The following is a 129254-nucleotide window of genomic DNA, read 5'->3' as shown; positions in this document are numbered from 1 at the left end:
TAAGTTTGTAATTTTTGCCAGCTGTTTCAACATGCTGCATAAAACTATAGATCATCAAAGCGTTTATGAAAATTTTGATAATTATGGCCTCTGGTTAAAAAGATGAAATGTTCAGATATTGATTTGTTTTTTTTGTTTTTTTCAGAAGCTTGCTTGTGTAACGGAGATACAATATTTGAAAGCTTCTTATTTTTAAGTATATCATTGGGGGGGAAATGCCATGTCCATTGTATTGAGTATTTGACATGTTGTACATGTTCATTAGTTTTCCCCCCATAGAATGATACAATCTCAAATGTTCAATTTGTTGTGATTGAAGAAAATGTATCACTGCACTTCTCTCTGTTGGAAAAATGCACAAAAGTCACAGTCAAACTGTCAATGTTTTAGCAAGTGAAGTTTATTCAAAATGAATAATTAAAAAAAAATCAAATAAAAGATTTTCTGTCTGTGCAAACAAACGCTGGAGCAAGCTGAAGGCAAATGGCAAAGTTATGGGTTAAGTGTCGAGGTCCACGATCAGTCAACAACACTACAGTAGATGATACTGACAGCTGCTGAAAGGTCGTCGTCGGGGAGTCAGAGGTCAAGGTGACAAGCCTCCACAGCAAAATACTGCATTCTGAAGAGTTAAAGGGAATAAAGCTCATACTAAAGTAAACCCAGAACTGAAGAGTGATCTTACCTGAGAACTAAACTGATACTGACAACAGAACGCTGGAGAGCCTTCACCCCTGAGAACCAAAAGAACTAAAGACCGCAACACCAGAAGACAAAAAAGAGCGACAGTCACCTTTCATGAAACCATAACCCAGTGGAAACTCGGACAAGCAGGAATGAGTTCAGAAAACAATCCATAATGACACTTGAACTTGAAGAATTTTGTCTTTTCCGGATGTTAAGATCTGTAAAAACCCGACAACACTGACTCACACACTGCCTTTACAATACTTCAAAGTAACAACCGTCTCGTGTTTTAATTCATTTCCAAGAAATGGAGGAAATTATTTTCCCCACAGATAAAAACATTGACAAAACGAAATGATCACACATGAAACTTGTGAGCCGCAGAGCTCCGCTTCACCCGGCTCTCAGCTAGCGAGCATGATTTCCTCCTCTTAAAGCTCTAGACTCCACACTAAGAACGTAAAGCTCCGTGAACACAAACTCAATGTCGCACGTGTTGAGAGAGTTTGTGTGGATTGTCTGGCTCGTGGCGGCGAGCGGGCCTCAGGCTCGCCGCTGCCTAGGAGGGCGTGAGGCCCGGGCTGCTGAGCTCCGTGGCCGGACTGGCCAGACACTCGTTGGACTTCAAGCTGGCCAGAGACTTGTAACTGGTGACTGAGGTCAGGGAGCCGCACAGGCCGCGGAGAGACGGCGTTTCCTCTTTAGCTGGAAGACAGAGCGCACGGTGAATGTCCGGGTGAGGGTGGAGGAGATGTGGTGTGAGGGGAGACGTACCTTGGTGGAGCGACCACTGTGTGCCTGCAGGCCGGGCCTCCAGACTCAGAGTGTGCGACGGTTCCAGAGACGTCTGGGAGAGGCTCATGTCCGCAGACAGCTGCTCCAGACTCTGGAAACTCTTGCTGCGATGAGGGAGAGGAGGATCAATAAAGACCACACCACTGATTAGTGCTGGCAAGCATGGAGGACGGTTCAGCAGCAACCGCCGCCGAGTCGTTCTGTTGAGTGATCGAATGCCTCTGGGTTTATCAACGGCCTGTCAAGAGGAAAATCTACTTGCACCACAATGTCATGGGCGTTTTGGCAACTAATTAAATAGTGCAGGCTTCCACCATCAATGAAGACACTCGTATGCCAAATGGGTTAGCGCAGCACTGACTTGAAAAATCTACTTCTGGAGCATCGCGTGTAAAACCACCACGCAAACCTAAAACGACCCAACCCTGGCTGAGTGTGTGAAGATTTGCACAATACATATTATTCATGTTCTGACAGGAATGTGTGAGAATTAAAAAAAAAAAAAAAAAAACAGCAGCCACAGTGGCCCGACTGGCCTGAGCATGTCGTCAGTGTGACATGGACATGGTTTTATCTCTGGATTGGTTTTGCAATTTTCTACATGAAATGAAAATGAAAAGGTGTAAGCCGCTGTTTGAATGTTAAAAAAAAGCCAGACAGACAGACAGACATACTCCTCCCACTGTCCTGTACGCTTCCTGTACAGCAGCGTGTCCAAGGCCACGGCGTTGGTGTCCAAGGCGTCGGGAGACGGCCACTGATTGGTCAGATGGGCCGTCAGCTCTTGTCTGGACCGCAAATCATTGTTCTTCAATACGGTCCTGAAAACATACAGCAGTCGGAGAATTTGACACAATTAACAAAGAAACAGACGATATATTTCTGTGGAACAGTGTTGCTGTTGTTGATCTTGGTTTTGCCCCCCAAAAAATTACAGATGCCTGAATGCAGAAGTACAGTGACAAAGTCTCTGCACTTCTGAAGCTAGAAAACACGTTCAGCACCTCAGGGGCCTGGTGACCTGTTCCGGGTCCAATCTGGCTTCGTCTTTTTTCATGTTGTTCATTGTGAAATGTATTTTTTAACAATGCTTTAGCTTGAATTGATGTTTTTCTCTCTAAATTCTGTCATTCTCGTTTCACTGGCTGCAGCATCCCACCCTCTCCGTCACTTTGGCATTTCGCTTCATTTGAAGCCAGACTCCACAGCTTCACTTTTACACATCAAGAAGGAAATCTCATTAACTTCCTCACTCGCTTTCAATTAATATTCATTCCGTCGGGAGCATTTTCTCACAGACAGGAACATCAACACTAAGATGCGACGCCGATTGCACCTTTTCTCGCCACCTAAAAACAACTCCTGAGTGCTATTGATCCACTGGCAGCACAAATAGCGAACCAGCTGCGGTCCTCAGGCTCCTCGCTGTGTCCTAAATGTCAGATTCACAGTTGCCCCCCCCCCCGCCGCGGACATCTCAGGCTAATCGCCAGCGTCCTCACACTGCTCGCCGCGGCACACGGACTCACAGTTGGTCCTGCAGTTCCAGGATGATGAACTCCAGCTGCTCTTTCTCCAGCGTGTGTGAGAGGTGTGTGTCTGCCAGGCTCTGCTGAAGAGCCTTGTTATGAGACACGGCGTCCGACAGCTGGGCTTCTCGCAGACGGACCAGCTCTTCCAGGTAACCCTGAGGCAAACAAACACCAGCAGGCGCACACAAACACTCTGCAGTTTCACTTGTTTGCTCAGGGCCGCGGAGGCGACTCTGAAGTCTTTGTTTTTCACCTCAAAGCAAATAAGCGCAGAGCAGACAGAAACGCGAAGCCTTCTCAGATCCACAGTCTCACATTAAGCTGGAAGTTTATTTGTGTTCTTCACAAGACTAAGTTTCTCCTAAAGTGTCAAACGGTCTTTAAGAGAGGCTACCTTCTGCTCCAGCGCCATGCGATACTTCTGCTCGAAGCGTTTGCACTTGCTGACCAGGTTGCTCTGCTCGGTGAAGATGGAGGCGGCGGTGGCCGTCTTGTCGGGCGTGCTGCTCTCACTGCCGCTGCTTCCCAGGGTCCTCATCTCCTCTTCGTCACTGCTGATGCTGTCGGCGCTGCACAGGAAACCCACAGCGAGCGTCGTGCTGGTTAGCCGGTCCTGCACTGACTGAAGACGGCTTCTTACTTTGAATAACTGCCGAATGTAAATCTTTCAAACTCTGCTTTCACCCCCACTTAGATGAGCAGATAAAAATGATGGACAGAGCCGACACCCCATTAATGATGCATACTTTGTAAATAATTGATCACGCGTACTTCTGTGTGAACTTTAGGTACGGTGTGTAATCGATCACAGCGGGGCAGCTGCCGTCCAGACCCTCCCCTTTCAGACAGAAGCTGCAGAGACAGGAAAGGACATGAGAATCACAACAGTGGAAGCAGCTTCTCCTTTAGTCAAAGTAGACGCATTTTTAGAGTTATATTCTAGATTCTAAATCAAGAAAACATTTCTGGGATTACTTTACTACAAACACATTTTTCCAGAGAAGCATGGCATTAATACCGTGTGCTGAGTACTAATCTGTAGCAGACTCTCTACAGGCCTTTTTTTCTTTGGAACTTTTTTCTTGGTCAGGGAAAATGTTAGTGGAAATGTGGAAACACAGCTTCAATCTGACATTTGTAGCTAAAGCAACTGCACCAAAGGAAAACAACTCCTTGGCGTCATTTCTATTAGAAAAATAAAATAAATAAAATGACAGAAAATATGAACTGAGATAAAGTGGGAAGAGTCTTTGATTTTATGACAACAAATCTATTAAATACTGAATTGCTTTCAGCAAAAGTAACAAAAACCCATTAACCTTCATGACTTGCTGCATTTTACCATTCAATACTCACACTGTTGCTTTAAAAATCTCAATGAACTCATTCAGTCCAGAGGAAACATCAGTGGAGCTTTCTTTACCCTAAAGCGTTCTGGAGCTTTGTCAAATGCCACAACATTACATTTCAGAGCTACAAACATGCAAATAAGTTACAGTTTGTGATCAGTACCTGAAGTCGATGGTGTTGAGTCCGATGAGCGTGTCGGCCAACAGCCCAGCCTCCTCCGCCAGGATGATGGCTCCTTCCTCGTAAAACCTCCTACAAAACACACGCACGCACAGACACACACGCGCTCAGCTGTTCATTCAGTGCACTCTGGACTCCTTCAGGTGAAAACGAGTGAAACCTGGCAGCATGGGCGTTCGAACTTCAGGGTAACAAATATTAAAATACCAGCGTGATTCATGTTTATATGAATTCAACGTAAAGACCTGGTGGTTCTGAAGTCCCTCAAAGCAAACGAGATGTACTCCGACAGTCTTTTCTCCATCAGCACGACTCTGATCCATGCCCTGCCCTGCAGAGAGGGAAAAAACGCCGGAAAACGCTCAGCAAAGATTTCATCTTTCATCAGTCCAGCCTGTGACATGGCTGCAGACGACATTGTGCACCACGTCTCGCTCACATGACTGTAAAATGACACGACGGGAAGATACGGCATCAAACCGTTTCTCAAGGCTTCACTTCAAAACGTGCCAAGAAATCATACAATTAATATCAAAGTCTCCTTTCAAAAGCTGCGAGGAGGGAAAGAACCAGTACAGCGTTTGAACCGGCTTTGTGCAGAACGGCAGCAGTTCAAGTTATTTTCTCAAACTGTGCTTCTTTTGTTCTTTTTCTAAGAGGATCATGTCAAGAAACACGAAATCTGCAGCGCCTGGTTCTGCACCGTGGGTCGTGATGCTCTCAGAATCAAAGTCTGTGTACTCAAAAGTTGGCTTACATCTTGAAGCTTTTGATGAATAAAACATGTCGTGTTTGATCATTCGTATTTCTTCGACGCTTTACGCCTCACCTTCGCTCGGGATGATCGCACATTTTCCATGCTCTCTATGCTTCGGATGCAATTATGAGGTACTTTGCTGCAAGCAGCTTTTATGTAATCCCAGAAACTCCGAGGACTCTCGTAGCCAAACCATGTCGTCTGACCTGAAAAGACACACACACGAGGATTTGTATGAGTGGGAACGTGCACTCATGCTGCCATTCATCCTCAAGATCCAATTATCACAGAAAAAGAATATTTGTACAAATACATGCTGCGACCAGAACATCATGTTTGAGAGACATAAAATGTGGCTTATTTGGACTGTCTGGGTGTTTTGCGATTGATTGTCTGAGGTGCTTATCTCACCTTTGAGTCGATGACTGAGGATGTGCTCCAGGATGGAAACGAAGTTGAGAAACTCTGGAGATGAGTCATCTATCGTCTCAAAACATGAGCGGTCCAGCAGAGTTTTCACCGAAAACCTGAGGATGAATAAAACGCACACACACACACACACACACACACAAACACACTCTTTAAAGTCGATTAAGGGACGTATTTCTTAAAAGGGCAACATCATCAATGTTACACGTAAACTCGTTAAGTTTCTTTCATCTGGATTTTATCTGATTTGGGAACGAAGCAATAAGTTTCTGTCAAGAGCTCGAACTGAAAGCGGGGCCTGAGGGCAGTGTGTTCTGAGGAAACTGACATTTACCAGATCGGATAATAAATTATAAAAAAAAAAAAAAAAAGGTTTGGGGAGGGGGGGGCGAGGTGCATTATGGGAAATATGGGCTTCACTGTTTGTCGACTGAGTCATATTAGACTATAAGATTTCAAAAAAAATGGGACGGGGGGCCTCCGGCTCTGCACAGACATCCAAATGTATTTTACCGAGAGTCCACACTGAAACACACAGTTCACACACTCATCATGCAGCTTTCCAAAAGAAGAAACAAAGAGATTATTCTGACGGATGGAGCTCCTTCATTGTTGTAACGTTGTAAATGAATGATGGAAAACGTGAAGCACGTGGCCTCAGCAGCTTTAATGAGGCTTTGATTAATCTGCTGTGATAGAACCAGTCACAATGCGCGGCCCGCCACCGCCGCCCCGCGTATCGGCTGCCTCGGCCTAATCTGATTCCCAGCCGTAACGCAGGAAGGGAAGGTAATGGACAGGGCTGTGATGGATCACTGCCTGTGTTTTATGAATGCAGCCAAACGGTGCAGTTGCTTCATATAAAAAAAAATAAAAATGATAATCTGACTTCAGATCTCACGCTGCTTCCCTGACTCCTCCTTGTTGCTTAGCAGCAGGGTTATCACAGGCTGCGAGCTTCCTGAAAAACAACCCCCCCCCCAAAAAAAATACTGATAGCTTTTAGTTTGTACTCATGAGTAAAGTGATCAGTTTAATCACATCTTGGATCAGAATTTTAATCACTGATACCAGGCCTAATATACCGATACTCGAAAATGTATTTCCAGTGAGGATGGTAATGGTTTTTCACTTTGATAAAATCTGAAAATGAAGCCCACCCACTCTGGCACAGTAACTCCTTCTTGAGATCAGCAGAGGTTGAAGTCGAGGAGGCGTCTACTGACTTCCCTTCACTCTTTATTTTGAATGAAAAAAAAAAATGAATGGATGTATTTTATATTTGTCAGGGTCATACTTTATGAATAGAAGTTAGAGCTGATAACCTAAAGCGATCAGACACAACCAAATGTTATCTGTTACAATATTGATTTAAAAAAAAAGAGAAGAGATGAACAGGCGCAAGTAATAAAACTGAATGACGGGTGCAGTGGTCAGCACTGCCACTTGAATATACGGTACCCAAGTTTGATTCTTAAGCTTGTTTGTGGGGCGTTTGCATGTTTTCCCTGTGTCTATGGGGATTAGTTTGGGTGTTCTGGTTCAACACACTGAAAAAAAAAACACATTTGTCAGTTCAGTTAAAGGAGGTGAGTCATCCTCGCTATGCAAATCCTGTGAGGCGACGCCTGTTAATCGTCACTCGTCTCACTCTGGGAAAACGTGTTTGAAAAGATTTCACCTCAGGAATCACCCTCTCCATCTTGTCAACGAGGTTCTCTTTAGATCTGGCAGTCTGTGAAGAACAATGCTGTCAAATCATCTCAGAAAATGAACAGCGGTATTTTTTTTAAAAGCAGGAGTGGCTTTTTAAGTCAGGAGTGATTTCTTGTCTAAAATGCACACTCAAACACACACACTCTTTAGCCTCATTCCCATAATAAATTTGGCATGCTCAGCAAAAATCTGAAAAATGAAACAAATTCGTTCAAATATTATAGAGTGAAATGCTCTTGTTGGAAAAATCCAATCTCTTCTGATCTTAACTTGCAAAACTTTGAAATGTTGCTATTTACAGTCTCATTTTAGACAAATATGAAGTCAAACAAACAACAAACCTGATCTCTGATTAAAGCATGGAAAAAAGTGCCGAACTTCACTACACACCTTTAGCTCAGGTTTCTGACTGAATTTTGATTTTTATTTAATCTATTTTCTGGTTTTGAGCGAGTTGTGGGTGCTGTAGCTCATAAACTCTCTTTGTTCATTGGAGCAGGTTAACATTTCAACTCTTGTGCACCAGAAGGGAAGGGCAGAATAAAAAGGAGGGTTTACAAGACAGCAATGAGCTATGATGTATTTTAGAGGCAGAGATGCTGTGTAAAACAAACGGGACTGAGCTGAAGGTGGCGAAGATGGATATAATGAAATATTTATGGGAAAGGTAAAAAAATAAACAGATCAGGTTGAGCAGTTTAAGGCTTGAGAGACCCGACTGAAGAGGTCTGGGCATGTGCTGAGGAGAGATGGAGGATATTTGGATGAAGGATGTTGAAGATGGAGCTGTGAGGCAGGAGGAGGAGAGGATCCGTGGAAGAAAGCAGCAGGATGTAACAGGGGAGATTACAACACGGGACAACTGTTCTGTTAACGTTTCACTTGATAGCATCTGTTAATCAATTGATCCTTCAGATCCTTTATCAGGGTGTAAAATATGTGTGTGTAGGATATTAATTCCTTGGAGTGTATTTTGTTTGCGTATTTATCTGTACAATGTCCTAGAGGTATGAGAGGAGCTGCCTGGTCTATAAAAAAAAAAAAAATCACTTGAGTCTTAATGTTTCATTTTCTAGCTGTTTCAAGAGGCTCTTGACCAGAATCGAGTGTGAAAATGCATCTCTTTACGTAATCTGGCAAATATATTAAAGTGGAGGAGACGGCCTACAATCGGCTAACTCGGCCTATTTTCATGGCAAAATACGAAAGTAGAAGTGGGATTGTTCTCGTGTCTGAAATGTACCGCTGGGACTGTCGCTCAGCCGCTGACATCTGCCAGCAACACCGACAGAACCACAAATCAATACCGAGAGAGCAGAGCCGCTCAATCCGGCTGACAGAGACAAACTGAGACACAGGAACGTGACATGTGCATGCACACCTCAGCATCAGTGCAACTCATGGTCTCATGTTTTCCATCCTTCATGCACCGAGGAATGAATCGAGGACACAGAGTTCACACCCTCAGGCAGCATGCACTCTACATTGCATATGATTCATCTTATTCAGCAAATCTTTATTGTAAAAACTCCTAAAAATGTTTCATGGGGACAAATTATTCCTGGCGAAAGCGCTGAGAAGAAGCCAGGGGTGTGAAACCCACCCAACTTTACCCTGAGTGGTGAAGATCAGACAGCACAACGATCCATTAAAAAAAACCCAACACCAAATGTTTTAATTTCATTTAAGTGCAAAGAAATGCAAATTTGTTGACTGTTTTCACAAAACCTGAAAAACCAAGAAAAAAAAGTTGAATTTCAACATTTTTATGATGCCTTCATGTGCACAAACCATGTCCTAACTGAATATCCTACGAATGACTCGATGTTATCCTCACATTGTCCAGATCTGTAGAGAGATAATCGTTCATCTCCACAGTAGTATTTCTCTTGAGGTTAAAACCTGGCAAAGCTGGATGCTGACGAAGACAATTTTTGCACCCTCACTTTACTTTTTTTCCCCCCCATAATCAGCATATACTGTGAGCAACAGAGCTTGTTTTGAGGACTGCTGCACCAGACACAGTGGCACGTCCATCGAAAAAATAGAATGATCAGTTAATTCTATTAAATTTTCTGGTTAATTTCTACAGTTTGTGATGTTATGCCACAGGCCGCATGCTTCACACCCCTGATTCAGCCTCCTGCTTTCTGAAAATCCTGTTATCCTCCAATTGAGTTTGGAATGTAATTAAAACGTGATGGCATTAATGTTTGATGAAGGCGTGTGAATGAAAGCTGCCGTGCGTGTCGGACAAAGCTGTGATGCTTTCGCTGAATAACACATATCCACCTGCTATAATTAAAATCCCGTTCCTATCATAACGCAGTGTCTCATATTTTCTGCGGATCTTTGGGAGCTAAGCCGAGTCTCCTGCTCTGAATTACAGAATCTGCCGTCATGATCTGAGCCGCAGCCGCAGTTTCATCCCCCCCTCCACCCACCACCACCACCACCACCACCACCACACCGCCCCCCGTCAGTAAAGCCGGGAGGGTCTCCCACCTGCACACGGTCAGCAGGTTCCTCCTCTCCACCGCAGAGCCCCGGCCCGCGCCGCGCCTGCGGATCAGATGCAGCCCCACGCCGAGCGACGCCATCCGCGGCCGGTGTGTGCGGCCGGCTGCCCGGCCGGAGGTCCCGCTGCGGCCCCGCTGCTGGTGCTGCCGGTGCGGAGCAGCTGTGGAGCCGCTGCGGCCGCGTCCGTCCACAAGGAGGAGGAAGAGAGGAGGATGCTGGAGGAGGAGGAGGAGGAGCTGGAGGAGGAGCCTAGAAAATCCTCTTCAGTTCAAAAAAAAAAACAACACAAAAAAAAAACATATTGACTCAATTCCTTTGACATTTAATTCTTTTTTTAGAGGCTGAACCCGGGGGGGCTCACTTAGTATTGTTATTCTGACACGGAAATAAACCCAAATTTGACCCACTAAAAATGCTCCAAAACTCAGCAGATTTGGCATGCACGTCATGACCTCCCAAAAAAAATTTATAAAATGGAAAAATTAACAGCATCATTTCCAAAATGTGCTCTCTAGCGCCATCTAGATATTAAAAAATGGCCGCCACGGCTTGTATCAAATCAAACCGACGCCACTCTTTCTTCTTGTCAAGAGCCATTTATCACGCGCTTACACCACTGACCTAAATCCTAAATAAAGTCCGCATTTTGCCTTTCAAAATCAATTTTTTTCTCAAATATGGTCCTTGCGAAAAATTATCTCCTCCGAGGGCGTTCGACATTTGCCCCAAATTGTGAGACTTCAGGGCAGTTTTCTCCCAAGAAGAAACCTTTTTTTCTTCTGCAGACCCTCTCTCTGGGGTGATGTGACTCTCAGGTAGACTGCAGTCATTCAGCTGAGAGCAGCTGGTAGTCAAACTCCCACCCGTCACTGACTGAAGTGAAGAGAGAGGATTTTCTGTTTTTCTCTTCCTCATTTTACCATTTCAGCTACTCTGAATATCTCATACATGCAGGTTTCAACTGCTTTCAACTTCAATTGAAATATGCTTTATATTGCTGTTGCTTGTTAAGAGAGAAGATCAAGGCATTGCTAATATTTAACTTGATCGTTTGATAACAATCACAAAGATATAGAAAAATTAAGATAATGTCACCACATTTTACCATTAAAATCGATACTTTTTTTTTAAAAGCCCAAAATTTTCTGCCTCCTGTCAGTTTGTCTAGTTGCTTGGCTGGTTGGTTTGTGTGTGTATTTCTGTGAGTGTGTTTTGTTTTGTGCCTAATTTGATGCCCTCTTTGTCCTCATATTTCACACTTTTTACCAAAAATATAAGTGTATGTGTTTTTAATCTACCATTTTGTAATTCCTGGTTTGGTTCTGAAAAAAGTAGTGTTCTTGTTTTTTTTCTTTTTCCCTTTAATAAATTGTGAGTGTAAGGTTAAAACCAAGACTAATTGGAAAAACTTATTTCCTTCACTGAATTTATTTTAGGTATTATAGGAATTAATTGGAATAGTTAGTAAGAACTGCTTCAACCATAACTAGAGACTTATACTGTAAATACAGTATCAGCTTATGGGTAAAGACTGACATGAAATACGCTTTCTCATGATTGGCTTCACCTGTGTATGTGGGTCAAGGGTCAATGAGCTTACCAAACAACCTTTGTGTTCCAATAATTAGTGCTAAAGGTACTCAAATCAATAAAACAAGGGTGCCTGAATTTATGCACCTGCCAACTTCTGTTTAAGTTTTTGCACACTTTCGGTTAATCCTATGAACTTCATTTCACTGCTCAAACATCACTGTGTTTGTCTGCTGATGTATTTAATTGAAATTGCTGATCCGAAAAACCAATGATTTCTAAAGAAAAATATTGAAAATGATCGGGGGTGCCCAAACTTTTTCATACCACTGTAACTATAAGTAAGTAGACTGCTCTGTTGCAGTGCCAGAGAACCGGGGGTGCAGCTGGGGGTCAAAGGTCATGCCCAGGGATAAACAGAGGTAAACTGTCATCTTCAAATCAAGCGTGTTCTTCTACTTACAATTCTAGAAGGCGATATAAAGTAATGATCAGTGTGTATTGTGTACACATCAAATCTACAAACAAGCACTGGAAAAAAAGCAAAATTCCTTCTATTGGTACCACTTTATTGTCGAAGTCAGAGAAATAGAATTTTAAGAATCTAAAATAGAAGTAAGCAAAATAAGAGAGTCCTGAGCCAAATCTGATCAAGAGAAAATTTTTTTGTGGAACTTTCCCCACATTCAAATATGAAGATCAGAAATACAACACCTAGTCTTAATGGGTTGAGGGTGAGGAAGAAGGCTGTAGGAGACGGAGGACAGTCCTCTGGATCAGGACGCACAGTTGTGACTGAAGGATTGTGGGCCTGAAGGCGAACTTCCACAATTCAGATAAATTAGGGACTCTAACCATTGAACTTTTGGTAACAGGATTGTTTTTAAAAAAGAAACAAAATGTTAATTGTGGAGTAGGAGCAGGCTCCAGTGTGGGTTAAAGCTGTTCTGTGGTCTCCACCGCATACATTTAGGAAAAACGTTACGAGTTAATCTTTGTGAAACATTGCCCTCTGCTGACTTTCTGCCTCACGTGCAGCACAGAATGAAAGGCTCCCTGGGAGCGACAAGTATTCATGAAAATGAATGGAGAAAAAAAAAGGCAGATAAAAAAGAAGTCACCTGAAGCTGATCACCAGAAGAGGGTTTTTTTTTTTTTTTTTTTTTTTTTTTTTTTAAGTATTTTGAGTGTGTACACAGGGATGAAGCTCTGCTGTGAGAGACTGTGTAGAATATTGCAATAACCCTGCATATTATAATATCTTGCAATCACATAGTCCAAAAAGGTTCATTGGTCTTCCAAGTTATAATCCAAAGCAAAGGTTCTTTTCCAAAGACCAAGGGTCTTGAAAGACCAAGGGTCTTTGGAAAAGGGTTTTTAACAATGGTGTCCTCCTTGGTCGTCTCCCATGAAGTCCACTTTGGTCAAACAAGGACGGATGGTGCGATTTGACACTGATGTTCCTTGAGCTTGAAGTTCACCTTTAATCTCTTTAGAACGTTTTCTGGGCTCTTTTGTTACCATTCGTGTTATCCGTCTCTTTGATTTGTCATCAGTTTTCCTCCTGCGGCCACGTCCAGGAAGGCTGCTACAGTCCCATGAATCTTGAATTTCTGAATAATTTGTGCAGCTGTAGTCACAGGAACATCAAACTGCTTGGAGATGGTCTGATAGTCTTTACCTTTAACATCCTTATCTCTAATTTTCATTCTAATCTCCTGAGACAACTCTTTCCTTTGCTTCCTCTGGTCCATGTTGAGGGTGGTACACTTCATGTGACTACCTGCCGCCCTCTATATGAGCCACTGACTGATTACAAGATTGGAGACACCTGTGATGCTAATTAGTGGACACACCTGGGATTGAAATGCCTCTTTGGTCACATCATTTTCAGTCTTTTCTAGGGGTATCATCCTTTTTGCCCAGGCCTGTTTCTTGAATGTTTTTTTCTTCAAATATTTCATTTGAAGCATGGTTGAAAAGCATTGTCTGACTTTCATTAGTTAAATTTCACAGAATTTTTTTTATCACTGCTTTCGTCAGATTCAAGTTATTTCTCTGACCACTGTGAATTTTTCTTTCATTAAACAAAGGGTACTACAATTCTGTCCACGTGTTTGCATAACCTAATAACCTTCAAATTTATGCTTAGAAGTTCTTCTTTGTTGTTGAGCCAAGTAAATGTGATGAAAAGGCAAATATTTTCACAAAAACAAACAATTACCACAGAAATGGCACACAGAACAATTACCACAGAAGAGCTGCTCATGAGGGTTGGTTGGTGGTTTGTCCGGGACAGCACTCTGGCCTCTGAGCACTATCATGGCTGAAATTGATATCACAGGCTTTTTTTTTTAACTTGGTGCATTAAATTTGTCACATGTAGCCCAACAGAAATATCAGAACCTGGATTTCATCTTCCACGCCGCTCACAAAGGCTCTGAGGGTGTAAAGGTCACAGACCTTGATTCCCTCCAAGGTCAACAAGTTGCTCCATTTTATCCAAGGCAGCTGAAATTTTAACATGTTGTTCTGTCTTCCCCGAGAATCATATCTGTGGTGGTTTGACCCCACTAAGTCCTTTCTGCTGCCCGTACAGGCGTCGGCAATGTCCAGTTCAATCAATTAAGCATCATCATTTGGTCAAATTTGTTTAAAATAAGATGAGATTTATTCATTCTTTAATATTAGGCGTTTATTAAATATAATTTATAACCAATCTGAAAACAATATATCTGAAGCAGTTATTTCTCTTGATGCCGAAAAGGCGTTTGATCGGGAGAAATGGGATTTTCTTTTTTATACATTAAGAAGATTTGGGTTTGGAACTAATTTTATATCATGGATTAATGTGCTATATTCCTCTCCCCTTGCAGCAGTTCGAACTAACAATAATCTATCTAATTATTTTCAACTTCAATGTGGTACAAGGCAGGGGTGCCCTTTGTCACCCCTCCTTTTTGCTTTGGCTATTGAACCTTTGGCAATTGCCTTGAGACAGTGCACTGACATCAAAGGGATTTTTCGTGGAACAATGGAGCATAAAGTCTCGCTTTATGCGGATGATATGCTTTTATTTGTCTCAGACCCACCACATAGTCTTCCAAAAGTTCTAGATCTGCTAAAAGAGTTTGGAGTGATCTCTGGATACAAAGTAAACTTTCAGAAATCTGAGGCTATGATCATAGGCGGAACGGTGGGGGAGTTGTCATTACTTTGGATCCTTTTAAACTCTGTCATAATAAATTCAAATACTTGGGCATATGGATCACGCAGAATCATAAAGAGTTATATAAAGCCAATCATCAGGTGCTGCTGTCAAAACTAAAACAAGAGTTTGAAAAATGGGAGTTGCTGCCTCTTTCACTTGGTGGCAGAATCAATACTATTAAAATGAACATTTTCCCCAAATTTTTGTATTTGTTCCAATGTCTCCCAATTTTCTTGACCAAATCTTTCTTTAAAAATTTAAACAGTCAAATTTCCTCTTTCATTTGGAATAAAAAACCACCGAGATTAAAACAAAGTATATTACAGAGGCCCCGGAGTGCAGGAGGCTTGGCACTCCCAAACTTTTTATTTTATTATTGGGCATCCAATGTGAAAGCAATGTTGTACTGGACAGAAACTGCTAATTTACCATCATGGGCAGCCCTAGAGAAGTTATCAGTAGTAGAACACGTTGAACCTGTATCTTTGCTGTGTACCAGGTTACCTATGCCAAAACCTATTTCAAATTTTACTTGTAATCCGCTTGTTATTCATTCAATTAAGATATGGAACCAGTTCAGGAGGCATTTTAAACTTGTCAATTTATCCCTTTTTGCATCACCACGAAGAAACTGCATGTTTCCCCCATCATTAATTGATGAGGCCTTCAGCATCTGGACGAATCTTGGAATAACATCACTGCATAAACTTTTCAAAGACAATGTTTTCATCTCTTTCGAACAACTGAAGACTGAATATTGTATCCCTGGTTCTCACTTCTTCAGATATCTACAAATTAGAAACTTCATCATCTGTAACATGGACTCTTTCCCTTCTTCTCCACCTTCAAGTCTTCTGGACGATATTCTTAAACTCAAACCAGATACCAAGCGTCTCATAAGTACCTTCTATGGGTTGTTTAATAAGTATAAGATGGGTAGTTTACAGACACTTAAATGTAAGTGGGAGGAGGACTTAAACACACGGATCTCAGATGAGACGTGGAAAAATATTAGCGATCGAATTTTTTCTTCATCTATCTGTCTCAGACATATGGTTGTACAATTTAAAGTGGTACATCGTCTCCATAGGTCAAAAACTAGATTGAGTAAGATTAGGTCTGATTTAGATCCTACGTGTGATCGCTGTAAGCAAGAGCCAGCCTCCTTACTGCATATGTTTTGGACTTGCTCAAAATTACATAATTTTTGGAAATATGTTTTGATACTTTGTCTAGAACATGTGGTATTGATCTGATCCCCTGCCCATTTATTGCTATATTTGGAGTTACCCTTGATGTAAGACTAACCAAAATGCAAGTCAAATTGATTGCTTTTTGTGCATTATTGGCTCGAAGAAGAATCTTATTGAATTGGAAAGATCCTCATCCACCTAAATGTGGGCACTGGGTGAAGGATATTATGCATTACATTCAACTAGAGAAGATTAGATATACAGTAAGGAGCTCTGTCCAAACATTCTATGACATTTGGAAACCTTTTCTTACTCACTTTAAAAACATCAATGCAAAAGATTTTGTTGAATAATGATGTGAATTTATGTCTTATGTCTGCTCTATTATTTCTGTATTTTTTGTGTTATTGTTGTTTATTATTACAAACACAATGCTTGTTGTATATATGTATATATATTTTTTTCCTTCTTTTTACTTTCTACAGTCTGGCTGGGTATGGTCGAGGGTGGGATTATGTGTTTTGAGGAGAAAAAAAAAAAACAACTTTGACTGAATATCTGTAATATTGTTGTCAAAAACTGTTGAATAAATAGACCTTGATCAAAAAAAAAATAAGATGAGATTTGTGGGATGTGTTCACACCTCTTCCAGAAAGTTATGCTTAGAATTTGGAAGACCCACCTCCTTCCTGAAGCTACTTCCTGTTGGGAGGATCTTACGGAATGACTCAACTGCACACAGCACTTTGAGAGAAGCTAATTTCCACATAAACAGAATTTGCACAACGAATGTCGTTTTAAATTATTTATTGAAAAACTGTTTTGTTGCCTGTTGGTCCTGTCGGGGTGTGTCACCTGCCGTGATGGCGGCGGACCTGCAGGGGCAAACGTGACAAATCACAGATTGAGGAATGAGCGATATACGTGCCTGTTTTAAATTACCTTTACCTTATTACCTTTTAACTGTTGGTGTGCATCCAGTGAATGTGAGAAGGTGTCTTGTGAGCGTGGTGGAGTGACTTTTGTAGAGGCTAAGCCTACGCTTGAAGTCTCTACTACGGCTTCTACCCGGAATTTCGGCCGACACGCTGGCACCTGAATGGCCTGATTGATGCGGCTGAGGCGATCATTTGCGTCTTTGAAATATGTCCATTTATTTTCTTTTTCACAAACTCCACCACAAAACACAGATCGCACAGCGATGGCGGCGGCGGCAGCAGCAACAGCGGTCAAAACTGTGTTTCCTCTCCGGGCAGCAACACCTGCCAGGCCGTGATTACTTCCTATTTAACACTTCCGGTGCTAACAATGGCTCTTACACAATTAATGGAAAGTTGTAGAAATCCTCAAGTACAAAACTCTTTGAAGTGCTGCTAAATTAGTATCATGGTTCCTTCATTCTCTTCAGTGCTTTCTGTCACTCAGTCTCACTCTGTTAGTCTTTCCTCAAACAACAGAGGCTCATTCACTTCACTTCACTTCTGACAGAAAACAAAGGCCATTTCTTCCACTTCTTCTTCAGACTATTTACCCTTCAAAATCTCTCTGAGGATCTTGTGGGACCAGCTTAAATAAATGACAGTAAATGTGATAGGCCTTGGCTTTTGTCTTCTCGCCATGTCGAGAAAGAAGCAGCCCTGAGCCAAAATCCCTCTCGGGAAGTCGGCGGTCCTGCGACCCTCATGGGAAGTGAAAGGTGGTTGGGTTAACTGCGTATTGAAGAGGTGCATGGCAGGAGTGTGCGCGTGATCAGGAAGCACCCGCCTCCAGCAAATGAGTGGTGAGGCGAGAGCGACTGGAGGCGGGCAAAAGGTGTGCACAACTCCTGGGAAAGAGTTCCCAGCAGAAAGAAAACAAAGGATGACAAACTGACTCCCAGCCATCACCAATGCTCAGAGTTTTTTCTGTCATGTCTGGGATTCAGTGGACAAACCACACTCACATCAATGGATATTTGAAGTAGAGTGGTATGAAAAAAAGTTTAGGCACCCCTGATCATTTTCAAGATTTTCCTTTATAAATCATTGGTTGTTCGGATCAGCAATTTCAGTTAAATATGTCATATAGCAGACAAACACAGTGATGTGTGAGAAGTGAAATGAAGTTTATAGGATTAACAGAAAGTGTACAATAATTGCTTAAACAAAAGTAGGCACGTGCATAAATTTGGGCATCACAACAGAAAAATTTAATCAGTATTTAGTAGATCCTCCTTTTGTAGAAATAGCAGCCTCTAAACGCTTCCTATAGCTTCCAATGAGGGTCTGGATTCTGGTTGAAGGTCAATAAACAGGTCAAATGGTTTTAAAATCGAGCTTTTATCACCCTCGTCTTTTATCGAAGGTAAAACCTTTTTTTATCTTTTAATCTTCTTGAACAAGTCGTGCATGCTTTTATTTCGTCTCGTCTGGACTACTGCAACGCGCTTTACACGGGTATAGGCCAAAACGCACTCTCGCGGTTGCAGTTAGTCCAGAACTCTGCGGCACGACTTTTAACAGGGGCCAGAAAGCGCGAACATCACCCCAATTTTAGCTTCTTTGCACTGGCTCCCTGTTAATTTTAGGATTGACTTTAAGATCCTTTGGTTTGTTTTTAAAGCTTTGAATGGACTGGCCCCTCAATACATCACAGACTGCCTCCAAATTTACACTCCAGCGCGCGCTCTCAGGTCCGAGGGCAAGTGCCAGCTCGTGGTGCCTAAGACGACACTGAAAACCAGAGGGGACAGGGCCTTCTCTGTGGTCGGTCCTAAACTCTGGGACGCTTTGCCCCTCCATGTCCGAACAGCCCCCACTGTGGACTGTTTTAAGTCTCATCTTAAGGCCCACTTTTATTCTTTGGCCTTTAACACCAAGTGAGTTGTGTGGTCCTCTTTGTCTTTTAATTTATTTTTGTCTTATTTATTGTTTTAATTCAAGTTTTTATTTTATGTTTTATTTATTTTATGATTTTACTTTTTGTATTTGCCATTATTTTTTTGTTCTTGTGCAGCACTTTGGTGACATTTGTCTGTTTTAAAAATCTGCTTTATAAATAAAGTGGATTGGATTGGATTGTGTCGTATAATCTGTACACGGTCATACTGTCCTGTTTCAAATGGCTTTATTCTATATATGAGTTCGAATGTATGAAAAATGAATCACAATTAAGAATGTGCTAATTCTAATGATATATGTTTTTCACTTTTTACTCACAAAACAAGTTCACATTAAAATTCACATAAAATTGAAGTAGTTCATGAAGTAGTGCTGATATTACACCTAAATCTGTTTACGACTGGATTGGATGGTGATTTCGAGAAACCTTTATGTCACTTAATATCCGCCTGTTTGTTTTGTGAGGCACAGACAGTTTTTAAACAGTATGACCAGTGGAGTCACTGTGATGGTGGAGGAGGGGCGTCCTCTAGTGGTCAACAATAAAAACAGCAGCACCCGGGCTTTTTTCATATGCGAGAGAGACACAGAAGACAGAGACAAGAGATGTTTTTCTAACTTTTACTTGTACTTTTTGAATTATTTTGTACTAAATTACAGAGACTGATTTTTATTCCTACAACAGGAAACAAGAAAACATGACGAGAGCAGCATCCTGTCTGAATGTGCTGCCGTAACTGGAGACTGTGGTCAGCCTGTCAGCACACTTTAGAAGACGTGACATGACTCACTAACCGCAGCAGAAACACTTTTCAAGGTGACGTGACAGAAGAAGAAGAAGAAGAAAAAGTCACACGGTTACAACTACGATGACCTTTGTACTTGTCGTTGTGGAAGAAAAGAAAATCACTCACTTCTGCAGTGACAAAATTAGTGAATGTGATGTGGAACTAAACGCCAATATTCCAATAGATAATCATTCTTGGATTATTTTTTGCATAGGTTATGTTAGTTTTGTGATAAACAAGGTGTAATGACAAACTATACAACTGCTCTCTTTATGGCGCTTTATCAATGAGTCACGCAATGTCAGAGTTTAACAGAAGATAAAATCAAAATAACACCTTTTAAGGTTGCCAGCGTGAGCATTTTATTTACTGTGGAGGTTGAGAAACGTCTCCTGCGCTGCACGCCACATTACTCATTCATCCGCGTTCATGTCTCATGCAAAGTTTTACATGTGTCTGTAACCTCATGTATCAAATGTACCTTTGTACATGAGATAGGGGAAGTGATGACCTTACATCATGGTCCAGTTCTTTGCTTTACTGAACTATGTGACCAAAAAAGTACAAATGAAATGTTAGTGTTTTATCAAGGTCACTCAACAATAAAATACAACGTGGAATAAATCACATGACAACTATCAGTAGAGTAAAATGGGACAGATGTAATGTGCATCGAGAGCTCAGCAGTCTTAGATTAAGTTTGAAGAGAGGAAGTTCCTGATCTCATTATTCATTGTCATTATCATTAGCAGCAGAAGACGTGTGAAATTAAAGAGAAGAGAGATCCCATGGCAAAAGATAAACATGGTCTCACTGGCTGTGTTGGTCAGATGTGGAAGGAGCAGTCAGAATCTTTTCTGTTCAGGAGGTAGGAGTGATATCTATACAGCATCAATCTCTATATCAACTTTAAATCAATAACAAAAACTGAAACCATTTCAATATGCAGTTACCTTTAGGTCCCTCTGCAGTGTTGTGGTTAACTGACTCTGTCATGAGTTTCCTGAGGCTCATTCCTATCTAAAGTAATGCTTATCTGATAATCTAAGATCTGCTATATAGACACTATAACAAATGGAAAACAAAAAAAGGTTTCTCCAAGATGCTTATACAGGCAGGTAGGGGTTGAACTGATTGGCTTCATTCTTAGTTTATATTAACTAATGATATATGCCTGAATTTTTCTCTTGAGTTTTTTGGGTTTGAGATAAGTTATAATATAAATATCACTTGGAATTTACCCAGGGCACATGTTTTTATCTAATTGACAGTGCAGTTGCATTCACCCGTCTGTCTTCTGGACTGTTGAGCAGTGACAGGCAGTTGGAGCGGATCCCAGCTGGCTAAGGGTGAAGGCAGGGCACACCCTGCACGGGTTGATAATCTGTTTGATTTCATCCAATGAGTCTCAAGAGTCTGCAGTTGTTATATAAAGTACATATTTTATGACTAAAGGTTGAATAATAATCAAGAGAAAAGGACTACACTTGACCGCGCCACATCCTGAAATAACATTACGTATAAACATCAGACAGCAACATTTCAATAAATACAGCTCAATGAACCTATTTGAACATGTATGTTTTTTTAGATTTGATGACAGATTGCAATCTATTAAAAGAGCTAATGCTTCAAAACTACTTGAGCCATGTGCAGTGAAACTGTTATGAGTCCATTCAGTTACTTCATCATACCGGCTGAGAGTGACCGAAAGACAGGACGCCTCTGCCTTTCCTGTGCGACCGGCTCAGGAAGACAATACAAACTTTCACACAGAAAGGTCCTGAGCTCATACTCAAACCAGGGATAGTCTCACTGCTGTGTGGCCACAGATTGGAAAACCATGTTTTCAAAAAGTCATTTCCTCAAATTTTAGAGAAGTACAAGATTGGAATAAGAATGTCTGAAGAACCAGAAATTCAGTTGCAGGATCTCACAGAGTCAAATGAGGAGTGACTTAAATATGCAGACCATATTTGCTGAACAACTGAAAATGTTTAGCCTGGATTAGATGTTAGCTCAGAGCTGTCAGGGCATGTTGTGAAAACAGGACATATCACAGAAACCCTGTTTCCCTGTAGCTTCAAAAATCACAGTTGTTTTGACAAAGTTGATGAAGCCTGAGCTGTTTTGCTCAAAGCCCACATTGTGCTAAACCTCAGGAGTTTCATTTTCAGTGGTAGTGGCCTAGATGTTGAAGATGCAGACAGGATCTGATGGTCGCTTGTTAGATTCCCACAGGTGATGGGTTTTCACTGTGGGCACCAAAACACCTCCATCAGTCCCCACTGGTGTTTCTATTCGAGGGTCATTTTCCACGACAGTCCTAAAAATCACTGCTTATCATTTAAGGCCCTGTAAGAAAAATTTGAAATCTTTAAAAGCACTTCTTACAGAGGAAGTGCAACTTTTCTGACAAGTGCAGTAAGTGCATGTGTGATGTGGTCGTAGTCGATAATCGTGTACATTTACAACACCACCACACAACGAAGAAAGCAAGAAACACAGTTAAAACGAATGTTTTCAATATTTACAACTAGTCGCCTGACAAGCAAGGAGCACATTTCTGGAGACGCAGCTGGCCCACGCGCCATAGGTTGGACACCTCTGCTGCACAGAGACCGTTATAGACGATCAAAGCTGAAGGTACTACTCCTTTAAGGGATAAAATTAGAAATATAGAGCTTGCTGTCTTCAGAGGGAGTAAAAACAGACGATTTTTGCTGTCACGTTTAGGAGCGCCTGATTGTTTTGGTTTTTTTTTTTTTTCGAATCGTCTCTTCCAGCTGTTTTAATCATGATGACAGAAAATTAAACATGGCCGACTGCTCGGTGGGAGGAGGGGGGTAAGGAAGAGAAACGCGCTCTCAAATTGTAAAATCATAAACTTATCTCCCTGCGGTGACGGTATTTGAGCAGATAGGTTGAGAGGAGCGATCGACAGCCACGTGAGGAGGGCGGAAGAGACAGACGGAGGAGGGGACGTCGTCGGCCGTGGGTGTGTGAGGGTCTCTTTACATCTGCACTGTCACCGCGCGCGCCGCAGCACACACCGACCGGACAGCCGCGCGCGAACACGGTGCGTCTCCCTCTCTTTACCACAGGGACTGTATCGCCTCTTCTCCCCTCTCTCTCTTTCTCTGTGAGCTGATATCACTTTAAACACAGAGCAGGACCGAGCCCAGCCGTCGCGGCTCCTGGAGAGGGTTTTTTTTTTTTTTTCTCCCAAATTTTATTTTTAGACCTGATGGTGTAAATTGTTTGGATTCAGCTGTGGCATGCAAACACGCTTCTCCTCTTGTGACAGGATCCAGACATGGACGAGAAGACCGAGATGAATTCACTGTCCGGCTCCATACACGAGCAGAACGGAGATCTGGGGTGAGTCGAACTCTTCCGAGTTCCTCTCTGTTACCTTCGGTTCTGCAGCGTTCCTAGAAAGTAACGGAGTAAAGTCACTTCAGGGACTCGAACTCAGAGTTGGAGAAAATATTGCCTATATTGAGCCTATTAAAAGTAGTATAAAATATACATCCATGTTTTGGAAACATTGGATTCAGTGTTTGTATATTTTTTAGTGTTTTGTGATGTTTTTTGTATTTTTCATATGGACCAACTGTGTCTGAAATAAAGTTTATATATATTGCAATAGTTCTCTAAATTATGAGTAAACGTTTGTTATTGCAAGTCGTCCAGTTTCTATAGCAGGGATTTTTTTTTGTTAAAAAGGTAAACTTGTTGGCAACAAATCAATTTGAAAAAGTTTGATTAGTAATAACAATTTTGTGATTGGGAGTTTTGAAGCAGTAAATTACATTGTAAGGGGCTGTTTACATTTTAAAGTTTTTATAATTCGTTACTTTCACATCTGCTTGAACGACATGAGCACATTTAATGTCTGGCATCCCATCACTTCAAATGAATTATTGTGTGTTTAGGCTGGAATAAAAAGCTTAAGTAAAATGAACCTCATATTTGATAGATTCAGCTGCTGACAATAGAATACTCTGTACTTAAAATACCTTCAACTTGAGGTACTTTCAATGTGTTTTGATAGGAGTGCTGACTTTTAAAGGATTTTAAAATAATGTTTAGTTAGGCTGTGATATTATTTGTGGTTTTTATACGTAATTCTGACTCTTTTAGAGACACAGAGAAAGACCACAAAAAGAATGGGAAGAAGAAGAAGAAAGAAGTGGAGCCCATGGTCGGCCCCATCGCTGTGGTAAGCTCAGCCATCACACTGTCGTCTGCCGCCACAATCAGGTGATCGGTTTATGGTGTGTGTGTGTGTGTGTGTGTGTGTGTGTGTGTGTGTGTGTGTGTGTGTGTGTGTGTATACGTGCGTGTGTTTGTGTGTATCTTCATCAAACAGAAGAAGCAGTGTTGATTTGGTTTGTCGAAGTGTTTCCTAAATTAGCCCTGCGGTTAGTAGACAAACACTGATCTCACCTCCATAGGCTGTGTGCGGATTGATTTCACCGTCATGAAAGTGTGATACGTGAGTGTGTGGAGGTTTGTGTGTGTGAAGAGAAAGGGGAAGCAGTGCGGGAGGATGGGAGTACGACACATCCTCCTGTTGTTTGGGTGAAGCCCACCGGTCTCCTGTTGTGAGAAGAGAATGGCTGCTTACAGTTTGAAGTTTTTTTTTTCCCCCTCTCTGATTTCCCAATTCAAGAGTCTCTATTTGATCTCTCTCTCTCTCTCTCTCTCTCTCTCTCGTTTCTCTGTCGGCGTAGTTCAGGTTTGCAGATGGCGTGGACATTCTGATGATCATTGTAGGGACGCTGATGGCCATGGGCCACGGCGTGGTGCTTCCTCTCATGTGTATTGTCTTCGGCGACATGACGGACAGCTTCGTCATGGACGCAGGATCCCAAATGGATCCAAGTGAGTTTTTATAGACATGTTTTCATTCTTCTTAAATCCACTGTACGGTAGCATACTCATGTATTTGATACCTTTCTGTCCACAGATATGACAATTATGTATAACAGCACCTTAGAAGAGGACATGACGGGGTAAGTTTATGTACAGCCTGAACTGTTCTTCCTGGATGTGAAATGACTCCAGATTGAATAAACAATGTTGAAAATACACACAAAGAGTCACTTGTCTTCTCACAGGTTTGCCATCGACTATGCCATCATGGGAGCGGCCGTCCTGATCGTCGCGTACCTGCAGGTTTCCCTCTGGACGCTGGCAGCCGGGCGGCAGGTCCGGCGCATCCGCACCCTGTTTTTCCACCGCATCATGCAGCAGGACATTGGCTGGTTCGATATCAATGAGACGGGAGAGCTGAACACACGTCTGACAGAGTACGTGAAAAAAAACCCCCCAAAAAACAACAAAGATTTCACACATCTTTTGTGCATATCATCGAAAGCCATAAATCTTCCAGCACTCTGAATGGCGATGGTTGCCCTGTTTTTATTTTTGCGTGTACAGTGACATCTATAAGATACAGGAAGGCATCGGGGACAAGGTGGGCATGCTGATTCAAGGTTTCACCACCTTCATTGCCTCCTTTGTCATCGGCTTCATCAAAGGTTGGAAACTGACCCTGGTCATCCTGGCCGTCAGCCCGGTTTTGGCCATTTCTGCCGCAATTTTTAGTAAGGTGCGTCGCTGCTTGCTCCACCCGTGACGGCGATGGTGAAAACGCCAAGGTGGTGTTCCTCGTGGTAAATTCACATCTTCTCCGATCCGAGCAGGTGCTGACGTCGTTCACCTCAAAAGAGCAGGCGGCGTACGCCAAGGCGGGAGCTGTGGCTGAGGAGGTGCTCTCTGCCGTCAGGACGGTGTTCGCCTTCAGCGGCCAAGAGAAAGAGATTCAGAGGTGTGCTTACACACTTGCGTCTGCACTCCTCTCTGCTGATCAGATTTTCCTTCCGATCGCAGCAGACAGCTGTGCAGATGAGAAGAAGCATCGCTCTCAGTAAAGGACAGTAACCAAATAGAATTGAAAAATAATTGAATTCGCCTTTTATGAGAGATTAGCCTGTTCTAATGGGTCCTGCAGCCACTGCGGTCTCATTTGGACGTTATTTTTCCAGAGCTGTGTTCCGTGCTGCTTGACCTTTGTATCTTCATGTGTTTCACTTCAGATATCATAAAAATTTGGAGGACGCAAAGAATATGGGTATCAAGAAAGCTATCTCCGCTAACATTGCCATGGGCTTCACCTTCATGATGATCTACATTTCCTATGCGCTGGCCTTCTGGTACGGCAGCACGCTCATCCTGGCTGATGAGTACACAATAGGAACTGTGCTCACTGTGAGTGGACTTCCCTTCTGATATTGTGTCGTATTTTCTACCTTTTGGTCCAAAAAAGGCTTCTTGTGTCATTAATGCTGTTATGTGTGTGTGTTTGTGTGTGTGTTTTAGGTCTTCTTCGTTGTGATTATTGGAGCCTTTTCAATGGGACAGACCTCTCCCAACATCCAGACGTTCGCCAGCGCCCGGGGAGCCGCACATAAAGTGTACAACATCATCGATCATGTAAGAAATGCAACGCTCTTTAACCAAAGACTGTAAAGTCTGCAATTGAAAATCCCATCAATCTCCCCCCCCCCCCCCCCCCCCCCCCCCCCCCCCCCCCCCCCCCCCCCCACCTTTCCTGCTGTCACTTTGCGTTACTCAGCGTGCGCTGTGGCGCTCTGGCTCTCTGTGGAGCTGCTTTGATGCAGCCGACAACCTGCAGTCAGTAATGATACGCTGAGTTTTGCCCTAATTGGAGCGCCTGCTGTGTGGATGAGGTTGGTGGAGGTTCACGCTCCCTCATGGAGCTACTCTCAATCCACGTTTTCCACCAATGGGGATATCAACCCCAAGAATGTTCGATATTTGTTTTGCAAACACTGCATAGAGGGAAGCCTCATTTATATCTTTAAAAACAGTGGAGTTTTAAGTGATCCGTTCAGCCACGGACCTGCAAAGCCCCTTGTGCAGGAGTTTCACTTGCTGCCCCTGCCTCTTGTTTTCCTGGATCAGTGCCGCGATCGGCCTGCTGTGCTCATGTTAGTCTGTCATAGACGACACATTTCAGTTAGTTTAACCGAATGATGAGTGATATTGCTTGAAAAAGGTCACTTGATTGCAATCGCCCTGTTCCAAACTGATAAATAAGAGATCTCTATCATCTTTTTATTAGCGTCAAGGTTCAAGCTCAAGGATGGCCGTTTTTCTCGCACTGTGGCTCGTCTGCTTTAAAAATCAGATTTTTTTTTAATTTAAGATAATTCAGTGCCGTGGACTCCTGCGAGAAGCAGGTGGACAGCCATTTATTTTAAGGACAAGTCTTGGTTTTTGCTTTGTGGTAGTGTGTTATATAGATAGTCTTTTATTGTGAGGCACAAAGGTGCTTCATAGATAAAGTTCCTTGTCTGATCTGAAGTACCAAAGGGTTCAGCGTGAGGCAGCTTGCAATCATTCAACCGCAGAAAGCTCCACTTTGTCAGCAAGAGGCGAGTAACAGGTGTGTGCACGTGTGTGTGTGCGTGTGTGTGTGTACGTGCGTGCATGAGTGTGAGAAAACACAATGAGCTATGAAAATAAACATCTAACCTGCAGGGCTGACAGCCTTCCTTCTATTGTGTCTTTAATGTTATGATTAGAATCACATTCTTGATCCAACTGTGTGCTCAAACCAACTCAGAGCTTCAGGTTTCATCGAGTCCTTTTTTCCACAGAACCCGAGTATCGACAGTTTCTCTGAGGCCGGATTCAGACCCGACTTCGTCAAAGGAGACATAGAGTTCAAGAACATCAGCTTCAGCTACCCGTCCAGGCCGGACGTCAAAGTAACCGACGGCACTGAGAAATCTTAAAGAGAAATCCGTTTGTGTGGAAGTGGTTGAAACGGACTGTGTTATCCCTGGCAGGTCCTGAATGACATGTCCCTGAGTGTGAAGAGCGGGCAGACCCTCGCTTTAGTTGGCAGCAGCGGCTGCGGCAAAAGCACCACCATCCAGCTGCTGCAGAGGTTCTACGATCCTGTCGAGGGATCCGTAAGTGACGCCTCTCAGATAACGCATGCACAGGCTTAATTCACTAGATGTAATGATGCATTTCACTTAAAAAAAGCCATTTGTGAATATTTATTGAAGGAAAAAAAGAAAGACGGTGAATAAACACGTCAACAGGGAGTGAGCTGTGTGTCTTTATGTTGGCGTGGCCGTTGCAGGTGAGCATCGACGGCCACGACATCCGGTCTCTTAACATCCGCTACCTGAGAGAGATGATCGGCGTGGTGAGCCAGGAGCCGATCCTCTTCGCCACCACCATCTCCGAGAACATCCGCTACGGCCGCCCCGACGTGACGCAGCAGGAGATCGAGCAAGCCGCCAAAGAGGCCAACGCTTACGACTTCATCATGCAGCTTCCCGATGTAGGTCCGGGTTCAAGGCCGCCTGTTGCCTCTGTGTGGTCGCTGTCAGTCTGCTGACGCCGAGACCCGTCTGTCTGAGCAGAAGTTTGAGACGCTGGTCGGAGACCGGGGAACGCAGATGAGCGGAGGACAGAAGCAGAGGATCGCCATCGCTCGGGCTTTAGTGCGCAACCCCAAAATCCTTCTGCTGGACGAAGCCACTTCTGCTCTCGATGCTGAGAGCGAGACCATTGTGCAGGCTGCCCTTGATAAGGTACACACACACACACACACACACACACACACGGAGAGTACAGAATACACTGAGATTGTTGAATATTATCTCATCATAAATTATATTACTTTCGTTTTTTTTTTTTTTTTAACAATCCATGTTGCTAAAAGATTAAACCCATTTTTGAATCTATTCATTTTTCCTCGATCGTAGTTTGTTGATTTAGTAAATCATTTGGAGAGTGGTCAATCAGAAAATAAGCTTTAATGAAGAATTGGCTGAATTGCCTGGTTTAATTCGATGGATCGCCTCCGGGCTGATGAGCTTTTCAGTCTGGAGTTTGCATCTTGATTCCGTGCGGTGCATGCGTGGGTTTTTTTCCCAGGTGTTATTCAGGCTATAGTTCAGCCATATTCAGCTGGGATCGGCTCCAGAGCCTTTTATAACCCCAGCTCAGATAAAGTGCTATAAAAAATGGTGCAGAGAATGATAAGAAATCAAATAAGATTTTTTTTAATCTGATATAAACTTGTGTGATCTCTGCTTTCATGTTGCTCCGATCGAGTCGGGGTCTCATCCAGAGCCGTGTGTTTGTGTGCAGGTCCGACTGGGTCGCACCACCCTGGTCGTAGCTCACCGCCTCTCCACCATCAGAAACGCAGACCTCATCGCCGGCTTCCAGAAAGGTGAAATTGTGGAGATCGGGACACACGGTGAACTGATGAAGACGAAGGGAGTCTACCACACCCTGGTCACCATGCAGGTGACGTGTCCGTCCGTCCGTCTGTCTGCCGCCGCTCGTGCTCCATGGTCTCCCTCTGACGCTGTATTCCCTCCTCTCAACCGCAGACCTTTGAGAAAGCCAAGGAGGGGAGTGAGGAGGAGGAGGAGGAAGAGGAGGATGATGACCTGAGTGGAGAGAGAAGCCCGTTAGACAAGTCCATGTCAGAGTCCGGAGTGTTCAGGAGGAAGTCCGCAAGAGGCTCCTCCCGCAGGAGGAAGTCTACTAGAGGCTCCTCCTTCGCCGCCTCAGAGGCAGGAAAAGAGGAAAAATCAAAGGATGAGAAGGAAAAGGCAGAAGAGGTGAGCCAGAAGACGACACATGTCTCGTTGCATCTCCCTATTTCTCTGGAGAGTAAAATAACTCCTCTACAATATTTATATTAATTACAATATATTACAAAATTTACAATATCGAGAGGGTTAAAAAAATTTTTTGTCTTCATTTATAGTTAAAAACCACTTTTTGTTTTTTCCAAGCACATTTAACCAATTTGTTTTATAAGAGTCACTTTCTGAACCGTTACCCAAAATAAATGCATCAAACAAACGGCAAATGAAACTCGGGCTGTTGTTCCCTCTCCGCAGGAGGAAATTCCCCCCGCCCCCTTCTTTAAAGTGCTCGCTCTCAACAAGTCCGAGTGGCCGTATATTCTGCTGGGGATCATTTGTGCCACGATCAACGGAGTAATTCAGCCTGTGTTCGCCATCATCTTCTCCAAGATCATCACCGTCAGTTCACTTCCTCTCTCAAGTCGTTTGTGAGCGTTCAGCAGACGCAGAAAGCTTGAAAAGCTGCCATTTTATCCTCGTCCCAGGTGTTCGCTAACCCAGATGATGAAGTTGTGAGGGAAAGATCCATCTTTTTCTCCCTGATGTTCGCTGCCATTGGCGCCGCCTCGTTCGTCACCATGTTTCTACAGGTACGTCTTTCACAAATCTTCCCCCAGCACGAGAGTGTATGATGAAAATGTTCCCAAAATCTGCTTAAAAACCTCAAAACTAAAGCGTGAAGGCCAGACCTAGCAAATAAATAAACTGCACAAACACTTGATGACACAGTAAAGACGATGCTTCATGAAGACACGTTCACCGTGACAGGCTAAACTCTGAAACTTCTGTTGCCTTTCACAGGGTTACTGTTTTGGAAAATCTGGAGAGGTTCTGACGATGAAACTGAGACTCGAGGCCTTTAAGGCCATGATGAGACAGGTGTGTGTGCCGTGCACTGAAACAAGAGAGCAGGAAACCATGCCGACAGGCAGCCGCCACTAAATTAATCATTTGTGTCAACTGGGGATGTTGATATATTTGTGAAAGCTGTAATAAATTGATCAATTATTTTTATATCTATGACCTAAAAAAAGGACCTCGGCTGGTTTGATGACCCCAAAAACAGCGTGGGAGCTCTCACGACCCGACTGGCCACAGACGCCGCTCAAGTTCAAGGGGTAAAACCACAGCAGGCGACACAAGGAAGCAGAGCGCCAAAGTGAATTGCCAGTTGAAATGAGCAACCGTGCCTTTGTTCCTCCGCTCAGGCCGCTGGCGTCCGCCTGGCCACACTGGCCCAGAACTTTGCGAACATGGGCACGGGTATAATCGTGTCCTTCGTGTACGGCTGGGAGCTGACCCTCCTCATCCTGGGCGTGGTGCCCATCATCGCCGTGGCCGGAGCGGTGGGGATGCAGATGCTCACCGGACACGCAGCCGAGGACAAGAAGGAGCTGGAGAAGGCCGGGAAGGTAAAGCCTGGGGGAGGCGGCGCCTTGGCGAGGCCGCCGACTAAATCCCCGTGTCTGAGTCTTTAATGAGGAGCAGGCTCTCTGAAAATATCCATTTTCTGATGTCTTTTTTGTGTGTCTGACGTGTCCCCTCAGATTGCTACAGAGGCCATCGAGAATATCCGAACTGTGGCGTCTCTCACCAGAGAAAAGAAGTTTGAGGAATTGTATCAGGAGAACCTCATCGTGCCTTACAAGTACGAGGAGCCGCAGATCGTCTTAGTGACGCCGACACAAATGATCCTTCACATGTGTGAACATTTCCGTCTCATCATACAGGAACGCCCAGAAGAAAGCCCACGTGTTCGGCTTCACCTTCTCCTTCTCCCAGTCCATGATCTACTTCTCCTACGCCGGATGTTTCCGCTTCGGAGCTTGGCTCATCACACAAGGACGGCTGGACGCCGAGTCCGTCTTCCTGTGAGTTCACAAGGGCTTCTCAAAAAAGAAAAAGGTTTAATTCAAACCGTGAAGCTCACAAATATCATTCAGAATTGTCATATGCAAACTTGTAATATTCTAAAACATCTTGTTGTACAGTTAGGTTTTATGCAGAATCTTAAAATGTTTAATTATTTCTTAATATTAGATGTTTTTTGCTTTTTTTTTTTTTTTTAGTGGAGGACATCATTACAATTGAAATCTCAACATGAAGCTTAGTGCAAAGCTGACAAATATTGTAATTATTTTAGATGTACTTGAATAGATATCAGAAACGTTGGGATTTGGAACAGCTCAACTCTTGCATGGTAGAAATGGCCGCGTAGCCACAACAAGTTCTTTACAGCGTGAGACTGAGAAGCTTCATACAGCAGACTAGACAAGTGTTTTTTAGATTTCTTTTCTCCGTTCAGCAGTTTTACTTTACACCGGTGTCCTTTAATACAGCGGGCTTGAAGAAGAGTGCAGGGGAAATCGTCTTGTTGTTTACACGCCGTTAATCATTATCCCGGCACAAAGCATGTGAAAGGCCACGGCGAGGGAGAGGGATCTGCCAAACGCACGCATGTGCTCCAGGATGATACGTAATTTATTCGAGGGGGAGATGTGCCTGTTACGTAAAGAGGAAGTCCAGAGTTCGAAACCCTTCAGCCTCTCAGACATCATAAAATTATAAAACTTTGGAATATGAATCCCCTCCTGCACCGAGCTTGTTACGCAAACACACACAACAGGATGGAATAGATATAAAGGCACAGTCACCACAGTTAAAATAAGTTTTTAGTGTAGTAGGAATATAGAAACTGAACAATGAATGCTTCATGTATAGAGAAAGAACAAACAAACAAGTGAAGCAGTGTTTACAGTCTGATGTAGAAATAGTGCACACACCTTTCTGTATTCCCCCCGTCATTCACCTGGAAGCTTTATTTACTGCATTCGAAACACTTTCCATCATATGACAGCTCTGCTGCGCTGAACTGAGCGCAATCTCATTAAACACACCGGAGAGTGATCAGTGGGACCTGGCGCTGATGTGGGTTTGATTCCGGTTTCAGTGTGATCTCGGCTGTTCTCTACGGCGCCATGGCTCTCGGAGAGGCGAACTCCTTCGCCCCCAACTACGCCAAGGCCAAACTGTCGGCGGCCCACCTCCTGATGCTGCTGGACAAACAGCCCGAAATCGACAATCTGTCACATGAGGGAGACTCGCCGGTATGTCACACACAAGCGTTTAACAACACACACGGAGCAGCTCAAACACACCTTAACGTTTCACTCCTCTCCCTTCACACAAAACCCCAGAACCAATTCGACGGCAACGTGACCTTCGAGTCGGTCAAGTTTAACTACCCCTCGCGTCCCGACGTGCCCATCCTGCAAGGCCTGAACCTGAAGGTGAAGAAGGGCGAGACGCTGGCCCTGGTGGGCAGCAGCGGCTGTGGAAAGAGCACCACCATCCAGCTGCTGGAGAGGTTCTACGACCCCAGAGAAGGCCGAGTGGTGAGGGAAAACACACTCTCCACCTCCCGTCGGCGAGCTAATGTTTAGCTGCTCCCGGGGGGTTTATACACACTCGCATAGGACCTTGAGATGTTATGACACTTAAGTCACATGCGTGTTTTTATCTTGATTACTGCACTAAGCATTCAGATGAGGCCCCCTGCGTCGCCTAATCTCTGGCCCCACACATGGATGCGGTGACTTTTGACTTGCAGTCATAACATAGTGTATATTATGTTTATGACAGGCTTCCCTAAATTTAGTCAGCTATAGCTGCAGACCTTTGAGATTTGAGATCCAGACTGAATCAGTGTTTGCTTTATAAACTGTTTGCCACTGGAAAATTACAACTGGAAGAAAAAAAATTAATTATAAAAATATGAAATATGGACGACGTCTGAAGATCCTTTTCTGCTCTGGTGTTTTCCTTCAGACGATGGATAATTCGAACATCAGAGATCTGAACATCTTCTGGCTGAGGTCCCAGATCGGCATCGTTTCCCAGGAGCCTGTGCTGTTCGACTGCACGCTGGCGGAGAACATCGCCTACGGAGACAACAGCCGCATCGTGACCATGGAGGAAATACAGGCCGCCGCTAAAGCCGCCAACATTCACAACTTCATAGAGGACCTGCCACTGGTGACTGAAACGCGGCATCAACTTTTGTTTGAATCACTGTTTGATCTGCTGTAAACGTTTTTCCATTTGTGTTGCTTTGTGCAGAAATACAACACACAGGCAGGCGATAAGGGGACCCAGCTGTCAGGCGGCCAGAAGCAGCGGATCGCCATCGCCCGAGCCATCCTGCGAAACCCCAAAGTGCTGCTGCTGGACGAGGCCACGTCCGCACTGGACACCGAGAGCGAGAAGGTCAGAGTTCACTTTTTTTTTTCTTCAAATTTTACTCTGGCATGTGACAAAAACAGAAACTTCGGGAGAATAAAAACAGAAATATAAACACATAAACACACATGTCTTTGAGTTGTGCACAGAGAGAACATGCAAACGCCACACAGACGGGAAGTGAAGCCGGTTTTCTCGTTGTTTTAACCTCCGTCGTCGCGGCCGTCCCCCTGCAGGTGGTGCAGGCGGCTCTGGACCAGGCCAGCAAGGGCCGAACGTGCATCGTGGTGGCCCACCGCCTCTCCACCATCCAGAACGCCGACCGCATCGCCGTCTTCCAGGGTGGAGTGGTGGTGGAACAGGGCACACATCAGCAGCTGCTGGCCAAGAAGGGAGTCTACCACATGCTGGTCACCACACAGATGGGCCACGGGAGGGAATGACGGCCGAATCACCACCGTCCTGGTTTCTATAATCTGTAAGCTGGGCTGCGGTTAGCGCCGGTGAATTTTGCCATCAGCGCTGTGAATCTCATCTCTACAGTTTACATAATCACAGTGGAGCAGAGTGCACTCCGCTGGGAATGAGTCCGAAGTCGGGCTGCTGCTGCTGAGCTCTCGCTTTTACGGCGGCCTCTCAAACGACATTTCGGTTTGCGACACTAGGAAAACTGCTGGTGAGCAAAGAAAAATAAAAAAAAAAATACAAGTGATTGTTAAACAGACTTGCCTTTTACGGCCGTCGCTTTGCACGCTGAGTCACTGTCACATTGTGGTGGCGTATTTTATGACCAAAACTCACGTTTTCCCCCAGTGTGATGAGATAGAAAGTCCGCCATGTAACAAACAGACCTGAAGATGGTTTATTGATATTTTGTCTGGTCAATAATTGCATCTAAAAAAAAAAAAAAACTTACCAGAAAGTTCACTAAGTTATTTCTGCATTTCACAATAATGAAACAGCTTTTGATATTTTGACACTGATAACTGAAGCCTCTAGTTAGAAGCATTCCGTATTTCATATAACCAGACATGGCAAAGAATAAAGCAAAGGGTTTGGCAGTTTTTCAGTTTGAATTCCATTATGGGGGGAAAAACAAATAATTCCATTGTGTTCGTGTTTTGGGACACACCTGTACACTACTGACGAGTTGCTCCTGTTATTATGTAAACTGGCTGTCTTCCATCTGTGCATTTCCTCCCGAAAATGTTCAGCTCCTTCGTCACTCCAAACTCTTCTCACTTCACTGAGGTCGATCTGAGCGTCTCTCTCTCTCTCTCTCTCTCTCTCTCTCTGTCTTTCTACCAGGAATATTCTTTGAGTCACGTACAGCGTACACTTCTTGGTTTGAATCTACATGTTTAACATGTTTTCAAAAAAGAAAATCTTTGCTTTGTCATTGAAGATCTTCATCCTTTACTGTCAAAAACAGGAAATACTTTCTTTTTTTTTTGGGTGGTGCAGCTTGATGCAAGTAGAAGTTTTAATTCCGGGTGCCACCTTCTGTTGAATGTAAATAGTTACTAATGTAAAGTTGAAGCATTGTCACATGTGCCTTTACGACTGACGTTGTGGTAATGTAGTTGTATTATATAGCAAATATATATTTATGCGAGGTCTTCAATTACAATTTCACTGATGCCTTTTAGTGAGTCTGAAATAAAGGAGCAAAAGTGCCTGAAGAGTTGAACTACGCAAAAATCCTGTGTACTGTATGCAGACTCATGTTTCTGGAGAATGTGCTTGTGCAGTATGTAACTATTAAAAGTTTTACATTCAGACCTTTGAATCATTGCCCACGTCGTTTCATTCAGAGATTTATTTTGTTAAATGATTCATATTTACAACACGACACACGAGGCATTTCGGAATTAAACGGCACAATCTCATGGCGTTTCACCATTCGTGAAAGCTCAGTCAGCAGTCACATTTGTTTAAGGCCTCAAATGCAGCGCGAAGGCGACGACAAATGGTTTATTACACCGAGATAAGGCCGAGATGACATTCATGTGTCTTTAGCTTGATGGGCGTGAGCACAAAAACTGAAGAGTGCAGAACTAAAAAGGTGCAGGGGTCATTATTTCAAAAGATTTGGATCAAAGTGCTAAAACAACTCATCATGGAAGCTCGTGAAGAAAAGCTAAATATTCTAAGCAAAACAGTTACACAATCAAGCTCTTTTGTATTTATTAATATTTAACCCCAAAAATCAGGCTCTGGACAGCTAATTCTAAAAAAAAAAAAAAAAAAGAAAATATGAACAAGGTCGCTGTTTAGTCTAAAGAATGATCTAAAAAGAAAGGCTTAGTTCATGTTCAATGACTCTAAAATATACAGAAAGGCTCAGAGTTTGAACTGGAGATGCAGCTGTCGTTTTGTTTGCGGTGAACAGATGAGCCGATCCTGCCGTCGACACACTTTCATAGTGACAGAAAAGAAAACGACAACACCGTGCACGTTAACCTATAAACTCAACTGCTGCAGTTTTCCGATCATTCAGACCTGCTGCAACTATAAGTCCTGTGTGCAGCATCGTCGGCTATTTGAGCTCGTTTCTCTGTTTTTCAGGGTATTTTTGTGAAAACACACGAAGCGGTACAGTAACGGTTATAACAGTGAGTGGCTTATGTGTGGCATATGTTGTTGGTGATCTCATTTGAAATAATACGTACAAAACTGTCTACCCTTTTTTTGACAGTAGGAACTGTTTCAGTTTATATCCTTTTTTCATGACTGGAATCCAGAATAAAAAAAGAAAAATAACAAAAACAAAGCTCAGTTAAAGAGAGAGAATGATAAAAACCTTTGAGAAATCCTGCGCTTCGTTATTTCGACTTTCTATCACAGTTCCTATGAGTTTTACTGGAATGCGACCCAATGCCAACCGTACAATAAGGAAGAAATCTTAGTTCAGCTGTCACTCATTCAGGACACACATTTAGCTTAATATGGATCAATGCCGTAAAAATTCTAACAATAATCTGATAAGCCATACAATCAAGATAGACAAAAAAAAAAAAAAAAAAGATTTGAAAATTTACAAGACAAAAACAAAAAAATCACAGATTCAGGTTCCTGTTAGACTAGTAGAAATCACCTTCACCTCATCGTACAGGCTCGGCACGATTGCATTGATTTGTGCTCTTCTAGCTGTCGCCGTTACACTCACTGACGGACAGAGCAGAGAAAGATAATTGTTGAAATCATCTGGGTGGAAGAGCTTATAGCTGGGAGGTGGTGGCCAGGTGGAGCATCTCGTGCAGCGAGCGAGTGAACTGATTGTACAGCGTCGCAGCGTCGGTCTCGCGACAGGATTTCCACGCGCTCATGGAGATCACAATCCTGAAAGGAAGAACCGGCAGGTGGATTTTTAAAAATAATAAAAACAAAGAAATCAAAGATCGGTATGATCTCTCAGTGAAAGTCTGAAGGGAAGTGAACTTAATTCAGCCCCTGATGGCTTCAGCTGCTTTAAAACAGGCTCGCGTGTGAATCTGCCCACCTGTCGTCTCGGATGCGGTAAAAGAAGCCGTAGCCGTGGTGCACCATGGGAGCCACGGCCCCCAGAACCGTGGTGTAGCCCACCAGGCTGGACGACAGCACGAAGTTCCCCCCACCGCCGCTGCAGACACACACACACACACACACAGTTCAGCAGCACTTCCTACGACTCCTGCACTTGTTTTCCAGTTTTACAGCGAAATTTGTTTTTATGCATTCACAAGTCCACAAGTGTACACATATATTATAACAAACAGGCCAAAAACATATTTTCCGAGGTTGATAACCTTTAGATTTTTATCGGGCTTTAAGAAGAACATCAGATCAACTAGATCAACATCAAGATGAGCAGTGCAGAAGATTGCACTGATCATCTAGATAAAAATGGATTGTTGGCCGAAGGTTATTCAAAGGAATAAATCAAAGGATCGATGCAATCCATATTATACAACAGATGCTGTAACAGTTAAATGGTGGCCAGCACAGTGCCTGAAGGTTTCTGGGAATCCACATATGTTGTGAGCAGTCCTCAGAGGTTACAAAATATTATTAGTTACCAGAAGTTATTGCATTTAAATTAACTTCTGTATTTAAGCGAGTTTAAAAAGGCGATGCTGAAAACATAACGCTGTTTTTTCATTCATGCAACACACAAGCTTTAAAGGCTGTACCTCTTTGGGTAGAGCGGATCTAAGAACAGCTCCGGCGTGGGAAGCCCCTCCTCTCTGGCGATCAGATACAGTCCAAGAAGATGTCTGTCAAAACCTGCCAACGTCACAAAATATGATCTGAAAACAACGTGACGCCCACTGATCTTTCATGTTTCACCTCCATCTTACGGACTTCAGATGTCAAAGTTTAAACTCCCTCGTCTCACAACTGCATCAATCTCCTGCCCTCGGTTCACTTGAACTAATCACATGTTCATTTTTTTTTCAAGTGTTGAAGTCAAATTCAGCAAATGGTCGGATGTTCCTAAAGTTCCTGGTACACACGTTATCTGAAGCAGCTACATGAAGATTCAACCAACCTCTTCCTTCCTGAGCTTCGGCCATCAGCTTGTTGTGTTTGTTGAAGGCCAGCAGCATGGCTTTCCTCTTGGAGTGATCCTGAGGGAAAACGAGGAAGCAGCATTTTTACAACTTCTACTGTCACTTCTTCTCTGATCTCACCAGTTCTGTGTGTTACTGTCAGACTCATGAGACCGGGACCTGGAACCATCAGTGTGAAAAGGTCTGTTTAAAGACGGCTGAGTGTTCCTGAGGTCATGGGAAGAGATTTCTTTTTCACACTGAAACTGACAGGTTAAGTCAACGTTTCAAACAATCAGTGAGATTCATGCTTCAATGCTTTCTATTTTTTGAGAGCATTTCTGCTCTGCAGCATTTCCTTCACAGCTAAAAGGTTTGCTCAGTGTGGGCTTTACATCTCTTGTGGGGTCCAGCATGGCTTCACACCAGGCCACGGCCTCCTGGGTGCAGGACCGCATCGTCTCCGTCCGGCCGTGGTAGTATTTGCGAGTCATCGCCGTCTCGTAGCAACTTCCTGGCCTGAGGAAGGAGGAATCGATCACATTGAAAGTGAATTACTTCATCCAACGTGGGACCAGGATGAGTCACTGACTGCTTACTGTTTGTGCAGTCGGTGGTAGGCCAACTGCATCGCCAGCTGGATGAAGGTGTCTGGATGAAGCTTCTTCTGTTTGATGGCAGCTTTCCCAAAATCAGTGAAAGCATAACACACAATCTGGAGGTCACTGGCCTGTGAACCCAGAGGCAGAGTGTGTGACTCGACCTGGACTACGCGCCGCTACATCCTGTTCTTGTAACGTAGTTTTGCGTGGACCGCCGGCTCACCGACTGCAGGAACTGCTCCTTGGCCCGGCTGATGTCGCCGCGCACTTTTTCATCCACGGTGAAGATGAGCTCCTCAGGACGGGCGATGGGCCTGACGGCGCTGGAACCCTGAACAGCGAGGAGTCGGGGAACGTTGGTTTCAGCAGGTCATTTCACAGTGAACACACAAAATGAAGGTATTACCAGTGTTTACCTTCCATATGCCTCCAGTGGCCTTCAGCTGCTGGTCCACGTACCAACACATGGACACCAGAACCATAGCGTCATACGGGGAATGCTGCAATGACATTTTAGAGTTAGATTATTTTTTTAATTTAAAATTTATTTTCTAACATTGGACTCTGTTGGTTACAACGAAACAGAAAGAAAAGCGGGATTCTATCTTACTGCGTCACACGTGAAGAACAAAACAAACTCACATCACAATTGGATCCAAAGGTGCCGTCCGAGAACGCGATGTAATTATACGACTTGTCGCCCCAGCGGACGGTGGGATCGCCGGTCATGACTTCTAATGCCATCTGAAGAAGAATCACACACATGTAGCTTCATGCCTCAACCGTTTTAAGCCTCAGTGCTGTGCGGTACATACATTAGTGTAGTTCTCAGCGGTGGAGAAGGGTTTGGCGTCGTCCAGGCACACAGTGAACAGGCTGCTCTGAATGGTTTCCAGGATCACTTTGTTGTGCGGGTCGATGTTAATGAGATGTTCTCTGGCCTGCAAACGAGAGCGGCAACCGAGCGCTGACCCTCCAGTGTCTCGTGGTAATATGAGAACTCGGGGATGAGTCCCGCCGACCCAAACGAAGCATCGGTACCTTTGCCCAGCGGGTGCGCTCCTCTGAGGTGAGAGCAGACACTCCCTCTCCCTCCGGCTCTGCGGCACAGCGCTCCTTCACGTAGCTCAGCTGCCTGCAGCATAAAACACACTCGTCAGCCCCGGGTGCTTTCTCTTCTGCAGTTCAGCTCTTTAACATCGACTCCGGGAGAAATGGCAGAGCACCGACAGAGAGATGGATAAACTGATGGATGTCCACACTTCAGCGTTCATCATTGGCCTGAAGCAGCAGCATGAAGCAGCTAAAACTAACGTCACAATATTTTGGAGTAACGTTAACGTCATAATAATGGCGATCACACATTTACAAAGGCCTTCTTAAATATGTCGTCCTTCAAAATTATGTTTTATTTCTTGTTTATTTCTCTTAATTTGCAGATTTTCAAGTATTAGCATTCACCATTATTTCCATCTTAATAGAATTTTGTTTCTATTAATGAGATAAATTGATTGAAATCAAACATTTCAAAAGGAAAACTATAACAGAACTGGTTTGATTCATAGTGAATACTTATTCTTTTGGCCCCTAGTATTTTCTATACTACAACCCATTTTTTTATTTAGACTACAAATTTTGATTTTCTGAGTTTTTGGAAATCTATACAACTCTAAAGCTGATTTTTAGGGTTAAAGACTGAATCAGAGAGGAGGTATACTTTTACCAAATCTCAACAAAATGATCATAAAAATAATCATTTGGCTGTGCTAACATGTACTGATTCACAGTCTTCCCCCATTTGCTGATCATTCCATTCTACTCCGCAGCGATGCGATTATTCATGTGTGATCAATACCTGAGGATCTCTGGAGGAGTGAGGATCTGCCCGTTGTGAAGCGCGTCAAAGGTGAAGAGACGTCCGCGGCACATCACGACCACGTGGGAGGGGCAGGGACCCTCTCTCTCTACAGCACAGCAAAAAGTCCACAAGTCACCGCAAATCCAAATAAACACACAGAAAGCCAGATCCGTGCACCGTGCGAGGTGACAGGAAGTTATTTCACTGTTAAAACAAAGGTTTAGAATAAGGATCAGAGCCACAATAGAAATACAGTTATATTTAATAAAGAAAAAGTCATATCATCATTTTAAAATCGTGGATAAAGTGTTGCACGAGAAGGCTAAACATTGAAGGAGAGTTTATTTTACCAGTTTTAAAGTAGTTGTGAATGGTGTCTTTGTTTACTCCAGGAACTTTGCAGGTGCAGAAAAGCATTCTGAACTGGTCCATATCCAGTGGCGATTGACCAGCTTTCTGGGGAGCCAGCCTTTCTCTGAAATATGAAAGAAATAAAAGTAAATAAATAATATAAACAGTACTGTGTGTAAGGTCTGTGCAGGAAAAACTGCCACATGGCTTTGGAGTAATTCAATCAGAAAAGCATCTGACAGGCTTCAGATTGACACAAAACAAACATGAACAATGTTTAAGATTGCCTTCCTGCAGACTTTCTACAAAAACTGTGCAAAGTGTGCTGAAATGGAGAAGTGCAGTTTAGAAAATGTAAAATTTAGAAGACAGCACCATTCCTGTAAACTACATTCAGGCAACACAAAGTGTGTGAGAGAGCCTATCTTACGTGCGGATGAGGTCCCAGTACTGCAGTGTGTGCCAGGTGCTGATGCTGGCCCTCTCCAGCTGGGTCCCCTCTGCAGGGGGCCAGCAGTGCTCCAGGTACGGCGCCGGACCCCCAAAGTTCACGTTCAGCTGAGAGGGGATGCGGAGCTCCAGATATGCAGCGTCGAGCCACCATTCTTCCAGCTGACCGGAGGACAAAACAGACAGATGAGCACGATATCCCAAACAAAAAACACTACAGCAGGTCCCGTAGAGCTCAGTTACACACCCAGTTCCTCTTCGTCTTCGCTCTCTGAAGAAGTTTCTGATGCAGCTCTTTGCCAACTCCCTCTTGGAATTTCCTCACAATGTCCTCCGTAGCTTTGAACTCATCCTCAGACGCAAAAGGACGGACTGGAGCGGCATGGAAACCAAAAAATGTTACGTAAGAGCACCTGCTTCGGTTTATTATGAAGAATAAACATCCTCTGATGTGAATCTGCAGAGTCTCATTTAAAATGACCTCAGATGAAGATAAGCAGAAGCGATGGGGATAAATTACATTGATTTACAGTTTGTAAATATTTTCAAAGAGCCTTAAAGCAAAGTGATCAGGGGAACGGAGCAATCTCACCTGCGTCCAAGTACAGAGACAGGCTGCTCTCCAACGACGGCACAGGCAGGGGCGGCAGAGAGTTCTGGTACTGGAAGGTCCGCTCTGGCAGAGACTTCGATACTTGCTTCGACATGTTTTTTTTTCCCTCTGCAACAAAAATAAAGCTCGTTTGAGAAGATCAGTGAACTTTTTTTCACCCCATGCGAAATAACACGACCAAGTAACACAGTGGGAAATTAAAAATTAGTAGCATAAAAAATATACAAGTTGGATCAGAAGTTCTCAACACATTACCCTACCAGGGTGTGTGACCTGCTCCAGTGCACCCGCTTCAAATGAACTAGACTTTATCAGACTTCTGCAGTCATTCATGTTAGGGATGTTTGAGCAGAACGTTTTCTGGAAGACTTAATTTATTATGTTCAAAAAACATGAGCAGAAAGAAATCTGGGTGAAACGTTCACACTTTCATAAGCACTGAACAAGTTAAGCTCACACACTGCAAAGCTATTCACCATGTAGGAAATGACTGCCAACATGCTTCAAACGGTTTAGATTATATGCAGTGAGTTTTTAAATGGTTTATGAAGCTATTTCTTTCAGTGATATTCACACTTTGCGAATGTGCATGTACATCAGGTGTGCTGAAGACAAAAGACTGTTGATAAAATGATGATCAGCACTTTGAGTATGAAGCTGGACATGGTTAACATTCCCGCCTCGCCTCACCTCACCTCACTTCACCTCACCTCACTTCACCTCAAACAAACCTCAAACACCTCTTTGCAAACAGTCAATGGTTCAAATCCAGACTGTTTTACATCCGAGGTTTCTCCAGGTACTCCATTCCTCCCACATTCCAAATTAGTGACTCCAAATAAATAGCCTGTTGGTACGTGTGTGTGTGTTGTGTGTGTGTGTTTGCCTGTCTATCTGCTCTGTGATGAACTGATGGCCTGTACAGATTGTGACCTGACTTGGCTCATAGTCCACTGGGATCGGCTCCTGCAACCTGAATGAAGCAGTACAGAAGGATAAAACCCCGAAGCTGCGTTTCGAAATGTTTTACATGAACTAAAAGTTGAAAACGTTCAGGAGGCTAAAGTGACAGTGAAAAGTAAACCCACGAAAAGTCACTGTTTTACAGCTGTGCATGAGCAAAAACAGAGATGTAACTGTTATAAATGAAACTTTCTCTGCAGGAGCAACTTTAACGTTTTAGTAAATTATAATTTTCACGGTCTTCAGATCCACCAGCAGTGAAGTTGCTGTCCTGCAGCTTTAAACTTTCTCCCTGCGGTTTACAGTCGCTGCCATGATTAAAAGGCTCACAATCAACTTTTCATGACTACAGATATTGTTCGCACCATTTGGCCGAATGCTTATACTAAATGTAAAGCAGAATAACTCGCCTCCGTTCAGCTGGAGCTACATTCCACCTGTTTATTGTGAGTCAGCGTTAAAAGCGGCGCATTAAACTCTGCAAGTAATGAACAAGAACAAGAACAACAACAACAACAACAACAGACAGACAGCGGCGTCAACTCGGTGCTAAAGCTCCGCTGCTCGCTCACCTTCAGCCCGCAGCTTCCTCTCAGAGCCGACAGTCTCCGGGTTTGGTGCGTTTCTGTGTTGCAGACTGGAGGAGTTTGGTCCGTCTGGCGTATTGTTTACCGCAGCTGCAGCTCCGCTCACCTTTCCCCCACTGAACCAGAGCACAGCTCCAGCCCCGCCACTGCGCATGCGCAGGCTGCTGACCCATTTTTTTTTTTTTTTTTTTTATGTGGTGTGGAGCGCGAGCGTGCACTGACGTGTGTGCGGTTTGCAGGGCCGTGGGCAAAAACCTCTGACAGCCCCTCACAACTTTAATCAATACTGATTATCTAATAATATTAATTCGATGTTATTTTTTATTTCTATACATATATTGCCTGCATATGAAACTGAACATCAGTTTCATTGCTGTCGTCAGTTTTCATGTAAATGGAAAAAATCTCACCACTCAATCTGAAATATTGCAAGTAAATACAGCTAATTTTCATGAACAATTCACAGACGAGGTACGATGGGGAATTAAACAACCGACCACGGGAATGGAAGGTGATCGGCATTATCTCCTGAGAGAAAGATTAATTTAGGTTTACTTTAGGCTATTGTGACAGGATCCCTGGTTTGAATCTGGGTGGGGCTTCAACATCTGATGTGTATTTAAGCTTTCTCCATGTACTTCAGCTTCCTTCTACCACCCAAATGCAAATTTTGGGCTAACTGATGACTATAAATAGCCCATAGTAATGAATATGACACTATGCAACATTATTCTACCTCATTTTATGCCCTGAATCAGTCATAAAACCAGGTAATGTTTCATGAGTTTCAGAACTCACTGTCATGACTATTATTTACCATTGATTTGCATCTGTGTTTGGATAAAATGCAAAACAATAGTGCAAAGCAAAGCAACAGAATTTCATTTAAATGAAAGTCCAGTCAATATTTTGAAAGGAAAAAAGACACACAGATAAAACAGTACTGAAAGCAGTTTAATTTTCAAACGTTGTGTTCACAGTAGAGAGTTTGTTATTTGTGTTGTTAATCAGGCTAAAAGTCCAAGTACAGTATCTAGCAAACTAGCAACATTATTTACCACAATAAAGGCTGCATAGGAGTTGTCTGATTGCATAATGCAATAAATGAGAATAAGTTCAAAAAAGTCCTATGAAAGGGAAATCTTTAAAATCACATTTTTTCAGTGTAGGTATTGCCTCTGAACGCAGAAGGCCACTTGTTAAATAGCTAGCAGCTTCATTTTAGAGAATTAATTTGTAGTCTTCAGACCATTTTTGCATTAATTCTGCCTCGTTTGTTTATCATGACCCTCACATCCCATATTTGCTGATGACTTCCTTTGCGAGCGTGATGTAGGCATTCATGGCGTCATCCTTGGACATCCCTAAAAGAGTGAAAACACAGCATTAGGGCATTAATCCGATCCTGTTTTTCAAGAATGTAAATGTTGATGTGTTGTTTAGGCAATATTTTCAGGCTGAATTGTCCTGGTAGCGGTAGAAATAGTTTACAGTTTTCTTTCAGTACCACTGTTGAGTCAAACTTGATGGTTTCACTGAAATATCTTAACATCCATTTGACAAACTGAGAGAAAACAAGCAATTGAGAATCTATCAGAATACTGAGAAGTCACACTGCTGAGCCACATATCCCATTTATGTTTGAATCAATAAGAGCAAAACTGAAGGTGTCTTCAGTGGCTGAAGTAAATCGTTGTATTTAGATCATATGAATGATGAACAATGGCATAAATAAATATATATATAAATCTTTACAACATCATTTAGCAGAAAAAATATGATATAAAACCATGTGACACAAAATAAACTATGAATATCAATAAGAAAAATCAAATTATGTCCAATTCAAAGGGGCGAGGCATTATGAAGAATACACAAAAAAAAACATGCAAACTCTGTAGAAGTGTACAATATAAACAGATATCATAGAAATATGTAGATCAATCAAAAGAGCCTGTAAAAGCTTTTAACACTGAGAGATAGTTCATCTTGTAAATAACCATAAGCAATAAAAGTTGATTTTTTTTCTTTTTTTTGTGCTGATGAGATGCTGTAATTGTTTCACTGCGTTATAATACATTCCTTTCTAACAAAAAACAAACACGTGTTATGACCAAATAGATTAATGGATTAATGACCTTTCCTGGAGTCCCAGGCGTCCCATTTGGCTTTTCCTTTTGGGTCTGTGATCCCTGGTTTTTCTGCATTTGTAGGAGAAAAAGCAGAAACACACCCGAATAAATTTAGAGATCTTGCATATGAGCTGCTGTGTTCATCTGTAACGATCCACACCAGTGTTAATGTCTCCGACCATGGCCTGCTTGTAGAGGCCGTACAGGTCGAGCAGCTCCTCGTTCGTCGGTCTGGTCTTCACCTTCTTCACGTCATCTGCCACCTTCTCAAAGTCTGCCTGCCAGGGAACACAAGATCAAATAACATTGCGTCCACACTAGTTAAAATGAATGTAACTGAGATATTTGCGAGGGGAAGGTAAAAGTATTTCACTTTTTGCCAAATTCAGTGCATCAGAAATTAATGTAAAAATTAATTAATCAGTGAGTGAGAAAACTGTGCATGCTATTCTCGGTATGGGGTAAAGCCTGGGAAACCGATTGTTGCACCAGTTGGAGACAAACAATGGGCTTTTATTCAACACTTTACTGCTTTTGTCCCTGCTTGAATAATCGGCTGTCTGAAGGATCTGGGACACGGCAAAACTGATAATTATAGACCACTGGAAGCAGTTTTCAGATAAATAGACACCAACAATCCCTCAAAGCTATATTGAATCAGAAGAAACGCAACTCAATGATCCTGTTTTTGAAAATCTGAACTACGTGAGTGAGAAAAGTATTTATTCATAACTGTTTAAAAAAAAGAAAAGAAAGTCAGCAAGTCAGGATCATTGTGCAGAGTTAGCAATATTAAACTGTGTATAAATCAGCTGTCTGTGGTGATGGGTTAACTGCAGTAGCAGCATCAGGACCACAGAGGTCAAGATATAATCTGAAAGGCTTTTCCTCGCATCCACCCATCACCTCCTCAAAGATGGATGACGCCTCGCATCGTCAATGGAGCCGCTATTCACCGCACAGCGGTGGAGGCGCGACCACACCAGCTGCAGGGAAAAACAAAGAGAGCGTGTGTGTGAGTTTATCGTTTACCTGGAGGGACATCTCGACAGGTGCAGATTCGCAGCTCAGCCTGGCGCGTTTGCGTCGGAGGGGTATTGCTGCGCAGCTGTAACTGCAGCAGAAGCTGATCGATGCAGAATTGTGAGCCAATCAGAGGCCCGCGGAGGCGGGACCAGAGCGCTACTGAGCAGCTGATTGGCTGCGGGCATGTCACTCACAGCGTAATACGGTGGGGTGAGAGCAGTCTGCTCTACTTGAGGGGCATCTCAACGTTTGATGCAGTTCTAGTCTTATAGGGGTTAAGAAGGTGAATTTGTTCAAATAAGCTGAAAGCTTCAGAAACTGTGCATCTTGAATAGTGACAGGGCTGCACAGTGGTGCAGTGGTTAGCTCTCTCGCCTCACAGTGAGCTGTGTGGAGTTTGGATGAGTGGGTAGGTTTCTTCCCACAATCCCAAAACCTGCATGATCGAGGTTAAATGGTGAATCTGAATTGGCCCGAGGTGTGATTGTGTAAATTTGGTTTCTGTTCAGCCTGTGATGGACTGGAGGCCTGTTGAGGGCGCATCCTGCCTTCACCCACAGTTAGTTGGGATTGACTCCAGTGTCTAACATTCTGAACAGGACAAAAAGGCATCTGGAATGGATGGATGGAAGAGTGACAGGTTGGTCAACATTAGTCTAAAGAGAGATTGCACATTCCAGACGTTCAAGCAGATTTTTGAGGACATATTAAAGTCATTTTGTGAGTGTTTTCAGATGCTACAAGAAGAAATAAGGGTGTCATATATGGTAATGCATGGTAATCATCCATTTTTTTTTACATTAATATCTTTGATTTATAACCCTTTTATAAGTTTTCAATAGTTTTGGTTTTGGCAAATTATTTCACAAATTTGATATCCAGGTTGTATGAATTGCAAAAGCAACATCAAAACGGGTTTTCTCAGATTCAGACCATTATGCTGTCATACAGCCTCTCGCCGCTGGGCGGAGACGTGGAGCAATGTTTTGCTTTTAATCTTTTTAAATAAAGTTTTTAGATTTCAAACAACATGGCGGCGCCCTGTGAATCACCCCATGCTGAATCGTAAAGGAAACACGGATCTAAACAAACGCTTTCAGGTTGTCGATCTGCTTTAAAGGCCTCTTAAAGCAACGATAATTAAAACGTTTTTGACTTTGTCATAATAATACAGAAAAACCAACCGTGTTTTGAACGCATCTGTATTAAAATTGACAGTGAGTATCTTTTCTCCATTCATTCAGTTGCATTGCACAGATTTCAGACTTTTTGAATTATCTATCACGGTGGGATCGATAGTCAAGTTAAAACTGATATGTAAAGCGCTTTTTGGTGCATATCGTGCCACCTTTACCGGACTAATTTTCGCGACATTTGTCCTCATTTTCTTTTTGTTTTTCGCCTCAGTGTTGACTGTAATCTGTAATTGACCCAAACTTTTAATCTTTTTCATGTCACTGCATACAATAAAGAGGACAATATAATCAAGAAAGACTGGGGATTTATAAGCCCACCTGACTTTGTTTATATATTTTCAAGTTTTTCACTTTTTTGCAGTTTATGTATTGTATCACAATATTAATTGCTGATGCCATGCTTGGTAAATTTAACTAAATGAGTGTATCAGTGTAAATTAGTGTACATACAGCTTTACATGCAGTGTCAAATGTTTAACTGTTGTCATTTGGTCTGTTGTTATGCCAAACATATCTGACATGTGTTTGGCTTTCCCCCTGAACATGGTTCTTTCTTTCTTTGCACTGATTTCAGGAGGCATGGCGACCCCAAGAAAGTTGGCCAAGAAGGAGGCCAAGAAGCAGACCCCAGTCAAGACCTCCTTCACGTCACCCTTCACCCAGCAGTGGAGTCCTCTCCCCCAAGAGGACATGCATTTCATCCTGAAAACTGTGACGGACAAACTGATCTCCGCTGGCCTTGAAAAGAAAGAGGTGAAAGTGTTTCGGCCGTGGCGGAAGAAGAAGGAGCAGAAAGCTGCCGCGGCGCCGGAGCCCGATCTGCAGGCGAGCCAGGACGCACAAGAGCAAGATCCTGTCAGAAACGGCTGGACCAACGCCGTCGCCAGACGGCAGCTGGCCATCGGCATCAACGAGGTCACCAAGGCTCTGGAGAGGAACCAGCTGAAGCTGGCGCTCGTGTGCAAGTCTGTCAAGCCGACACACATGACCAGCCACCTGATAACTCTGAGTGTGACGCGGGGCGTGCCGGCCTGCCAGGTGCCCCGTCTGAGCCAGAGCGTGTCGGAGCCGCTGGGCCTGAAGAGCGTCCTCGCCCTGGGATTCAGACAGTGTCCCCCCACGGAGGACGAGGTGTTCACTGACGCCGTCGATGCCATCAGGCCCCGAGTGCCTCCGCTACATGTGGCGTGGCTGCAAGGCGCGGCAGCTGAAGTGAAGCCTGGAAATGTGGTTGAAGGGGAGGAGAAGGAGGAAGGGGGTGAAACAAGAGGACAGAAACGTAAAGTGGAGAGTGGATCTGACGAAGTGTCGAAGTCTCCACTCCCCTGCACTCTGCAGCCGCTCAAAGTGAAGAGAATTGTTGCTAATCCTGCTAAGAAAAGAAAAGTCAAGCCCAAGAAATAGACAAACTCTAAAGGACCACAACTGTTTTTTTCATTTTTACTTTCGATGTAACTGAATTAGAATGAGGCTGTTTTTGCGACGTGTCAGTTTACACAGAACGTCATGTATGCCTGTCACATTATTTTCATTGAAAGAGTTCTTGAGACATAAAGTCTGACAATTACATAAATTTAGAAATGCAGAAAAAAAAGGGTAATTTTAACTTTTTTTTTTTAAATACTGACATATGTATATGTAAGTTGTCCAAAAATATTTTCATTTCACAACAGTATATAAGACCATAATCCTGGAGTGTTCAATAAGTGTGGTTTGATGAGGTCGTTCAATAATTAGTTCACAGATCTCAGTCTCAATGTGTTACAGTTGCTGCAATAGAGGAGAAAATCTTTAACGAGCCGTTTCACTCAATAAAGTTGACTCACAACTGCAACAAAAGACAAAGGATGTCAAGAAAGAGATTTCTTACGCAACTGAAGAAACTTGGTGTTGAATGTCGATTAGGTTTCAAAAGTATCACATTCTGCAAGTAATGATACTTGAGGAGAAAAAGCTGAAGCACTGATTTAATTTGTGAAATTGATCACAAAAGTATGAAGTGGTTTGTTCATCCATAATGATGTTTTGTTACGGAAAAGCTCCACGAGAATGGTGTCAGGAAGCACACTCCACTTCTACGAGTAGTTTACCATTTAACTCCAAAAGCATGTTTTAGGTCGACGAGAGGAAACGGGAAAAAAAAAAAAAAAGCTTCTGTACAGGAGAGCTCCTCAGACCACGCCAATCGTGAACTGGTAACTTTTCCCCAGTGAGGTGAGAGAGTTAACCACCACACCTGTGTGGCTCCCCTAATTTTCAGATCAGTATGTTTTTTTTTTTTTTTTTTTTTGTGGGACACGGGTCAAATGCATATATAAGTTTTGGGCACTCTTGTTCCGAAAGAGCAAAGTCCTGCATGTATTAAACGTGTCCCTGCTTCAACACTCCAGCTTGTGATCGTGGCTGAATATCAGGCTTTCTGCAGAGCTGAAAATGATTAAACGAGCCAAGACGTGTCACATCAGGAAGAAATCAACTTTCTATCAGAAGTCTTCATGGACACGGTTTGTGTTTGTCTTCGATGTACAGAAGTCACACACGTCACTCGTCTTTCTTTTTCAAAGTGAGTTTATTCAATCAATTATCCATGCTGGTATAGCCGACGTGTGCGTTGAAACAGATTGTTATTTGCATGGGGTCATGTCTAAATGATGCTGGTACAAGTTCTTCAGCTTTATCACAGCTTACAATGGAATTGAATAAAAATATTTGTTCTTCAGTTAGAGAAAGCTGGATGACAATTCAAAAGTACACACGCCCATCCCTCCCCCTACCTCAAAGTCTAAAAAAGAAGAAAAAAAAAAAAAACTCTTGTAAATAAGGCAGGTACTTCTGGTTGACTGACTAAAGGGCATGGCTCGGAACATCGATGCTGAAGATGGACACGGCAGCAGGACTGACATGCTCGTAGTTCATTCAAACAGCTGCAGGCAACACATCTGGGACACAACTACATCCACAAGGCACACACGTTGACTCCGCCACCCAGTGTCAGTACTCGGTTACTGCCCATAACACCCTCCCCTGCGAGTAGAACTCATTCATCTTCTCAGATTTAAAAAAAAATAAAAATATTGGAGCTATGTGGAGCCACAAAAACAAACATTATTTCAAAAAGACGATTTTAACATAAAGGATCCACTGCAGCACAAAGTGGCAAAACTCTCTGATCCCCCCAAAATCACCTTCAAACATGCTCACTCAAGTGGAATTTGCAAGAAAATACTGGAAGGGAGGACAGAACCGATGTCTTAAGACATTTTGGAAGGTATGGGTAGAAATATCTGAACAGCTTCACACGTTTAGCAGCACAACACTAAATAAAAAAGACCTACAGTAGAATTCAGTGAGACACAAAACACAGCATGATTTAAAAAAAAAACAACAAAAAACAAAGCGCAGAGAAGGTAATAAGAATGGACCGAGAAAAAGGGACCAAACTGATATTTTGATTCAGCTGCTGTACCTGCTCTTTAAATGCTTCTTCGAGGTTGTGCTCATTTCTCCTTTTAATTTAGCTCAGACCCGATTTAAACTCCTCCAGCGAGCGAGCGGATCAACGGCGACGCGTAATCTCCCCGGAAATTACTGGAGTAGTAACAGCAGAAAACACACAAAGAAAATGCACCAATTGTTTCAAAAGTAAAATTAAGTGTTTGGCCTTTTACTTATCATAAAACTGTCCTTAACACAAACTATGTTTTTTTGTACGCACTCAACACTGAATTGACCTTTTCTCCTTGTGTTCTCGCCTTGCTGATGCAGTCAGCCTGTCAACATCGCTTTACTCAGCTGCTTTCGCTTTCTGCCGACAAAACAGACAGCGCTTTGATATGCAAAAAAAAAAAAGAAAAAGAAAAAAACCTGCCAGTGTCTGTTACAAATGTCAATATGAGAGTGACAGTAAATATGGTCTAAATGCTCTCTTGAATGATCAACTCCATCGCTTTACACCAAAGAAACCGGCTGTGAAAAGGTTTTCCGGTACGTACTGCAACATATGTTTTTTAAATCTTACCCCTTTTATTTGTTTAGGAACTCAAAAATTGTGCTTTGTTGATGCAATACATTCTTCATTAAAGATAACTGAGATCCACATTGAACAAACTTAGTGATTTCTACTCTACATATGAGGAGAGTACTTTGGATCTGCCCCCCCCCCCCATCAGCCCAAACTACAGGAATAAATATGATCTGGCTTTAAATGTACACATAACTATATATTCCTTAACAAAAAAAAAAGACAAAACATGTATATAAATGCACCACTTGGATGAGTCCTTCAGTGAAATCCTGTTTTTGTTCTTGTGTTTTTTTTATGTATGTGAACAGTAGTTTTTAAACAGTTGACGTATTTTCTTCCGTGACGCTTGCGGCAGAAACGTCTTCTCCAACGCAGCTCGTCCCGCCACACTGATACGATGGTACAGGGTGAAAGACGGGCGTTCGTCAGATCTGATTATCGCTTATGTCCGACCGTGTCAGTTAAAGTGAGCGCCACGCCGGCCCTGCGAGGCAGAGCCTCTTTGGAGGAGGAAGAACTAAACAAAATTCACAATGTCAAGGCATCCTCTTGAATGTCAAACCGGTGTGTTTCAAATGCGAGTGAGCATGTCGGGAGCATCGGACTGTATGAGTATCTCAGGCATAGCATGACGTCACATTCAGGATGTTGATGATTTTCTTTTTTTTTTTTTTTTTTTAAAGAGTTTTCACCGCCGGGCGAACTGAGAATGTTCTTGATGACCGGAGGGCCGAGGGAAGCCTCCTCTTGGTCACCAGGTTGGTTTTTAACGGTTGTAGTTCTCATTGTCTAGCGTGGGGCTACCTGTACGTCCAGGCAAGGTTTATCCAGAGGCGGCGGAAAACTCGCCCGTGTGTCTGTGAGGGCGCCCGCTACTGGAGGACGAGGCCGACCTGAAACACACGCGACGGGCGGCTGTCAGGGCAGAAATGGGACGAAATTCTCTTCTCGCATGTAACTTCAGCGGTTTCACACTCGGGGTTAATAAAGTTCCTATTTTAATCAACTGCAAAGCCCACCTTATCGGGGTCCATCGGAGGACACTTCCAGTTGTAGAGGTAATACTGCAGATTTCCGTCTCCTATGCCAAACTTGAGCTTCTCCAGGAACACCTTGTTCTCCATTAGATCCAAGGCGTTGAACACGTCAAAGCCTTTCTGTTTGACACACAACACAGAAGTCATGAGGAATCTCACACGAGACTTCAGTTCAACAGCATTCCATCTTCCTGAAAACGGATCGTCAGTGGTGTATTGACAGGCACGCTCGAGTCGACATTCACGTTACCAGTTTGGCCAGGATCAGCGCATCATTCATTAAGTCCAGCAGTGGGGTTTTAGTGTGGATGTTGTAAAAAGAGTAGGCGGCCTTCAGGCTCCGGTGGAGAGGGTGATGCATCACAGTCGAGGGCAAAGTGTAGAAACTAGTGAAGTCCGTCAGTTTGCCGTCCGTGCCCTGGGAGGGAGGGAGACGAGCAGCACGCCGGTTTGAATGGCGGGGAGGCGAGACGCTCAGTATCCTGAAGCCACAGAGCCGACTCACTCACCTCCACTACATATGTGTCGATGATGTTCTCCTGCGGTAGGAACCAGTGAGCCACCTCCTCCTCTCCCATGGAGGGAGTGAGCTGGAAGCGTTTCAGGTATTTCTGCAGCAGCTCGGTGACCTGGCGCACGTCGCGCCTCTCCATCGGTCGCAGGCCCGGAGTCTTGATGCTCTGAGGGGGAGGGGGGGGGGGGGGCGAAGAGAAACAGAGGAAATGAGCATGAATTCCTCAGACTTCCTGCGGCGGGAGTGTGATGGAGAGTCGGCCGGTGCCAAGTGTTTACATCAGGTAGTCTGTAGAGTTTCATGGTTCTTTGCAGGGTCATGTTTCTGCTCAGATGGGAGAATTTAACTTCCACAAGCTTTCTAGGATTCAAGGAACGGTGCCAGTACCTAGAACAAAAACAAAATAGGAGAGAGAGATTAAAAGTGTGCAGAAGTGCTTGTCTTCCTGCAGATGCTTCTGCATTAGGATGTTGCACAGCATACCTGCAAGTCGACACAGGTTTGGGTAAAACAACTCCGGCTGTGTACACGGCCTGGAATATTCCCTCTAAGTTGACTCTCCGTGTGATCTCTCTGATGAGCACGGGAGCAACGCGCTTTGAACGCAGCTTCTTGTGAACACACAGGAAGTTGATTTCTACCATCCTCTTCAGCCTGGAATGACAAAAATGGGACTTTGCGTCAATTTAAACGGTTTTCGGGGAAGTCAAATCATTCTGCGCGTCTGCGATCGGGTACGAATGAGAGCTCACGTGTCGTAGATGCGTATATCAGCCGGGATGGCGCTGATGAAACCGACGAGCTTCTTATTGGAGGACACTCTGACTCCGCAGTGCCACTGCGGTAACCAGCCCGGCGGACGCAGAGCCCTGGGAGGAGACGACACGTTTAGCAGGAGGTAAAAGCACAGCGGAGGATAATGGAGATAGTTTAAAAGGTTACCATTTGAGAAAGTTTGGGGAATAATCAAATCTGAACATGTTATCGTCGTCCTCCACGTAGTTTTCATTTAATAACGTATACAACTCCTTCAACTGAAAAACAAAGACAACACTCATTGTTTATTCGGTACACAACTGCTTTAATCATTCGTATTTGTGTACTTCAGAAAAGCACTGCACTTACTACATCTGCACTGCTGAGATCTAGAGTGTCCCACATAAAGCCTTGAGGTAAAGAATATGGCTCCTGTCTGATGTTTTCTTTGTCGGCTTCAATTGGCCCGTGACTCGTCACAACTTCATCTGCAAAAATAGCACAGCTCCTTTTATTCTGAAAGTTCACAACAAAGAAGGGCCTAAAACCTTCCCCTCTTTGCATTTTGAACAGCAGCAGCCCGGAGTGTCTTTTAAAAAGAGGGAAAACGACAAACTCACAGCAAACACGCATCATGCACTTCTTGTGGTTCCACGTTTACCAGGCAGACACAAAACAAAAAGTACAAGGATCTCACTCTGTGAGCGAGACGTTTAAAGAGTGAGCACTCCAGAAAACTCAGAGTTCTACAAAACTGACATCAGCTGCTACACCGACTTTGAGCAATGCGGAGCGAGAAGAGAAAACCAAATGAAGCATGAGAGAAGGCATCATTTAGAAGGCATCGTTCTTCATGTGCGTCTGTAAGTTTTCTCCTCCCACAGTCCAAAAACATGCGTCAGAGGATGTATTTGCTATTTTTTAAGTTTTTCTCCATCCTCTCTTTAACGTTTGAAAGTCAGTCCGCACACATCTTATTGACTGGTGATTTTGTAACATGCCCTCCTGGTTACTCTGTCTCCGGACTCCGATGCCCCAAGAGCACTACAGTGTTCATCATGACACCGTACACTGCTCTATTACACACCTGTCTCATACACTGATGACCAAAAAAAAACTAAACATCATGGGTTTACTAGCATTCTTTATGTAAATACCGCTCTTGCTCAGTCTATCTAACCCAAGCGGACAGTACTTACTTAGCTTTGGAACGGGCTGGGTGTCCCAGAACTGGTACTTGTGCTTGGCTGCTTCGTCTATACTCTTGGCTGGACCCTGGCAGGACAGCAGCTCCATGGCTCTTTGGATGTCCTGCAGCTTCTGAATGGGTAAGCCAGGGTTCTGAGTACAGACAAGGGACAAATCAGTTAGGAAGCAAAACAAATCAACTGCGGGACACAGCATGAGGAGCTGAACTGGTCCGTTACAGTCTCAACAAAACACGTGACACGTCTAAATACATGTGATTTAAGTTCAGTGAGCAGGATCAGTGTCAGATCAAACAGAAAGCAGATTTGTAAATATTTGGCTCTGACTGTTTTACTTTTTATGCTGAGATTGAAATTCCAGTAGCTCCACACATTTTCTGAGAGTTCTAAGCAACCATGTCACATTCAAAGTTACTTTAATCACACTATTCTCTTCACTTGATTCTTGGCTTGCACTCTGATGGATCATTAAGATGCTAAATGCATTAGAGTTTCTGCCAAATGATTGAACAAGTTTCCTTTCTCTGTTTGACAGTTGGAGAAAATTATGTTTTAAATAACAGATGCTTTCACAAATGATCAAATCATTTCTTATTTCTGTTCATTTAAAAAAAAACAAAGTCAGTCACCTGTTATCATTACATACTTGTGGTTCCTGTATTTCCCTTTCAACCCAGGAACAAACCCACATAACATACAAAGACTAAAAGACTTTAAACACTCAAGGAGTGACTGAATCACTTTATCTATAAAAAAAATTCTTGAAAAGTCAGGGTCCCAGAGGAGTTTCAAGTGAAAGTCCACCTGATACCCACTGTTAGTTTCATTTTACTTGTTCCAAAATTCCAAAATTGTCACAAGGACTGACTGACTGTGCAAAGTCTGTTTTATCGTAAAGCTTTAATTTTGTGAGGGTTTTCATGACTCCCGCATGTTATATATTTTTTTAATTTCCAAGTGTAGTGTTTACTGTAAAGCACTTTGTGAGCCTGGATTGTGAGGATCCACCTGAAACGAGTTGATCATGAAGTGATCAAGTATTCTAGAGTCCAGTGGCTCAGAGCCGAGTCTAGAGCCCCATCATCACACCTTGATCTCCTGAGAGTCTGAGGCAGAGTCAGACTTGGCTCCTCCGGAGCTCGGTTTCTCTTTCTTCCTCTTCTGCTTCTTCTTCTTCCTCTTGGCCCCCAAATCTCCCCCCGGACTGCTGCATACACACACACACACACAGCACAGCACAGGGCATCAGTGGACGGAGGATGGAGCTAACGCTAGCTACCATAGCAACGACTGACAGCTGAGCTACACGATGTTAGCTAACGAGCAGCTTGTGTTATCGTTCAGCTTTCGTGTCATTCGGCCGGGACCTTTAAAGTACGTGAAGACACGCGCTATCAGAAACAACGCAGCGGCGCTGCTATAAACGCTTCGTTTAGCACCTTCCCCCGCGTTTGGGGAAGACGGCACGTCTTGTTTGAGTGGGCTAGCGTTAGCCAGCTAGCCGCACATAAACAGGCTGCCTGGATAGCGTTACTGCGTCTGGAGCCGGAGCGGACAGGCCACCCTCACCCCTGCATATGCTCATTCTCCTCCTCGTTGTCTCCGTCTATCCCGCAGGTGTCCTGGTCGTCCAGCTCCAGGCTTTGCTGGCTGGCCGCGGATTCGCTGTCCTCCGCCATGATAAAAACGCTCTTTTAATTGTAAAAAATAAAATAAATAAAAAAAATTCCCCGCCGCCGTATTATAGAGCTCACAGGCAGCAGGCGAGAGATGATGGGAAAAAAAAAAACAAAGAAAATGTTGAAGGAAAGCGCGCCGCCTGGAGGCCGCAGCCAGGACAACAGCTTAAAAAAACACTGATCAGTAATAAAATCAAACAGATGGATAAAACGACATGAAAGGATGCAAAGTGAAATTAGGTGAACACGAATGCCTTTAAAAAGATGTAAAATCACTGGTTGAAAGATGTATAGGATCTATTAAAATTATACGAGATCTGAGAGGAGACACACTGATGGACTCTATGCACAACTTCACCACTTCCTGAACTTCAGGAGGCTCCTTGTTTCCTGTCTTTCATGACAGGACGAGCTGATTAATGCAGGTGTGTCTGACCTCTGTAACAACTTCAGACACACCTGCATTAATCAGCTCATCCTATCATGAAAGACAGGAAACAACGAGCCTCCTGAAGTTCAGGAAGTGGTTGAGTTGGAATATGGAATTATGTAGTAAACAAAAAAGTGTGCAGCTTTTTTATGTTTCACATTCTTCCTTCTCTCAGTGGGCTTCAGTGGAAGTCATTTAAATTGGGTTTCATTGAACAGGTGTGCCTCTTCAGGGTTCATTAGTGGAACTTCTTATCTTCTTAATGAGACCGTCAGCTGTGTTGTGCAGAAACCAGGGCGATAACTTGCATGTGTGTCTAACAAATAAATCAATGTTGGAAATTTGTTAAATACTTTACCTTTTACCTTGAATAACACAAAAAAGACTCTCTACTGGGAACACAGTTTTTTTAAAAGTTAATTGCTTTCAACACTTACGCATTATTTGTCTGTTTTCACCTAATTTTAAGTTAAATTCTATTGTGTTGTGGAAAAAGGTTCACACTATTCTGTAGAAATAAATGGTAAATAACTTGGAATCGCAGCCTTGACTAAGAGTTCTGAAACTTGTGAAAAATGTTTGGTTTTATTCAAGACTGAAAATGTAGCAGACTGTAATAAAATCCTCTGTTTTTGCACATAATGAGGTCATTAGGAGATCTCCTGATAAGCAGTTTGTATCAGAGCAATGATTGTGAGAAGCAAAACCTGCACGTGTTCGAACGATGAAGGAAGCTGCGTGAGGTTTTAAGGTTTCTTTAGTTCAGTAAACCTACATGATGAACATAAGATCATCATAGAAATGCTGCATGGGCAGTGCCTTACTCACTGGTCCAGCCCATGTGAGATCAGATTAGGCTGCACATGGTCTCTGAATCCAAATCAGTTAGATCATCCTTGTTTAAATACTTTTGCATTTGATGAGACATACAAAATACTCACAGGGATTTCAAACACACAAACACACATTTATTTTCAGTTTGGCTGTTTATTTAGAATAATAGGCTTCAAATATAATGCAAACAACCAGTTTACACACCCGGGATGCTGTATTGCGACTCCGCCACTGAAGAGGAGCTGGCTGTGCGAGTTTTAAGAGAGTCGAGTCCATTCGAAACACCAACTCGCACATCATTCTGAAGAGGCAGATGTTGGGGAAAGAGCTATACACACTGTGAATAATGATTGCTATGACTATATGAACCTCTATGGGAAGTATGTTGATCATTGTTGATAACACAGCAGCATCACAGAGGGACAGTATGAAACATTATGGACACATTCAAAACAAACATTCACCCTTCAATAAGACAAAAAAAAAAAAGAGAAAATGCATTGAACTGAGCTGCAGTTTACCTCACATACAGTTGCACCTAACTTCATCTATCCTGCACAACACTGAAAACCTCTGCGAGTCCTGAACCGCTTCCTTAGGGACAGATTGCTGATTACTGTAGAGGATTTTACGATTGCAGCAGCTGGTAGAAATTTTCCGAGATGTCTGCAGTGTAGCTTGTAATACACTAGTGCCGAGGAGAGTTTACTGCATGCTTTCTTTAACAAGCAGGAGAAAGAGAGAGAGAGAGGACTGAGGTAGAGGAGGAAAGCTGAAGGCAAAAGAAGGCGAGAAATAAATAAGGTCATCTGTTCCACACACTGGCTGCAGAGTGAAGCTGTTCAAAGGCACTTGGATCGCTGGGAACGGTTAAGGTGAAGCACAGCAAGCAAAAACAGCTTTCAGGTAAACAGTTATGTACGTATTATTGTTTTTTTTTTTCTTTTTTTGTAGCTCTAACAATAAGGCGGGTGAGGAAGAAAAGCCCTTAACACATAAAAAAAAAAAAAAAAGAAACAAAAACTATTTTCAGGTAAAATACTTCATGTTGGCATTTAAAATCAAAGTGATTAAAAAACAAAAAAGGCATCTCAAGCAGCCGTATAAAAGTGATGCATAGCCTTCAGAGCGAAAAAAATATGCCAGTCAGTGGTTCAACAGTTACAAAAACCTTCATTATCGTCACAACTTATTCCGGGTGGGACTCGAGTTTTGTAGTGGCATCACATCCATCACCCGCTCGGCAGAGCGGCGTGTCACATTATCTGAACGTGCTCAAGAGCAGGTAGTGGTTTCATTTCCTCTGAGGAGGTCAACAGAACTTTCTGGCAGGCTAGATTAAACTCTAGCAGTGAACTACGCACCGTTCAACAGCACAGGAGCTGCACGTTCGCACGAAGCTGCTCTGACTGAACCCTGAAACGCAAAACTTCTATTTGGAGTGGAGGAAGATCGCCTGCTGGGTTCCACAGTCTTAAAATCAGTCCGTGTGGAGAAACAGGGCATCGATTGTTAAATGTGTTTTGCCAGTGGACTGAGACCAATATGGCTCAAGAAAAAAGAAAAAGAAAAAAAAAAAAGGCTCCTGTACTCGTTGATTTATGACAACCACCCAGCAGCTGCTTCTACAACAGTTCCTTTATGCTTACAAGGCTATTCATAAAAAAAAGGCATATATTTGTTGTGCATAAAATACCCTCATTTCTTGCCTCCTGAGTGTATTGGTGTCCTCTCAGGCGATGTGTACATGGAGCCTGATGAGTGGTCCGTTTACGTAGTGTGTCGCCAGGATGGCAAAGTGGAGTTCAACAGTGGTCGTTTGGGGGAAAAAAAAAAAGGGTCCTCCAAATTCACAAAAGGAGCAGAACCATTTGAATCCGGAGGAGAAGGAGAACCCCAGTGCTCAATCATTTTCTCAGTGCTATTTTTAGAACAAAGGGCTTCGGTTGTATCAGATGTATTCTTCATGTTGCAGCCTGGGAACAGGAGGAGTCGTGTTTCAAGGAGAGATTTACATTTTTTACAAGTTTGTCTCAAAACAAAAAACTGACAGGCCCAGATGTTTACTGATGACCAGGTTATACATGAGGGGAGGCTGGACACAACCCACAGTCCTCACTCTGTGCATGTTTTTAAAATAAGCTGAAGTCAACACAGTGCACAGATTTGTTATAAACAAACCAAATTTAAACCTTGTCAGCATATAGAAACCCTTCCTTAAGGTTTTCTTGTCCAATATCTCACTAAAAGATTGACTACATACCACTACAAATCTAAGCTCACGTGTTTTTTTTTTCAATCTAGTGAAATGTGTTGGAATTCCTGCAAAATATCTCACATTTCCAAATGCCTTGATTTCAGTACAACCCTGAGGCAGCATCAATAATTCAAGTGAGACAGCATGGACCTCCACTTCATTAAACTGCATGCATTAAAATGAGGCCTTTTCACGTAGGAGCAGTTCTTGTTTTCACGATAGTTATACAGAAAATGATCTAAAGTGAGAGTTTTGAGATTTCTCCCAAAAAATAATATCGGCATTTGCCTATAAAAGTCTCACCTGGAACACTAAAAACATGTTACTGTGGTGATAAGTGAGTAAATAATTATGTAATCTCACAAGTAACACTGCCTCAGATGTCTCCACTTCAACTGTCTCCTTTCTCCGTTTAAAACGTCTTGATTATGTGAAGATATGTCTTCGTTTTCGGGAAAGCTTAAGTTTCATTTTTCCTCAATGGTTCTTCGTATCTGATTGTACTGTGATGACTTTGCTCTTTGACGCTGGATTAAATAAAACCATTACACTTCACTGGAAGCACAGAATGAGGGCTGGACTGCCGCAGAGACAAACCTGGAAAAACAAAAACAAACATGAATCTCTCCTTTCACTTGAGGTTAAAGGCCAGCAGGGGTCGCTCCTCCCTCCTCTGCCAGGGGCTTTTCTTCTCCTCTGCATCCTCCTGCGCTGCCTCATCATCCGGGGAGACTGACAGCAGCGTGTGATCAGTCCTGAAAGTCACTCCCTCCGGTGTGGGCAGAGGAGGAGGAGAGGCCGGGGAGGCGGAGGAGAGCGAGGGTGGCTCCTCTGCTATTTGAACTCCCTCTGCTATTTTCTCCTCCGCGTCTCCCCGAGCCTCTCTGCTGCCCTCCGCTTTGTCTGACAGGATGGTCTGGGATGTATTGTCCTGCGGGCTGCACTTCTCCTCCTCGCTGCCGCCCCCGTCCAGATCGTCCACATACACCAGCTGAGTGTAGGCCGTCGCCGGCGCGCCGCTCTTAGGTGCGTCTCGGTCCTCCCGCTCCGCGTCCCGGCCTCTTCGCCCCGCCCTCGGCTCGTTCAGGTCCACACCAGAATCCAAGCTGGCGTCGTTCCCGTTTCCGTGCCTCCCCCCGCTGCCGTTACCTTGCTGGCCTCCCGCGCCCGGCGCGTTGCTTTGGCACCCGGCCCGCTGGAGGTCAATATAGGAGTGGCGGATGTGAGCGTTGGAGCGTCCGTCCAGGGAAACAAACCAGGCTCGTGGGTGAGGCAGCGGCTTCCCCCCTCTGAGCTCCATTAACGTCTTTTCGGCCAGCAGCGTGTCCTCACTGTTTATCTCCACCAGCGCCGTTTCCCCGAGAGCCGCCGGGATGGACAGAGACTCCGGCAGGACGAGGCGCTCGCCGTCACCCTGCTTGGCCGGACCCGCGCTGCACTCCGTGGGGGTTTGTCCCAGGGGCTGCTGGGAATGCGAGGCATTGAGCTCGGCCTGGATGGTCTCCAAGTCGCTCTGCTGGTCGGTCTGCAGCAGGAGGGCCTGACCGGACAGGGGGTGCTCCCCCGGCAGGCGCATGTAGTGCGCCGGGATCACCAGCGTGGGACGCACCCGCGGGTAGCCCTCGCCTCCGCTCAGCAGGTCCACGGAGCCGCAGCACAGCAGCTGGCCGGGCCGGGACAGCGTCTGAGGGCCCTGGCGCTCCAGATGGTCAACGGAGCGGGACAGAAGGTAGTCGGGAGCCCTGCACTCGCCTCCCTCCGCTCTGCTGGGGGAGTGAGGAGGAGAAGAAGGGGAGATGCAGTCGATGATCCCCACACTGCTCAGCTGCGTGGCCGACAGCTGCCCGTGATTTGTCGAGGATGAAATCTGGTTGCTGGACGAGCAGACGGAGGTGTATGACTGCCGGTAGCCCCGGTCAGGTCCGGAGGACAGCGCGGCCTTCAGCTGGAACGTCTCGGCGGACTGCCGGTAGTCTCTGCTGCGCGGCGTCAGGTTGCCCAGGCTGTTGCCGAGGGAGGAGCGGCTGTGTTTGCTGTGCTGGATTAAGCTGTGCTGACGTTGATTGTCTTGGTGCTCGTACGAGGAAGGCTTCAGCATCGGTGTGGTCATGTCGGGCTCAGTCGCCGTGGAAACAAATTCCAGATGCACCTAAGGACAACAAGAAAGAAAAACATTTGAATTAGTCACACAACACAAAATATAACAGGAAAATAAGACATTCATGACATTTGATTCAACCTCACCAGGTTAACATTAACACACATTTTGTTTCAAATATATCAATTTTATAATTCAACCACCACTTCTGTAAGAGATCCAGCTGCGCTGTGTGAGTCACAACTAATATAAGTTGAAGTTATTTTTTGGATCCAGTCTAAAAGTCAGACAGACCTCATTGTTGATGAGGTTCAAGTGGGACATGGAGGTGGCCTGGTCCCTCTTGCTGCTGTCCAGGCCGGAGGAGACCGTGAGCTTGCGATGAGACCCTCTTGGTTTCAAACAGCGACGTCTGAGCGGCAAAGAGACACAGCAGAAATTAATACTTCTTATTAATATTCAGCAGCTTTTAGAAGTGACAAGAGAGCACATTTGCAGTAAAGTACAGGTACATGACTGAGTGTACAGTTTCAATGTTTACATTTAATCAGCAAACAACTATCATACAGGCGTCTTTTGTTTGTCCTTGTGATTAGTGCTGCTATTACAACAAAAAAAAAAAAAAAAGACTAAAAACTGTAAATGCTGTATGTAGCTGCAGCATTTATACAGTTAATACTATGACAAATTGGTCCAGTTCTAACAATGCCATGTTTAACAAACCGTATTTACAGCAAAGGCTTTTTTCAGTTAACGTTCATCTTACAGGAAAATACTGCAACAATGTCTCCCGATGACATTTTCCATATTTTTTTAGTGCTAATCTGGACAGTTCAGGAAGAAAAAAAAATGAATGAAGCAGATTGCATTGCTGTGGAGACTGTGTCACACACACCTGCAGTAGTACAACAGCAGACAGAGCAAGCAGAGCAGGATGAGCGCCATGCCTCCCAGTATAGCCAACAGGAACACGGTGTGGTATGTGCTGATGTCCTTTGCGACCACCGGACCTGTCAGAGACACATGAAGTTTTCACAAAAATCTTTCAGTAAAACTGACATGAAAATGTTTGCAATACTAACAAGATATTCCAAACTGTATCTGCTGCATTTTCTAAATACAATATTTGTTGATATGGTTTCTCACCCGAGTGTAGGGGGGACATGGCGGCTACCCAGTAACCCAACTGAGGAGCAATAAAGGTCAGACTGAGCTGGTTCCCTTCCCGCTGCACATCACCCAAACTGCTCTTTATCCAGGCACCTGCACACAAAAACACACAGCTCAAAGTTACAATGATTTCTATATTATAAATATCTCCACAAGAAAAATCAGCAAAAAAAAAAAAAAAAAAAAAAAAAAACTGCATGAAAAGAAAACATCACAGACTCCATTCGAAAAGCATCCATTGCAAATACAAAATGCTTTCATGAAAGTGAAGCCATAAGGAACCTAAATGTGTTATGTCTGCAGTCTCAGTATCTGCGTAACAGCTCGAAAACTGCTGACAAAAAGATTGATTTTAGAGAAAGTGTGGCAGTACTGTATTCACCCACAAGGAGGCAGCATGAAAATAGCAGTGGGAGTCTACTACTTTTTGGTTAAGGCCCAGCACAATGGAGCCCCAGCTTCGCCAAAGCCAAAAAAGCCACTACAAAAGCCAAAGGCAGTGATTGATTGGTTTGCAGCGATTCAGCTCCAAGAGGAAAGATTCAGTTGTGCTTTTACACTTCCTGTCCTCTGGGCCTCAGGGATTAAATGCTTACAGCCACTTTGTCTCGATGTTTATACAATGCTACAAACATCAAGCGGTCAGGAATCCGCATCAACGCCATGAATGCAGGAAACAAAGGATATTCAAAGAGGAAAGACAAATATACAAAAGATGCTGAGATGTGAAAACACACCACAAGCGGAGGAAACAGGGGTGGACAAACAGGAGGAGTGGGAGGAGAGATAAGGGAGAAAGGTGGGAGAAAAAAAAAATAGAGGCGAAGAGAAACGAGAGAAGCAGTGTGACTCAGCAGCACGCACACAAACACACACATGCGGACCGCTGGCAGGATTCACCCAGGTCCTGTCTGACTCTTGTCCACAGGGGAGTCTTTCTGCGAAGCTGACCCGTTTCATAGTGACACTGACCGACTCTGTTCCCACGCTTCCCTCCACAACAGGCTGGCAACCGCTCAGACACTGGGCAAACATTAATAATCTCAATGCAACCCATATATCACTCTCCTGCCCCCTCCCTCCCTCCCTCCCTACACATAGATGCAAAGCAAACACCGCCGCATATGAATACCCATCAGTTCAAGGCAGGGACAGCGGTTATTTGAATAATCAAACCCCTCTCGGGTGAAGGCGTGTCTGTATATGAATGCAATACACCAGAGCCCCGACAACAGGTCCACTCCATCTGTTTTGTTGTTGCTTCACTTCCAAAACATGAGACGCTGTCAGTTGGACAAGAGAAACAGGTTCCTCCGTGTGCGTCTGCGGCGCCCGCGCACACGCTTCACCAACAAAAGACGCCTCTTTGTGAGGCGGCTCTTCATCGGCAGTCTTCAGTATTCCTCTGAAGGCAGCAGATGAATTTCAAAGTTCTTACTTTGTGCCCGTTTATTATCCTCCGTCTGACACACACATTAGCACACACACCCACGGCTTACTGCTCGGAGAAGAATCTCAATCAAGAGCTGTGTGTCTCTGTTGTGTTACTTATTTGGTGGGTTGCTAAGGAACATGAGATGTAGCCTGGAGAGGGGTCCGGGGACGGCTTCTGTTGTGGAAATACTTGCTGTTGCAAGCAGTGTGGAAGCTAAAAATGTGTTGTGTGTGTTCCTTCAGACGTTTATCAAAGGCCTTTTTATAAGTTCAGGATGTGGGAGACTTTTAAGACAGAACCTGACGTCTTTAAACCACATGAGACCAGTGGGTAGTTGTTCGGTCGAATGTTTTGTCCTTGACACATTCCTGTGAAATCATCTCATAACCACATTTTAATGGTTATATTTATTATTACAATAAAGAAACGTCTGCGCTGAATCTGAACCTTTCAATCAAAAACCGTAGAGCTGCTCATAGTGGCGATTCAGCAGAGTTGTGTCCCAGTCCTGCACAAACAGCACAAACAGCAATTACCTGGAGGACACACTAATATTCAGCAGTTCAGGAGCCACATCAAGTGAGAGCAACGATAAATGTACCTTCTGGAGACAAACAGACTTCCAGATGAAAACCAGTGTAGCTTTCTTTCTTCTGAGTATGAAGGTATAATTTTTCAACATGCTAGTTTTAAATTACTATGTTGTAAATATGTCGGTGTGCATTTATGACTCGCTTCTGCTGCTCCTCAATTATAAATTTGTCTTCTGGCTCAAATGACTGTTTCAGCTGCACATCAGACAAAATAATTTCACTCCCAAAATAAACTTCATGGCTCCTACAGGAAAAGCAGAGCAGAGATCTAATGTCGAGACACAATTGTTCTGGAAACACGAGTCTAATGTACAAGCTGATGGGAGCGACGGGAGGTTCTGCAGTGCAAACAAGTCTGACTCAACTGATGATCTAATGCGTGTCTTTCGGTAAAACTGGGTGTGTCGCGGCAGGGGGACGTTTGAAAACACGGACTAAAGACTGCTGAAATACATCAGGAGGCCCAGAGTGACTTTAAAGTGTCCATACAGCGTGAGCGCCACACCGCAGAGCTGCTTGCTATTGTTTAGTTCAGTTCAAGATTAAACTGAGCTCAAGGAGATTAAGCACCCACGGTCCGTACTGGTGCTGTGTTACAGTACTTTGATTTGCAGATTAATGTGGCGCCGTTTTTTGGTCATTTTTTTTATGAACTTATGAATAATTCCATTCATCCCTCTGACACACAGCTATGAACCGTGAGCCGCCTGCGCCGCTTGAGTAAGCACGTGGTTTCTGTTAATACTTGTATTGTGATCCTTTGACAAATCATTGACCAGCGGAGGAAGGCCTCGTTTACACTCCAGTAAATATATCACAGATCTGCACTTGGAGAAGGCTCCAGGCTATTTCTGAAGGACAATAATATTGATACAGACCTGTGCAAAAGTTTTAGGCTAACATGCTATGATACTGCGTATCCATCAGGTTATATACCAAGAGAAAGACTTCAGAATGAGTCCAAATATTTTTTTCAAACGTACAATCAGTGTTTATTAGAAACAACCTTCAGAGTAAAGAAGGAGGAGTCCTGAATATGATGGTGAGGCCTTCACAGAGCCATGATCTTAGCATAATGCAGGCTATCTTTATCTCACTTTGGATTCAGTAATGAAAATTAACCAAGAACATCCATTTTTTTGAAAATGCATTTGGGGATTAATAATCATTTGTTTTCAATATTTGTCAAATATTAAATTATTCTCCATCATAGCTATGTATAGTGCTAGTTACTGCTCGGTATATCACTGGTATCTCGCTGACCACAGTCAGATAAACAGTCAGTGAAATATTTCAGGCTACTTCTTCAGTTCAGCTCAATAACATGAACAGATGTGATCAAACGTTATGAAGCTCCTTCAAGCAGATTTAAAATTTGACTTCTTAGGATAGTTTACATGACACGGCATTTATTTTTTTATTCACTTCACAATGCAAAATAATTCATTTAGCATAGCGAAGTGAATAAAAATAAATTACTAACACATTGTGACTACTACCGTGCACACAAGCATGCACACACACGCACTCCATATCAGTTTGTTGCACAATTCTGTATACACAAAACAATTTCCATGAAAAAGCATCACATTTTCAACAAATACATACCCAAACGTGGGTCAAATCTCCAGGCGGGTATGTGATCCTTCTCCTTCAGGCCACTGTCGGCCGGCAGGGGAACGGTGACTGTGATTGGTCCGTTCACCTGCAGCTCCGCTCCATCACTGGCCAATAGATGAACAGAGATCGCTGCAACAGGAGTCAGCTCAAACTTCCCCGTGCCTGTGAGAGTACGAGAGGGAGAGCGTCAGAGAGCGCGAGAGAGAGAGAGTGAGGGAAAAAAAGCAGGGAAAAGGAGAGGGAGCGAGAGTAAGGTGCACAGGAGGAGGGAGCGGAGAAAGCAGCAGACAGCGTGAGGTGGGGGGGGGGGGGATGGTAACAAAACAGCTTAGATAAAGGAGAGTTGTCAAAGGAAAGGGACAGGAAAGAAAACAAGGGAAAGGCAGGGAAGAAGGAAACGGGGAGGAGAGTGAAAAAAAAAACAAAAAAACAGGAGGCTGAGGTTGGAAAGTGTCACAAAAGTACCGGTCCGCCTGTGTTGCTCGGGAAGGGGGGGGGTAAATGATGAGGGGAGGGTCGGCTTTGGATAGGCACTCAAGCAGAAGGAGGCACAAGGACACACAAGTTCATACAATACACACATCAAGACGTGGGTAAGATTGCCTGAAAGCGTGCGGCGGCCGTGGGGACTGCGTTAGAGCGGAGTGCACTCGCACAGGGGTTATTGTGTTTCAGGAGGTCAGACACAGAGGCCTCTCCAGGGTAGTATCCCTGCGATGCGCCGCTGCTCCTCGCTCCCCGCCCCCTCCACGGCACATTTCTCCTCCGTCGCCCGGCGCACCCAGCCCTCGCCGGGCCCGTTCCTGTCACGGCGCCTAGCCTCACCTGTGCCGTTGCCTCTGAAGATCTGAAGGTGGGGAAAGTGCTGGATGTGCGAAGGGGAGCTCGCCACGGTGAGCAGGGCGGTCAGGTTGGTGTAGGACGTGTTGGAAGGAAGACTGAGCGCTCTGCGGAGGAAGTGAATGCTGGGCTGGCCTCGTAAACCTTCGGGAGGGAGGGACAGACAGAGAAATGTTAGAAACCCCTCTCTAAAAACTCAAACTTGCATGGAAGTTTTCAGACCTTATTGAGTTTTCTGAATTTTGTCAGGCTGCAGCCTGATTTATAATAGTTTTTAGCCATAAAACATGAGCTGCTGCCGAGTTCACTCTCTACACAAGATAACACAACACAGCAGGACTTGTTACTGTAGTTACATTTTACAAAGTTAATATCATTAGAATTTGTTTATGGTTTATTACTATATGCACAGGGCCCATTTTTTATGCTCTTAGTGCAATTTATGAGAAAAAAAGTTATGAAAGCGTGACTGAAAGAAACGTAACTGTTGAAATCTCAGCAGAAATCTGCAGTTATACAGAGCACACAGTATTTTCTCTAGCATTATAATATATGCCATGATCAATCTGGATTTCTTATCAAAGAGCCAACCAAAATCTGGTGAAATCAAATTAAACTGGGGATTCTTTATCAACACAGACACTCGTGAAAACTCATTGTTTTTCCTCCATGTGTCACTTGACAGTGTCTTACAGTGTTCAGTGCAGCGAGATTACTGTGGTGGAAGTTCTACAATATAAATAAAACTGAACTGAATGTATTATCTGTGTAGGCAAATCCTGACTGATCTCAGCCCTTTGTACTAGAGGACACTGCGTATGCTGTACATCTCTCTTCAGTAACATAAACACCACCGTCAGCCTTGCATACCCCGTCCCACTGCCATAAATACGAGCGCGCCACATGTTTTCCTGATCCAAGGCTGAAAATAGTCTCCAACTAACGCACAATTTACTACTATTTATACTACAAATGATTAACTGAGCAATGAACAAGCGCTTTTTTTCCCCCACTCAGACGTAACTTAGAAAAAAGGTGCAAAGGACCACACATGGGGCTGAGATGCAGGAGAGACCTGAAAGGCACACGAGCATAGAAACTGTCTTTTTATGGAGCTTCTTAACATTGTGAAGGACAAATAATTTGGTTCAATGCATTATATATTGTCAATTATTGTGATAGAAATATATAAATACATGCATTTAAATATATTCATCTTCACCTAATGTTTTTTTTTTCTTTTTAAGAAATTCTGCCATCACAGTTGGTCTTATGAATTCGACATGTAGTCTACACAGTAACAGTGACGTCTTGCTGACCACGTGATGACCTTCACTGAGAGTTTCTTTTCCCCCTCTTGCTGCTGCTGCCTCTCATCCCGCTTCTGCCTCCATTAATGAGTTTTAGATGAAATGCATGAAGGTTTGAACAGTGCATGTAGCTGAACTCAGCAAGGTGATGTCACTGTGGTCCGACTGTGCTGAGTGCACATTCCTGAGCAGTGAGACACGGATCCAGCTGTACGCCGCCGCCGCCGCCGCTCAACATGATGTTTTTGGGTCCACATGATCGCAACTAAACGTTTATGTGTGTAAACATGTTTTCAGGTGTGGATGCCATTTCCCTCTCTGTGACTCTTGTTTTTCGTGAGAGGAAATAACCCCGTTTCTGTTCTTTGTGTTCCCTTCCTAAAGCCCTTGTCGTTTTCCCTCCACTTTCCCCTCACCTCATCTGTTCCTCCTTCTGTTGGACACCGTTCTGCCCATCCCCCTTTCTCCCCTGTTCTCTCCAACTGCTCCACCCACATCCTCACTTCTCCACACATACTGTATTCTTCTACTACTCCTCTTCCTCTTTTATTATCTTTCCATAAGCCGCACGCCAAGGTTTATGCCCCCCCCCCCCCCGGGTGCCCGGCTTCACAGCATCATGACAACAAACAAAGTGCTGTACGGAGGGCTGGACTGCGCTCTGCAGGGACACGTGCTGCGAGCAACGGCTCCTCACATGTTAATGCTTTCTGTGTACTTAAGAAGGAAGTGTGTGTTTTTTTTAAGTCAGACAACACAGCTGACACATTAAATTACACCCCTGTCAGTCATAGATGCCCCAAACAAAAGACTCTCGATTGATTTTTGTCTGAGTGAGAATGCCTTATCTAATGTAATTACACCTTAACAAAGAGACGGACCAACAATGACACACTCGTGATTTTTATCTGCGATGAGCGTGGCGAAGGCAGAGGATTTCTGCTCGCTGCCTCGATGAGCTGTGACTAGACAACATGGCATTGGTATTGTACACTTCAGACTTTGCTTTTGTTAAAAACAGAAAAGCGAATTTGACAATGTCTATTATACTCCGCTGAAGTCTGACTTAGTATGGCTAATAATACGAGAACCAAGTCATTACAGAACAGTGTAATTTATTAAAATAATCAATGCCACACTCAAACTGAAAAGAATGCACCAGGTTTATAAATCCATCTTCCTGAAAGTCTTTTCGTGCTTGTTCTGAAGTTATTATGAGTATACTGCAATCTTTTCTTGGCAGGTTCGCCCCGTTGTTATGAAAGTGTAAAAGTTTCAAGATTTCATTCAAGACCTGCCGTCATGTTGGTTTCATGTTCGAGAATTTCAGCGCCACGTATCACAAGGATAGACCTCATCTGACAAGGAGTCTCTTGTGATCTTGTGATATGTTGGGAAGCCAAAGGACCTCGAGGTTAGGCTGCCTCGCCAAATAAATAAAATTAGTTTCAAACTGATCAACTCACAAAAACAGTTTTGATAACAGTTAATCAAATTGTATTTATTGACAATGCACAGTTATTATTAGTGTCAGTCAACAAATGTATTTAATGTTTGTTTTCAAAATTCTGAACAGAGGCAAAAGGGAAACTGATCAAAATCCAAGGAATTCCTCCAGAAATGTCCAGTTTGGAACAGCTTCACCCTTAGTAATCTGTCTTCATTGGAGAAGTGTCCCTGCCTGAACTCTGTCATGTAGCTAAACACAATCATATTATTCTACAACACACACACCAACATGAGAAAAATCCTTCATGTTGATGCTCACTTAGAGCATTTTGTTCAGATATTATTGATGAATTTCAAATATTATCCTTGATATACAAAAAAAAATATATATTACTGGTGATCTGCTGATGGAAGTTAAATATTGTTTAATATCAGATCCATTCAAAGGTGTTTATACATCCCAAGTATGCAGGGGTAGCACGTGTTTACCTTGTAAGCCTGAAACTATCTCCACCTTGTCCTCGTACACCGTCAGAGTTGCAGCTCTTTCTGGTAGCAGGTCCAAACTGATGGAGGAAAAGACTGGAAAAGAAACAAAGCCACAGGAGAGTGTTCACACAGCGGGCAGAGGGAATAATTTCCCTCCCAGTTAAAAAAAAAACAAACTGCAATCCATCCAGCCACTTTACTGATCACTATCAGACATAACAGGTCATTAAAGCAGCTTTATACATTTTTAATAGTTGCAGCTTTCATCCTGTCTGCGGCGCAGGACGCATGTCTGACCCAGCAAACTGCACTCCTCTCCTCTTCCTTCCTTCTTTTCACTCCTTCATTGTTCGGAGCTGGTAAGCGTGATAATCCAATTGGCTGCCGTTCTGTTGGCTTATAATAACGCGGCCCCCCGTCCCTCCAGTAACACACCCGCAGACACTCCAGTGCGGGCTCTCAGGAGGTATTTTGTGTGTGTGTGTGTGTGTGTGTGTGTGTGTGTGAGTGAGTGAAAGGGAAGCTTACGCAGGCCCCTTGCTGAGTTTTGGCATATAACGTAATAAATTAGTAATGGAGCGCTCCACTCATCATTAACTCGTGCACATGGCTAAAGCTTCTATTTTTGCTTCATGCACACACACACACCCACACAAACACACACATTAACCTGGCAGCGCTCTTAAAAATCAATAAACAGCATGTGAATCCTTGAGGGAAACACCGTTCCCCTGAATGTGGGCGAGTCCCAATTACTCCATTGCATTTGTGTTAAAGCCAATCTTGCACATGCGCACACACACACACACACACACACACACACACACACACACACACACACACACACACACACACACACACACACACACACACACACACACACACACACACACACACACACACACACACACACACACACACACACACACACACACACACACACACACACACACACCTACCAGGGAGTCTCGAGGGAGTCCAGGGCACAGAATTTGGCACGTATCCCTGCTTGGTAGCGATGACGAGCAGCGGCGTGCCGAGGCGGTAGGGGAAGTGCAGGTAGGTGTTGCCGTCAGCTGATGAGGTTTCCGTGGTTACAGGCGTGTGGTTGGTGAAAAGCTGTATGGTGGCTCCATTCAGGGGCTGGTGGGTGCTGGCGTCGCTCAGGTGAACCTTCAGCGTCACATCTGCGAACACACAAATGGTTCAAAGCGGGAACGCACCAGCGTACGGAGAACAAACTCGCGCCAACGGACAAAGACATGAAGACATTAAACACTTGTTAAAACCACAGCTGCCTCAAAGTCAGTCGTCTCATTGGCAGCGTTCGGTTGTTGTGCCAGGGCTCTGTGCCTTTCCTGCACATCCTGGCTACTGAACGAGACGGTCGTTCTGACCGCTCGGTGGATTCTTGCCAATGTCACTTCCTCTGTAAAACAATGGACCATTTCCCTCTCTCAAAGAAGCCTTGGCGCTGACGGGAAAAACAAACTGTACATATAAAACACCTCCGACAAAGAGAAGGAATTCAAAAAAAAAATCAACACGTACTACTTGCTAAAAGATCTAAAGTATACTACACAATGACCTCCTTATTTTAAAAGCTTTGGTCAAATCTGCGTCAGGCTTCGGAAAACAACAGAGCATTCCACAAAAGGTGTCGTTTCCATATTAGAATGGTGCCATTTCTAAATATTAGAAATACACACAATGCCGAGCAACTCAATCTGCCACCACAAACATTTAAATGCTCCTTTTCTTTAGATAGGATTATCGATCTGTTCTTGAATTCATCAATAGTGAATCTCACTTGTTTTCAAGATGTAGCAAACCAAGCTTTGCTCATGGTGATGTCAATTTTCGTCATTTAAAAAACCTGAAGAAAGAGGACGATGAGGTGGAAAGAGAGGAATCAGATAAATATCATGACGTTAATCAACATCCCCCATTAAATGAGACCACAGGATGTGCGGGACGGGGGATTGTTGTCACACAGACCTCTAACCCACATCGTCCTGTCCTGTTGTCACAGACAGGATTTGGCTGACATACTTCTTAAAACTATCAATCCTAGACCACCAACTTCAAGAAACTGTGAAAAAAACAAACAAAAAATCTTCCAGAAAGCAGGTAAACAGCCAACATGTCACGTATGAGCTTCTTACACACAAAAGTACGATAACATTGAAGAAATGCTGGTTTAAGCTCTCACTGGTTGCATTTTTCACATCTCGCCATGGATAAAATCTAAATAAATCCAGCGGTCTGAGGACAATTAGGCTCATAAGCAGATTAAGCTCAGTGGGGTGAGGTGTGAACAGCAAATAATATCTAAATACTGTTGTGTTTCTTAATGCAACTTGACCAGAACTTTGAAATTTAAAGCAAAAATCACCATCACAAGAGAATTATTTAAAAAAACAAATAACCACTCAATAATACCAAAACAAGTGCACTCAAATTTAACAGGTGACGGTAAACGCAACTGATACAACTTGATTTATGAATATGGTTTGCAGTTTTATCCAATATTTAAGACGCCGCCATGGCTTTTCTAACTATTCTACATTTAAATACAAGAGGATCAAACAACGTTTCAGCATTTTACAAACTGAAAACAAATTCAAATTTAACCTCAACCAGGTGAAGAATGAAAAAAAAAAATCTCCAAGTTCACAAACTCATGCCGTCCCTCTGTCCCTGCACACAGGACTGCGTGGGGGCCATGTTTGATCACCGGCTGCTGACTGACCTGCGGTGACCTTTCAATCACCGCTGAAAGGTCTGCCCCTCCTCCTCTTCCACCCTTAACCAAAACATGCCCACCGAGTCCCCCGTTCACTGACACTGAATTTTGTCATAACTCTTCCTTGAGACCCCACCCACTGTGACACACACACACACACCAACACACACACACACACCCCCGGCTAGACAACCTCCCCTCCCCCACACCGGGATCCTTCGGTCAGCGAGAAACCAATCTGACAAAGTGAAGTGTGTAGTTCAGGCTGAGTGCAGGCTAAAGCTAGGACACAAATTATAGCTTTGAATAAGTGGAAGATACATGGTGGTTTGTACAAAGTGAGATTTGGCAAAGGAAGGCGTCAATCTTGAGCCACATACAAACAGGTGTTTACCCTCAACGTGTGAAAAAACTGCTCCGAACCTTCACTCGTTATTGCTCCTATATTAGTGCTGTCGAGGTGAAGGACTGCGGTTGGATTTTTCCTGGAAATAATAACGTTTTACTGCATTAGGAAGACTGTATGTGTGTGCATATCGGATGGATCGTGCGCTCACTTCCGCTCTCTCTCCTGCTGTTATGCTGCTGAAGGTACCAGCTGTGCTCACTATTTTTTTTTGTTTTTTTTTTAAAGAACTCCCCCGGGAGAGTCCAGACTGACACGCACATACACATGAATGCAACGGTCCCCTCCCAGCCCTCGTCCAATAAATCAGCACTGAGGTGACTTCACTGTTAAACAAGCTGGGAGTCTCCTCTTGGCTCCGGCTCACAGCAGAGAGGGTGGGCGGGGGCGGGGGCGGGTTATCAGCCTGAAGAGAGACCAGGACCCAGAACCTGCAGTTTAAACAGAATCTCCAAAGCTGCCGCTTAAGACACACACAGTTTGGCGATCCCAGATGAAAGACAAACTGGGTAACATTTTGGACTGTGGTGCACACTGACAGGGGTTCGCATATGTCTGCTGTCACGTTCGTGTGACCACAGACAGCCCGAGATAATCTTCCCAGCGTCAGAAATTTCACAATCCTGTTTTACTACAGAGCTCTGTGTGCCTGCCGCTACGAGCCGCAGCTGCCACTGACCAACAGAAATACAGCCGAAAATGACCTGCCGATCAAAGCAACACTGGCTCAGACGATCGTTTGTAGATCCCCAAAGGGTTAAAATCCTGGACCTAGCTAGCTATCATGTACTTCATGTACTTCATTAAAAGCTTGTTCCCAGCAAGTAAGTGCTAAAAACACTACAGCCAGATTGTTGGTTTACACTTTTGGTGTACATCTTTGCAGATTTCATTTGTGATTTATTGGTGAATAACACTGTGCAGATAAACTTACTGTCAAACGTACCAGGTAATGTTGGTAGAAAGCTTTGAACATCGACTCCTCACTAGTGTGTGTGTGTGTGTGTGTGTGTGTGTGTGTGTGTGTGTGTGTGTGTGTGTGTGTGTGTGCGTGTGTGTGTGTGTGTGTGTGTGTGTATCAAGCACCATATGGACAATGAAGGCATCAAAGAGTTTTGCCTGACCAATGCTGCGATCTCACACCAATTATTCTAGGTAGCAGCAGCCAAAGCAGCGGGGAGCTTTAGGGTGTTTGGACGAGAGTGAAAAGAAATGCACCCAAGAGGGGAGAGTGAGCATGTTTCCCCAACCTGAATTTAGGTAGAATGCCTCCCAATCATTTCAGCTCTGTGAAACTGAGGTGTGATAAACTAGAAATGTATGGCATGGATGGCTTCCACTGGGCATCTGAGACGGTTTGGGTTTTTCCCCCCTGCAATAAATGAGGAGTAGCACAAGTTTTCAAGTTAGGGTTGAAGAGGAAAACCTGCTGGTACACAAATACACACTTGTGTTTATTTAGTCTGATAGTAGCTGCTGCACTGGCGTTCACTGCTACAATACAAAGGTTCATGACATGTTAGTGGAGTTGAAGGAGATGTCAGGGAAAGAAAACAAAAAAAAAAACCTTGTGTGAATTTATAACAACACTAAACATAAATAGTTTTTATCCATATGTTTCTTAAACTACCATTGAACCTAACCAAAAACTCTAAAGGATGATAGGAGTGCTGTGAAAAGCTTACCTGTTATTAGTATTACTACTTTTTTTTTTTTTTTACTTATTGCTTGAACAGAATTATCAGGAGAAAAATCAAGGATTTGAAATGTCTGGCATTTGTTTTGAAAGCAGCAGCAGTTCACAAAGGAGCTCAAACAGAGGTTGTTATAAAACATCTCCAAGAACTACATATAGATGTTTTGTCGAAGTGTCCTGGTTCAGATTCTTCTCTTTCTTCATGTAATCTCAGACTGACTTATGTGTCTTTACGAGCAACAACATCATTTTCACTTGTGCTTCTTCACACTGAAGGCAAACCTTAATAAACACTATGTGTTTACTACTTGTTGCAAAATAAATGTGGAGCCAATCTGACGCCTTCATGCAGGTATCACGTGATGGATGAGAGTAGCATTATCTGAGACCAGCCTAACACTCGTCAACAGTGTCGGCACGAGTCCTACTGAACGCTATTATAAGCAATAGTCTGTGTGTGATGTGTGAGCACACCACACCTTCTCAGGAGTGAGGCGACATGTTCTTATGTCAAATGTTTTTCAACATGGGGTGGCTGTGGATCAGTGGGGAGAGCAGTCGTCTGACAATCGGGAGGTTGTTAGTTCGATTCCTGTCTCCCTGCATGTCGAAGTGTCCTTGACATTGAACCCTAAATTGTCTCCGGTGGATGGACTGAGCGCCTTGCATGGCAGCCGCCTCGTGTGAATGTGTGTGTGAATGGGTGAATGTGATAATGCAGTGTAAAGCGCTTTGGTCTCTGCTGATGCAGATGAAAAAGCGCTATATAAGTGTAGTCCATTTACCATAAAACCATGAATGGCAGCAAAAGTCAACACGTAAGCATTTTATAGACAAAACTTAATATTTGATCATTCATTTTCGAAAAGATAAAACTTCACCTCTCATTTTACACTGGATGTGGAACAGCTCTAGAGCGGATCCAGTGCTCCACGGTTTCACATCCCTACCAGATGCGCATGTGTCGCAGAGTACAAGGAGGAATTTTTTATATTGGAGGACCGGTATCTGGGTCATCCATTGCATTTTGAGTCCGTCATATTTTGTCCCTTGCATATTGGCTGCCGTATGCAGAGAAAATTGAGTCGTTGTCGGATCACCTTGCGACTCTGTTGTGGCTGTGGTCGTCAAGCTTCAAGTAAAACACATTCAGTGGAAATACAGCTGTTTATTACTACGGGGCTAATGCTTACGGCTACTGCTGTGTGACAAAACCGGTCCGCTCCGGATCCGTTATGCCTCCAGTGTAAACTCCGCTAAAGACTACATTTAAAACACTCTTACTGCTACCTCTGTTTATGTTCTCAAACTACAGTCATGATCTACTCCGCTCCACAAAACTGAATATAAGGGCTGAAATTGATCATAACTTTAAAAAAAACAAAAAAACAAAATGCAATATAGGGCTCAGAAGCAAAACACAGAAAGACAAAGGAACATTTTCAACACAGGCGAGGTTAGCAGACTTCAGAACTCAAAGTCCAGAGATGGGATTCAGGCTTATAACAATATGGAAGTCAAAACTACCTAAACTGCACGGCCAACTTCAGAGCTAAAGAAGAAATACTGACAACATTAAAAAGCACAGGGTCGACATTCTCCACATGGATGGATGATACTTTTACCATTGTTGAATAAACAAAAAGAGAGAGGTAGTGGACTGCACAGGCGAGATAACACAAACAAAAGGCGCTCACCTCCACAGTGGAAGATGAACAGACGAAGCAAAATGAGGAGCTGCACAGGAGCTCTGGAAGAAAAGTCACTGACATGGACGCAAGTCCTCAGATGAGGTTGGTAAACTTGCCTGAGGGAAGTTATTATTATTATGAGTTACACCTTATTCAGATTCAGGAAATCAGACGGAATAAGAAAGCGGCTCGAATTTAGAATAACAGCAGTTCACTGCAGGAGGAATAAGTAGAATGGCAGAACTGCCACAGCAAAGAAATATTCTTCTGAGCCTTATCTCGTTATAACGAGACCAGCTTTCTGATTACAATTCACAGATTCCGAGACCCTGAACAGGACCTGCGGTACAGAAGATGAATGAATGAATTCAGCAGAAATAAAACCACTGTGTTGACGTTCAGCATCATGGTGCAGTGAGCAACAGCAAAATGTAAAACCTCTTCAACAGCAAAGACAGAAAACACATGAAAAACCTGGAAAAAAGCTGAAAAAAAGTTTTATATCAAAGTGAGTGTGATATCGGCAGATGACAAGTGAAGGATGGTGACACCGCAGTGAAGACAGGTGACGTTAGCTCGGCACAACACCAGCTGCTCATCGAGACGTGTTACTTCTGCTGTTTGAAAGGAAGCTACTTCAGATTAAATTGAGCTGGGAGCATATTGTCCACCACACACTGATGGGGAAAAGCCGTCGTCTGTGTGTTGTTGACATTTTGTTAAAGAGCTATTGATACACGAAGTCTGAATCTGTGAACTGCAATCAGTAAATCATCTCCCTAAAACAAGACAACTATTCCGTTATAATGAGATACAGCTCAGAAAAAAATGCCTTCACTGTGGCAGTTTGGCGCGTCTGTAAAACAACAACCAATTTTCAATAGAGCTCAATATATATAATAAAGCATTGGCAGATAAAGCAGCACCAAATACATTGGTATAAAAACAAACCCTTTTTGACCACAAGGGAAAGTCTGGCAAATTAAACAGCAAGAGGAACCATTAAATAAAACTACAATAAATAACTACTACGTATAAATTCAAAATACCACAACATCTATAGACTGAGAAGAGATTACCTCACAAATTGATAATCCCCACGATCACTAATGAGTTCATGGAAGAGCTGGACTGAAAATTGAGGAATGGAGAAATAAATAAAGCTAATGATGATATGAAACCCAATAAAATGTCAGCACACGATGGATTACAAATTGACAATCATAAAAAGTTAATTACTGAAGCCTCCAATGGAAAACTTCCAAGGAGCGTTACACGATGGTAACCTGCAGAAAATCTAGGAAGGGTGTATTAACAACACTCACACACCTCCCAGTATACTGCATAATGATTATAATGGGTTCATTGTAGGTGACTTAAGAAGAGGAGCAACATCAGAAACATATAATTTGTTAATCTCCAGCTCAACTGAAACCACAGAACAAAAATGGAAAGCATGGATCACAGACTTAGAAAGTGATATCTCAACAGAGGACTTAGAACTGACTAGTACCAAATCCTACATTCAAACAACTGAGCATAGAAATTACTTCCTTAATACTTCAATAACAGGCAATCATTTGACACAGATAATTATCCATAGCCGGAATCTCTGACCAGGATGATACACACAGGGACAGTGAAGCATCTGTCACACTATGCACATGAGTGCTGAAGAAAAATAATAGACACAAATTGGAGAATAAACGACAGACTATCAATAGTTGTACACTCTGCTATTTCCCCTCATCTGGATTAAAAACAAGATTATGTAACAATTGTCAATCCCATTAACCCAGCAGGGGATCAAGTAAGTAGGTTACATCATGAGGTCAAAGGGAAAACTGACTCGCCTATCCTCAGTCAAACCTCCAGTACATTTCAGCGGAAGGTCGACTCTTTGACTCTGAGGAGGCCGTGACTCTTAGTGCTTTCTCATGACCTGACGAGGCCTCGTCTAAGTGGGTTAACACGAGCGTCTTGTGATAAAATTGATGCTCGCTCGACTTGCTGGTGACAATACGAGTTGACTGATGTGCTTCCTGGCAGCTCCTGGCCTGCTTCAGCAGAATGCTTGTCTGTTAGAGATGCAGTGCCATGCCTATTATGGGCAGCAGTAATGCGGGTGAGATCTATATCTGCAGGCAGATTGTCTGTCTGGCTCCGCTCGTCTACGCTGTGCACTGGACAGACCGGGAGAAATCCTCAGTATCGACCCGAGTGTAACCCCATGGGGACAGGCGAAGGTCAATCTGAGGCAAAGTGAACACCAGAGGAGGGGGAGAGAGAGAGAGAAGGAGCGCAGAGAAAACAGAGGGGAGATACAGGCTGGAACAGACTTCAAAAGCAACACAAGCTTGTGAATTATCAAAGCATTTTTTACTCTCTTTTAACCTGAGTGAAGCTGTGCTGTTGTGAATAGAACTTGTTCTTTATGTCTGATGACAAGCATTTAACCTGAGCCTTTTCAAAAAACTCCTCACTAATACAAAAAATAAATAACAAGACAGAATGAAAGACAACCCGCATCCAGGATCAACTTCTATCACGTCTGACGGATTTACAGCAATACATGCTTGCAGTCATACTCCTGCTGTAATCAGTTTCAGTAATAAGAGGACTAACTAAGAGATGATTGATGTTTAAAACAGGTGTGGATCCCTGTTATTAATTGGAGTTAGCAGCGGAATGCAGTAACAACAAAATCATTGCGATTCAACAGTTTTCAAACTTGTGTCTGCTGCTGTAGCAGCAAGCGGAAACTGATAAATCTGCAAACAAGACCTCAGACCCAACAAAGTTCAGTGAGATATATAAACTACAAAGGACCCATCAAAGGCATGTAAAGTAGATAAAGATGTATTGAAATGGGGAAGCTGTGGCTCAGTCGATCATCTCTCTATTCAAATGTCTGGCGTTGTCCATGTGGTGAAATAGGACGGATGTGTGAGCAGAGTCCCTGGCTGCCGTCACCACTGATGTGTGAATGGGTTCAAACCATAGTGACTGTTCACGCTAACCACACTGCTTAAGCGGGGAAATGCACGATGTCAGTGAAGTCCATTTACCATTCAAATACCTCACTTTGTCAAACATCCTGCATCTTATTTTTATTTATTAAAACATCTTATCTTTACAAAATAAGAAGGTGAGCTGCAAATTCTTCAGATTTCTTCTTGTACATGTTGAAAAATTAATCTAGAAAACAGTTTTCAAATACATCATTGCACGACTGCATGACCTCTGTAATTTCAAACTTGTACCATCAGTAATGTACCTCATGATTAAACAGCTAATTTATTCCTAAAAAGTCATAATCTGTCATACAAAGACGGATTTTTCAGGCGAGTGAGGACAAACTAAGAAATACATTTTGCACGTATTTTAAGGATTAGTGTCACTTATCTCTTTTGAAGGCAAATATGCACAAAATGCACTTATCTTGTCTTCCCTGCAATGTGTTTTATGCAGATCTGACTAAAGCAAGAAGGAATGCACAGTGCTACTGGTATGTGAACAGCACTGGCCAATGCTGCTCTGGAAATGAATCATTAATAATAATCTGATCATGTTGACGATGGTTGTGGCTGTGCAAGACTATACTAAACAAATCATAACGGTTGGGATTTTTCTTCAAAGTGTGAATCGTGACCCAATCTACCACGGATGTGAACATTTGAAGAGGTTTTGCAGATAGTTTAGAACTAATCAGGAGAAATCTGATGGTTTCTGTACTTGACCTGCAGATGTAGAGGAACATGAAATAGAGAAATATACTAAACGTGTAATTTAGTACATCTCTGCAGCACATGGAAGCTGCTATGTAATTCATGCTATATCAAATCAATCCACATGCTCTGTAGCACGCCTGAATAGGTGGGATTCCTGTGTGTCATCATAAATGGGGTTACATATATGTCCAAAAACAGAGATATCAGAGAAACAACACAGCTCAAGAAGACAAATCACAGCAGCTGGACTCACTGAACAATATAAAGCCATGGTTTCAGTCACTAAATTTTACATTATATTCAGTTCATGTAGCTACAGCGGGCAGGAATGAAGTTTTCGCGAAATGTGTCACACCGAGCACCTCGTGGGATCAACATTAATCAGATTTTGAAGTTTTAAAGCCAACTGGAGCGAGCAGCTCCGCTGCTAACGCTAGCTAAGTTCTATCCCATCAGCACCGGAGCTGCTAGCGGCACCGTTAGCCTCCAGACCAGCAGCAGGCTAATGTCGTTTATTCCCACAGCACGCTCGACAAAAAAGCTCCAGATTAGCTCCTCACCTTGGGTGGACGTGTCCTCCGGTAATGTTTTGGCGGCAGCTCTGGAGGAAATGTATCCAAAAAGGCAGAGTAGGACGGTCGCGGCGGTCCTGCTCCGGTCCGCAGCCCGCATCATCATTGCAGATGTGAGAGTCAAACGCGAAAAGAAACAAAGTAAAAAAAAAGAAAAGAAAAGAAAAAATCTTTTCGCTCCAACAAAACTCACAGTTTGTCCACAACCGCGTTAAATCCGCACAGGAGCCGACACTCCATGTTCAGCAGCCCCAGCGCTCCTGGTTTTCTGCCCCTGAAACCCCGCTGTGCATCCCCCTGCCTCTTTCACCGCTCGGTGGCTCTTTTTTTCATCGACTGTCCAGGGTCAGGGAGGAAGACGGCCCCATTCCTCTGAGCCACATGCCCCAAAACGGCACCGACAGGCGGCTCCGCGCACACGCAGCACCGCGGCCACCCGCGGAGCTCTGGCGACACCTGCCGGTCAGATGATGGAACTGACATTTTTGGGGTTTTTTAATACACAATTTTTAAAACGTTTAATACAATTTTGTAGTTTGTTTATATTGAATCAGTGAAACAAATTGTGATATGTATCACAATTACACAAATACATCACTAAAAATATACATTTTTAGCTTATCGCTCATCATAGCATATATTTTATTGTATATTATGACTTGCACATATTACGATTTTATATCATTATAGCTTAATTTTTATGGCCTGATTTAATGTTTTCACTTTCTTTTAGATTTATTATATTCTATTCTGTGTTCCTTTTGGGATTAAGTAATTATTTTCTCTTCTCTACTCTCCTCTCCTCTTCATTCACTGATTAATTTTCTATCTGGCTCTGTTAAGTTGGTCATTTGTTTCAATGAAGGGACACTGAAAACTAAATCTGTGTGTGTGTGTGTGTGTGTGTGTGTGTGTGTGTGTGTGTGTGTGTGTGTGTGTGTGTGTGTGTGTGTGTGTGTGTGTGAGAGAGAGAGAGAGAGAGAGAGAGAGAGAGAGAGAGAGAGAGAGAGAGAGAGAGAGAGGGAGAGAGAGAGAGGTCAAAAACATTGGCTATTATTCAGTTGCAGAACCTGCATGACAGCCTTTGAAGGTCACATGCATTCATGGAGAAGTGAGATTATGCCACTCTGTTGAATGTTTCTAGTTCCCTGTTTGGTTCAAGCAAAGGTCATGTAAAAGTGTAATTTACATCAGGGTTCATTGATTGACAGTATTAAAGAGCTCAGATCATAATTTGTTCCTATTTACATTGCTGAAGTGTTTTCTGTTCGGGGCTTCACCTCAACGTTTGTGGTTAAGCCAGTGTACTTGTACTGTACTTCTCTTTAAAAAAACACTTTTGGGAATCGGAACAATCTCAATTCCACAGAAAATCATGATAGAAAGATTTTATCCCTTTAAGTTTTTGGAAAGATTAGTTTATTGTCTGTTTAAATAGCAGTGTCATTATTGGACTTCAGCCATGAAGGGCTAAAAGCAGAACTCCAGATTGTTTCAACCCCTCTGAACACTTTCAGACGTCTGGTGTTGTGTGTTCTGCTATCTTGAACTTTTGTAATTCATTTTGAATTAATCTGGACGAGTTTCACATTTAGGAAAATCTCTCAGTTAAATAGCTCAATATCAAGTCTGCAGAGGACAGAAAGAGAGCTGAAACAATATCACAAAAGAAGCTGGATATGAATGAGTGAGTGAGTTTGTGCAGGTTGGTTCACAAAAGATGGAGGTTGAATACACCATGTCTACTTCTTTCCATTGCTGTTTTTTAGACTGCAAGGATGGAAACCAGAGACCTTTCAAAATGTGAAAACTCCACTAAGAAAATCCCAGAATCAATTCAAGGTTTTCTTGCTGTGAGACTAACCACAACAATATCATGAAACCAAACTTGGTCAGTTCGCTTTAAGTTTCAGACCGATATAGTCTATAATGGCTCACTTTTGTGAGGAAGTGATTTCAGGAACGTGAGTTCATTGATACTCGATGATTTACCTCAGCTTGTCTGTCTCGATATAAATCCTGAAGCAAACATTCTCAAGGGATTTTCACATGATCGACATAAGATTATGCATAATAATAGAAAGTACAAAAACATTTTGATAAAACTGAAGACCATCTTCAGTTTGAGCCACAATTCTCTGTGACTATGCATTTGGGTCATTTTTCCCCTCGGTTGTGTGGTCAAAAAAAATGTTTAAGTCATCACATTATCATCATCATCATCATCATCATCATCATCATCATCAAAAACATTCTCCAGAGTAGATGAGAAAAAATTTCTTGAGAAAATGTTCCACTTGAGAAGTTTCCCAATGAAATGAACTACAGCTTCGTGTTAAATGAAGCAAAGATACAGAAGGGCCACGCTGACACAAGTTGAAAACAAATAATTACAAAATTTCATGCAGGCGAATGTATGACGGTGTTTTGCTTTCAGGAATGTGATCAAAACAATGCATCGTGGGGGCTATTTTGTGAAATGACTTTGCATTTATGAATTTGGGTAATAAAGTGATCAGGTTCTTAAAGTACGTTGCAAAGAATAATGCTTCCTGTTATTAGTTCATATCATTTTCCTTCTAACTTCTCCTTTTCCACATCTACAATTAACAGAGCAGAGGAGCCAATCAGAGACGAGGATTCTTGAAAGCCCCGCCCACCAATGAAAGCGAAACGTCAGAGCGTCAGTGGAGGGCGTGAGTGTTCTTGCTGTCGTTCTCTATCTGTGATTTTAATCAAAAAGGAGACAGTCCAAAGACTCCGCGGTCTGTTCTTTGTGTGTGAGTGTATTTTTTTTTCTTTTGTCTAACTTTAAAAGTAGGAGAGTTTCCAGTCATGAAGAAGACCTGCAGCTCTCAGCTGAGGCGCTCTGCCGTCCTCGTCCTGGTCCTTCACAGCCTCACTGCGCTCTCCCAAAGTAAGACTGACTGCTCACAACTTCACTATCACACAAACACGCGAGAATTAAACAGCATTTTTACCGTCTTTAGGTACAAATACACACTGAATAAATCCAGCTTCTGCTTTAAAGGAGCAACCTCCTCTAACGAAAGAGATTATTCAGGAGAAATAACCTCAATTTCAGAAAGTTTATATTCTGAGGTGTATATCGACAGTTCGTGTTATTTTCTGTCAATGGAAGGTTTGAGAAGATCACAAATTGAGATTGAATTTAAATTCTGATTTATATTTTTCAAAATTTCTCGATCAGACGAGAAACCCCCCTTTCTACATGTGGCTACAGAGTTCAGAGAATATTTGGCTAATTAAATGAGTTTATTTGGAAGAACAAAATCAAGACAAATAAAGAGCTATATCCGCTCCAGAAAAGTGGAGCAACAACCTATAGCTTGGTTAATTTTTTACATTTACCTTACACCTCTTGGGTTGGGTCTTTATGGTTCTCTTCTGGAGTCATTAATAGCCTCCAGTAAACAAAGTGTTGAACTCCTCAGCAATCTTTATCAGTAATGAGGCCTATATGATTCAGTTTATGTAAGGGTTCTGGACTCTTCCTGGATGTAGCAGTGTAGTCAGTTACAAGCTTAGGCTACAGATCTCTCTTCCTGTACGTGTTTTTTTAAAAGTGACCAAAATCTAGAGAGAGACAGTTTGGTTAAAGAAAAACTGCTGAGACTGCTGTAGTGGCAGAAATATGCTACATAAGTAATTTCCATTTACTATAAAGCAGCAACATCTGGTTAAATCTGGATTAGTCACATAATACATGACTTTTTACCTGAATCTTCTTTGTATCTCAGTTTTGTTCCTGGTTAGTTATTTAATGCTCACTGAAGAGTTGGTTGCTGTTTGTTTTTGCTCATTTTGTTGTATTGAATTTATATTAACAACATTTTTTTCTCTTGTCTTTTTTCTCTGTAGTTGACCATGAAATCACATATGTGGTTGGCTGTTTTAAGGATGGTCCAGTTCAAGTTCAGTTTGAATTTGATTCCGAGGAGATGATATATGCGGACTTTGACAACAGCACACTTGTATACACCTTTCCTTCTTTCTTCATGTTTGACCCAACTAAAGTATTTGATACAGAACACGTTTTTAGAAATGCCAGAAAAGCCAAAAAATCATGTCCGCTTGTTTTGACGTACGTGATCGGAGAAGAGAAACATCCTCCAGAAAACACAGGTAAGGGTCATTTTCTGTACTTCCTTGACAGTATTGTCTCTCTTACAGTAAATAAACCTTGGTGAACGTTTTTATTTCTTTTTAACTTTCTTAAAGATCCCCCTGACAGCGTCCTCTACTCTGCTGAAGAAGTGAAGTTCGGAGCTGAAAACACGCTTGTCTGCTTTGTAAACCACTTCTTCCCTCCTTCCATCAAAGTCAGCTGGACCAAAAACAACCAGCCGGTGTCAGAGGGGGTGTCGCTCAGTCGATATTATCCCAACAGCGATGGAACCTTCCACCAGTTCTCCACCCTGAAGTTCACCCCAAACAAAGGTGACATCTACTCATGCACTGTGGAGCATGAGGCTTTGAAGAGTCCCAAAACAAGAATCTGGGGTGATTATGCTGAGCTGCTTTTTAACATGTTAAAACATCACCTTCACATCTTCATTTTTTTTATTATTTAAGAATATCTCATTGACGTCACAACTTCTTTACATTAAGATATGGACAGTGGAGGAGCCATAACTAAACTACTATTACAAGACAAAGTACCATCCACACAACAACAACACACACACTCCTGCACCATTCCTCCTTCAATGAGTTATTAATGATGAGCTTGAAATTATACATAGCTCATGTGAGCATCAGGTAAATTTCAGGCATATTTTGAGGCAGATTTTCTCATGTTAGTACAAACTATTGGTTCATTGAAAAGCAACCTCTTGGAAGAGCACAGCTGATCGTTATAGCAGGGTTTAAATATGTTATTAAGTGCTGATTTGTAACTAATGAATTTTCTTCTCTATTTCCAGAATCGGATGTCGTTCATGAAAGTGATTCAGTGGGCTGGGACATTTACTGTGCTTTGGGTCTGGGCTTTGGCTTTCTGGGAGTCGCCATCGGCACATTTTTGATTGTCAAGGGACTCGAGAAAAAGTAATTAGTTGGTATTTGAGAGATTACACTAAATAATGTTGACTGACATTTTTTATTTATCACTTTTCTTTTAAAAAATATCTACAGTGGTTATTTGATTTATCAGTCGATACTGTGATTGATTCTGTTCTCATTTTACTCCGTTTGCATTAGTATTTTATAATTTGATTTCGAAACAGTGACACATGAATAAAATGTCCATTTTCCTTTGTGATTTGTTGTGATTTCTTTCTTAATGCTCAATTTCTCACTACAGAGACAAGTGAGACATTATTAACTGTGTGTTGAAACATATCGGACATATCCTAGAATTTATTTACTCATGGAAATATATCGCAAAGTTTATTTCTAGTTTATTAATTCATATTTGATTTCTCTTCTTTGAAATGTTCAATATTCCTGGATGAACTGGCCACTCCAGCATGGTTGTGCAGTGGTTAGCACTGCCTTTTCACAGAAACAAGACGTAGACTGGTTCCTCTGTTTGCATGTTCTCCCTTTACCTGTGTGGGGTTTCATCTCTGATACTCTGGCTTCTTGCTACAACATGCTTCTCAGGCCGATCCACCCTCTAATGAAGTCTCTCAGTAAAAGAAAATGTGCTGTAATTGAGCTGTATTTGCTCACAAAATGAGTCCTCCAGTATGAACATTAAATCATACAGTGGATGTTCTGCATGGAGGAGTGAAACAACTCTCAATAGTGTGTGTATGTTGAGTGTGTATCTCTCTTAGTCTAATTAGAATATAATTCCTTTCCAGTCCTGTTTTTTCGACTGTGTCAGGAAACCAGAGACCTTTGACAATATGCAGACTCCACAAAAAAAGGCCCATAATCAATTCAAGGTTTTCTTGCTGTGAGACTGCAGCACTAACCACAACAATATCATGAAACCAGACTTGCTCAGTTCGCTTCAAGTTTCAGACCGATATAGTCTCTAATGGCTCACTTTTGTGAGGAAGTGATTTCAGGAACATGATTTCATTGATACTCGATTTTCCCTCAGCTTCTCTGTCTAAATCCTGAAGCAGACATTCTCAAGGGATTTTCACATGATCGACATACGATTATGCACAATGATAGAAAGTACACAAAGATTTTGTTGGGTTTACAAAGAATTGATCTGTGGGAGGTTGGAAAGACCATCTTCAGTTTGAGCCAATATGTCACCATTCCGTGTCATTAAGTATTTGGTTCATTTTTCCCCCCTCGGTTATGTGGTCAAAAAATGTTTTAAGAAATCTCACGTCATCATCATAATTATCATACAAAAAAATCCTCCAGAGTAGATGAGAAAAAAAACATTTCGTGAGAAAAATTCCCTCTTGAGAGGTTTCCCACTGAAATGAAAGATTGTTCATGTGGTTCTCATCACATTTTCCCATGTTCTATCCATCCATCCACTCATCCATCCACCCATCTATCCATTAATGAATCCTTCAAATCTTTTAGGTGATCACTGAAAGTGACACCTTCAACCAAATTTGTCTGAAACCTGACACACACGTCTGTTGGGATAAACTTCTAGTGAACGTAGTAGTTAACACTCTTGTCTCGCAGCAAGAGTATCCCCAGGTTGAGTCCTACCTAGAATCTATTGTCCAGCAATAGAAAAACAACATGTTGCTGGATTGTGTAAGGAAGCCAGAGAACAGTGCGACAGTAAATGCACCAAGTGAGAAAACACAGGGAGACCATGTGATCTCCTCAGAGAGGGCCCTTTTTTGTTTTGATTCATTCAATTTGAGTCTGATTTTGGTTTGATGATTGTGGATGAGAATGTGTCCATTTGACTGATTAGATGAAGCATATTGAGACTGCTGAATAAGTTTGATTTAAAGATTTCACACAACAACAACAACAAAAAAAAAAAAAAACAATCAGACAAAGTAAATTTACAGTAACTGTAGAAAGGAGCATTATAAGTTTAACTGTCCACCGGGAGAACAAGCCATGAAGGGAACTCAACTCAACTCAGCTTTAAAAAGCACTTTAGATCAATAGTTGTGGTAACAGGGTGCTATAAGCAGGGAAATCTAAAAACAAATAAAAATACAATAAAACTATGAAATGGTGAGACTCAAATAGGAGCAGAGTTTCAAACTGGGTTAAAAGCTAAAGAGTAAAAATGTGTCTTATAGTAAGATCTCTTTGAAATATTGACACTGAGGGGGCCTGTCTGCTGCTCAGTGGCTACCGAGTATCACATGAAACATCCAACTAAAACGTCTGAACCACAGTAGACGATCATGGCTCTGTGGGGAGAAAGAGTATCTTGAAAGCTGGCAGTCTTTTTGAATTTGGGTAATAAAGTGATCAAATCACTTTATCAGCTGGGTGACAAAGTGATTTGTGAAATAAATATCAGTGATCTTGACGTTGGTTCCTAAGAATAATGTTTCCTGTTATTAGTTGGTTCATATCATTTTCCTTCTTAGAACTTCTCTTTTTCCATTTTTGCAATTAACAGAGCAAAGGAGCCAATCAGAGACAAGCACCGCCCACCAATGTTGTTTTCTCTCTGATTTTAATTAAAAAAAGGAGACAGTCTGAGACTCCGCGGTCTGTTCTTTGTGTGTGTGAGTGTTTTTTTTTTCCCTTTTGTCTAACTTCAGAAGTAGGAGAGTTTCCAGTCATGAAGAAGACCTGCAGCTCTCAGCTGAGGCGCTCTGCCGTCCTCGTCCTGGTCCTTCACAGCCTCACTGCGCTCTCCCAAAGTAAGACTGACTGCTCACAACTTCACTATCATACAAACACGCGAGAATTAAACAGCATTTTTACCGTCTTTAGTTACAAATACACACTGAATAAATCCTGCGTTAAAGGAGCAACCTCCTCTAACGAAATAGATTATTCAGGAGAAATCTAATCTCTGTTTCAGAAAGTTTATATTCTGAGGTGTATATCGATCATTCGTGTTATTTTCTGTCAATGGAAGGTTTGAAAAGATCACAAATTGAGATTTATCAAAATTTCTTGATTAGAAGAGAAATCCCCCTTTCTATTCATGTGGCTACAGAGTTTAGAGAATGTTTGGCAAATTAAATGAGTTTACTTGGAAGAACAAAATTAAGGCAAATAAAGAGCCATATTCGTTCCAGAAAAGTGGAGCAACAACCTGTAGCTTGGTTATTATTTTACATTTATCTTACAATTCTTGGTGACCTTTCAATAAATAAGGGTTGGGTCTTCATGGTTCTCTTCTGGAGTCATTAATAGCCTCCAGTAAACAAAGTGTTAAACTCCTCAGCAATCTTAATGAGGAAAATATGATTCAGTTTATGTAAGGGTTCTGGAGTCTTCCTGGATGTAGCAGTGTAGTCAGTTACAAGCTTAGGCTACAGATCTCTCTTCCTGTACGTGTTTTCTAAAAGTGACCAAAATCTAGAGAGAGACAGATTGGTTAAAGGAAAACTGCTGAGACTGCTGTAGTGGCAGAAATATGCTACATAAGTAATTTCCATTTACAGCAACATCTGGTTAAATCTGGATTAGTCACATAATACATGACTTTTTACCTGAATCTTCTTTGTATCTCAGTTTTGTTCCTTTTCAGTTATTTTCTGCTCACTTACACAGTAAAGAGTTGGATGCTGTTTTTTCCTCATTTTGTTGTCCTGAATTTATATTAATAACATTTTTCTCTTGTCTTTTTTCTCTGCAGTTGACCATGAAATCACATATGTGGTTGGTTGTTATAAGGATGGTCCAGCTCAAGTTCAGTTTGAATTAGATTCCGAGGAGATGATGTATGCGGACTTTGACAACGGCACACTTGTATACACCTTTCCTTCTTTTTTCATGTTTGACCCAACTAAAGTATTTGATACAGATGAATTCTTTAGAAATGCCAGAAAAGCCAAAAAATCATGTCCGCTTGTTTTGACATACGTGATCGGAGAAGAGAAACATCCACCAGAAAACACAGGTAAGGGTCATTTACTGTACTTCCTTGACAATATAGTCTCTCTTACAGTAAATAAACAGTATCTTGGTGAATGTTCTTATTTCTTTTTAACTTTCTTAAAGATCCCCCTGAGAGCATCCTCTACTCTGCTGAAGAAGTGAAGTTTGGAGCTGAAAACACGCTCGTCTGCTTTGTAAACCACTTCTTCCCTCCTTCCATCAAAGTCAGCTGGACCAAAAACAACCAGCCGGTGTCAGAGGGGGTGTCGCTCAGTCGATATTATCCCAACAGCGACCGAACCTTCCAGCAGTTCTCCACCCTGAAGTTCACCCCAAACAAAGGTGACATCTACTCATGCACTGTGGAGCACGAGGCTTTGAAGAGTCCCAAAACAAGAATCTGGGGTGATTATGCTGAGCTGCTTTTTAACATCGAGGTCACAATCTCTTTACACGGAGATATTGACATTGGCGTTACTGTTAAAAGACAATGTATCATCCACACACACACACACACACACACACACACACACACACACACACACACACACACACAGTCTCGTATTTCTATCCTCGTGGGGACCGTCCATTGACTCCCATTCATGTCTAGCCCCTAACCCTGACCCTTACCCTAACCCTAACCCACACCACAACAAAGCCTAACCCTAAAGAAATGTTTTTGCACTTTTACTTTTTTCAGTAACAACAACATGGTCAAGAAAACACTGTTTCTCCTACTTAGGACCGGAAAAAGGTCCCCACAAGGCACGTCGTTCCACGTTTTGCTATCCTTGTGGGGACATTTGGCCCCGACAAGGATAGAAATACAAGAACACACACACACGCACACACACACACACACACACACACACACACACACACACACACACACACACACACACACACACACACACACACTCCTGCATCATTTCTCCCTCAACAAATTATTGATAAGCTTGAAATTATACATAGCTCATGTGAGCATCAGGTAAATTTCAGGCAGATTTTGAGGCAGATTTTCTCATGTTAGTACAAACTATTGGATCGTTAAAAAGCAACATCTTGGAAGAGCATAGCTGATAGTTATAGCAGGGTTTAAATATGCTATTAAGCAGTGATTTGTAACTAATTGATTTTCTTCTCTATTTCCAGAATCGGATGTCGCTCATGAAAGTCACTCAGTGGGCTGGGACATTTACTGTGTTTTGGGTCTGGGCTTTGGCTTTCTGGGAGTCGCTATTGGCACATTTTTGATTGTCAAGGGACTCCAAAAAAAGCAATTAGTTGCTATTTGAGAGATTACACTGAAGAATGTTGACTGACGTTTTTTATTTGTCACTTTTCTTAAAAAAAAATATCTACAGTGGTTATTTGATTTATCAGTCGATACTGTGATTGATTCTGTTCTTATTTTACTCCATTTGCATTAGTATTTTATAATTTGATTTCTAAACAGTGATACATAAATAAAATGTCCATTTTCCTTTCTGATTTGTTGTGATTTCTTTCTTAATGCTGAATATCTCACCACAGAGACAAGTGAGACTTGATTAAAGGGATATTTAAACATTTTGGCAAATTGGCCCATTTAGCGCAATTCCTTAGTCATTTCGAACAGCATACTTACTTTTTTTGTGAGGGCGAGCTGTTGTTTATTCAGAGGTGAGTCGGGGAAGGTTTTCAGGACGGACACAATGGAAGTGAATGGTATTTTTGCTTCCCCTCGTCAAACTCATCACATACAAAATCCAACAATCCAAAAACACTTTGGTGGACACGTTATAGTCCGCACATTCACTACGCTGTGAAATATTAATGCAAAATTACCAGATTGAGTTGTTTATGCGAAGATTGCTAAGACGGAACTACTTACTAAACATGGCGTCTGAGCGTAGTGATGTCAAAAGAAAAAGTAGTTCCCAGTATTTGCTTCAGTGTAGTAACGCTACAATATTATTTGTTGGTGTTCCACAGCGTATTGAATGTGCGGATTATAACGTGTCCACCAAAGTGTTTTGGGGTTGTTGCATTGTGTATTTGATGAGTTTGACGAGGGGAAGCAAAAATACCATTCACTTCCATTGTGTCCATCCCGAAAACCTTCCCTGACTCACCTCTGAGTAAAGAACAGCTCGCCCTCACAAAAAAAGTAAGTATGCTGTTTGAAATGACTAAGGAATTGCGCTAAATGGGCCAGTTTGCCAAAATGTTGAAGTATCCCTTTAACTGTGTGTTTATATGAAAACATATCAGACATATCCTAGAATTTGTTTAATCATGGAAATACATTGTAATGTTTATTTCTAGTTTATTAATTCATATTTAATTTATCCTTTATGAATTGTTCAATATTCCTGGATGAACTGGCCACTCCAGCATGGTTGTGCAGTGGTTAGCACTGCTTTTTAACAGCAACAAGACATAGACTGGACCCTTTGTTTGCACGTTCTCCCTGTGCCTGTGTGGGGTTTCATTCCTGATGCTCTGGCTTCTTGCTACAATCCAGAAACATGCTTGTCAGGCCGGGCCACCCTTTAATGAAATCTCTCGGTAAAAGAAAATGTTCTGTAATTGAGCTGTATTTGCTCACAAAATGAGTCCTCCAGTATGAACATTAAATCATACGGTGCATGTTCTGCATGAAGGCGTGAAACAACTCTCAATAGTGTGAGTGTGTGTGTATGTTGATTGTGTATATCTCTTGGTCTATTTTTCAATACACAGGAAGGACAGAAGAGTTGCATTTTTACTCAGTGAATACTTTGTTGTCGTTGGTCTATAAGTATAACTCCTCTTCAGCATAACGATATACCCCGTGTAACTCTGCTGAATATTATGACTATTGTTGTTAGGGATATACATTAATTACCACTACTACTATGGAATAATTGTATTAACTGCACATTAGGCCTTTCCTGAGAGAAGTACACCAAGGTTATAAGATGTTCTGCTAAAGTGTAAACATAACCACACGTTCCGGAGAAGCCAACACACACTCACTAGTGTTCCAAAACATACTGGATAAGGATGTCAGCTCTTGGTTGGCAGCTGACATCAATATCAAATTGTCCAATTGCGAACAAAGTCCAACCTATCTGTCGGGGCAGGCCCAGCCCAGAAGAACATGGAATAAAAACTCTGTTTCAGCAACAATCAGGATCCTTTCGGGGCGAAATACTTTGTATCTTTCCCTGTAAGGTCCAGCGCTGAGCATTACATTTGGCTATACTTAAATAAATGGTAATAATCTGAAGTCAGTTGTTTTGGCATTCTTTATACCAAGCATAGAATAAAAGAACCGGGTGGAGGCAGCCGGACAGAAGTCCTGGGCTCCAACATTGTTATAAATGATCTAAAAATAGATTGTTTGCTTTCTGTCATAGTTCTGCTCTTGTAAATGACTTGTCACTGGCAAGTAGTGGTAATGTTTTTTTATGATCTACACATCTATGCATTATAATACAATGCATAATATGATGAATATCATTCTGTAAAATATAACAAGAAAAAACACCTGATGCCATGGGTATACCTTTAGCACAGTAAAGCAGATAAGATTTTACAAGAAATGTTATTGTACACGAGCTGCTGCTTAGAAAATAAAGTAATATAAAGTGCTAAAAAAATAGGTCAGATACCGTCAAGTAAGGGATGTAACAGGGCTTTAACTCAAGAGCACATTACGTCTGAACTTGACAGTCAGAGTTTAACAAGCTGTTTCCATAGCAACGAGGACAGTATAAGTATTGTTTCAGTGCTGTGGAGGGACAGAGCAGATTGTAGTCGACCATGGTCAAAGGGTGGGCACACCCTGCAGGTCCGTCACAGGGCAAACAGCATACATAACAACTGGAAACTGATAAACTTCACACGTTTGTGAACTGTGGGAAGAAATAGGCCCGTAAATACAGATTGATTAATTGCCCAGAGAACTATGAGAACATGCAAACACCTCTCAGAAAGAACCAAAACCCAGTCAGACAGATGCATCATACACGTCCAGGAACTCAACCTGTGTTGTTTAAACAAGCTGTCACCCCATGAACTGGGCCACACCTTATTCCCACCGCACCCGTTGCAGAGAAGACATGCTGGAAAGTCTGTTGTTTCACTTCCTCATATTAGCAGTGTAAGTTCAAGTAATTTGTTTCCCGTTCCATTTTGGCTTTCACTTCGTCACCATGCAGGCTCCCAGCTTGTCGTCGCCAGTGCCATGGCTGTTGTTTCTGCTCTTTTCTCCTGCCGGTAAGCCACATTTTTAAATGAAACATCTCGTGGTTCTGCCGAATAACATTTATTCACCACAAATCCTTGTTGTGCTTCACGTTTCAGATTCTTACTTTGGCTACGCCCTGATTCGTTGCCAGTTTAATTCCACGCGAGACGTCATTTATCTGGAACAATTGTTCTTCAACAAAGTGTTTCTGGCCGAATTCAACAGCACGCTGGGAAAATATGTGGGATACACAGAGAAAATGCGGAAAATCGCTGAAGAAGTTAACAAGAGCAAAGGGTTTCTGGAACAAGCAAAAAAGAATCAAAAGCAATGTGAAGACAATCGTGAGCTGGTCTATGATGTCCTGTTGACACCAGGTAATTGTACTAATACCAGCTGATATATCTGATAAAGCTTCAGAATACACCTGCCTGCAACATTTACCATTCGTGAAGATAATTAAATTAAATTAAAGAGAAACTCATCTGTTCAAGATTAGTTTTATTCAAAGCTCATGGGAGTAAAATACAGAACTTTTCCAACAAATTACATTAATGTAACTTTATTGTGCACTGGAAAAACCTTTCAAACTAATATAGAACTTGCATATATATGAATAAATCTGTGAATTTACACAGAAAAAAGTTTACTTTAGGGTTGCAGTGACCTCTAAGTTTAAATCTGAAGAGTCACTGGTTGTTAATCATTCTGTTGTCTGACTTTAAGATTATATTGATAAATGACATCCCTATGGATTCCCGTCTCTTTCCCACCGATGCATCCCTCCTGAAGCTCTCTTGCGCCCCCCGGCGGAGGGTCATTCCAATATTCTGAAAACCATTGGCACACAATATATCAGTTTTTTTTTTATCTCATGTTTTGCAAAGCTGTATTCTGAAGCATTCCAAAAGTCAGATTTTTTTGCACACAAGATGCAGTAAATCCAAACATTTTGTTGCATGTTGAGTCATTTTGAATTTCTCGTTGTAGTTGAGCCTTCTGTCACGCTGAGGTCAGTTGAGGCAGCAGGCATGTCACATCCAGGAATGCTTGTCTGCAGCGCTTACGATTTTTACCCTAAAAACATCAAACTGACATGGCTGAGGAACGGACACGAGGTGACCTCCGACGTGACGTCGACAGAGGAGCTGTCCAACGGAAACTGGCTCTACCAAATCCACTCACACCTGGAAATTAAACCCTCCCCTGGAGATAAAATCATCTGTAAGGTGGAGCACGCCAGCCTCATGGAGCCCAAGCTCTATGAGTGGGGTAAGACAGTGAGGTGTTTTTAATAAGAGACTTTTGAAACAAGTTGAACATCAAACACAATCGTCTGTGTCATAAATTGTGTTGTTTGTGATAAATGTGTTTTCAGAATCAATCACAACATCAGACAAGAATAAGATCGCAGCAGGGACAGCGGGGATTGTGCTTGGCCTGGTCTTTCTCATTGCCGGAGTCATTTTCTACACGAGGCACAATAATGGTGAGACACATAACAACAAATTATCCCTAAAAAATATCCACAAAAATGTCTCCAGCAGCATGGTGAAAGTTTGAGGAGATAAACACGAGGAGCCTGTAATTTATAACCAATTCCCTTTTTTCAAGTTCAAAATTTTTGGTGTTTTTTTTTTTGTTTGTTTTTGTTAATTGTGTATTTGAAATTCCACTTGTTGTTTTCTGTTTGTCTTCTAGGCCATCAACCTGTGCCCACAAATCCAGGAATAAATTAAGGATTATGTACCAGCACATGAACTGAAATGTTTAAACATACAGTCATTCCAGGTGAAAGACTCAGAGTGGACTAAAGAAGCATTATGAAGTCAGACTCAGAAAACAGTGGATATCCTGTCAGGAGTTGAATGATAGCAGTGTTTTTTTTTTTTAATTGTTTTATTTTATTTGTAAAGTGATCATCTGAATAAAGTAATAAATAACTTTATTTACATAAACACTTTGTTTACGCCTCATGATATTTACTAAGACGTTATTGGATGTAACCAAATACATTTAACCTTTCTTCTACTAGAAGAAAGGTTAAATGTGTTTGGTTGAGGGCGAGAACAGTTACCTCTGTTTTTTTCTGGGTTAATTTGTAAAGATTTCTCACACAATAACTTCATTTATGCGCTGACTCGGCCAGTATAAGGGCCTATGGTCATTCACTGACACTGATATATGGAGCTGTGTGTCATCTGTGTGGTTATGATAGACGTGATGTTCCATGAGGTGAGGAAGAGTGAAAATAAATGAGTCCAAGGACCGAGTCTTGATAAATTCCACAAGTGATTTCCATCTGATTAGATTCATCATTATTTACTGACACAGAAAATTCCCTTATCTTGGAAGTTCATTTTAAACTAACTTAATGCAATTCCAGAGATTCACAACAATTTTTCAAGTCTGTCAAGCACTATGTTAAAGTCAGCTGTGTTGAAAGTAGTGGGAAGATCCAGTAACACTGAACTGAAACTCCATATGTGTTTCTGCTCACATGACTGTCATTCAGCACTTTAATACAGAGGGGAAAAAAAGTATTTATTTAACCACTGATTGTGTAAGTCCTCCCACTTAAAATGGGGGTAAAGGTCTGTAATTTTTGTCATCGTTACACCTCAACCGCGAGAGACAGAATGTGAAAAAAGAAATCCAGAAAATCACATGGGATTTTCAAAGAATTTATTTGGAAACTGTAGTGGAAAATAAGTATTTGGTCACCTACAAAAATTCGTGGCTCTCACAGACCTGTAACTTATTCTTGAAGAAGCTCTTCTGCTCTCCACCAATGGTTCCTGTTTGAACTGGTTATCTGTATAAAGGACACCTGTCCACAGCCTCCAACAGTCAGACTCCATACGCCACCATGGGCTAAGACCAAAGAACTGTTGAAGGACACTAGGAGAAAAAATTGTAGACCTACACCAGACTGGAAATAGTGAATCTCCAATACACAAGGAGCTTGGTGTGAATAAATCAACTGTGGGAGCAATTATTGGACAATGGAAGACATACACTAATAATCTCTCTCCATCTGGTGTTCCACACAAGATCTCATGTAGTGGGGTCAATATGAACATGAGAATGGTGAGCAAAAATCCCAGAACTACACCGGGGGACCTGGTGAATGACCTGCAGAGAGCCGGGACTGAAGTTTTAAAGGTTACCATCAGTAACACACTACGCCAACAGGGAATCGAACCCTGCGGTGCCAGATGTGTCCCTCTGCTTCAGCCAGCGCATGTCCAGGTCCGTCTGAAGGTTGCCAGCATGTGGATGATCCAGGAGAGGACTGGGAGAATATCATGTGCTCAGATGTCATACACAATATCATGTGCTGGATCAGTGGCTGACTAAATACTTTCTTGCTCTACTAACTGCAAGAGCAGTTTCCATGTTGTGGCTTGACCTAAAGCAGTGTTTCCCAATCCTGGTCCTCGGACTTTTCTTACTGACAGACTTTTGATCATGCCACCGGCGATCTGAAATCACCGTTCTTTTAAACAAAGCAGTATGGGGTCTCTCTCATCTCTGGTGCACCTCGATGGATACTGCCTCTGACCTTTTCTGTTTAATAACTCCTCGATGCGACTAAGCTTCAGTGTTGCTGATCTAACAAGCTCCTTCACAGGTGAGCAGGAGCTGCTGGGACCAGATTGATTCAGCTCACCCTGAACACTTTCAGATGTCTGATGTTGTGGTCTTTAGCTGCCTTGAACTTCTCTAATTCGGTTTTCATTTGTCTAAATGACAAGGAAGTACTGTGATTCAAATTTATAGAGTATTTCTTTGTTGAATAGTTCAATATCAAATTTGAAGAGGACAGAAAGAGAACTGAAACAATATCTGTAGATCAATATTTACATTGTATTGTTCTTTAGTTCCTCGTGAGGGAGTTTGTGCAGGTTGGTTCACAAAAGATAGAAGTTGAATACACCATGTCTACTTAATTAGAATATTATTCATTTCCATTGCTGATTTTTTAGACTGTGTTGCAAAGACATGATTTGAGGAATGTTGGAAAGAACCTCTTCAAGAAAGTTTGAGATAATATGTTACAATCAGCTTCAGACAGTTTTATACAGAAAGGCCTTTAACCTTTAACCTCTAGCTTTTAACTCTAACTGATTACATTTCACAGTGTTTTTGTGTTTTATGCTGTTTACTGTAAAGCACTCTGTGGTTCTGTAACTGTGAATTGTGCTATATTGTAAATGAGGAAAGGCGTGAGGCGCAGTTCTTTGGGTTGATCCAGCATTCAAGATGAGTGTCGGTCAGAACACAGGAGGAGGCAGAGGTTTGGCTCTTCAGATGTGTTTATTCTTTGATGCCCGGGATCACAAATCAGTTCTGGAATAAATCATAATAATAAACAAATCAGCTTCAGTCTTTGTATTTCCACTTAACAGGAACATAAATACTTCACTTAATGACAAATAATACAAATGTATAGGTGAATAAACGCCACCCGCCCGGATACGCGGGTGTATGAAACGAGCGCTCCTATAACGTCATGAAAGACCGAGCATATCACTTAACCCCGCCCGCCTGGAATGCGCAGGTGTAGGAACAAGCGCTCCCACCAGTGCAAACGCCGACAATCGGCTTATCAATTAAGGAAATAAACACGGCGTAAACTACCGGACGGCACACAGGCACGAATTGGTAGCGGCAGGAACAAACATCTGTCTGTAATAAGAAAGGACGGCACAGCACGGGGAACACACGGATCACAGCTGACAGGGACCAACGCAGGCTGCGGATGAACGGTACTCACTTTGGTCAATTACTGTGGATCCGAGGCATCAACCGCATCACGCACGTCTGTACGGTGAGGCAGGAAAGGTGGAGGAAAGGCCAGGCTCACAAGAACAGGTAATTTAGGCAAATCTGAAGGAGCAGGGTCTGCTAGCCTCCATGCTCTGCTGAGCACTCAAACGCCACAGCTGATGACACGACGTCATCTCCGGCTGCCAGGAACCAACCCGGACGCTCCCTAACCCAGCCTTTTATACAATATATATATATATATATATATATTTTTTTTTTCTTAATATGTGGCCCAAAATATTTAAAGCGACACTAAGGGACTTTCAGTTTTCATTGATTTTGGCGGTGCCAGTGGACAAAAGCGGTCGTGTTTTGCCTGAACGAATACTACAGTTCCCATGAGGACTAGCGCGCGGCGTCGTAAAATGCTGCTCCCGGTGGCATGCTGAATCTAATGGTGGCTAAATGTTATATCATGATGTGACGCATGCCGTAAAGCAGTCTGCACATTTGAAGTTTTTTAGTGTGCAGGGTTCCTACCACCTTTCTCACAGCTTCTTAGTCCAAGTGAAAGCAATACTGACGCCCTCAGTCCGTGACAGAGGGGTCATTCAACTAGTTGTAAGTCGATGTACGAGGGGGTACCCACAAATTCCGGGAATGTGGTCATAAAATACTAATAATAATGAGTTTCGACTTCTGGCTGTCAGATGTGCTGCAGGTAAGCCTCGTGCATATCTGTGAAAAAGCTGGGCTCCCAGAGTTACACTGACGCCTGCCAGGCACTATTTATAGTAACAGAGTGCAGCTCCCGTCTGCGCTTTTTCCAAAATGGCGACATTAACCGGAAAGCCAGAGCAGCGCGCAAACATTAAATTCTGCTTTTTGCTTGGAAAAAACAGCAGCAGAAACACTCACCTTGTTGCAGCAAGCCTACAAGGATGATGCTCTGGGGAAGAATCAGGTCCATGAGTGGTTCGGGCGGTTTGAGAAGGGCCAGATGTCCGCGCGTCAGGTCCGCTCAGACATGGAAACAATGCTGAGCTGCTTTTTCGCTGTCCAGAGTATCATCCACAGCGAGTCTGTCCCTCCAGGTCAGACTGCAAATCAGGACTACTACATCGAAGTCCTCAGACGGCTCCGTGAGGATGTGAGGAGGAAGTGGCCCGCGTAGTGCCGGAGTGGAGCCCGGTTGATCCACCACGACAGTGCGCCAGCAGACACGGCGCTGCGCGTCACGCAGTTTCTGGCAAAGAATGGGATGATTCTCCTCTCCCATCCGCCTGATTCGCCAGATGTAGCCTCGAGTGACTTTTTGTTGTTCCCAAGTTGAAGAAGGAGCTGAAGGAACAGCGGTTTGCAGATGTGGAGGAGGTGACAGAAAGAAACGTAGCCGGCACAGAATGACACGATTACGCACGGGAGTCACGACACATTCGTGAGGTGGGAGACACGGCTGGAGCGCTGCATTAATACGGATGGAGATTATTTTGAAGGCGACGGTGGTGTTTTATTTTGGAATGTCAGAAATGAAAAAGTTACAATCAAATTCCGGGAATTTTTGGGTACCCCCTGGTATCATCACAAAAGATATTAAAATGTTTAATTAAGGTTGAAAAGTTCCTTAGTGTCGCTTTAAATAATGTCCTGTCACAAATAAAGAAAATCATCCTGACATGCATATCTTTAGGGACAAGCTGTTGTGTGGTGGTTAACACTTGACTCACTTTAAGGACATACTCAGTTTGAGTCCGCTTAACCTGGACAACGGTTAATCTGTGTACAATTGGTATTCTGGTATGTCAAAACAAAAAGCAGTGTTAAAGGCTGATTAAAAACTCTTGATTAACAGTATAAAAGCCAACATGTTTTTTTTTTTTTTTGTAATTATTATTAGGTAATTAATCAAGAGTACAGTGAGAAAATAAACAGGATGAACTCCACATAGAAAGGTCTTTTTTTGCTGTGAGGGACTAATCAGTATTGTGATGGTCTTGTTTCATCATCACACTTGTTAGCTTCTTTTATGGACCATGAAATGATCAACCTTAAGATATTCGACTGTGAAATATGCCATTGAACAGGATAAATGTAAAATAACCAGAAAGTCATGTCTGTGACCTGAGGGAATGAAAACCAATTCATTTAAAACTTCTAAAGATGGATGAGTTTGTTGTGCCACTGCTTTTAAAAATTCAGGTTCACTGAGCAAAATTTGAAATGTTCCAGTTTAATCTAATATGAACAGTAACCACCATAATTAAAGTAAAATCACAGATACTCATGATGCATGCTGTACATTGATCTAGACATAAATTTAAGTAGATATAAGCAGACATCAATCCCCCATATAATTTACACTGACACGTCTGGAACCTACCTAATGGGGCCATAACTGCATTTGCACTTCATGCCACTAGGTGTGCTGTTGGCATGTTCAACCTTATTTTACACAGACACCACAGAAGAAGAAGGGCCTCTGAAGTGTAGGCTCTCTCTGCATATTGTGAGAAAAAGCTGGCAGGACGTGGCAATGTGTTCAATGATGCGATGCAGCGTTTTTTTTCAGTAAAAAAGAAGAACTGAACGATCGTTTCAGCACATTTTATTTACTTAGTAACAGTGAAGCTGTATCACAAGCAGTTCCTGTACTCAAGAGACCAAGATTCTCACTGGCAGACACTGGCTCAGCCTCATGCTGCCCGGACCCTGACAGACGAGTTTGCAGAGAGAAAAGCCAGGAAGGTGCGACAGTAAGGTAAGCAGAGACAGACAGAGCTGTTGTGCATTTAAATGATCCAGAGCTTTTAATCTGTTGTTCTGGTGCGCCGTCACCACATTGTGTCAGGAAGCTGAGCTGTGATGCTCACATCCTCTTTTCTTTTTTCTTCTCTTTTTTTTCCACACAAGACCAATTCTAATGACTGACAGATATTTGACTTTTATGGGCGTTTTTTTTTTACCTTCATCTGAGAGTGTTTTTTTTTATTTTTTGTCTGAAAAATGTATAATCTCTGGCATTGGGGGCACATATAAGAATTCTGCATGAGGGCCCAGTGCCAGGTAAATACGCCACTGCTGAGGCGTTCCCAGGCCAGCCGAGAGACACAGTCTCTTCAGCGTTTCCTGGGTCTTCCCCAGGGCCTCCTCCCAGCGGGACATGTCCGGAACGCCTCTCCAGGGAGTAAAACTGTAAATAAAGCAAAATAAAGAGTAAAATAATAATTAAAACAGTCATTGGTTGTTTGACATCTACACCTGCATCAATCACATGCAATAGTTGCCTAACATTGTCAGAGGCCAACACCCCTTCATGAAGCCGGTTTGATCAGTGTTGACTAAACATGACATATTTTTCTGTAGTCTACAGGCAAGGACTCTGGCATGTTTTGAGATCAGCATTCAATAAACTGATGGGTCTATAGCTGCCACAGTGAGGAGTTTGTGGGTTCAAATCTGGGCTGGTTTGGCTCTTGTGTTACCTATTCAACAACAGTAATATGCTGTTTAAAGTACTCAGCTGTGGAGTGTCTGCCACAGGGAGCGGGCACGGAGTTAACAGTCAATTTTTTCACAGAGCACTGGTATCCATTACTGCTGTCATGAGCAAGGTCAGACACAGAATGATAGTTTGTCCAATTATGTAAAACAGGAAGTAAAGCAGCTGTATTGAGTCCTGGGAATGGTGGAGCTGTGTATAAAACTAATAAAGCAACGCCCAACCAGAATATTTTTCATCAGCTGCCACTGGCAGAACCTGTTTGATGTTTATTTCTGTCTTTTAGCAAGAGGGAACGTTTGTTTATTTGTCTTTGTTTCAGTTTCCCCAAACTACCTCGCAGGTTTAGACTTCACAGTTTCCAGTCATGATGAAGATCTGCAGCTCTCAGCTGAGGCGCTCTGCCGTCTTAATCCTGATTCTGCACAGCCTCACTGCGCTCTCTCAAAGTAAGACTGCTGAAAACTTTACTATTATACAAATACATAACAAGTAAACAGCATTTTTATTGTTTTCTTGACATTAGGTAAAAGTTACTGTGTTAAATGAGCCACCTTCAACGATTCAGGAGAAATATGATCTCAAATTATTAAACCCATGTTATCAATACATCGAAATACAAGTTCAGCATCAGTGTGAACTGTGATGTGTTTTTGTCAAAATTATCATTTGATGAGGAGATAAATCAACCTTTTTATTCATGTGGCTACACAGTGAATTTTTTGGTAATTAGATTAGAACTACAAAATCAAGGCTGATAATGAAGAACAAAATCCATTCCAGAAAACTGGAACGACAACCTGTGACTGGGTTAATTTCAAATATTTACATTACAAATCTTGGTCACCTTTCCAGCAAATATTTGGGTTTGACTGTTCGCCAACTCTTCTGGAGCTATTAAGAGCTCCCAGTAAACACTTTTCAGTTCCTCAGCAATCTTTATCAGTGATGAGGCCTATGGTTCAGTGTATGGGAGGCTATGGATTTGTTGTCAGAAGAGGAGAGAAGGGTTGATAGAGGGAGTACACCAGTGCAGCACAGGAGGGTGACAACTATTGATTAATGGGAAATATAAAAGGGAGACATGGGAGCAACAGACATACAAGACAAGCACTGACACAGACAGGGAAATAGATGGAATCCTGGCAGCAGTGAATATGGTCTACCAGTTGCAAGCTTTGGTTACAGATCTCTCTTCCTGTACTTTTTTTTTTTAAAAGTGTCCAAAATCTAGAGAGAGACGGATTGGATAAAGAAAAACTGCTGAGACTGCTGAAGTGGCAGAAAAATGCTACATAAAAAATTCCATTTACCATAAAGTAGCAACATCTGGTTAAATCTGGATTCGTCACATAATACATGACTTTTTACCTGAATCTTCTTTGTATCTCAGTTTTGTTCCTGGTCAGTTATTTTCTGCTCACTTGCACAATGAAGAGTTGGATGCTGTTTTTTGCTCATTTTGTTGTATTGAATTTTTATTAATGACATTTTTTTCTCTTGTCTTTTTTCTCTGCAGTTGACCATGAAGTCACATATGTGGTTGGCTGTTTTAAGGATGGTCCAATTCAAGTGCAGTTTGAATTTGATTCCGAGGAGATGATATATGCGGACTTTGACAACGGCACACTTGTATACACCTTTCCTTCTTTTTTCATGTTTGACCCAACTAAAGTATTTGATACAGACCACTTATTTAAAAATGCCCGCAAAAACACAAAAGTATGTCCACCTCTCATGACATACATTGCTGCAGAAGAGAATTATCCTCCAGAAAACACAGGTAAGGGTCATTTTCTGCTCGTCTAACCCAGCGTGAAGCTATCAGTGACTGTACTTCCCTGACAATATAGTCTCTCTCATAGTAAATAAACTTTGGTGAACGTTTTTATTTCTTTTTAACTTTCTTAAAGATCCCCCTGACAGCGTCCTCTACTCTGCTGAAGAAGTGAAGTTCGGAGCTGAAAACACGCTCGTCTGCTTTGTAAACCACTTCTTCCCTCCTTCCATCAAAGTCAGCTGGACCAAAAACAACCAGCCGGTGTCAGAGGGGGTGTCGCTCAGTCGATATTATATGGAGTGAAATTAATGCCAAAACCTCTCCAACACAAAAAATGTGTTTTATTCACAGCCAATGATTCACAAACAAACTCAGTGTGTTTTACAAAAGCAAAATGTCATTCACAACTAATGCACTTCGGTTTGTTCATCAAAAAAACGTTCCACAAATTAAAAAAACATATAACTGCACTTACATTAAAATATCTTTCAAGATTAATTATTTTTTTCCGAGTACAAAAAACAATTCTGCAGGTTGGAGAAACATTTCTGCGGGTTGGAGAAACTATTCTGCAGGTTGGAGAAACATTTCCGCGGGTTGGAGAAACATTTCCGCGGGTAGGAGAAACAATTGGCTCCCCAGCGTCACGTGACTTTTGGCAGTGATTTTGCACCTTCCTGATTCGCATCCGCAGGACTTAGGATTTATTCACAACTGACAGTGCGTCATTTGCATGCCACAACAGGAGGTGGCGCTGTTGATGCCGTTTAACGCATAGCACCACACCATTGCCAGGACCACAACCGAGTCAGTCAGTCGCCCCAGTACAACGCACCCTGAGCAGCCAACAGGTGAGTTTGTGGTCATTGTTGATGAAAAATTAAATTATCTTTCGTGGCTACATGTCATTTTTGTCACTGCCGGAGCTAACCCATGTTGCGGTGTCAGTTGTGTTAGCTGGTTGCTAGCGTTAGCCACGCTAGCTCGCACTCTCTCTTTCCTCCACTTACTTTTGAATTTATATCATAATTGTCCTCACTCATAGGAGATTGACTTGGAGAGTACATTGTAACTGACCTCATGTTAAAAGTCATAATGTTCGTGTGTGTTTTTCAGGGAGACCTGCTGATGAAGTGAATGAAACTCATCCAAACTGAACCTGTCGTTACAACTCGACACACGGAGGTGAAAGCGGCGGATTACCAAAGATTCCAACGGAGAAAAAGGAGACAGGAGACTGTGACGGCAGTTACCGCACCTGTTGCACCTGAACCTCACACACCTGATGTGTATCAAGCTCCACAACAGAGCGACACGGTGGAGAATGAGCATGAGAATGTGTCCTTTGTAAACATATCAATGGTGAAATTAAGTCCATGTGTGCCGAGATGAACCGCTTGTTTTGTTTATCTTGATTATATGTGACCAACTTCTGTTTTTCTGTAAATAAAATTGATGGCTAACAGTCTTCCTCTGCTGCTTCTAATGTTTATCATTAACATTTCATTATGTCAGGACAGGTAAACCTCCTCAGCTGTTACTGCTCATATGGTGACAAAAACCAGCCTTCTACTTTAATAAGTTAATAAGACTATGGTGAAAATAAATATTGTAGCTCAGTAGCTATTTATGAAACTTCATTTTATTGGGAAATCCTCTGTGCGACTGCGCCATTCACCCATGCAATAATGTCAGACCATTTCTTGTTTCAATGTCGTTTCTGTTTATTTACAACCTTCTTGTGTAGTGCAACGACACTGTTAAAGTTAGTTACAGTTCAAATAAGGTGCAAAAGTCTTTGTGCACACATGTCACTGCAGCTATATAAAGTACGATTAGATTGTGCATAAACAAATAACACTGCAAACAAAATTGAGGAAAACAATGTGCACCTTGCAGTCCACCGGCGTCCACACAACTAAGTCACAAAACTTTGCAGCTGTCACAAAGATGTGAGTCTGTCTGGCTGTAGTATTACTGTCTTCATCAAGACAAAATGCCTTCGCTGAAGTCCAGACAAAGGTTCGTGCCCTGACGACCTATAGCGCCGTGCTGCTGCGATGCTTTGATGGACATTTCACTTCCAGGCAGCCTTTTCCACAACAGAAACGGTAAGTGAGCCCAACCGGGTCTGAACAGGGTCCAGCTTGTCTCCGTACGGTCCGTCGCCTTTCTGTTTTGGTCCATTTTTCCTCGTGTTTAATTCTGTCTTGCTGCAGCACAGTACGTGATCATACACTGTAAACACTGTAAACGTGAACGCGCACAGCGCCCCCTCCTGTTGTGGCATGCAAATGACGCACTGTCAGTTGTGAATAAATCCTAAGTCCTGCGGATGCGAATCAGGAAGGTGCAAAATCACTGCCAAAAGTCACGTGACGCTGGGGAGCCAATTGTTTCTCCTACCCGCGGAAATGTTTCTCCAACCTGCAGAATAGTTTCTCCAACCCGCAGAAATGTTTCTCCAACCCGCAAAAATGTTTCTCCAACCTGCAGAATTGTTTTTTGTACTCGGAAAAAAATAATTAATCTTGAAAGATATTTTAATGTAAGTGCAGTTATATGTTTTTTTAATTTGTGGAACGTTTTTTTGATGAACAAACCGAAGTGCATTAGTTGTGAATGACATTTTGCTTTTGTAAAACACACTGAGTTTGTTTGTGAATCATTGGCTGTGAATAAAACACATTTTTTGTGTTGGAGAGGTTTTGGCATTAATTTCACTCCATAATATTATCCCAACAGCGATGGAACCTTCCACCAGTTCTCCACCCTGAACTTCACCCCAAACAAAGGTGACATCTACTCATGCACTGTGGAGCACGAGGCTTTGAAGAGTCCCAAAACAAGAATCTGGGGTGATTATGCTGAGCTGCTTTTTAACATCGAGGTCACAATCTCTTCACATGGAGATATTGACATTGGAGTTACTGTTACAAGACAACCTAAAATCCACACAATAACACACACACACACTCCTGCACCATTCCTCCCTCAATGAATTATTAAAGATGAGCTTGAAATTATACATAGCTCATGTGAGCATCAGGTAAATTCCAGGTACATTTTGAGGCAGATTTTCTCACGTTAGTTCAAAATATTGGTTCATTAAAAAGCAACCTCTTGGAAGAGCATAGCTGATAGTTACAGCAGTTTTTAAATATCATGTTATCAAGCAGTGATCAGTAACTAATGGATTTTCTTCTCTATTTCCAGAATCGGATGTCGTTCATGAAAGTGATTCAGTGGGCTGGGACATTTACTGTGCTTTGGGTCTGGGCTTTGGCTTTCTGGGAGTCGCCATCGGCACATTTTTGATTGTCAAGGGACTCGAGAAAAAGTAATTAGTTGCTATTTGAGAGATTACACTGAAGAATGTTGACTGACATTTTTTATTTGTCACTTTTCTTTTAAAAAATATCTACAGTGGTTATTTGATTTATCAGTCGATACTGTGATTGATTTCATTCTCATTTTACTCCATTTGCATTAGTATTTTACAATTTGATTTCTAAACAGTGATACATGAATAAAATGTCCATTTTCCTTTCTGATTTGTTGTGATTTCTTTCTTAATGCTCAATTTCTCACTACAGAGACAAGTGAGACATTATTAACTGTGTGTTGAAACATATCGGACATATCCTAGAATTTATTTACTCATGGAAATACACTGTAAAGTTTATTTCTAGTTTATTAATTCATATTTAATTTCTCTTCTTTGAAATGTTCAGTATTCCTGGATGAACTGGCCATTCCAGCATGGTTGTGCAGTGGTTAGCACAGCCGTTTCACAGCAACAACACGTAGAGTGGTTCCTCTGTTTGCATGTTCTCCCTGTGCCTGTGTGGGGTTGGCTTCTTGCCACAATCCAGACACATGCTTGTAAGGCCATTAGTCCTTTGAAACTCTCCAATATCATCAGTCTAAAACATAAATTATTACAAAATAAATTAAATTCTGGTAGCTTATGATTTGACCATTCTCGGGGGGGGGGGGGGGGGGGGGGGGGATACAGATTTTTGCAGGCTACATATGGCCTCTTAATAGAGCAAGCAATGTACTACATTGATCAGTGATGATATTGTTCTTATCGTTATCATTATTATTATTATCATTATTATTATTATTATTATTATTATTATTATTATTATTATCATTGGGCTGGAAGAGCTTTAAAATAAGGTTTTAAACTTTGTCTCAAAAAACAAAAGTATTGAAGTTCGTGTTTGGATACCTCTTACTAGGGATGTGCGATACCACTTTTTTTCAGACCGATACCAAGTACGAGTACTTCATCTTCAGTACTCACCGATACCGATACTTGCATACCGATACTTTATACACATAAAATTCAAAATAATGCAATGAGATTATTTTTGAAAATGAATTTTATTTCCAATAAAAAGGCAGCCCAGCCACTATGTTTAAGTCCAAAATAATAGTCTGAAAAATAAAACAAGCAACTGAGTTTGCACTTATTTAAATGAAATTAAGTGCAAGATAAAACAATTTCTCTGAGTTTTACACTTTACATAAACTAAGGTTTTTAAATGTACTAATTTGAATGATTTTTTTATGAACTAAAGTCAAAGATAGAAAAACCCCTGAGTTTAAAGAGCTGCTCGTGTTCTTTGTGCTGCTCTCGGATCTCTGCTCTTCAGTTTCTCGGTCTTCTGCAGAGTTTGCCGTCGAGTTGCTGCCGGAGTTTTCTTTTTTCCAGCACAACAGCGTCAGACTCTCGTCCACAAGCTTCGCCCTGAGGTGTTTAATGGTAAATGAACAACATCGCGCACCTCCTTAAGCAATTTTAGCATTGCAGAGTTAGCATTCTGCAAAGCTCGGCTCGTTTTCACTTATATAACAGAATTTCCCCACCGGCGGTTCTGGTGAGACGAGCAGCCGTTCTGGATTCATCCTGTTGTCTCTGCTCGGGATGAGACTCATGGAGAAGTCAGCCCGCTGCAGTGTAGCCCTGCTCCTGTCAGCGACTCCCAGAGAGGAACTTCTTCCTCTTCATGTTTGTCAGCAGCTTGCATCCCATTCGGTTGCACTACCGCCAACTGCTGGTGAGGAGGGCTTACTACGCGTGGGGTTTTCTTGCCGTGAGTATCGGCGGCTGGTATCGGTAGCCGATATAAGAAATAAGGCCAGTATCGGCCCGATACCGATACCTGGTATCGGTACTCGCACATCCCTACCTCTTACCTTTAAAGCGATACTTCAACATTTTGGCAAATTGGCCCATCTAGGGCAATTCGGTAGTCATTTAGAACAGCCTACTTACTTTTTTTGTGAGGGCGAGCTGTTGTTTATTCAGCGGTGGGTCTGAGGAGAGCTTCACAGCGGACATAATGGAAGTGGATGGTACAGTTGCTTCCCTCGTCAAACTCATCAAATACACAATCCAACAACCCCAAAACACTCGGGTGGACACGTTATAATCTGCACATTCACTACGCTGTGAAACACCAACAAATAATATTGTAGCGTTACGACATTGAAGCAAATACTGGGAACTACTTTTTCTTTTTAAATCACTACGCCCAGACGCCATGTTTGGTAAGTAGTTCCGTCTTAGCAATCTTCGCAAAAAACGCTCAATCTCGTAATTTTGCATTAATATTTCACAGCGTAGTGAATGTGTGGATTATAACGTGTCCACTCGAGTGTTTTGGGGTTGTTGGATTGTGTATTTGATGAGTTTGACGAGGGGAAGCAAAAATACCATTCACTTCCATTGTGTCCGTCCCGAAAACCTTCCCCGAGTCACCTCTGAATAAACAACAGCTCGCCCTCACAAAAAAAGTAAGTACGCTGTTCGAAATGACTAAGGAATTGCGCTAAATGGGCCAATTTGCCAAAATGTTGAAGTATCGCTTTAAGTCGAGTCCTCACAGTTTTCATGGATGCGTGCTTTTATTTTGAAAGCGTGGATAGAACTTATGGATGATAGTAATTAGCAGTCGGAGGCTAATCTAAGAAAAATTATCCCGAAGAGCAATCAAAGTATGAGTGTGGTATGAAGAGAGATAGAGCAATACTTATGAAGACAACTGATTCTTTGTCAGATCAGTTTCTTATAGTGCTACACAGTGAGATAAAAGATGAAAACTAAGCATTTCAAACAATGGACTTGTTTATTTTGATGTATTAATTATATACAATTTAAAAAAAAAAACAATACAGGAAAACAGTAACTCTCACTACGTCCATACAACAATCTGCATGATGGTACTTGTCATTACCTGTCACACCCTGCACACAGAGCATGTCTGTCACAGGGTAAACAGAAAAGCAATCATACGATAACTACTGGAAACTGATTAACTTCATACATGTTTGTGAACTGTGGGAAGAAACAGGCCACAGGCCAAAACATTAAGTGTTCTATAAATAAAGATTGATTAATTGCCCAGAGAACTATGAGAACATGCAAACACCTCTCAGAAAGAACCAAAGCCCAGTCAGATAGATGTATCATACACGTCCAAGAACTCAACCTGTGCTCTATAAACAAGCTGTCACCCCATTAACTGGGCCACACCTTATTCACACCACACCTGTTGCAGAGAAGACATGCTGGAAGTCTGATGTTTCACTTCCTCATATTAGCAGTGTAAGTTCAAGTAATTTGTTTCCTGATCCATTTTGGCTTTCACTTCGTCACCATGCAGGCTCCCAGCTTGTCATCGCCAGTGCCATGGCTGCTGTTTCTGCTCTTTTCTCCTGCCGGTAAGCCACATTTTTAAATGAAACATGGTTCTGCCGAATAACATCTTTTCAACCCAAATTCTTGTTGTGCTTCACGTTTCAGATTCTTACTTTGGCAACGCTGTCGTTCGTTGCCAGTTTAATTCCACGCGAGACGTGGTTTTTCTGGAACAAGTGTTCTTCAACAAAGTGTTTCTGGGCGAATACAACAGCATGCTGGGAAAATATGTGGGATACACAGAGAAAACGTCAAAAATCACTGAAGAATTTAACAAGGACAAAGCGTTTCTGGAACGAGCAAGAAAGAATCAAAAGCAATGTGAAGACAACCGTGAGCTGGTCTATGATGTCATGTTGATAACAGGTAATTGTACTAATACCAGCTGAAATATCTGATAATGCTTCAGAATACATCTGCCTGCAACATTTACCATTCATGAAGATAATTCTCATTAAGGAGAGAATCATCTGTTCAAGGTGGGTTTTTGTTGACAGCTCACGGGAATAAAATACAGAATGTATCTAACAAAATACACTAGTGTACATGAGTGTGCTGGAAAAACCTTTGAAGTTAAAAAAGGACTGGATGCTCATATTTCCGCACCCTCATCAGGACTCTGGCGGCGCTGTTCTGTACATACTGGAGCTTTTGCATGCTCCTGCTGGAGATCCCGATGAGGAGTGCGTTACAGTAGTCCAACCTGGAGGAAACAAAGGCATGAACAAGCTTCTCTGCAGCAGGGAGGGAGAGGGAGGAACACAGTCTGGAAATGTTATGGAGGTGGAAGAAGGAGGTTTTGCAGATGGCGGCGACATGATTGTCAAAGGAGAGGTGGGGGTCAAACTTGACCCCAAGGTTCGTAACAGAGGGAGAGAGGGGAATTGTGTGACCAAAGAATGAAACAGAGGTGAGAGGAGCAGAGCTGATGAGCAGTACCGATTTGAATGGCTTCTGTTTTTGAGCCATTGAGCTGCAGGAAGTTTTGACTCATCCACACCCCTATTTCCTCCATATATATATACATATATTTATACATACATACATACATACATACATACATACACACAGTGGGGCAAAGAAGTATTTGGTCAATAACAAAAGTTCATCTTAATACTTTGTCATATACCCTTTGTTGGCAATGACACAGGTCAAATATTGTAAGTCTACACAGGGTTGTCACACACTGTTGCTGGTATTTTGGCCCATTCCTCCATGCAGATCTCCTCTAGAGCAGTGATGTTTTGGAGTTGTCGTTGGGCAACATGGACTTTCACTCCCTCCAAAGATTTTCTGTGGGGTTGGGATCTGAAGACTGGCTAGGCCACTCCAGGACCTTGAAATGCTTCTTACGAAGTCACTCCTTTGTTGCCCGAGTGGTGTGTTTGGGATCATCGTCTTTCTGAAAGACCCAGCCACGTTTCATCTTCAATGGCCTTGCTGATGGAAGGAGGTTTTCACTCAGAATCTCACGATACATGACCCCTTTCATTCTTTCCTTTACACGGATCAGTTGCGTCCTGGTCCCTTTGCAGAAAAACAGCCTCAAAGATTGAGGTTGTCTCATTAGATCAATCGATCAGCCGCGATTGATGTTCTGTATGTGATCCCTCAATCTAGTCCGCCTAAGAGACAGCCTCTTCTTCCAGGGTTTTGGTGTTCTGCATTTGTTGTCTCCCATAGTGGAATGGACCATCAATCCTGGAGAGAGAGAGGGGGAGAAAGAATTAGCCGAGAGATCATCGTATGTTCATGGAAGTGGAAAGGAAAGCCTTAACCAGCCCTAATTGCAAACTTTATTGAAAATAAATGTCTTCAGCCTCGTCTTAAAAGCAGAGGTGTCAAGAAAGTACTTTCCCATGCCATGTTTTTGTTGTGCCCAGTCAGTTAACAAAGGGCTGGACTGATTTGAACACCTGCAACAAACAGTTCTGGGCCCAGGTGATCACAATCAGCCATGGAAAACATGGCATGGGAAAGTACTTTCTTGACACCTCTGCTTAAAAGCAGAGACTGTGTCAGCCTCCCTCACAGAAACTGGGAGCTGGTTCCACATAACAGAAGCCTGATAGCTGAAAGCTCTGCCTCCTGTTCTACTTTTAAAAGACCTAGGAACCTCCAGCAGACCAGCACTCGAAGCATTCTCCTAGGACAGTATGGGACTAATAGCTGTTTAGGATATGATGGGGCCTGGTTGTTCAGGGCTTTATAGGTTAAGAGGAGGTTTTTAAATTCTATTCTAGATTTAACAGGAAGCCAGTGAAGAGAAGCTAATATTGGGGCGATGTGATCTCTCCTACTGGTTCTTGTGAGGACTCTTGCTGCAGCATTTTGAACGATTTGGACACTTTTTAGGCAGTTATTGGGGGCCCCCTGATAACAAGGAATTACAGTAGTTTACTCTGGCGGCAACAAATACCTGTTTTAATTTCTCAGCATCGTTTTGAGTCAGCATCTTCCTAATTCTAGAAACATTACGCAGGTTAAAGAAGGAGCCCTTATGTCTTGTTTAATGTGGGAGTTAAAAGGATAAGTCTGGGTCACAGGTCACTCCCAGGATCCTCACAGTGTTACTGTGAGTTAAAGCAACACCATCCAGATTGACTATTTGTTTAGATCATTTTTCCTTGAGGTTTTTTGGGCCAAATAAGATAATTTCTGTTTTATCTGAATTTAGGAGAAGAAAATTATGACTCATCCAGGTTTTTATGTAATTAAGACAAGCTTCTAATTTGACAAGTTGATCAGTGTCATCTGGTTTCAAGGATAAGTGTATCATCTGCATAACAGTGGCAGTTAATGGAGTGTGTCCTGATGATATTCCCTACAGGAAGCATGTATAATGTGAAGAGTATAGGTCCTAAAACAGAACCCTGTGGAACTCCATATTTAGCTTTGATCCGAGCTGAAGAATTATCATTAACATAAAGGAAGTGGAACCTGTCCGCTAAATATGATTGAAACCAGTGTAATGCTGAACCTTTAATCCCAATAATATATTCTAGTCTAGTCTCTGTCCTCCACTATATTCTGAAAACCATTGGCACACAATATATCAGTTTTTATTTCATGTTCTGTAAGGTTGTATTCTGAAGCATTACAAAAGTCAAAATTTTTTGCACACAAGATGCAGCAAATCCAAACATTTTGTTGCATGTCAAGTCATTTTGAATTTCTCGTTGTAGCTGAGCCTTCTGTCACACTGAGGTCAGTTGAGGCAGCAGGCATGTCTCATCCACGAATGCTTGTCTGCAGCGCTTACGATTTTTACCCCAAAAACATCAAACTGACATGGCTGAGGAACGGACACGAGGTGACCTCCGATGTGACGTCGACAGAGGAGCTGTCCAACGGAAACTGGCTCTACCAAATCCACTCACATCTGGAAATTGATCCCTCCCCTGGAGATAAAATCATCTGTAAGGTGGAGCACGCCAGCCTCATGGAGCCCAAGCTCTATGAATGGGGTAAGACAGTGAGGTGTTTTTAATAAGAGACTTTTGACCCAAGTTGAACATCAAACACAATCGTCTGTGTCATTAATTGTGTTGTTTGTGATAAATGTGTTTTCAGAATTGGTCACAACATCAGACAAGAATAAGATCGCAGCAGGGACAGCGGGGATTGTGCTCGGCCTGGTCTTTCTTATTGCCGGAGTCATTTTCTACAGGAGGCGCAATAATGGTGAGACACATGATGACAAATTATCCTTAAAAATTATCCACAAAAATGTCTCCAGCAGCATGGTGAAAGTTTGAGGAGATAAACACCATACTAGCTGCGGATAAGACGTCTGTAATCACCAATCCCTGTTTTTCATATTCAAAATTTTTGGTGGTTTATATTTTTGTGGACTGTATATTTGAAATTCCACTTATCGTTTTCTGTTTGTCTTCTAGGTCATCAACCTGTGCCAACAAATCCAGGAACACAATAAAGATTATGTACATGAAGCACATGAACTGAAACGTTTAAACATACAGTCTGTTACAGCTAGGGATGGGTACCGAATTTCGGTAATTTTTTGGTACCGACCGAATTCCCGCTGAAGTACCGAGTATCGATTCACGGGAAATCCGTCGGTACCACATTTCGGTACCTGAACGCACCTTTTTTTTTTTTTTTGGACCCTGAACGCACCTTGACATTATGCATCGGCAAGAGCGGAGGACACGGTGACGCGGTTACGTGGGTCCAGAATCTTCGGAGTATTTTGACTCGCAGACCGGGAGCAAATATATAATATACCGGGAGAGCGGACACGCACACGGGCCGTGAGAGCGGGCGGGGGGGGGAATAGACCCCACTGGCCTGGAACACACCGGCCGTTCGGGAAACCTCCCGATGGCCACCCCGCCCCTGTTCGGAGGTGTTCGCGGGAGGAATAAGCCGCTTTTGCGGCTTCTGCTTCCGCGATGGTCGCTCCCGCTGCATGTCACTTCCTAAACAATGCTCTGCGCATGCGCGGCTCGAAACAAGAGCGCGCATCGAGGCGGCGACCGGCGCCGGCTTCTCAGACGCCCCAAGGCCGACACGAGCGCCCTGCGGTAGTGTCGCGGAGGGTCCCGCCGCGAGAGCCAAGCAGTGCACTGCTGAAACGGGCCGTCACAGCGTCGCACCCTGGCCGGCGCCCCTCACGGCGTCAAGCGCCCCCTATGGCTCGGCGCCCTGGGCAAGTGCCCCGGATGCCCAGCCTAATCGCCGGCCCTGGCGGCGACTCGACATATGTCATCACGCAAAAGCGGTCCCACGTGGCGTTTGATTGGCATTATGACTGCCCAATTACGAGTTGGAACCATACAATTCTGATCCTCCAGTATACCTTTAAGTGTTTGTTTACTGTAGAGGGGCCTGGTGCTGCTAATGTGAAACATTTTATACAGTTATTTATTTTGAAAGTTGTTTGTTACTGTATGGGCAGCAGGTGCAAATGTGAAACATTTCATACAGCTATTTATTTTGAGTCTATTTTTATTATGTTATTTATTATTGTTATTTATTTAAATTTTTTACTTTATCCCCACACACATTTTTCTCAAGTTCTATGTTGGAGTTATTTCAGTTGATGTTATTGAAGCATAAATGTTGAAAATTCCGAAGTTTTGACTATTTTCTTTAAATATACAAAATAACTTTAATTACCAAATGCATATTCCCCCCCCCCAAAAAAAAAAAAAAGTATCGAAAACAGGTACCGAAAAATACCGGTATCGATTCGCAGGTACCGAGTATTGGTATCGTATCGATTCAGATGTGAAAGGTACCCATCCCTAGTTACAGCTGCCCTGTATCGTTTCTTCATCCCCCCCCCCAAAAAAAAAAATGTGTGTGAGTGTATGTCTGTGTGGTTTCCCAGGTTGCTGCTGCTGCAGGAACCAATCATCCCTTCATCGCCTGCACCTGTTGAGTTTGACCAGAGAGCCGTTCGTCAGCCTATCCTGCAAACGCATCTGAGGAGTTAAAGGAATACTCCACCCAAAAAACGATTTGGCCTCATTTTCTACTCACCCTCATGATGAGAAACACTCTGGAGCAGTTTTTTGATGTTTCAAATGCAGTTGGAGATGTTTGGGGACTTTCGTTGTCAACAAACAGGGACCGACAGAGCCCGACAGAAAAAAACGGTCCATAAAGTCCACAAAAACGTTCCCATTTTCCTTCATACTGCTCGTCCGCTGTAATCCAAGTGTCCTGAGCGCGTAACGTCCATAATTAATTCTTAACAAGGTAATTTAGTATATTTTAACAGCCTAAACAGTGCGCTCTCATACTGCTCCAGGGCATGCCTGCGCGCGCACCCTGAACTACGGAAGCCGCGGCAGACCAAGCAACACGCTTGCGCGCATTCAGCGACTACTTTTCTAAATAGCAAGCGTAGAAGAAGTTCCACTGTTTATATTCTGCTGTGAGTGACCGAGCTGTGGACAATCACAAAAGTGATTGGCTACTGTTTTAAAGCTTTGAATTCGGTGTCCTGCTGAAAGGGCACAAGCGTGTTGCTTGGTCTGCCGCGGCTTCCGTAGTTCAGGGTGCGCGCGCAGGCATGCCCTGGAGCAGTATGAGAGCGCACTGTTTAGGCTCTTAAAATATACTAAATTACCTCGTTAAGAATTAATTATGGACGTTACGCGCTCAGGACACTTGGATTACAGCGGACGAGCAGTGTGAAGGAAAATGGGCACGTTTTTGTGGACTTTATGGACCGTTTTTTCTGTCGGGCTCTGTCGGTCCCTGTTTGTTGACAACGAAAGTCCCCAAACATCTCCAACTGCATTTGAAACATCAAAAAACTGCTCCAGAGTGTTTCTCATCATGAGGGTGAGTAGAAAATGAGGCCAAATCGTTTTTTGGGTGGAGTATTCCTTTAAAAGGGGTTGGCTGTAACCAACCATGCTCACATGCCTCCTAGTAGTTAGTTGTGGCTGTTGTTGGTTAGAGAGGCACCCGAATCTGTTTGTGATGTTTTGGTTTCAGGAATCTTTTGTTGTATTTTCTTTATTATTAGTTATGCCATTTGGCATTTGTTTGTGGTGTGATAAGTCTAGTTTAAAGTCTATTTTTGATATCATTTAATCGTACTTTTGTTAATAAATAACTTTAATTTCCACTTAGTACCTGTGGCTTTTATGCTACCGCCTTTTATCCATCTCCTAAAAAAGCTGGACATAACACAGTCTTTCAAGGTGAAAGATTCAGAGTCGACTAAAGAAGCACTAAGAAGTCAAACTCTGAAAACAGTGGATATGCTATCAGGAGTTGAAAGATAGCAGTGTTTTTATTGTTTTATTTGCAAAGTGATCATTTCAATAAAGCAATAAATACCTTTATTATCAAACAAATTGTTTCCGTCTCATGATATTCAACTAAACCATTATTGTACGTAACCAAACACATTTAACCTTTCTTCTATGAGGTGGAAAACGGTTACCTATATTTTTTCTGGGTTAAGTTGTAAAAATTTCTCACAATAATTTAATTTATGCGCTAACTCGGCCAGTATAAGGGCCTGTGGTCATTCACTGACACTGGAGCTGTGTGTCATCTGTGTAGTTATGATGGGAAATGTGATGTTCCATGAGGTGAGGAAGAGTGGAGATGTTAAATAAAAGAGTCCAAGGACCGAGCCTTGAGGAACTCCACAAGTGATTTCAATCTCATTAGCTTCATCATTACTTATTGACACAGAGACTCAACAAATTCATCACTTTTGCATTCAACTTAATCGAAGTGGGCTAATTAGTTCAGCTGACATTGAAACATTAAGTATTACTAACGAATAATCTTGTTTTGATTTCACAGGACTTAGTGTGTCTAAGTCAGTGGTTCTCAAACTGTGGGGCGCGTGCCCTGGGGAACATCCTTTTTTTCCGCCGGACTAAAATAAAGTGTAATTGCACATCCACTCCAGTAGTTGGCAGTGGTGCTCTCATTGTCAGAGTGTGCGCAGCTCCACGGTGTAGGTTTTTTTGCAACGAGCTGCGATGTGAAGCGCAGTAAACAAACCCTGAGACAACATGAAGACATTTTTAACAGGGATGAAAAGAAAGGCGGAGAGAGACGAAGATAGTGAGTCAAAAGAGAATTCTGGCTGAGTGTAGAGAGGCAGTATCCACTCTTAGGTCAGAGGTCTATGGGCATTATGCTTCCTTTAGCAACATCTTACCTTTGTGAGACTGGCTTCTCTGCTGTTGTTGCACTGAAGACTGAAGACTGAAGACTTCCTGTCCTGCTTGCCTCGCCCTGCTGCTCGAAGAATACCAGTGGCGAGCGGCCTTCATGGGCGCCATCTCCCCGGTTCCCGCACCCGAGGACGCCGGCGAGGACACTCTCGCTCCTGCCCCCGCCCCGTATGACTGGGCCAAAGCCAGCGAGGACATCAGCAGCAGTAGCAGCGTCTCCATGTCAGAGAAGTCCACGCAGCGCGACGATTCCTTCTCCGCCTTCTCCAGAGCCAGCCATCGGAGCGCCCCCCGCAAGCCTGTGGAACTCCCGCCGCAGCCTCCAGAGCCGGCGCAGCGCAACTTTGCACTCGGGCTAGCAACCCAGTCACGCACTCGGTCCCGGACTGCGGTGCTGTGTCCCGCTGTGCCATCTTTCCAAGCTAACATGCAGTGTGACTGGGGTACGCTGCTCACTGCCAAGGGGGCGGTGAAAGGCTACCGTGAGTACTGCTGTGTGGACGGCTGGCCGCCGGTCTCCGGAGTACCTGCTATAACCTACGTGAGGCTGTGTTCCTCCTGCATCTGTGGTGAAACATGTAAATAAGGCCGTGAGGCCCGTTACATCTTCCCTAAAGGGCAACAGTCCTCCCCTCTTTTCAGCGCTTGCATGACTGAAGCATGTCAAGCTCAGCGGGGCTCTTCCCCTCCCTCCTCCCGCTACGTGATAAAGCGGTGTAACGAGGTGAGCGGTGCGTGCACTGAGCCGCCGAGATGCGCCATGCCATCGCCGGCTCTCCCTCCACAATCTCGCCACGCCGTGGCCGGGGAAGCGGGTCACAGCAGCGAGCCAGGGCCACTAACTCACCCACTCGGGGCAACACGCAAGCGGAGCACTGCCGGGGTCCTGCCAGTACCTCGTAAACGCTCCAGGCTGAGCCCTCCGCCGGCTTCTGCATGCACCACGCATGCAACGAAGCGTCAGAGTGGCGGCTCTGTGAAGGCCTGCGTCCCCGCTGTTGAGCGGGCGGACCCCGGCATCATTAGTGAGGTCAGCGGCCCGAGGGACCTTGGGATCACTCCGCATCCGCCGTGTTTGTCTTCAAAAAAGTGCTGGCTCGCGGCCCCACGGCGGCCGCCCGCGCTGCTTCAAGGGATGCCCCTTCCACAGCCCTTTTGTGGAGGGCCCCCCGTCTCCCGAGGCCCCGGGGACCAGTGGGCCGTCCCCCAGGCTGTAGTGCAGCCACTCACCCTCCACTTCCAGATGTAGCGTGCTATGCTGGGACCGCTTTCACACTGGCTGTCCAGGACGCTGAGATGCGGATATGCCCTGTAATTAGCATGTCGCCCACCTCTCTTCATCGGGATCCTTCGTACGCGACTCGCATGCCCTGTGGGGGCGGCCGCTCTCGAAGTAGAAGTGTCCTTGCTCCTACGCCGTGGCACGGTAACGGAGCTGAGCGCGGAGGAGGCGCATTTGGGTTTTTACTCCCCCTACTTCTTGGTGCCCAAGAAGAACGGCGGGATGAGACCCATTCTGGATCTGCGGGTCCTGAACGCTCACATAGCCACCAAGAGGTTCCGCATGCTGATGGTCAAACACCTCCTGGAGAGTGTCCGCCCCAGGGACTGGATGACGTCGGTCAACCTGACAAACGCCTACTTCCACATCTTCATTCTGAGGAGGCACAGAACCTTCCTCAGTTTCGCTGTGGGGCCCAGGTATTTTCAATACAACCGGCTCCCCTTGGCCTACTCTCTTGCTCCTCGCACCTTTACCAAGTGTGTCGAGGCACATGAACACATGTTTTTAAGTATAATTAACTCAAAAGATTTGTCAGCATAACTTAAAATTTCTTATGTAATCAGTTACGACTAAAATTTTGAGTTTTCTGAACTTATTCGAGTTTGCAGTGAAAAAGAAGATGTATCAATATTTCCATTGCATTGTTCTTTAGTTCCTCATGAGTAAGTTTGTGCAGGTCGGTTTACAAAAGATGGAAGTTAAATGTCTACTTAATTAGAATATTATTCCTTTCCATTGCTGTTTTTTAGACTGTGTGAGGAAACCAGAGGCCTTTGAAAATATGCAAAGAAAGCCAATTCAAGATTGTTTTTTTTTTTTTTTTTTTTTTTTGCTGTGAGACTGCAGTACTACCCACAACACTATCATGAATCCAAACTTCGATCACTTCGCTTGAAGTTTCAAACCAATGCAATCTCTAATAATAGTCTGTTAGGTCCTATCAAAAATAAAGAAAATCATCCTGACATACATATCTTTAGGGACAAGCAGTTGTGAAGTGGTTAACGCTTGACTCACTTTAAGGATATACTCAGTTTGAGTCCAATTCACCTGGACAATGGTTAATCTGTGTACAATTTGTAATCTGGTATCGTTCCACAGTCAACACAAAAAAAGTGTTTAAGGCTGATTGAATACTCTTGATTAACAGTATAAAAGCCAACATGTTTTTTTTAATTCCGTAATGAATCGAGAGTACACTTAGAAAATAAAAATAATGAACTCCACATAGAAAGGTATTTTTTTGCTGTGAGGGACTAATCAGTATTGTGGTGGTCTTGTTTCCTCATCACACTTGTTTGCTTCTTTTATGGACCATAAAATGATCAATCTTAAGATATTCGAGTGTGAAATATGCCATTGAGCCATTGCCACTGGCCCAGGGCCTCCTCCCAGCGGGACATGCCCAGAACAACTCCCCAGAGAGTAGTAAATAAAGTAAAGAGTAAAATAGTAAATAAAACAGTCAGTGGTTGTTTGACATCTACACCTGCATCAATAACATGCAATAGTTGCGTAACATTGTCAGAGGACAACACTCCTTAAAGAAGCCAGTTTGATCGGAGTTGACTAAACATGGCTTATGTTTCTGTTGTCTACCGGCAAGGACTCATAGATTTTGAGATCAGCATTCAGTAAAGTGATGGGTCTATAGCTGCCACAGTAAGGAGTTTGTGCGTTCAGACTTGGGCTTTTTAAATCTTTCAAACTGTTTTTTTTTCCAACTCTTGAGTCCAATCTACATAATTTTGTGTTTTTGTATGTCGCCCTCCAGTCTGATGGTGTGGCTCTTGCATTACCTGTTCACAACAGTAATATGCCGTTTAATGTACTCAGCTGTGGTGTTTCCGCCACAGGGAGCGGGCACGGAGTTAACAGTCAGTTTTTTCACAGAGCACTGGTATCCATTGCTGCTGTCATGAGCAAGGTCAGACACAGAATGATAGTTTGCCAAATTATGTAAAACAGGAAGTAAAGCAGCTGTATTGAGTCTTGGGAATGGGGGAGCTGTGTATAAAACTAATAAAGCAACGCCCAACCAGAATATTTTTCATCAGCTGCCACTGGCAGAACCTGTTTGATGTTTATTTCTCTTTTTTAGCAAAAGGGAACGTTTATTTATTTGTCATTGTTTCAGTTTCCTCAAACTACCTCACAGGTTTAGACTTTACAGTTTCCAGCCATGATGAAGACCTGCAGCTCTCACCTGAAGCGTTCTGCCATCTTAATCCTGATTCTGCACAGCCTCACCGTGCTCTCTGAAAGTAAGACTGCTGAAAACTTTACTATTATACAAACACATGACAAATAAACTGCATTTCTATTGTTTTTTGACACTACGTAGAAGTTACTGTGTTAAATGAGCCACCTCCAACTATTAAGGAGAATTATAATCTCAAATTATTCAACCAATGTTTCAACCAATTCAATGTTATCGGTATATCAAAAAAATACAGTCAGCCCAATGAATTTCAAGTTTCTGAATGTTTAGATTCTGACATTTATATTCATGATACATGTTTTTCGTTAACAGAAGCTTTAAAAAGATCACAGGTTGAGCATCAGTGTGAACTGTGATTTTTTTTTTTTTTTTTTCAAAATTATCATTTGATGAGGAGATAAATCAACCTTTTTATTCATGTGGCTACACAGTGAATTTTTTTGGTAATTAGATTAGAACTACAAAATCAAGGCTGATAATGAAGAGTAAAATCAATTCCAGAAAACTCGAACGACAACCTCCAACTCGGTAAATTTTAATATTTACATGCAAATCTTGGTCACCTTTCCAGCAAATATTATGGTTGGATTTTTCATCAACCATAATGGAGCTATTAAGAGCTCCCAGTAAACAGGGTTCAGTTTATCAGTAATGAGGTCTATGATTCAGTGAATGGGAGGCTGTGGATTTTTTCTAGGGTGTAGTTGTCACGACCATCGTGGACCCAAAAGTAGTTAACACAAAAGGTGGAGTTGAAAAGGTTTATTGTGTGACAAGTTCGGCGTCATGGGGTCCAGGAGGTCAGAAGAGGAGAGACGGGTTGAAATAAGGAACACACCAGTGCAGCACAGGAGGGTAATGACTATTGATTAATGGGAAACATGAAGAGGAGACATTATTGGAGCAGTGTCCGAAATCTAGAGAGATACAGATTGGCTAAAGAACAACTGCTGAGACTGCTGAAGTGGCAGAAATATGCTACAAAATAATTTCCATTTACCATAAAGCAGCAACATCTGGTCAAATCTGGATTCGTCACATAATACATGACTTTTTACCTGAATCTTCTTTGTATCTCAGTTTTGTTGCTGGTCAGTTATTTTCTGCTCACTTGCACAATGAAGAGTTGGATGCTGTTTTTTTGCTCATTTTGTTGTATTGAATTTATATTAATGACATTTTTTTCTCTTGTCTTTTTTCTCTGTAGTTGACCATGAAATCACATATGTGGTTGGCTGTTTTAAAGATGGTCCAATTCAAGTTCACCTTGAATTTGATTCTGAGGAGATAGGGTTTGTAGACTTTGACAACGTCAAAGTAGTATCCAGCCTTCCTTCCTTTTTCATGTTTGACCCAACTACATATGATTCACGGCGCTTATTGATAGATGCCCTCAGAAACACAAAACTATGTCAAGCTTTTTTGACATATGTTGTTGCAGAAGAGAATCATCCTCCAGAAAACACAGGTAAGGGTCATTTTCTGCACGTCTAACCCAACGTGAGACTATCCGTGACTGTACTTCCCTGACAATATTGTATCTCTTAAAGTAAATAAACTGTTTTGGTGAATGTTTTTATTTCTTTTTAACTTTCTTAAAGATCCCCCTGACACCGTCCTCTACTCTGCTGAAGAAGTGAAGTTCGGAGCTGAAAACACGCTCGTCTGCTTTGTAAACCACTTCTTCCCTCCTTCCATCAAAGTCAGCTGGACCAAAAACAACCAGCCGGTGTCAGAGGGGGTGTCGCTCAGTCGATATTATCCCAACAGCGACGGAACCTTCCACCAGTTCTCCACCCTGAAGTTCACGCCAAACAAAAGTGACATCTACTCATGCACTGTGGAGCACGAGGCTTTGAAGAGTCCCAAAACAAGAATCTGGGGTGATTATGCTGAGCTGCTTTTTAACATCGAGGTCACAGTCTCTTTACACTGAGAGATTGACTTTGGAGTTACTGTTACAAGACAATGTATCATCCACACAATAACACACACACACACACACACACACACACACACACACACACACACACACACACACACACACACACACACACACACACACACTCCTGCACCATTCCAAATTATTAATAAGCTTGAAATTATGAATAGGTCAAGTGAGCATCATGTAAATTTTAGGGAGATTTTGATTTTGACTTGAACTAATGAATGTTCTTCTCTATTTCCAGAATCAGATGTCGTTCATGAAAGTCACTCAGTGGTCTTGGACATTTACTGTGCCGTGGGTCTGAGCTTTGGCTTTCTGGGAGTCGCTGTCGGCACATTTTTGATTGTCAAGGGACTCGAGAAAAACAATTAGTTGGTATTTGAGAGATTATAGTGAAGAATTTTTATATTTTGATTTTTTGAATCATTTTGCTTTTAAAAAATTATCTAGAGTGGCTGTTTTATTTTTCAGTGTGTTGCTGTGATTGATTCTGCTTTCATTTCACTAGTATTTTGTAATTTGATTTCTAAACAGTGATATATGAATAAAGTGTCCATTTTCCTCTCTGTTTTCCTGTGATTTTTTTTCTTAATGCTGAATATCTCACCACAGAGACAAGTGAGACATTATTATCTGTGTTAGAATGAAAACCTATCATATATTTCCAAATATTTATTTACCCATGATAACACATTGCATAATGTATTTCTTGTGTATTAATTCACAATCCAGCCAATGTCACATCTGGAGTTGCATAGTGATCTTTTTTTTTCTTATTTTAAATGTTCAGTCTTCCTGGTTGAAATCTGCACAGTCACTGACTTTTGATTGTTCGATTTTGAGATTAAATTTGTTAACCAGAAAATTTCGGATGAAAATTAGCGTGTGCCTGCCATTAGTATCTGTCAGGTCTCTCTCTCTCTGCTCCTCTGTCTCTCTGTGACTGAACTCCTGTTTGTCTCTGCCTCCTCTGGTCTCCCATCCTCCTTGTGGCCTTGCCTTTCCCTGGTTCCCTCACCTCACTCCTTCAATCTCAATTATGTCGTTGTCCAATCTTCCCTGTTTCCTCCCCCCTTCCTTATGTATATAAGCCTCCTTTTCCCATGTGTGTTGTGCTTGGCTGTCGGTGTTCTTTGGTTCCTACCTTGTGTTTCTTGTGTTTGGACTCCTCTGGTTTCTTGGATTTTGCTTCTCGTTTGACCTGACTGTGTATTCTTCCCCTTGGTACTTCTGCTTCTTACGTCTGCTTGTTCTACTGTGTTTAAACTCTTTGTTCCTGACCCCTACTCTGCTCCAGGTTTTACCTGTGTGTACCTGTGCCTTGGACCTAAATTAACACTGTAAACCAGATCTTGCGGTTGGAGTCTTCTTTTGGGTTCACCTTCGGGTCTGACAGTATCCTCTCCATATAGCCGAAAGTTCAAATAGCAATAGTTCTGTCACTGTTTGGAAGGAGCTGATTCCAGTCAACTATGGTCAACGGCCTTTTTGAAAAGCGCTTTACAAATGAAGATTGATTGACCTAGAGAAACAGCATGAAGAGAACATGCAAACACCTCTCAGAAAGAATCAAAGCTCATTTAAATGAATGTATTGTGAACACACACGTCCCAAAACCCGTGCTTTATGAAAAAGCTGTCATATCATGTGCTGTAGCAAACCTTATTCCCACTGCTCGTAAATTGCTAATATTTTCAGAGTAAAGCAGCCGATCAGTGTGAACAAGCTGGGGGAATCGCATTTGTTTTCATTTATTTTCAAAGTCAAAATACTGTCATTTCCGTCTCGTCTCATCTCGTTAACGAAAACAACAGATACGTCTCGTCACATTTCCGTTTTAAAGAGTTATTTAAAGAGCTCGTCACGTCTCGTTTTAGTCACGGAAAAAAGGGGCGTTGACAAAATATTTTCGTTGTCGTCATCGTTAACGAAAACAACACTGATGAAAACTAAGCATTTCAAACAATGGACTTGTTTATTTTGATATATTAATTATGTACAATTAAAAAAAACAATACAGGAAAATGATAACACTCACCACATCCATACAACAATCTGTATGATAGTACTTGTCATTGTTACCTGTCACAATCTGCACAGAGAGCAAGTCTGTCACAGGGTAAACAGAAAAGCAATCATACGATAACTACTGGAAACTGATTAACTTCATACATGTTTGTGAACTGTGGGAAGAAACAGGCCCATTTTTTAAAACATTAAGTGTTCTAGAAATACAGATTGATTACCGTAATTGCCCAGAGAACTATGAGAACATGCAAACACCTCTCAGAAAGAACCAAAGCCCAGTCAGATAGATGTATTGTGAACACACAAGTCCAGGAACTCAACCTGTGTTCTACAAACAAGCTGTCACCCCATTAACTGGGCCATACCTTATTCCCACCACACCTGTTGCAGAGAAGTTATGCTGGAAGGTCTGTTGTTTCACTTCCTCATTTTAGCAGTGTAAGTTCAAGTAATTTGTTTCCTGATCGAGTTTGGCTTTCACTTCGTCACCATGCAGGCTCCCAGCTTGTCGTCGCCAGTGCCATGGCTGTTGTTTCTGCTCTTTTCTCCTGCCGGTAAGCCACATTTTTAAATGAAACATGTCGTGGTTCTGCCGAATAACATCTATTCAACCCAAATTCTTGTTGTGCTTCACGTTTCAGATTCTTACTTTGGCAACGCTGTCGTTCGTTGCCAGTTTAATTCCACGCGAGATGTGGTTTTTCTGGAACAATTGTTCTTCAACAAAGTGTTTCTGGGCGAATACAACAGCATGCTGGGAAAATATGTGGGCTACACAGAGAAAATGCGGAAAATCACTGAAGAATTTAACAAGAGCAAAGGGTTTCTGGAACGAGCAAGAAAGAATCAAAAGCAATGTGAAGACAACCGTGAGCTGGTCTATGATGTCATGTTGACACCTGGTAATTACAGTAATATCAGCTGAAATATCTGATAATGCTTCAGAATACATCTGCCTGAAACATTTATGGGTTTTTGTTGACAGCTCACGGGAATAAAATACAGAACTTTTTCAACACAATACACTTGTGTACACGAGTGCACTGGAAAACCCTTTGAAGTTAAAATAGGACTGTGATTGCATACACACATACACACACACACACACACACATATATATATATATATATATATATATATATATATATATATATATATATATATATATATATATATATATATATATATATATATATATATATATATATATATATATATAAATTGTGTTCTCGTCACCCCGGCGGTATTGTGTCTGTCTCCTTCAAGCTCGGATCCTCTACCAGAGGCCTGGGAGCTTGAGCGTTCTGCGCAGGATCTTAGCTGTTCCTAGGATTGCGCTCTTTTGAACAGAGATCTCAGATGTTGTTCCTGGTATCTGCTGGAGCCATCCTCCCAGCTTGGGCTTTACTGCTCCCAGTGTCCCAATCACTACTAGTATCACTGTTGTCTTCACGCCCCACACTCTCTCTATCTCTTCCCTCAACCCTTGGTATTTCTCCAGCTTCTCGTGCTCCTTTTTCCTGATGTTGCCGTCACTTGGGATTGCTACATCTATCACCACAGCTGTCTTCTGCTGTTTATCCACCACCACTATGTCAGGTTGATTGGCCATCACTTGCTTGTCAGTCTGGATCTGGAAGTCCCACAGAATTTTGGCTCGATTGTTTTCGACCACCTTTGGAGGTGTCTCCCATCTTGACCCTGGGACCTCCAGTCC

General features: G+C 42.7%; 12 protein-coding genes across 18 annotated transcripts in view; 7 read left to right on the top strand and 5 right to left on the bottom strand.

Moving 5' to 3' along the window:
- Positions 1–1191: 1191 nt before the first annotated feature.
- rundc3b (RUN domain containing 3b) lies at positions 1192–10059 on the bottom strand. Of its 2 annotated transcripts, XM_030102596.1 has the most exons (11): positions 9952–10059; positions 5713–5828; positions 5374–5507; positions 4790–4875; positions 4527–4616; positions 3786–3866; positions 3409–3583; positions 3012–3169; positions 2157–2303; positions 1462–1586; positions 1194–1392 (listed from the first exon to the last, which is right to left on the bottom strand). In XM_030102596.1, the coding sequence occupies exons 1-11, from the start codon at positions 10044–10046 to the stop codon at positions 1247–1249; spliced, it is 1353 nt and encodes a 450-aa protein (XP_029958456.1). In that variant the 5' UTR covers positions 10047–10059; the 3' UTR covers positions 1194–1246. The 2 variants fall into 2 exon arrangements, with proteins under 2 accessions (XP_029958455.1, XP_029958456.1); XM_030102595.1 differs by having other exon boundaries at positions 1192–1586.
- Positions 10060–22490: 12431 nt separating this feature from the next.
- abcb4 (ATP-binding cassette, sub-family B (MDR/TAP), member 4) lies at positions 22491–34500 on the top strand. Of its 3 annotated transcripts, none has more exons than XM_030101904.1 (28): positions 22491–22646; positions 22875–22948; positions 23714–23792; positions 24307–24457; positions 24543–24588; positions 24694–24885; positions 25016–25187; positions 25282–25406; positions 25675–25846; positions 25958–26071; positions 27262–27372; positions 27454–27579; positions 27756–27959; positions 28042–28212; positions 28775–28936; positions 29023–29256; positions 29542–29685; positions 29772–29876; positions 30088–30165; positions 30321–30404; positions 30495–30698; positions 30834–30934; positions 31017–31157; positions 32237–32393; positions 32484–32681; positions 33115–33321; positions 33406–33552; positions 33762–34500. In XM_030101904.1, exons 2-28 carry the CDS (start codon positions 22884–22886, stop codon positions 33966–33968), a joined length of 3897 nt encoding a protein of 1298 aa, XP_029957764.1. In that variant the 5' UTR covers positions 22491–22646; positions 22875–22883; the 3' UTR covers positions 33969–34500. The 3 variants fall into 3 exon arrangements, with proteins under 3 accessions (XP_029957764.1, XP_029957765.1, XP_029957766.1); XM_030101905.1 differs by having other exon boundaries at positions 22554–22565; XM_030101906.1 differs by lacking the exon at positions 22491–22646 and having other exon boundaries at positions 22920–22948; positions 23716–23792.
- Positions 34501–35698: 1198 nt separating this feature from the next.
- Positions 35699–43592, bottom strand: crot (carnitine O-octanoyltransferase). Its single transcript, XM_030101908.1, has 17 exons — positions 43467–43592; positions 41911–42039; positions 41566–41690; positions 41299–41480; positions 40868–40992; positions 40515–40623; positions 39701–39794; positions 39475–39600; positions 39302–39403; positions 39076–39159; positions 38883–38990; positions 38657–38787; positions 38453–38576; positions 38057–38135; positions 37698–37791; positions 37028–37147; positions 35699–36867 (listed from the first exon to the last, which is right to left on the bottom strand). Exons 2-17 carry the CDS (start codon positions 42023–42025, stop codon positions 36747–36749), a joined length of 1839 nt encoding a protein of 612 aa, XP_029957768.1. The 5' UTR covers positions 42026–42039; positions 43467–43592; the 3' UTR covers positions 35699–36746.
- Positions 43593–44416: 824 nt separating this feature from the next.
- acbd7 (acyl-CoA binding domain containing 7) lies at positions 44417–47556 on the bottom strand. The gene is made up of 5 exons (XM_030101913.1): positions 47553–47556; positions 46646–46713; positions 45774–45891; positions 45620–45682; positions 44417–44845 (listed from the first exon to the last, which is right to left on the bottom strand). Exons 2-5 carry the CDS (start codon positions 46655–46657, stop codon positions 44772–44774), a joined length of 267 nt encoding a protein of 88 aa, XP_029957773.1. The 5' UTR covers positions 46658–46713; positions 47553–47556; the 3' UTR covers positions 44417–44771.
- Positions 47557–47635: 79 nt separating this feature from the next.
- On the top strand, positions 47636–49602 carry rpp38 (ribonuclease P/MRP 38 subunit). Its single transcript, XM_030101912.1, has 2 exons — positions 47636–47856; positions 48410–49602. The coding sequence occupies exon 2, from the start codon at positions 48415–48417 to the stop codon at positions 49237–49239; it is 825 nt and encodes a 274-aa protein (XP_029957772.1). The 5' UTR covers positions 47636–47856; positions 48410–48414; the 3' UTR covers positions 49240–49602.
- Positions 49603–52625: 3023 nt separating this feature from the next.
- Positions 52626–57133, bottom strand: nmt2 (N-myristoyltransferase 2). 2 transcript variants are annotated; one of them, XM_030101910.1, is made up of 12 exons: positions 56944–57133; positions 56464–56578; positions 55366–55507; positions 54536–54654; positions 54353–54444; positions 54163–54279; positions 53894–54064; positions 53689–53797; positions 53406–53576; positions 53147–53314; positions 52879–53016; positions 52626–52752 (listed from the first exon to the last, which is right to left on the bottom strand). In XM_030101910.1, the coding sequence occupies exons 1-12, from the start codon at positions 57051–57053 to the stop codon at positions 52732–52734; spliced, it is 1473 nt and encodes a 490-aa protein (XP_029957770.1). In that variant the 5' UTR covers positions 57054–57133; the 3' UTR covers positions 52626–52731. The 2 variants fall into 2 exon arrangements, with proteins under 2 accessions (XP_029957770.1, XP_029957769.1); XM_030101909.1 differs by having other exon boundaries at positions 56464–56581; positions 56944–57132.
- A 3405-nt stretch (positions 57134–60538) lies between these two features.
- On the bottom strand, positions 60539–82712 carry fam171a1 (family with sequence similarity 171 member A1). Its single transcript, XM_030101907.1, has 9 exons — positions 82409–82712; positions 72538–72765; positions 71579–71671; positions 68316–68474; positions 67479–67652; positions 63819–63935; positions 63568–63682; positions 62967–63084; positions 60539–62723 (listed from the first exon to the last, which is right to left on the bottom strand). The coding sequence occupies exons 1-9, from the start codon at positions 82524–82526 to the stop codon at positions 61206–61208; spliced, it is 2640 nt and encodes an 879-aa protein (XP_029957767.1). The 5' UTR covers positions 82527–82712; the 3' UTR covers positions 60539–61205.
- A 2434-nt stretch (positions 82713–85146) lies between these two features.
- LOC115396466 (H-2 class II histocompatibility antigen, A-U alpha chain-like) lies at positions 85147–87700 on the top strand. Its single transcript, XM_030102346.1, has 4 exons — positions 85147–85337; positions 86303–86566; positions 86663–86944; positions 87367–87700. The coding sequence occupies exons 1-4, from the start codon at positions 85256–85258 to the stop codon at positions 87492–87494; spliced, it is 756 nt and encodes a 251-aa protein (XP_029958206.1). The 5' UTR covers positions 85147–85255; the 3' UTR covers positions 87495–87700.
- A 2425-nt stretch (positions 87701–90125) lies between these two features.
- On the top strand, positions 90126–92691 carry LOC115396435 (H-2 class II histocompatibility antigen, A-U alpha chain-like). Its single transcript, XM_030102312.1, has 4 exons — positions 90126–90207; positions 91155–91418; positions 91520–91801; positions 92549–92691. Exons 1-4 carry the CDS (start codon positions 90126–90128, stop codon positions 92689–92691), a joined length of 771 nt encoding a protein of 256 aa, XP_029958172.1.
- A 2839-nt stretch (positions 92692–95530) lies between these two features.
- LOC115397158 (H-2 class II histocompatibility antigen, E-S beta chain-like) lies at positions 95531–117688 on the top strand. 2 transcript variants are annotated; one of them, XR_003932440.1, is made up of 6 exons: positions 95574–95641; positions 112482–112742; positions 115562–115843; positions 115950–116060; positions 116276–116363; positions 117651–117688. XR_003932440.1 is itself a non-coding variant. In XM_030103363.1 (5 exons), the coding sequence occupies exons 1-5, from the start codon at positions 95578–95580 to the stop codon at positions 97349–97351; spliced, it is 756 nt and encodes a 251-aa protein (XP_029959223.1). In that variant the 5' UTR covers positions 95531–95577; the 3' UTR covers positions 97352–97555. The 2 variants fall into 2 exon arrangements, 1 of the variants encoding a protein (XP_029959223.1); XM_030103363.1 differs by lacking the exons at positions 112482–112742; positions 115562–115843; positions 115950–116060; positions 116276–116363; positions 117651–117688 and adding exons at positions 95729–95989; positions 96603–96884; positions 96991–97101; positions 97314–97555 and having other exon boundaries at positions 95531–95641.
- Positions 103822–126063, top strand: LOC115397159 (H-2 class II histocompatibility antigen, A-U alpha chain-like). 2 transcript variants are annotated; one of them, XM_030103364.1, is made up of 4 exons: positions 103822–104333; positions 124769–125029; positions 125163–125444; positions 125751–126063. In XM_030103364.1, exons 1-4 carry the CDS (start codon positions 104252–104254, stop codon positions 125879–125881), a joined length of 756 nt encoding a protein of 251 aa, XP_029959224.1. In that variant the 5' UTR covers positions 103822–104251; the 3' UTR covers positions 125882–126063. The 2 variants fall into 2 exon arrangements, with proteins under 2 accessions (XP_029959224.1, XP_029959225.1); XM_030103365.1 differs by lacking the exon at positions 103822–104333 and adding an exon at positions 123506–123604.
- A 1964-nt stretch (positions 126064–128027) lies between these two features.
- LOC115397160 (H-2 class II histocompatibility antigen, E-S beta chain-like) overlaps positions 128028–129254 on the top strand; it is a 7613-nt gene continuing 6386 nt past the window's right edge. Inside the window, exons 1-2 of the mRNA XM_030103366.1 lie at positions 128028–128091; positions 128179–128439. Coding sequence (XP_029959226.1) covers positions 128028–128091; positions 128179–128439 — 325 coding nt within the window. The remainder of the gene's footprint in view (positions 128092–128178; positions 128440–129254) is intronic.

The sequence above is a fragment of the Salarias fasciatus genome, chromosome 11 (genome assembly GCF_902148845.1).
Source record: "Salarias fasciatus chromosome 11, fSalaFa1.1, whole genome shotgun sequence".
NCBI lineage: Eukaryota > Metazoa > Chordata > Actinopteri > Blenniiformes > Blenniidae > Salarias > Salarias fasciatus.
Note: the sequence above shows the minus strand (reverse complement) of the source record. Positions and strands in the feature narration are given on the sequence as shown.

What these genes read in the sequence shown, in the direction of transcription:
- rundc3b (XM_030102595.1), bottom strand. Translation starts at nt 10,046, where the DNA reads ATGGCGTCGCTCGGCGTGGGGCTGCATCTGATCCGCAGGCGCGGCGCG. An exon ending in AGGGACTTCAGAACCACCAG is followed by an intron (nt 4,617 to 4,789) that starts GTCTTTACGTTG and finishes TGTGTTTTGTAG; the next exon opens with GAGGTTTTACGAGGAAGGAG. An exon ending in TACCTAAAGTTCACACAGAA is followed by an intron (nt 3,584 to 3,785) that starts GTACGCGTGATC and finishes TTTCCTGTGCAG; the next exon opens with CGCCGACAGCATCAGCAGTG.
- abcb4 (XM_030101904.1), top strand. Translation starts at nt 22,884, where the DNA reads ATGGACGAGAAGACCGAGATGAATTCACTGTCCGGCTCCATACACGAG. An exon ending in TCGTCACCATGTTTCTACAG is followed by an intron (nt 29,877 to 30,087) that starts GTACGTCTTTCA and finishes TGCCTTTCACAG; the next exon opens with GGTTACTGTTTTGGAAAATC. An exon ending in AGCTGGAGAAGGCCGGGAAG is followed by an intron (nt 30,699 to 30,833) that starts GTAAAGCCTGGG and finishes GTGTCCCCTCAG; the next exon opens with ATTGCTACAGAGGCCATCGA.
- crot (XM_030101908.1), bottom strand. Translation starts at nt 42,025, where the DNA reads ATGTCGAAGCAAGTATCGAAGTCTCTGCCAGAGCGGACCTTCCAGTAC. An exon ending in TACTGGGACCTCATCCGCAC is followed by an intron (nt 40,993 to 41,298) that starts GTAAGATAGGCT and finishes TTCATATTTCAG; the next exon opens with AGAAAGGCTGGCTCCCCAGA. An exon ending in GATCCGCTCTACCCAAAGAG is followed by an intron (nt 37,148 to 37,697) that starts GTACAGCCTTTA and finishes GTGTGTCTGCAG; the next exon opens with CGGCGGTGGGGGGAACTTCG.
- acbd7 (XM_030101913.1), bottom strand. An exon ending in GGTCGGAGACATTAACACTG is followed by an intron (nt 45,683 to 45,773) that starts GTGTGGATCGTT and finishes CTACAAATGCAG; the next exon opens with AAAAACCAGGGATCACAGAC. An exon ending in CGCCTGGGACTCCAGGAAAG is followed by an intron (nt 44,846 to 45,619) that starts GTCATTAATCCA and finishes TCACTCTTTTAG; the next exon opens with GGATGTCCAAGGATGACGCC.
- rpp38 (XM_030101912.1), top strand. Translation starts at nt 48,415, where the DNA reads ATGGCGACCCCAAGAAAGTTGGCCAAGAAGGAGGCCAAGAAGCAGACC.
- nmt2 (XM_030101909.1), bottom strand. Translation starts at nt 57,053, where the DNA reads ATGGCGGAGGACAGCGAATCCGCGGCCAGCCAGCAAAGCCTGGAGCTG. An exon ending in AACTCTACAGACTACCTGAT is followed by an intron (nt 53,577 to 53,688) that starts GTAAACACTTGG and finishes CCTCCCCCTCAG; the next exon opens with AGCATCAAGACTCCGGGCCT. An exon ending in TCGACACATATGTAGTGGAG is followed by an intron (nt 53,315 to 53,405) that starts GTGAGTGAGTCG and finishes CCTCCCTCCCAG; the next exon opens with GGCACGGACGGCAAACTGAC.
- fam171a1 (XM_030101907.1), bottom strand. Translation starts at nt 82,526, where the DNA reads ATGATGATGCGGGCTGCGGACCGGAGCAGGACCGCCGCGACCGTCCTA. An exon ending in GGAGGACACGTCCACCCAAG is followed by an intron (nt 72,766 to 82,408) that starts GTGAGGAGCTAA and finishes GTGTGTTCGCAG; the next exon opens with ATGTGACGCTGAAGGTTCAC. An exon ending in GAGATTTGACCCACGTTTGG is followed by an intron (nt 63,936 to 67,478) that starts GTATGTATTTGT and finishes TTTTGTGTGCAG; the next exon opens with GTGCCTGGATAAAGAGCAGT.
- LOC115396466 (XM_030102346.1), top strand. Translation starts at nt 85,256, where the DNA reads ATGAAGAAGACCTGCAGCTCTCAGCTGAGGCGCTCTGCCGTCCTCGTC. An exon ending in CCTCACTGCGCTCTCCCAAA is followed by an intron (nt 85,338 to 86,302) that starts GTAAGACTGACT and finishes TTTTCTCTGTAG; the next exon opens with TTGACCATGAAATCACATAT. An exon ending in TCCCAAAACAAGAATCTGGG is followed by an intron (nt 86,945 to 87,366) that starts GTGATTATGCTG and finishes CTCTATTTCCAG; the next exon opens with AATCGGATGTCGTTCATGAA.
- LOC115396435 (XM_030102312.1), top strand. Translation starts at nt 90,126, where the DNA reads ATGAAGAAGACCTGCAGCTCTCAGCTGAGGCGCTCTGCCGTCCTCGTC. An exon ending in CCTCACTGCGCTCTCCCAAA is followed by an intron (nt 90,208 to 91,154) that starts GTAAGACTGACT and finishes TTTTCTCTGCAG; the next exon opens with TTGACCATGAAATCACATAT. An exon ending in ACATCCACCAGAAAACACAG is followed by an intron (nt 91,419 to 91,519) that starts GTAAGGGTCATT and finishes ACTTTCTTAAAG; the next exon opens with ATCCCCCTGAGAGCATCCTC.
- LOC115397158 (XM_030103363.1), top strand. Translation starts at nt 95,578, where the DNA reads ATGCAGGCTCCCAGCTTGTCGTCGCCAGTGCCATGGCTGTTGTTTCTG. An exon ending in GCCCAAGCTCTATGAGTGGG is followed by an intron (nt 96,885 to 96,990) that starts GTAAGACAGTGA and finishes ATGTGTTTTCAG; the next exon opens with AATCAATCACAACATCAGAC. An exon ending in CTACACGAGGCACAATAATG is followed by an intron (nt 97,102 to 97,313) that starts GTGAGACACATA and finishes TTTGTCTTCTAG; the next exon opens with GCCATCAACCTGTGCCCACA.
- LOC115397159 (XM_030103364.1), top strand. Translation starts at nt 104,252, where the DNA reads ATGATGAAGATCTGCAGCTCTCAGCTGAGGCGCTCTGCCGTCTTAATC. An exon ending in CCTCACTGCGCTCTCTCAAA is followed by an intron (nt 104,334 to 124,768) that starts GTAAGACTGCTG and finishes TTTTCTCTGTAG; the next exon opens with TTGACCATGAAATCACATAT. An exon ending in TCCCAAAACAAGAATCTGGG is followed by an intron (nt 125,445 to 125,750) that starts GTGATTATGCTG and finishes CTCTATTTCCAG; the next exon opens with AATCAGATGTCGTTCATGAA.